At 43.0% G+C, this 128,052-nt stretch overlaps 6 protein-coding genes across 9 annotated transcripts in view; 3 read left to right on the top strand and 3 right to left on the bottom strand.

Moving 5' to 3' along the window:
* Positions 1-16,287: 16,287 nt before the first annotated feature.
* Positions 16,288-29,209, top strand: HSP90B1 (heat shock protein 90 beta family member 1). 2 transcript variants are annotated; one of them, XM_060245598.1, is made up of 18 exons: positions 16,288-16,546; positions 17,904-18,003; positions 19,964-20,105; positions 20,193-20,309; positions 20,469-20,800; positions 21,831-21,942; positions 22,248-22,361; positions 22,803-22,919; positions 23,529-23,666; positions 23,744-23,821; positions 23,918-23,983; positions 25,260-25,529; positions 25,699-25,944; positions 26,049-26,185; positions 26,942-27,020; positions 27,229-27,384; positions 28,055-28,156; positions 28,952-29,209. In XM_060245598.1, exons 1-18 carry the CDS (start codon positions 16,498-16,500, stop codon positions 28,976-28,978), a joined length of 2,382 nt encoding a protein of 793 aa, XP_060101581.1. In that variant the 5' UTR covers positions 16,288-16,497; the 3' UTR covers positions 28,979-29,209. The 2 variants fall into 2 exon arrangements, with proteins under 2 accessions (XP_060101581.1, XP_060101580.1); XM_060245597.1 differs by having other exon boundaries at positions 28,055-28,162; positions 28,949-29,209.
* A 1,985-nt stretch (positions 29,210-31,194) lies between these two features.
* LOC132576455 (ubiquinol-cytochrome-c reductase complex assembly factor 6) lies at positions 31,195-34,206 on the bottom strand. The gene is made up of 3 exons (XM_060245596.1): positions 34,052-34,206; positions 33,347-33,467; positions 31,195-31,702 (listed from the first exon to the last, which is right to left on the bottom strand). The coding sequence occupies exons 2-3, from the start codon at positions 33,452-33,454 to the stop codon at positions 31,607-31,609; spliced, it is 204 nt and encodes a 67-aa protein (XP_060101579.1). The 5' UTR covers positions 33,455-33,467; positions 34,052-34,206; the 3' UTR covers positions 31,195-31,606.
* Positions 34,207-34,472: 266 nt separating this feature from the next.
* On the top strand, positions 34,473-48,849 carry TDG (thymine DNA glycosylase). 2 transcript variants are annotated; one of them, XM_060245594.1, is made up of 10 exons: positions 34,473-34,578; positions 36,959-37,101; positions 40,050-40,258; positions 41,695-41,764; positions 42,779-42,914; positions 42,996-43,078; positions 43,182-43,276; positions 43,624-43,795; positions 43,974-44,102; positions 45,334-48,849. In XM_060245594.1, exons 2-10 carry the CDS (start codon positions 37,008-37,010, stop codon positions 45,468-45,470), a joined length of 1,125 nt encoding a protein of 374 aa, XP_060101577.1. In that variant the 5' UTR covers positions 34,473-34,578; positions 36,959-37,007; the 3' UTR covers positions 45,471-48,849. The 2 variants fall into 2 exon arrangements, with proteins under 2 accessions (XP_060101577.1, XP_060101575.1); XM_060245592.1 differs by lacking the exon at positions 34,473-34,578 and adding an exon at positions 34,616-34,737.
* GLT8D2 (glycosyltransferase 8 domain containing 2) lies at positions 47,537-77,505 on the bottom strand. Its single transcript, XM_060245595.1, has 10 exons — positions 76,839-77,505; positions 71,965-72,007; positions 70,697-70,795; positions 59,885-60,053; positions 58,807-58,924; positions 58,162-58,246; positions 53,365-53,477; positions 52,406-52,572; positions 51,263-51,375; positions 47,537-49,418 (listed from the first exon to the last, which is right to left on the bottom strand). The coding sequence occupies exons 2-10, from the start codon at positions 71,981-71,983 to the stop codon at positions 49,246-49,248; spliced, it is 1,056 nt and encodes a 351-aa protein (XP_060101578.1). The 5' UTR covers positions 71,984-72,007; positions 76,839-77,505; the 3' UTR covers positions 47,537-49,245.
* A 2,465-nt stretch (positions 77,506-79,970) lies between these two features.
* On the top strand, positions 79,971-119,598 carry HCFC2 (host cell factor C2). The gene is made up of 16 exons (XM_060245589.1): positions 79,971-80,173; positions 89,154-89,302; positions 90,328-90,488; positions 91,974-92,182; positions 93,243-93,327; positions 96,617-96,720; positions 97,451-97,639; positions 100,534-100,713; positions 102,947-102,996; positions 103,889-104,006; positions 104,528-104,728; positions 106,191-106,261; positions 115,902-116,042; positions 117,230-117,415; positions 118,513-118,798; positions 119,520-119,598. The coding sequence occupies exons 1-16, from the start codon at positions 80,008-80,010 to the stop codon at positions 119,543-119,545; spliced, it is 2,322 nt and encodes a 773-aa protein (XP_060101572.1). The 5' UTR covers positions 79,971-80,007; the 3' UTR covers positions 119,546-119,598.
* Positions 119,599-127,343: 7,745 nt separating this feature from the next.
* Positions 127,344-128,052, bottom strand: part of NFYB (nuclear transcription factor Y subunit beta) — a 15,518-nt gene continuing 14,809 nt past the window's right edge. For both annotated transcript variants that reach the window (XM_060245588.1, XM_060245587.1), the window contains exons 6-7: positions 127,981-128,052; positions 127,344-127,781 (exon numbers count right to left, since the gene is read on the bottom strand). The exon at positions 127,981-128,052 is cut by the window's right edge and continues 8 nt beyond it. In XM_060245588.1, coding sequence (XP_060101571.1) covers positions 127,749-127,781; positions 127,981-128,052 — 105 coding nt within the window. In that variant the 3' untranslated portion in view covers positions 127,344-127,748. The remainder of the gene's footprint in view (positions 127,782-127,980) is intronic.

Here is a 128,052-nt window from a genome sequence, read left to right as displayed (position 1 = left end):
TCTGCTTAGTAAGCAGAAGGTCCCAGGTTCAATCCCTAGCATCTCCAACTAAAAAGGGTCCAGGCAAATAGGCGTGAAAAACCTCAGCTTGAGACCCTCGGAGAGCCACTACCAGTCTGAGTAGACAATATTGACTTTGATGGACCAAAGAGGGTCTGATTCAGTATTAGGCAGCTTCATATGTTCATGTGTGAGCACTCCCTGGAGAAGATCCTGATGCTAGGAAAGACAGAAGGCAAAAGAAGAAGGGAACGGCAAAAGATGAGATGGCTGGACAGTGTTACTGATGTAACAAACACGAATTTGAGCAGACTTCGGAGGATGGTGGAAGACAGGAGGGCCTGGCATGACTTTGTTCATGGGGTCGCAAAGAATCGGATTTGACTGTGTGACTGAACAACAGCAACAACTACGTTTTATTATTGCCACCTACTGGGCATGGAGTTAATTACATCTCCAAGGTATATATTCTCCCACTCCTTCCCAACCAATCCACTCTCCTCCAATTCTCAAATCTGCTCCCACTGACCACTCCTTTTCTTGCACTTCAGTCCCACTTTGAGACCTGGCCTTCCACAAAGACACACATAGGGTGCATTCACACTATACTAAATAATCCATTTCGCAACTAGATTTTTGCTGTTCTTACACAGTAAAAATTCAGTTGCAAAACACGTTATTTAGTATAGTGTGAATGCACTAGATTTGAGATTTGAGCATGGATACTAACAACTGGGAGATCCAGGTTCATAAACCCCACCCTGCCATGGAAGTTGCTGGATGACTTTGGGCCAGTCACTCTCTCAGTCTAATATGCCCTGCACAGTTGTTGTAAGAACAAAAAAAGTGATGGGGAGAATGATGTTATAAATTGCTTCTGGTCCCCATTTCGGGAAAAAAGTAAGGGATAGATACCTAGAAAATAAAAACGACTGTAATGTACTCGGAGACGAGACGTGTTGAAGGCAACATGCTTTATTTGCTAGTACATCACAACAAGACGGGGCAACGCGGGCCGGGACCCGCTTTATATACACTCTACCCGGAATGGCCCCTTAGCTGGCCCAGACCTATCCTGGCCTGTCAAACTTCCCGCCACTGGTCCTGATTGGCGGGTCGCTTTCGCGCGCTGTGTTGAGTGACCAGGGGATTCCCCCTGGTCGCCTCTATTGCGTGTCGCGCGGTGCTTAACTGAAGCCGATACACTACACTCCTCCCCCCCTAGTTCAAGTCACATAATCCTGCAAGTAGGCAGGGGGCCAGCATTCCCGGGTTGATCGCCTTGGGGTTGCCTGGGGCACTGGGGCGGCCCTCTCGGAGGTGCTTCCCTCTTGGCAATCTTCTTCCTGCGGTTGGCGGACCGCCTCCCGCGGCGGGTCTGGGTCGACCGGTTCCAGGGAATCGTACGACAGCAGGGTCGGCGCTGGTAGGGCCGCGTCCGGTGGTTCCGTTGTTTGCTCGCTCCCGCTCGCTGCTTCCTCGGCTCCTGTTGGCACGTCCTGTACGGTGCGGCGCCGCAGCTGGTCGATGTATCTCCGGAGGATCTGGCCCCCCTCCGTCGACACCTCGTACGATCGGGACCCCGTTACTCGCAGTACCCGGCCGGCTACCCACTCCGGACCACTCGCGAAGTTCTTCGCCCAAACCGGATCGCCCGGAAAGAACCCCCGCGTTGCTTCCCTGACTTCAGGGGAATTGCGGACATCGGTCGCCCGGTCTGGGTGTAATCTGTCCAGCCTGGTTATCAGCTTCCTCCCCATGAGTAGTTCAGCAGGGCTCGACCCTGTTGTGGGGTTGGGGGTAATCTGTTATGGAACAGGAAGGCTGCCAGGCGGTGGTTCCAGTCCCCCTGCACTATGCGACCCAGGGCCTCTTTGGTGGTCCTCACCAGGCGTTCAGCCTGGCCGTTGGTGGCCGGATGGAAGGGGGCGGATCTAATGTGCTGGATAAGGAACCGACTGGTAAACTCCCGGAATTCCCGGGACGTGAACGCCGTCCCGTTGTCAGTGACCAGGGTGTCTGGAATCCCGTGTGTACAAAAAACCCTCCGCAAAGCCCTGACTGCCGCTGCGGTGGAGGTGGATGCCACTGGGATCACCTCTAACCATTTAGTGTAGGCATCAACCAGGATGAAGAATATTTGGCCCTGGTATGGCCCAGCAAAATCTAAATGTAGGCAGGACCATGGCCACCGGCTGGACTCCCAGCAGTGGGCAGGGGCGCTAGGCGGATCGGGCCAGGACTCTTGGCACGGTTGGCACGTTCTCACCCACACCTCGATCTCCTCGTCCATGCCTGGCCACCATACGTAGCTGCGGGCCAGGGCTTTCATTCGCACAATTCCTGGGTGGGTTTTGTGGAGTGCGTTTAAAACTTGTTTGCACGTGGGGGAGGGGACCACCACCCTGCTGCCCCAGAGTAAGCACCCCTTGTGCGTGGATAGTTCGTCCCTTCATGCCGCGAATGGCCTGAACTCCGTGTCTACCCTGCCTGTAGGCCACCCCCTCCCCACGCAGTCCCGAACCCTTGTGAGGATGCAGTCCCTGCCTGTGGCCCGAGCCACCTCAGCAGCATGGAGCGGCTGCTCGGGGAGGGACTCAATGAGCATCACCTGTTTTGCCGGGGTGGGATCCGGATCCATTGAGGGGAGCAGCAGGCAGCTGAGGGCATCAGCGTGCCCCATGGCTTTGCCTGGGTGGTGCACCAGGGTGTAGGAGTAAGAGTTGAGGAATTGGTTCCATCTCAACACACGCTGGGACAGGATTTGTGGGGTCTGGCGGTCGGGGGCGAGGAGGCCCAGGAGTGGCTTATGGTCGGTTGCTATGGTGAAGCGCCTGCCATACAAGTAATCATTGAATTTGTGCACTCCCGCCACGATCGCCAAGGCCTCCTTATCAATTTGAGCGTAGTTCCGCTCCGCCGGGGTTAGAGTCCGTGAGTAGTATGCGACCGGCACCTCCCTCCCATCCAGGAGTTGGTGCCCCAGGACTGCCCCCACCCCATAGGGGGAGGCGTCGCAAGCCAGAACCAGCGGCAGGGCTTCATCGAAGTGATGGAGCACCGCATTTGAGACTAGGAGGTCCTTTACCGCTTGGAAGGCCGCGGCTTGGCGCTTGCCCCAAACCCACGGGGCTTGTTTATCCAGTAACCTGTGCAACGGTTCCACTACAGCAGCTTTGTGGGGCACGAACAAATGATAAAAGTTCAGCAAGCCCAAAAAACTCTGTAGCTCCGCCTTACATGTGGGGGCAGGGGCCTGGACAATGGCCCTGGTCTTGTCCGCCGTCGGGTGAATTCCCGCCGCGTCCACCACGAACCCCAGAAACTCCACCCGCGGAACTCCTATCAAGCACTTCTCCTTTTTAACTTTCAGCCCCGCCGCTTGGAAACGATGGAGGACCTCTCGCAGGCGGCAGCTGAACTCTCCTGCGTCAGGGGCGGCGATTAAAACGTCGTCGAAGAAGGGCTGTACTCCGGGGATCCCTTTAAGGAGAGAGTCCATTATGCTCTGGAAGATCCCCGGAGCTACGCTAACCCCGAACTGCAACCGTTTAACCCTGAACGCCCCCCTATGGGTCACAATTGTCTGGACCTCCGCTGTCTTAGCGTCTACCGGTAGTTGCTGGTATGCTTGCGCTAAGTCCAGCTTCCCAAAAACCCGGAACCCTGCAAGGGCTGCTAGGACGTGGCTGACCACTGGGACTGGGTAGGGGTTGTCCTGGAGTGCTTTGTTTATCGTGCACTTGTAGTCAGCGCAGATTCTCACGTCCCCGTTGGGTTTAACCAGCGTTACTATGGGGGTCTCCCATGCAGCATACGCCACGGGTTCTAAGACGCCCTGAGCTGTGAGGCAGTCCAGTTCCGCCTCTATCTTGGGCTTTAAGGCGAACGGGACGCGCCTCGCCTTGAGCCGGATTGGCCTGACCATGGGATCGATTGGTAGGGTGATGGGCGGACCCTTGTAACTCCCCAGGGACCCATCAAAGACCGTTGGGAACTCCCGGCAAATGTCTTCGAAATTACTGGCCTGCACGTGTTCCACCCCCACCAACTGGATCCCCAGAGGTTGGAACCAGGCCAGCCCCAATAGGGTGGTAAGTTGACGCTTGACCACCAGAATATCTAGGGGCCCCTTAAAGTTCCCTCTTTCTACTCGCACCCGGGCCCATCCCACAATGTGTACCGGGTTCTTTTGAAAATCCCTCACTACGAAGTCCGCCGGCCTCATTTGGAGGCGGCAGCGGGGTCATAGCCTCTTAAGGGTTTCCTCCGTAATAATGGAGATGGAGGAACCCGAGTCCACTTCCATAACGCAGGGGGCGTTCTCAATGAGGACCGACATTTTGACCTTGTCCGGGGCTGAGAGTGGCAAGTTTAATACCTGCAGGCTGGTGGACGCCGTCGTGTGAGCATCCATAGAGTCGTGATGCGCTGACCGTTGCCGGCGGCTGTTCTTGGCCCAGCAAGCACAAGCGATGTGGCCTGTCCTTTCGCAGCTGCGGCAGTCCATGTTGCAGTACGGACAGTCCTTTCTCTCGTGGGAGTCGCCGCAGCTGGCGCACCTGGTGGTGGGAGCCCTCTCCATCGCTCGTTGCCTCGTGGGGGCTCTTGGGTCTGTTCTTTGTGGCCGCCGGAGCTGGAAGGCTTCTTCCTCCTCTCGGTCCCCCGGCACCATTTTTTCTTGGTGGACTGCTTCTCCACGTGGGTGGCTGTATGCTCTGGTGGCCCTCTCGAAGGCCGTCGCCTCGTTGAAGGCTTGTTGGAGGGTGAGCTCTTCCTTGGCGAAAAGCTTCTGCTGCAGCCTTTCGTCTCGGAGGCCCCAGACGAACCGGTCCCTCAGGGCCTCCTCCCGTTTGTCAAACTCGCAGTTCCCCGCGATTTGGCGGAGAGTGGCCAGGTAGACTGCCGCCGTCTCTCCGGGCTTCTGATCCCTCTTGTGGAAGAGGAATCTGCGGGCCACTATGGAGGGTTGGGGCGCGAAGTGCCCTGTGAGGAGTCTGACGACCTCCCCATATGTCCTCTCGGTGAGCTTCACTGGTGCCGAGAGACCTTGGGCGATCTCGAAGGTCGCCTCTCCACAGATGCTCAACAGGACATCCCTCATTCTGTTGTCGTCTGTAATTAAGTTGGCTCGCAAGTAGCAGTCGACTCGCTTGGTATATATTTCCCACCTCTCTGGGTGGTCTGGGTTGAACTCGGCAAGATGGCCCGTCATTACACTAGTGTTCACCATGGTGGCGGCAGGCGTCTCAGTTCTTGCTGTTCAGCGCCTTCCTCGTCTTCGGCCAGGTCAGGTTCCCCTCGGGGATGTCTTCCTAGCTAGATCCCACCTTCGTCGCCAGTGTAATGTACTCAGAGACGAGACATGTTGAAGGCAACATGCTTTATTTGCTGGTACATCACAACAAGACGGGGCAACGCGGACCGGGACCCGCTTTATATACACTCTACCCGGAACGGCCCCTTAGCTGGCCCAGACCTATCCTGGCCCGTCAAACTTCCCGCCACTGGTCCTGATTGGCGGGTCACTTTCGCGCGCTGTGTCGAGTGACCAGGGGATTCCCCCTGGTCGCCTCTATTGCATGTCGCGCGCTGCTTAACTGAAGCCGATGCACTACACTGACACAACAAAATCTCATTAAGGTGGCTCAAGACTCCTGCAATCTTAACCTAGGGATGCCAGTCCCCAGATGGGGGTGAGGGATCCCCTGATTTTATGAGCTCCTGCCTGTCACCGGCCAGCTGCCTGGTGAGAGAAGCCCTGCCCCCAAAGCAACCACCCCCTTCCTCCCATCCTGAGAGATTTAAAGAGCCCTCCAGGTGATGGGTGGAAGCACGTGGCCTGCTGATCAGCTGGAAGGGCCTTTAAATCTCACAGGAGGGGAGGGAGAGGGGCAGCTGCTGGCTGCATACCTGAACTTCAAGTGATGGATCCACTGCTTGGAATTCAGGCACCCACCCCACTTCTTCCAAAAAGCATTCAAAGGGACCCTTTAAATTGTCTTTGTAAGAAGCAGGGGGCTGAATGAATGGCAAATGTGATGCTTGGAGTCCAGGCATGCGGGGCGCCAGTCCCCAACTTGATTATGTCACTTCTGCATGATGTCATCACAATGGGGACATCCCTCCCAGAAATACCCCCCCAAAAGTCTCCTGCTGATGATGAAGAATGGCCCATTGGACTTACCGTGAGGGGTCCTTCTCCTCAGAGGTTCGGAGGACATCTCTGTGGGTTATTCCTACTGTTCCTTCAGGGAGGCAGGAACACTTTTTTCAACTTCCTGTTGGCGCCTTCGGAATAACCCCGCCCTCAGTTGTGGGACTCCGAAAGCAGTATCGTCTTCCCTCTAACTAGAAGGACTATAAACAGAACTAACAACTCGTATTTAAAATGTAAACTGTAAACTTGAACTCCGATAATACTGACAGTAACACAGTACAAGGGAGATAGGCTGCAGAAAGAAACCTAAGCGATGAAAATGAATCTGGGAGTGGCGAGATGTCCTCCGAACCTCTGAGGAGAAGGACCCCTCACGGTAAGTCCAATGGGCCGTTCTCCCTCAGAGGTTGTCGGACATCTCTGTGGGACCTACCAGAGCAGTCCCCTTTAATCGGGTGGGTCTTCATCGCTGACCTCCCCCAGAACATGCTGCAATACCTTTCTCCCAAATGCTGCATCTGCTGATGCCATGGAATGGATCTTATAATGCCTTATGAATGTAGACGGAGAGGACCAAGTAGCAGCTCTACACACCTCTTCGACTGAAGCCCTATTCAGCAGTGCCGCGTTTGTGGAGGCACTCCTAAGTGAATGTGCAGTGATACCCCCGGGTACCTGTAACCCTGATGCCCTATATGCTTCCCTGATACAGGCCTTCAGAACTGTACTAATTGATGAAGTAGACATCTTGTCTCCAGCTCTTGGAGGAGAGATGTTGATGAACATGTAGTCAGTTTTTCTAATTGACTCTGATCTTAGAATGAAAATCTTCAAAGCTCTGCGCACATCTAACGTATGCCAGACTACCTCCTTTGGGTGTTTGGGTTCTGGACAAAAAGTGGGTAAGTAGATTTCTTGTGAGCGGTGGAACCTAGAAGCAGCCTTAGGAAGGAAGGAGGGATCCGTGCGCAGAACCACCTTTTCTTTGTGGAACACGCAAAGACCCGCCTTCACTGATAAGGCCCCCAGTTCCGAAACTCGACGTGCAGACGTGATGGCTACTAAAAAGAGAGTTTTCATCCGCACCCATTTTAGGTCCACCTCTCGAAGAGGCTCAAATGGTTTCTTAGTAAGCGCTGATAAAACGGTATGGAGCCGCCAAGACGGAAAACGATGGACTGTCGGAGGGGACTTCAAGTTTGCCCCCTGCAAGAACAACTGGATGTGTGGATGTTGAGACAGCCTGAACCCTCCCACGACCGGTAAGACAGTGGACAGGGCAGCTATCTGCCTTCTTAACGTAGCTGGTTGTAACTTGGACTCTAGACCCTCCTGCAGGAACGCTAGTATCTCCGCCACAGAGGGATTAAGCGAAAAAACCTTTTTCCTACGACACCATCGGACAAAAGCCTTCCAGGTAGTGTTGTATATGCGAACTGTGGAGGGTCTTCTTGACGCTAGCATAGTGTCCGTCACCTCCGGTGAGTAACCTAGACTTCTGAATGTCTCCCGCTCAATCTCCACGCGGTCAGATGAAACCACTCCGGGTCGGGGTGCCACACCGGACCCTGATGGAGCATGTTGGGAGAAACTGGTAGCGACATCGGAAGGTGTATTGATAGCTCTGTCAACATTGAGAACCACGGACGTCGTGGCCAATAGGGAGCTACCATGATGATTTCTGCCTGTAGAACTCTCACCCTCCGCAGAACTCGAGAAACCAGAGGGACCAGAGGAAACGCACACAAGAGACCTGGAGGCCATATGGCTGTCAAGGCATCTGTCTGTTCGGCATCTGGATGGAAGAACCTTGTGAAGTACCTTGGTAGCTGGGAGTTTGTGTCTGAAGCGAAGAGATCCACCTCTGGTTGACCCCAACGCTGGCATATGAGATCGAATATGTCTGAGCTGAGGGCCCACTCGCCCTCGCAGATTTCCTGTCTGCTTAACCAGTCTGCCTGTATGTTGTCCTGGCCTCTGATGTGTTCCGCTCTTAGAGAGGCCAGATTCTTTTCTGCCCATGTCAGAATCCTTGATGCTTCCCTGTGCAACTGCGAAGATCTGGAGCCCCCCTGGTTGTTGAGATACGCCTTGGCTGTGATGTTGTCCGTTCTGACGAGCACATGCTTCTGAAGCAATTAGGTCCTGAAAGCAACCAGAGCTAGACGTATGGCTCTGATTTCCAGAAGATTGATGGGAAGCAGACTCTCGGATTGTGACCACCTGCCTTGGACTGGTTTGTCCTGAAGAGAGGCCCCCCAGCCCCCCAGGCTGGCATCTGTGAATAGCTCTAGGGATGAGGGAGGATGGAACAATTTGCCCTGGCGAAGATGAGACAAGTCCGTCCACCATTGCAAGCTGCTCTTGACTGTTAACGGAATTATCAGATTTATAACCTTTCTCTCCATTATCTGAAGTTGAAATGGACGTAGGAACAATTGAAGAGGTCTGGAATGGAATCTGGCCCATTGAACCATGTCCATGGTCGATATCAAAAGTCCCATTAGTTTGGCAAGCAACATCAGTGGTGATGATTTGCTCTGGATGACCCTGGTAGCCAAATCCTTGATGGCCCTGGCCTTGGACAGAGGTAGAAATAGCGAATTGCAGGTGGAGTCGATCATTGCACCTAGATGTTCCAACCTCTGGCTCGGCTGAAGTGAACTCTTTTCTGTGTTCACCAGGAATCCATGTGACTGAAGACACTGAATGGCCAGAGTTGTACCCCGAAGAGATTTTTCTTTGCTGTTGGATCTGACCAAGAGGTCGTCCAGATAGGGATGAATGTGAATTCCCTGCTTCCTCAGCTGGGCTATCGGATGGATTAACATTTTGGAAAAAACTCTGGGCGCTGTTGACAGGCCAAAAGGTAAGGCCCTGTACTGGTAGTGTTGATTCAGTACCACGAACCTTAGAAATCGACGATGAGAAGGGTGGATAGGTATGTGCAGGTAAGCTTCGGTCAGGTCTATGGAAGTGAGGTACTCCCCTGTCAAGAGAGAGTCCATAATGAATCTCAAGGTTTCCATTCTGAAGTGACGTACTTTGACGTAGCGATTTAGAAATTTGAGATCCAAGATGGCCCTCCAGTCGCCATTCTTCTCTAACCTGCTTTTCAAAGTATTCTGGAAAAGGGAAGACTTGTTCAGAAGTTCCCCCCCTGGGCAAGAACTCAGAGTTTCCGCTGGTTTTTGACTTAAACTTCTTTGATTTAGCTACCTTGGCTTCCTCATCAATAGGCCCCTCCTCAATTTCTAATGCTAAGAGCGTCTTGGCTAGGAGAAACTGGTAATTTTCCTGACGGAAGAAACGACTAGCCTGCTCAGGAATTTTAACCTCCTCCTGTTCCTCCTCGGAGAAACATTCCCCCTCTTCCCTGTCTTCCTGGTCAGAGCCAGATGCTATAGACTCAGGCTCAAAAGATAAGGACTGGGAAGACTGTACTGGGGCCTTTCGCGCTGCCTTGGTGGGCCAGGAGAAAGGACGGGGAGGATCTGAAGGAAAGGTTGGTCCTTGAGGGAGAAGCCCCATGTGGGCGCAAAAGGAGCCCATTTCCTCCTGCATAGCCCTTCTAATAAAAAGCATAGCCTCTGGGTTCAGAGGGTTGCCCATTGGCCGCCGCTGTTTGCTGCCGCCCCGAGGAAAGTCGCCGGGGCCTCCATTACGCGCCGTTTCTTGGCGCTGGCAGCTGACCCATCTGCGGCCGCATCGGGAAGGGCGCGAACAAGCCGCGAAGGCAGGTCGGCTCCTTCGACGTGAGTCGGCGCTGCTAGAAGCGCGGCGCGCGACTCTCCCTCCTCGTCTGATAGGAAACCGTCTCTACTACAGGCCATTCTAAACGACCCAGACAAGTTCCCTCAGTTGTCTTTGGCCAGCAAAAGGCAGAAGGAAGGGAGGGATAAATTAGATATGGAAAGGAGAAGATATGGAAGGGAAAATGAGAAGAAGAAACAGAGAAAAAAGGCTGAGCCTAGCCTTGTGCTGCTGCTCCCTGTAGAGGCAGGAACAAAAACTGAGGGCGTGGTTATTCCGAAGGCGCCAACAGGAAGTTGAAAAAAGTGTTCCTGCCTCCCTGAAGGAACAGTAGGAATAACCCACAGAGATGTCCGACAACCTCTGAGGGAGAAGGACCTGGCAACTCTAGCTTAGCCTCCAACTACATCCCTGTTTTTGCATGTCACCCCCTTCCCGAGCAAAACGCTCACCACCTTCCCTCACCTCAATACCTACATTTCTCCTCCCCTCCCATGGCTTTCCAAGTGCACTTCCCACCATGCACCCCATTGCAAGCACTTCAAACCTTCCCTTCCATGCCCTTCTCTCCAGTCCCTTATATCCCACCCCCAATACACTCTGGCATCCCCATTCCTACACTTCCTCAATGACCACTTCCATAAGCAGCTCCCGAGCACCACCACCTTCACATATAGTGACTTTTCCCCTCACTTCTTCTTTTCCTTCTCTTTTCTCCAAAGGGCCATTTCTCCAGCATCACAGTCTTCTAGGCATGGAACAGGGGTCACTGGGGGCCAGGGGGCAAGTGTTTGTAAATTTTCTGCATTATGCAGGGGTTGGACTAGATCACCTGGAGGTGCATTCTGACTCTATGATTCTATAATGGAGAAAGAGTGAGAGAAGTATATAAGGGCTTGAAAAATATCAGTAAATATCAAATTTCCCCAGTCCAATGCCGGTATAGTATTCAGATTGGGGAAATATTCAGTATTTTTGAATATATTTGGGTCCATAATACCCACAGGTAGGGTCAGGAGACCAAGAAGGCATGTTTAAATACCTTTTCTCCCCAGCCTCCCTGCCACTTTCACTGGTCAATTTCACTCCCTGATTATGAACTGTTAGGTTTAGGCTATTAAACCTAACAGCTTATGGGAGAATGGGAATGAAACTGACCAGTAAAATTTAATCATGCCTTCTCTCTCTTCCTTCCCTCCCCCCGAGTCTTCAGGGAGAGTAGTAAAGGCATGTAAGCATCCCTCCTTTTCTCCTTTCCTTCCTTCCCTGAGTCCCCCACTACAGCAGGGTGGCTCAGGAAGGGAAGTGAAAACATGTAAACATGCCTTTCTCTTTCAATCCTCCCTTTCATTCCCTCCTGCTCTGGAGCCAAGGGGGAGCTAAACTTGTGGCACTCACTGCCTTCTACATAAAAGAACTACTTGACAATTAGCATTATAAACTGATTATCCAATGAGGAACAATAAGTAGAAAGGAAGAATTTAAAATAAATGACAATTACGGTAGCTACTGCCTGACAAAATAAGAAGGAATAAGTAATTTATATATGTAGACTGTGATCCAAAGTCCACAGCAGGAAAGGATTTACATTTAAATGAATAAGGCTTACATCAAAGTAACTGAGCAGGATTAGGACTGTAATGATAGTCACAGCCATATGTCTAAATTCAGGGCTTTTTTTGAGCAGGAACGAACAGGAACACAGTTCCGGCTGGCTTGGTGTCAGGGGGTGTGGCCTGATATGCAAATGATTCCTGCTGGGCTTTTTCCACAAAGAAAGCCCTGTCTAAATTTAATTTTTAAATGAGAGGCTACCTGCTTAAATTCACCTGGAAGTTCATGGATTCTGTACTTTGAGTCCAGAATAAACCTAAAATGTATCTTGCTGGATCTGACTGAAGGTACATGGAGTTCAGAATTTTATCTTCTAAGGTAGCTGTTCAGATGCTTCTGGAAGCTTCCAAACAAGGCATGAAGTAAGAGTGCTGTTTCCCTGTTGTTTGCCTCCACCTGTGTCTACTAATCAGAGCTGCAAGGTCTCTGAGATTCTCTTTTAGCTACTCTTTCAGAAAGCCACTGATTGACCAGTCCACTGTGAAATGATGTATTTGAGGTAGGGGAATTATTTTGTTCAATAAAGGAAAGAAACTGTGCACATTCACTGGCATTTGGTTATTATTCATTTACATATTCCAGGACTGGAGCTGGATATTAAAAACAGGTTCTGAGGGTCCCTCAGGAAGCTCTAGGTAATGGATTCGAAGTACTGATTTAAAAAGTTAAATGATTATTTACATTAGTTGTCCCTAATGACTCTCAATACTACTAGCTTTATTCATGTACAGATGAACTACCATGCCTGTATGAACCCAGCTTTATACTGGGATCAGAGCCTAACTAGACAATACACTGGGTATTCTGTGTCAGCGGCTTCCCACATTCAAGCTTTTGCCAGATATGTCAAGGCACAATTCAGATTAGGTCTGAAGGCATAGGTTTTCCTATCACTGTCACTTTCACAGTCTAAAACAAACTCATTTGTTATAAGGGACGGATCTGACATAAATCTCACTTTGTCAGGCCAGGCCATACATGCCATATAATGTAATATCAGGTAGTGGAGATATAAACTTTATAAAGGACACTGGCAAACCCAATTAATGATATTATTTTTTTCTCAAAATACAAACATGGATAAAACATTAACACTGGTTAGCTCCAAGTTGGTGTGTCCTCAGTGTTTGCCTGCATTCCCATAATGAGGAGGTTGCAGTGAAGGATGGGAGAACCACGCAATGCCACTCCTTAGATCCTTGGAGGAATGGCAGTGTGAAAATCCAGACATATTGTGAGTGTATGTTGTACTTTGAAAGCAATGATTTTCTGGAAAACCCACGAAAGCCCCAGTGCATGGATTTAATCATATGCAAGACTCGATTTCCCCCCAAGGGATACTACAAAAGGACCTGATTGATTTAGCTCTTTTGCAGATCTCTGAAGCCCTGTCTCTCCTCCTAGCAAGAGGCCTTTCCCTAGGAGAATTCTCCCAGTGTGCACAGTTGGAATGGCCAGTTGCCACAAAGGCAACAAGCACATCAGAGCTGTGTAGCCAAAATCCTTATCTGTGGTACCAACTTGTCAAAGACAGACACTGAAAATAATTTCCAAAGCTGTTGAATTCTTAATTGTATGATCACAGGAGAAAACAAAACCAGAATCTCTTTAAAAGTGCCCTTTGGTCATGAACATTTATAACTCTTCAGGACTTAAAGATCCTATCACAGACAAACTTTTCAGTTTTCAGAATAAGATATAAATTAACAGAAAAAATCACTAAAATAAGGAGAGAGGGCAACAGCAAAACTGAACAGTAAGTGCCGAAGTACCCCTGATGAAAGAAGCAATATAGTAGGATGGACCCAGCCAGATTTCCTGAAGGAAGGGTCCTTTTTGACCACACAAATGTTTATGCTGAGCCCTGACCTAGATGGCCCAGGCAAGCCTGATCTTGTCAGATCTCAGAAGCTAAGCAGGGCTGACTCTGGCAAGTACGGTACTTGGATGGGAGACCTCCTTGAAATACCAGAAGTTAGAATGCAGAGCAGGCTTTATTTAGCCACTTCTCTGAATATCCTTCATCCCCCCAGTAGCGGTCAGTCACCAGAGGTCACCATGACTTCCAGGTGCACACACACACATGCACACAAATTAAAAAATACAAAAATACCTCCCTCCCCCCCCAAAATTGTTTATGCTAGGAATAATGGGTCTTGCACGATCAAAAGCCATGTCGAAGAGAAAGAATGGGGAAATGATGCTATCCTGGCTCCTTCCCATGACCTTGCATGTTTCCCCCTTATGATGTCCTAAATTTTACCAAGTGCTTCTCAGGTATACACAATGGGAAAATGTACAGGGTCTCTTCAGCAGATTTACATTTTGAGAAAAGCAGGGCAGTGATAGTTCATAACCTGTGAAACAATTTCACATGAAACTTGATGGGGCAAAGACTTACTATGAAGGAGAGAGCTGTTATATCCTGCTTTGCCCCTTCCCTGCAGCTCCTGGAAACTGAAAGAAAAGCTTGTCCGAGAAAGAAGAAAATGCATGGGGAAAGACTATAATCACTTGTTCTACCCTTCTCTGGTCCCTCCACATCAGCCTGTTAATGTCAGCTATATTACGGCCAGACTAGACATGATGGCATCCTTGCTTCAGCCATAGTCAGTAGTTAAATAACGTGGGGTTTTAAAAATATTTCGAGTATTTTATTATTTCATTGCTGTTTTTGACACATACCCAAATCAGTATTTCAAAAACTATCTGAAAACTGCTCTAGTTCTTTTTTACCAAGACATCAAAGGTTTTAGAAATTCGTATCAGTACTTAGCACGCACCATTGTTTGAGCATTAAAGGCAAATAATCTTATCTAGAAATTTAGTATACAGTGTGTCAGCATGTTCCAGGACATCTAACTGCTGGATCAAATGTAGTAGTGGATTTGAGACAACAGCTTGTGAGGAGTGTGAATAGTGGTCACTGGAATTCCTATGAATGCTTAACCTGCACCCTGAAAATGCATGCATTTGAGTGCTTTGCAATTAATATTAAAAACACCGACAAATGTTGGGAAGCAGGTAGCTCTGTAAAGTGCATGGCTGCAGGTTAAAACTCTGGCATCTCCACTGAAAATGCTCTCACATGGTGGGGCAAGGGACACTTCCTGAGGGTTAGAAATACATTAGTCTGACAGTAAACACTCAGCCAAATTACCCAAATGGATAAGCCTAACACTGGAATTGGTGAGCAAATGGTCTAACTGAATCATACACATGATTACATCTTCTGTGTTTAGGAACTGGACCCAATAGCTTTGGTAGCTGATATCTAATTGAAATTTGGAACATTTCCTAGTATTCTGAAACAAGAATGGCTGTGATAAAATGTTCTTGTTTGACACTGAAATGATGAAATATGTTTTTGAAGTTGTTGGACAATGTGTACTGTATTTAGCTGATGAGATACGGCTAATTTATTTGCCATTAACCATCCCTAGGGCTGCGAAGTTGAAAGAGCACCTCCTGGAACAAGCAAATGCATTTCTTCCATGTCACTTATAGTTCAACAAGAATTAAAAGCAGTGATTACATAGTGCAACAAAAGGAAATGACAAGCCCAGGAAAGCGACAGAGAATGTAAGCCTGCAGTCATATGCACATCTATGGGATCTACTTCAGAAGATACAAATTCAGAATTGCACTATAAAACTGCGGATTGTTTAGTATAAGATTGTATTAGACTTGATAATAAGATCATATTGGTTTGGACCTCATATATAAGCGCTTCATCCTCTTTAAATCATCCAAATTAACACAAAAATAACTCAACTGCAGCGAAAGTTGTCTTCAATGATCCATTCACGATGCCCAAACTAAGCGTTCTCACAAATGACCTCACAAGAAAACTTTAAATGTTACTTAATTCCTGTGGATGATTTACTCAACAAGCAATTTAGATGCAAGGGTAATTAAGGTTATTACTTCATATATTAAGTTAAGAAACAGCAGTTGTGCAGCAAACTGAACGGAAGATAATTTATCAGCGACTCCCCTACTGGAGTTTTACCGAATACCCGTTAAACGCTAACCTTTTAACGGACTACAACTCCCGTCGTCAATGGGAGTACATGCTGAGAGGCCACTCCCAGCATGCAAAGCAGAGCTGACGTCAGAAAAGGGAGGGCCAATGAGGAGCCAGCACAGAAGTGCAAGTGTGCAGAATCCCGTAACGGGAGTATAGTTTCGAGCATTTTAACTGTTTTTTGAAATTGCTGAGTTTATGGTAATCCCAACGCTTTTTTGGCCAAAGAGAAAGACCGTGTGACAGAATTATTCTTGTTCACTATCTTCTACTCGCCTTCCTTCGCACGTGTTAGATCGAGCGCTCTACTGAAGCGGAAATGGGTGCTGTCATAGTAACGCTCAACTTAAACCTCCCCTAAATGTCCCGGAAGTACTTCGAACTGAAGCGTCTAGATTTTCTTTTATTTTCTTTAAATTCAGTTCCTGGAGTCATTCTGATATTCGCCAGACGACGTGTAAATTTAAAACAAAACCCCAAAAATTACAAAATAAGTAGAAACACCCTCTCCGACACTTACTATTCCCGCCCTTAAAACCAATTGGTCCGTTAACCTAGCAACATCCAATCGAGCGCGGCCACGCTCTGGCACCGGGAAACCTCACCTGGAACGGCGCGATTGGCGGGGAGAGAACAACGCTCCACCCTTCCAAGCTTCCTAGTGGCTCTGCGTTTCGCGTGGTGCGCCCCGATTGGCTGGATCGAGAAGCGGTTTACCCCCGCCCCGCGGCGCCTGCTAGTGATAAGTCTGGGGGGCGGGCTGGCTTCGGTTAGCAGCGTTGACCATTGAGAGCTTGTGGAGATTTTCTCTCTCTCAGAAGAGAGGTGTGCGTCTTTTTTTTTGTTTGTTTTGGGCGAGAAAAGTTCCTGTTCAATCCGTGCGCGTGGGAAGCAGTTGCTAGCCAGGGTAGTTCTTTTCGCTCTCCGCTCTGGCACCGCTGCGATGAAGCCTCTGTGGGGACTCGGCCTCCTCTGCATCCTCCTCCTGGCCGGTGAGTGGGGGAGGGGGTTCTCGAACCTTCCACGAGGGCGGTTGAGGCGGAGGTGGGGCAAGGGGGACCCCCCCCCCCCGCTCGTGGACTTCGAACCTTGCTTCTTTTTGGAGAGAGACAGTTTGTCTCAGGCAGCCCTTTAAATTTCTCCTGGTCCCTCTCCCTGGAAGGGAGGCAGTGCTAGGCATTCTCCCTGTGACCGCAAAACCGCATAAGTTAAGGGGCTTTTGGGGTAGTGGTGATGGGGTTGTCGCCACCTTTAAAAGATTGGCTACTTTATATTGGTAAAAGTTATCCAGATTCAGGCATTCCCATTAGCTCGTGTTCGCACTAAACTTTATACCTTTATGCACATAGAACACGGTTCTCAATGGAAGCTTCTCAGTAAGTTTCTGGAATGCCCCACCAAGATACTCCCCTCAAGGTTACTTTATGTATGACTTTTCTTCAGATTGCCCTAACTGGATTCCTGCGCTTGTTTATCTTAGAGACGGATTTCGTTGAATTAAATAAGGCCTTTTTTACCAAACAAAGCTTGAACCTCAGTTGCTCCTCTTTAGAATAAATGAGTGCCTTGGAAGATGGGTGGGATTGTTTAAAATAATGACTTGCCTTATAAGTGGGAATGCTGTCTGGTGTGATAGGTTTATGGCAGCCCCATTTTTTAATGTACATTATAACTCCTAGTTGCCTGTTTTTGTACTTATTTGTGTTAGAAAGTGAAAAGGCCGTCAGAATAAGTGGTTTTCAGTAGGACCCTGTAAGATCTGATTCACGCGTAGTACATTAAACACAGAAGGGTGCATGGTGTAGTCTTGATATCATCTTGAAGCATGTTCTTTAGTAAGACCTGCCTTACTATTTGCTGTCCCATTAAGCAAGAAGTTTTGAGCAAAGGGACTGTTTATTTCTTGAGACCATTCTGTCTGCACTGGAACTCCTTTTAACATCACTTTGAAATATAAGGTAATTTAACAGCACTTAATTGGCTTTGTCCCATTCAGTCAACCCCATTGCTTCTCTGGTCTCATGGTGGGGTGTGGCATGGAATCTTGCTTCATCAGCTTTGCTAGCAACTTGTTTTTCTTCCCAATTTATTGTTCTATGTTTATTTATGTTCACCTTTTAATTTGAAGAAATGTTACTTTTTTCTGGTTCTAGTGCTGAGCTGAGTTCCTCCTTACTGTACTGACTGTGGTTGTGTTAACATGTAGAAGAACAAAGTGCTCTGGAACGGCTTCATACTTTTGAAAGTACTTGAACATAAAGTGTCTCTGTACTGTTCTGTGTTGTAAAGATCAGCTACACTGTTTCAAGTGACTGACCATACTAACCAGTCAAAATCATCCTTTTTCAGCCTCTGCCCAGGCAGATGAACTTGATGTGGATGGCACCGTAGAAGATGATCTTGGCAAAAGCAGGGAAGGATCTCGAACTGATGATGAAGTTGTTCAGAGGTTTGTTTTGCAGATATTTCTGTAATCTACATATAACGTGTGTGTCCTTTTCATAACACTTTCTGCTTTAGGGGCCAACTTTAATGTTGGTGTCCATTTTTAATTGATCTTGGACTTTCATTCTACATTCTTATTTAGTGCTAAATAGCTTATTTAGGGTAGCAGCTGGAAGTATATGAAGTATGAGAAACCAGTTTCTCTTGTATGACCTATCAGGGTTTTCACCCTGGAGACATCATAGAGATGGAAAGTCAGTGTTAATTAGAAATAACTTGTGGGATTTTTGCTGTATAGCATTAACTGAGTTGAAGAGATTAGGCTTGGAGCTAATAATATGGCGTGAGGAGGGGGGAAACCTGTCAAATATCTTGTTCCAGAACAAGTCAGAACCACAATTATCGTAATAAGATACTTAAGGCATTTATTTTATTTTTAAAAGGCAGTGAATTCATTGTTGCCTGGCAGCTTCAGTCTCTGTTGGGAGAACAATTGATAATAGTTCTGAATATATATCACCACTACAATTAAATATATCCAAAGTAATAGGCCTCATTTGTTGATTCTTGAGTTGTTGTTGCTGGTGGGGAAACAGACTAATTCCTTCACCAATAACCAATAGAATTTTCTGGTGTAGTTTATTATAATATGTCAATTATGAAATGTAATGCATACCTGTAACATTGTAGTTGAAAACTCTTGCATTCTGGTCTGAGTTTTTCACTTACCGAAGTATGTTGAGAGCAGGGTTCAAAATAGTAACTGCCTGTGCCCTGAAATAAATAAGACACCCTGATCACCAGTAAGTCATGGAGTTGGACACCTGAATTTCTTGTCTCAGCTTGCGGAATCATTGTGCCTTTCCACGTTACCCACAAAGCTAAGGTTTGTTACATATGATGTTCAGTCCAGTTTAATCATTAGGAAAGCTTATAAGTGTGAAATCTGTTACAGCTAACAGAACTGGGGTATGATATTGAGCTTTTAATATTTCTGGACTGGACAATGCTAACAGCAAACAGGATAGAATGAATTATAGAGTTGGGAGGGACCTCCAGGGTCACCTAATCCAACCACCTCACATATATCTCACACTAAGTTCATAGAATCAGCATTGCTGTGAGGTGACCATCTAGCCTCTGTTTATAAACCTCCAAAGGAGAGCCCACCACCTCCTGAGGAAGCCTGTTCCACTGAGGAACTGCTCTGTCAGGAAGTTCTTCCTAATGTTTAGCCAGAAACTCTTGATTTAATTGCAGCCTATTGGTTGTGGTCTGACCTTCTGGAGCAACAGAAGACAGTTCTGTACTATCCTTTATATGACAGCCCTTCATGTACTTACAGATGGTGATCATATCACCTCTCAGCTGTCTCCTCTCCTGGCTAAACATTTATTTATTGATTGATTTGATTTGTATCCCGCTCTCCCCGCCGAAGCAGGCCTCTTCCTCATAGGTCTTGGTCTCCAGAATGTTGAGAGTTGTAGGAATGAAGACTCTTGACACATGTATTGAGAAAGTGAGGAAAGCTTGCTCTCTGCAAGTCCTCATTTTATTTATACAACTCTAATGAAACAAGAAGTCTTTGTTCAACAGCATGAGGTTATGTCTTCATAGCCTCCAAGATTCGATACAGCCATCAATTTATCAAGAATACATGTGTCAGCAAAAGGAAGCGAGAATATGAGTGTAAGATGTCTGCGCCCTTTTAGCCTTTCAGACACAATGTGGGCGGCTCAGGCTGATATGCCAAATGCGTGATCCACCCACATTTCTGTCTTCAGGCTTTGTGGGGTCTGGGGGCTCAAGCGCGTGAGCCCCACAGAGAGTGGGAGTTCTGTTGTTTTAGCGTAAGTACAGTTCAAAAGTACAGTACAAGTACAGTTCAAAAAGCTGAATGTTTTCACTTATTTATAATTTTATATCCCACCTCTGTCTGAATAATCTGGTGGTATTTTTCACAGGGAGGAAGAATCTATCCAGTTGGATGGCTTAAATGCATCCCAGATAAAACAAATCAGAGAACAGTCAGAAAAGTTTGCATTCCAGGCTGAAGTGAACAGAATGATGAAACTTATTATCAATTCTCTGTACAAAAATAAAGAGGTAGGTAGTCTATTCATTGCAGAACATCAGTGGTGTGACTTTTTGATACATATATACTTAATCCCTGTCTTCAACATTATGCTGCAGATCTTCCTGAGAGAATTGATTTCAAACGCATCTGATGCCTTAGATAAAATACGGCTGATATCACTAACTGATGAAAATGCCCTTTCTGATAATGAAGAACTCACTGTTAAAATCAAGGTAAGTTGCCAGTTTGTTTTTTTTCTGCTGCATTCTATTTGCTCTTTTGCAGATAGAAGGTGCTGATTTCTAAGTGCTAGTATATAGAGGCTAATTGAAAGGAATAGAAAGCTGAATGTTGTCTGATGTAATGCAAAACAAATTGTTTCTGTTTTGCAGTGTGATAAAGAGAAGAACATGCTTCATGTTACAGACACTGGTATTGGCATGACCAAAGAAGAGCTCATCAAAAATCTGGGCACCATTGCCAAGTCTGGTACAAGTGAATTCCTAAATAAGATCACTGAGATGCAGGAAGAAAACCAGTCAACTTCTGAGCTGATTGGTCAGTTTGGTGTTGGGTTTTACTCTGCCTTCCTTGTAGCAGATAAAGTTATTGTCACATCAAAGCACAACAATGATACTCAACACATCTGGGAGTCTGACTCAAATGAGTTCTCTGTAATCAATGATCCTCGAGGAAATACTTTGGGAAGAGGGACTACTATAACGTAAGTATCATTGCAAAGTTTCTTAAGGCATCTACTTTATTTTTAAAAGGCAGTTATGTTTGGCTTTTGTTGAGTCTTAGAGCAGTCCACAACCTGTCAACATTCAAGCCTGAAAAGTTAGACATACGTGGCTCTATACTATGTACAGTTCTGCTTAGTAGGACTGCATTGATGTGGTATCACTGACAAGGCACAACAGTATTCTACCGTTAATACCTTAAGTACTGCAGCTGCTGTTTCCTTACATTCCTGTGCATCATCAAAGAGTTCCTTTGGGTGATGGTTACTTTCCTGTTCCCTGGGGGATGTAGCAGAACTTTGCACCATTTCAAGCTCTTCATGCAAATAGATTTTATTACAAGTACTGTATTGTAGCTGTTATGGATAGGATGCCATTGGCATTGGAGATGTTAGTAGATGGTAAAATCTAACCTTTGGGAAAGTGTAGCTACCTAGTTTCTGTAATCAGTCCTGGATGAATGTAGTCTCTATATTTAAACTAATTCTATATACATAGCTCTAAACTTCCATGGCAACAGAAGTGTTAAATGCATGTACTCTATTTGAAGTAGATTATCACTTGTAGTTATGTCCTGTTAAGTGTAGCAATAACTTGTTGGAGATAGCAGTGAGAGACTGCCACTTCTCCTGGCAGACCAAATGACTTTTGATGAGAGAAATGTACTGTTTGTATTGTCGGTGCTGTTTCTGTTGAGGTCTCTGTAGGCAGGTCAAAATAAATGTTTTCTATACTGAGAGACAAAATGGTGACTTGTTAGTGTTTAAAATAAAACTTAGTTAACTTACAGAGTAGAAAGGTTTATATTCTAAAGTACACATTTTAAGGGACTTAAACTTGAAATGCAAATGAATTCTGTTTAAAACATTGTCCTAAACCAACATGATTCCTTATTCTCTCTAGTTTTAATTTGTAATGTTTTAATTGTTACTTGCAAACTGTCTTGAACCAAAAAACAAAGCAGGGTATAAATATTTAAAGAAATATTGAATGGCATATTATGTTCCTTAGCCTGGTTTTGAAGGAAGAAGCATCAGATTATCTTGAACTGGATACAATTAAAAACCTCGTCAGGAAATACTCACAATTCATAAACTTCCCTATATACGTATGGAGTAGCAAGGTAAGTAGATTGCCAAATAAGTCACTTTGTAGCATAGTATGTAGACTTTAATTCATGATAAGGTAGCTGTAATTTCTCTATTCTTAAAACTGAAACATCGCTAACTTGTTATGAATGGGTGCTGTACAACTTAAGTGGACTACTGTAGTTAGCACACTGCACTTGTATGCAGCAATGAACAGAATAAATTGGTTCCTTCTAGTTCAATGTATACCATGTAGTAATATTCATGTGCTAATGATAAGACTTATGGGGATAGTTCACAAGAGCCTTCTGATGAAGTGCTGCTTTATATGCATCTGCAGACTGAAACTGTAGAAGAACCTATTGATGAGGAAGAAGCAAAAGAGAAAGAGGAGACAGATGATGAAGCTGCAGTGGAGGAGGAGGAGGAAGATAAAAAACCAAAAACGAAAAAAGTAAGAGTGGCTTTAGCAATTTATCTTTAATTTTAAAGCAGTTATGAATTTAAACACCCAAATTTGTAAGTCCAGATATGAGGTGTTGCGTATCTCCAGATGAAATTAGTATTTATTAAATGATATTCTTCAACCTCTAAAGCATGTAAATAGCAAGAATAATACAACATATAAGTATTATGACTGTTAATGTAACCTGGTACTTGAGTCCTCTACTACAAAATCAAGAATCTAACAATAATGTCATTGCATTCACTTCCACATGGATGGATTACTGCCTCTGCAGGAAAAAGCTTTCTGCTAACAAAAATTATTCAAGTGTATGAATAACATACTAAGATCATGCTAACAAAAAAAGTCAGAATTTCTTCAGTGGGAAGCTTGAAAACGTAACTAGCATGTCTACGGGAGGTTAGCTCAATGATACTAAAATGTTTACAGGTTGACAAAACTGTTTGGGATTGGGAGCTTATGAATGACATCAAACCAATTTGGCAGAGACCATCTAAAGAAGTTGAAGAAGATGAATACAAAGCTTTCTACAAATCATTTTCTAAGGTATGCTGTGGTACTAATGTCTGAGTGGAAGCCATGGGAGCCCGCAGTTGTAAACACTAGCATTCATTTCCCTTCATAAACCCTAATAGACAAATAAGAATTTGTAGTGAAGTGACTTTTTCCTCAGAAGATAAAGACTTCTTCAATCCTGAACTGTTGTTTAGTGAGGCAAATCGTGTTAGGGCCTTTTCTGTGAGGAAGAGGCAGACTTAAGAGAAATTGATCCATACATATGAAATCAGATTCTCCTTTATTTTCTGAAGCAAATTTCTGTAACTGATTCTCAGAAGTCTTACATTCCAGTGCAAAAGTACCCACCTAAGTGAAGAAGTATCTGAAGAAGTGAGCAGTGACTCATGAAAGCTCATGCCCTACCACAAATTTTGTTAGTCTTTAAGGTGCTACTGGTCTCTTACTCTTTTTTTACCAAGCATGAGTAAAGCATGCTAGACTGCTGGCAGGCAACCTTGATGCTAAAGGGCCTGCTTGTATACAAACTTTCTTCTCCAGGCTCTCTGGGTTTGGAGAAATAAGTGATTCCAAGAACTGTATCAGACTTGTTCTCCTGGTTTTAGTAAAGAGAACTGACTGCTGCCAATTTTTCCATAGGAGCCAGATGATCCTATGACTTATATTCACTTCACTGCTGAAGGAGAGGTGACATTCAAATCCATCTTGTTCGTTCCCTCCACTGCTCCACGTGGCTTGTTTGATGAATATGGATCCAAAAAGAGTGATTTTATCAAGGTAAAAGAGGCTAAATTCATTAAAAGCCAGAACAAAGTATTGTATTAAATGGTCTTAAGTATTGTCTTGTCTTGCAGCTTTATGTCCGGAGAGTGTTCATCACTGATGACTTCCATGATATGATGCCCAAATACCTGAATTTTGTCAAGGGTGTTGTAAGTCTCCTCAGGAGTAGTGTACAATTTTTTTTAGTTTTACGTTTTTTAGTTTTGGTTTAAGCCTTTTTAAATGTTGCTGTCTTTCACTTATAGGTTGATTCTGATGATCTTCCTCTAAATGTATCTCGCGAGACCCTTCAACAGCACAAACTGCTAAAGGTGAGTCATAATAATTACTTGGACTCAGTTTAACTTGGGTTTTTGGAGGGTCAGGGACTATTTTGTGTATATCTGCTGTATGGGCTATCTCACAAAGAAGTACCCAATCAGAAATTGATAGGCATATGCTGGCCAAATCCTATGCCAAAGGATTAATGGACACAGATCTGACACAGAGAATCACAAGACTGAAAAACCTAGAGGGAAAATACTTTCCAGAACAATCAGTCGGTGGCCTTAGAGTACCTGTTTTATTGCAAAGGAACCTCAGGAACAGACAACAAAGGGAAATTGCTGAGTTAAACACTCAGTTATCACAATATTCAGAACAATGGAACCCAAAAGACTTAATGGATGTTGGTTTCTTATCTCGCTACATATGTTAATATCGTTCAGTCCTTACAACTGTATTCTCACCAATCTCCCAGAAAGGTTATACATTCTCTTTATTTTATTTTGTATTTGGAATAGTAGACTGTAATGCAGTGAATAGTAGAATGTAATGTAATTTGGAGAGGCAGATTGAAATGTATTTGGTCAGGGAACAGAGGAGATACATTGCATAGCTGATCACACCACCTCAAGAGGATGCTGTACTGTTGCCTCCAGTCTTTAGAGGAGTCGGTTGGAGTGTGATAGCAGAGTCTCTATTAATTACTCTCAGCATTCCACAGTTGGTATATCTGCCCATCAATCTCCATTAGATATATTTCTTTCTTTCACTATATTTTCTCCTGGAATTAAACCCAAACAAATGGTAGCCATATATAAACTAAGATTGTTATTCCAGTTTGGTCCTTACATCTGTCAAACAAACTTTTATCATGCTGTATGCTAATTTGCTTCTCACACTCTACCTATATGTATGGACTGGTAACTTCCATTTCAATGTATCTGAAGAAGCGTTCATGCATATACAAATTTATACCTTGAATTAAACATTGGTCTTAAAGGTGCCACTGGACTTGACCTTATTCTGCTTCAAACCAGCGCAGCTACCCACCTGGTCTGTCTTACAGCAGGGAGACTAGGATTCAGGGTAGTCTGCACTATGTAGGCTGGAGATCAGTTTTGTCTTATTCACAAGTTCAAGTATTCTGTTTTTAGCAGGGTAAAATTCGGGAGTAGGTCAAGACTCAAATACAGGGGGAGGGCATATTAACAAGTGCCTCAATACATGACTGTGTGCTAAACATGCCATCATGACCCATCATAAACTTGCAGTCTTGGATTAATCTAGTTCTCTAATTCTCCTTGCTTCCTCTTGTATTTTTAGGTGATTAGAAAGAAACTTGTCCGCAAAACACTTGACATGATTAAAAAGATTGCTGAAGAAAAATATAACGATACATTCTGGAAAGAATTTGGCACAAATATAAAACTTGGAGTAATTGAGGACCATTCCAACCGCACTCGTCTAGCTAAACTGCTTCGTTTCCAATCCTCTCATCATGAGACCAACCTTACTAGTCTGGACCAATATGTGGAAAGAATGAAGGAGAAACAGGACAAAATCTATTTCATGGCTGGATCAAGCAGAAAGGAGGTAAAAATAAAACATGAACAATTACAGCACAGTTGCTCCATTAGAAAATCTTTCTGTTGTAATAATTTTATTTCAGTTAAGTTTGTACCAAGTTTAGAGTTATGAAATGTAAGTGTTGGAAATACTCTGCAGTATTGTTTCAAATGATTTTAACTGGTATTTGCTGTAGGCCGAATCTTCTCCATTTGTGGAACGTTTGTTGAAGAAGGGCTATGAAGTTATCTATTTGACTGAGCCTGTAGATGAATATTGTATTCAGGCTCTCCCAGAGTTTGATAACAAAAGATTTCAGAATGTCGCTAAGGAAGGAGTAAAGTTTGATGAAACAGAAAAGGCAAAGGAAGCACGGGAAGTTTTGGAAAAAGAATATGAACCTCTTCTGAACTGGATGAAAGATAAAGCTCTGAAAGACAAGGTATGTACATATTGAGTTATAAGAATAGCTTTTCTTTCTATCTTTTTGATGGTACTTTTGTCTTTGAGTTCCAACAATAGCAGCACTTTTTTTTTCCTTTTTAGATTGAAAAAGCTGTGTTGTCTCAACGATTAACCCAGTCCCCCTGTGCACTTGTGGCTAGTCAGTATGGATGGTCAGGCAATATGGAAAGAATCATGAAAGCTCAAGCTTATCAAACTGGCAAAGACATCTCAACAAAGTATGGATTCGGTTAGCTTTTCTGAGTCTTTTAGGCAAAAAAGTATGTTGGTAGGGTATATATTAATAGATGGGCAGATATGAAATCTAACTTCTTTGAGAGAAGGCACTCAAACTTTGAAGTAGTTCATATTGGATTAATTTAGTAATCTTCACATTTCCTACCACAGTCTCCTTGAACGCTATTTCATTGTATGGCAAGTACTGTGCCCAAGTCTGATTACTTGTTAGCCTTAAGTGCTGAAGACCAAAGGGCTAGCTGGTTTGTCTAAAATTCATATCAGATATTGGTCTAATAGAGTAAGATGTTGCCAATGGGCATTCATGCCTACAGCATTCCTTTTAAAATGGCGTATTGTAGTTTTGTGCACATATTGTTACTTATCAGTGGAGTGCATCCCCTAAAGTAAGTTATTCCTTTCAGAGGGGAGGAACAGTAAATCATTGTCAGAGCTTATTTCTTTTTATAGGAAGAGGATGTTGCAAAGTCTGGAAGTTCTAAGGTAGATGGTGGGGAGTTTAGCTTTCAATCTGGCACAGGTGGTCTTCATGAACCTATTATGCATATGTGGTTAAGTTACTGTTAAATGGCCTACCATCTACCCAGCTGAAAATTCTTTTATCTAAAAACCAGTGAATTGCCTACCCATCCTTGGCTTAGGATAGTAACATGACATAGATATTACTGCTGGGAAGCCTAATCTCATGGAGTGTAGCATGACAACTTACAATTTACATGTTTTTTTCCCCTTTGTAGTTACTATGCAAGCCAAAAGAAAACGTTTGAAATCAACCCTAGGCATCCTGTTATAAAAGACATGCTCAGACGTGTTCAGGTAAGAAAACTTCAGTGCATTAACAGAGCGGTATGGGCCTGTGAAGTGCTCTAGTTCTGTTCAGTATAGCTCATACACTTTAAATCATACCAGAAGGAATTTGGTATGACATTCAAAACTCAATATTTGATATCTGTGTCCATTGGAAGTTCTAACTAAAATAGCACAAATCCATTTTTCTAAATTAACTTTCTTATTTTAATATCAGGAAAATGAAGATGATCAAACTGTTGCAGATCTTGCCGTGGTTTTATTTGAGACTGCTACTTTAAGATCAGGGTATTTGCTACCAGATACAAAGGAGTACAGCGAAAGGATAGAAAGAGTGCTTCGTCTGAGCTTGAACATTGACCCAGAAGAAAAGGTTCGTAAAAATATTGAGCAACTGTATGATGCAGCCTCCCAGACTCTGGTTGCATTCATAGCTTGACAGGTTGAGGTCACTGTTCAAGTAGCTAGAAAAAGACACAAGCGCAAACCAGCTAGGTCTTAATTGTCTAAGGTGTTATGTAACAAAAAGGTATTTTTTATGAACAGGAAATAGTTTTCAAGTTTTTGTCGTATACTTTTCATACATGCTTGTTCTGCTTTTTCTAAGAACTATATGCTTGTGGTATTCCTGTTTTCCTCTAGTGACACACAACCCTGTCAGAGTAATTCATTGTAAATTCAGCTTCAGGGATGTTGACCTTGGCTGGGAAAAATTAATCCATCCTGGTGCGTAGGAATTCAGAAATCCTACCCAGTTCTACCTAAAGCAAATATTTTCTACACAGAGAGAGAGAGGCTACTATTATAGGCTACTGTTAAATAATTCAATATGATTCCAGTATTGCTAGCTCAAATTTTCCAACTGCTGATCCTGTACTGACAGCAGCACTTCCATTTTAGATTAATCATGATGAGATGCAATATTTTAAAGTCATTTTGTAGTCTTGAATTGTTAAACTGAAATGGCAGTTGAATTGCAGTATTCCACTTTAAAGCCTCAGATGGCATGAAAGCTAATTTATCTAAATATCTATTTCTGAAAGGTGGAAGAGGAATCGGAAGAACCAGAAGAGGCTGCTGAAGAGGTAGAAGAACAAGATGAGGAGGAAGTAGAACCTGAAGACGACAGTGAAGATAGTGAAACAGTTAAAGTTAGTATACTTATGTGGTTTCTCACTGCCATTATACAAAAAGCAGTTGCTTGATCCTTTTCTTGCTTTACAGTCAAACAGTTAATGTTAACTGTAGAAAGTACTGTGCCATGAAAACTAGGATTATGAAGACATTCTTGGTCTGAAATGTCTGTTAACTTTAGTGAAGCCCACTTCTAAACAAACTATGGTTTTCAAGATCCACATGTAGAGTAACTCCATGCTACTTTCCAAATTTTAACACCAAGACAGTTTGTAATCTATTTTTCATGTGTATATGTATTTATAAATTAATGTTATCATTGAGCAGCATTTGTATTTCATACACTGTTGAGACAAATCAGATTTGCTTTCAACATCCCAGAGCTGCGTCCCTGAACTTGTTGACTTCTTTTTGGTTCTTAGCCTAATCTTAAAACCAGTTTTAAACTGGAGAAATGTTACAGCAGCAGCAGGGGCTGGATTCTACACTAGTCAAAATACAGTGATTGATCCAGTTAAACCCAAAATATTAACGTTTAGCACTGAGATGACATTAAATATGTGTTTCATATGGATATTTGGTTTGTTTAGCAAAAAATTTAGTCTTCTTACAAGCCCGAAGTTCAAGAACTGTGATAGTTTTGTGGTGCAGAGGAAAAAATTTAGCACACTTGTGTAATTGGGGTTCTTTGAACTAATCCAAGCACAAGAAATGGTGGTGGAGGTATGAAAATGTGGTAGGCAGTTCACCTGTATACTGTACTAGTACTCTAGAATGGCTAACTTTTTTTTTCCCCTTTGCAGGAGCCTACAGATGTAAAAGATGAACTGTAACATGCACTTGCAACTAGCATCCTGTGACTGGGATGAAGCAGGAATGTGAACTAAAGTTGTTTTGGTTTTTTTTCACTGTAAAATGTTGGGGGGGGGATGCTGTTATGGGCAGAAGGGATTTTTTAAGTTGCATTTTTTAAACATTCCTCACGATGTAAATTTGTACTATTTAACTGACTACTTGGTGTAAAAGCTTGTCATGTGTACAAAATTAAAATGTTCACACCATTAGTGGATATTGGAAGTACTTAATCTCTAAAAGCAAAATTTACATATGCTTATGATAAGGCCTCTTAAAATTGGTTAGTATGGCTTCAGCAGAAGAAACAATGTGGAACAGTAGAACAGAAACCAGGAGCTGTTTCCAAGGACTGTTAGAAAGTATGACAACTGGGCCTCTGGTGGTACAATTCTTAATGGGCTAGAGCCTTGCGTTTGAAAACATAATTTGGCTTTCTGGTACAGCTAGTTAATATGCTGCGGGGATTGTATTCAGAGAATCCATAAGTATAAAGAGAGCAACTGCAACCAGAATAGTGTTCATACAAAAGGGTATACTTCTTAGCCAAGACCTCTCTTCAGTAACATTTCCCAAAAACACTTGTTAAGAACAGCAAAAAATATCACTTGCTAGCTGTGTGGAAGGAAATTGCAGTATTGCAGTCCAAGCTCTGCTCATGACCTGAGTTTGATCCTGGTGGAAGCTGGGTTCAGGTAGGCAGCTCAGGGTTGACTTAGCCTTCCCATCCTTCTGAGGTTGGTAAAATGAGTACCCAGCTTGCTGGGTATGACTGGGGAAGGCAATGGCAAACCACCCAGTAAAAAAGTCTGCCATGAAAATGTGATGTGATGTCACCGAAGTTGGAAACAACTGGTGCTTGCAGGCACTTACCTTAACCTTTTTATGCAGCCAGCTGGATCCATCATTGTTGCTGAGATGCATAAGCTTACTGTACAAGAGTAAAATTATAGGTGGGGTAGATTAGAGTCCTTGAAAGTCTAGGATTAACAGAGGTCAACTGCTACTATAGTATTATAGGCAGGGGAACCCATGTGAAGCTTTCAGGGAAGAGGCAACCAATACTTGTGAGCAAAAATTGTGCTTTATGAGCTACTGCATAAATTAGTTTGCTCTGGGGCCATTTTTCCTGAGCTAGCTCACACTAACTCAGCTTAGAGGGAACACTGGAGGCAACCTATTTCCCTGCTCTTAGTAAGTTTTAAGAGTTTCTGCAAGAAAAACAGGTTGCTAAAGGCAAGGCTGCCACAAAGAGGAATGCAGTTATTGCATCAGATGGTAATAATTGATACAAGATAGGATTGTTACAGGTCCAAACTTTAATGGCTGGATTTTAAAGCTTAGTGGAAAAAACTAAATCTTCATATTTAAGGCCACTGTGAACATTTGTATATGTTAATGTGGAATCTCCTTTGACTTCCAGAAGCCGCTAAACCCTGTCTCCCCAGTGCTGAAATGTCTTCTTCCAAACCACTTCATAGGGAGTGCTGTGCTTTATAATGACTCAGCACGTCACACGTGCTTGTCTGAAGTTATATTAATATGCATACCATTATGAAACTAGCCAGGAGTTGAGGTCCATGGCAAAAATATGCTGCAGGGATTGATGTGAGCTGATATGCTCACTAAAGCTTGGCACAGGGTTTCTGCTTCTAGCAAAGACTAGTGGCTAGATCTGCCACAAGGAATAAAATTTTATGCTTTAAAAAAATAAAATTCTGTACCTAGAACCTTTTAAAATACTCTGCCTACCTGAATCTTACGTTGTTTCATTCTAATATGAAATTGGGCTTCTTTGGCTCTTTAGATATAACTGCTTCCCATTGGCCTAGTGAACTTCTTGTGTGGTTAGAAAATACTGGAATTATAGTCCACCCTTCATTCAGTCCTATAGCAGCTTACAATCTTCTCTTCCTCTCCCCACAACAGACACCCTGTGAGGTAGGTGGGGCTGAGGAAGAGCTCTGAGCGAACTGTAACTGACCCAATGTCACCTAGCAGCTGCATGTGGAGGAGTGAGGAATCAAATCTGGTTTTCCAGATTAAGAATCCACTGCTCTTAACCATTACACCAAACTGGTAGTTTGGTGTAAAGCAGGCGTGCTATCTACATTTTAGACCCTTAGAGTGATGGATTGAGGGTTATATAGCAGGAGCTTAGCCAAGAACACTATATATCACACACTAAGAATGCTGCTTCCCTTTTGCAAACTAATTTTATCAATTTTTTAAAGGTGAAAAAAATGAAAGTAACCACAGTTACCCACCCAAGCAATGGAAGCTTGGACTGGGTTAGCAACATTTGTGGCACAATGTTAAATTAATATTCCACAGGAAGCCCCCACAATGGAAGAGTGAAGAAAGCCAGCCAGGTGATTCCCAGAAGTGATCATGACTGAACACTGTTGAACATATATACAGAGAGGGTTAGAGGAACAGATGATTATTTTGTGCTAAATGGGTGACAAACATAGCAGAATTTGGACTTCATAGAAAACAGGCACCCAGTATAAAATAAGTGTACTTGAATGGTACCAGAATCAACATTTTTTTCCAAAAATTCAATCATAAATAACACCAAAAGAGCAGTTCATGGAGGGATGACATGATCAGTGGTGTGAGGACTGAGCTTCGTCATTTCTTCTTTTAAGACCTAAGAGTTCTGTTCTGAGTTCTCCAGGTTTGGGAGGAATTTCAGGTATTGTCTATAAAAAAACAAATGTTATACTGTGATCTAGATCCACCAACATCAGCATCTGAAGGGAAACTAGCTTCACCCTTTGGTCTTCCCAGCTGTATTTTAAAGTGATCTTTAATCAACAGTGGCACACAAGGTGAGGCATTAATGCTCTATATAAATTATAAAGATGCAATAATATGCATAATTAAGTGAAAGAGAAGCCATGTCAAGAGACACATTCTCTATGTCCACTTCTAAAGCATGTGATTAAGGCCCAAAACATGTTTCTGTCCAAACTTATAGTTAATCTGCCAGTACAGTACATATGCAACAATAGTCTGGAGCAGGGGTGGCCAAACTTGCTGAACATAAGAGCCACAATGAATAAACATCAGATGTTTTGAGAGCCATAAGATATGATTACATACACATCTTTATTAAAACTCTTAATACTTTCTTTGCACAGAAAGACAAAATTCAGACGTATGCACTTTAGACTGGGAGCATGCAGTCTAAAGGAGACCAAAAAAAGCTGGGAATAACAGTTCTCATAAGACCAGCATAGGGAAAGGTTAGGGAATTATTTTTGGACACTAGTGGGAGAAGGAAACGTGTACCAGAGAAATCACTGGCCACATTTGCATCTCTGCCTTGACACCACGGTTAGTAAATATAGCTCCTTGCAAGAGCTACGAAACTAAGAAGGAAGCCTGCGCTGCTCTTCAATTCCATCCATCCTTCCAGTGGCTCTCCTGGCTCTTGTGCTCTCTTTCCCCACTCTAGGTCTCCGGATGACCTCTGTGGTGGTGAAGAGCTTGCAAGCCTGCCTATTTTTCCCTCCTTCCCCACTTCACAGCAAAAGTAGTTGTGCTCTGCAGCGGACTGAGGTCCCAATGCAAAGTGCACTTACTTGAGAGTAAGCTTGCATTAAGCTCCTCCTTGACCACTGGGAGCCATACGATATGTGTGAAAGAACTGCAGGTGGCTCCTGAGCCACAGTTTGGCCGCCTCTGGTCTGAAGCCTGATTTTCTCTGTCGAAGCAGTCCCAAATATCTTCCCCAATCCTGCATTTAGGTGTGGAATTTTGGGGCTACCACGGTAGGGGGTAATGAGGGTAGACATCCTTCCACCAGCAGAAATGCTGTTCTGGATCCTAGTCTATGGTGCCACTATAATCCTATGTTTTCTCTTACTTGGAACACAAGAGGCTGCATCATACTAACCCCTTAACACAACCTTTCCATGCGCTGACTTAATGCATAAGGAAAGACAGTAGGTATGACTACATTTGACCCCATCCCCCACAAGATTGCTGGGTCATGTGCACCGAGGTGTCCACAAGTATGTTCCCTCGCCATAACTGGGGACATTGCTTTTCTGAGCACTGCCAATCATGGGGAGGGAGTATACATGCAGACACATCCTACAAAATTAGGTGCTGTGCTCACAAGCTGGCTATAACATGGAAGCAGAGTACCCCACGTGCACTCCCTCTTTCTCCATACATTTAGTCAATACCCACAGGTGGTTAGCAGCTGATCTCTGGGATTCTCAGATCAAAGTCTTTCATATCATCTACTACCTACCTAATCCTGTTTAAAAAAAGTGGAGATGAGCAGCTTCTAAACTGTAAGTAAACATACATATTTTAATAGAAATTTTACTTACAAGATCAGGCCTGTAATACCTATGGACAACTTCTGCTCCAGCAAACATAGCCAACAAACTTGCAGTGAACATTTTCAGGTAGCTAGGCCAAGACACTCCTGCGGGCATGGTAAAGAGGAGCCTGCAATTGGGATTCACGTAAAAAAGGAAGAGAGAAAAAAATAAATTATTTTCTATACAAAAGAATCCGGCCACCTAAAGGGGGAACCAGGGCCCCAGAACAGCCCGATCTCCTTATATTTCGAAAATTCAGCAGCGGCGACCCTGCTTAGGATTTCGCTGGTACTCCAGGATCGCTACACGGAGGCGAGGCAATGAGAAACCGCCTCTCTTGCTTTGAAAATATGGAGTCTTGCCTTGAAAACAAGGCCGCGACTTGAGGGCACTTTCCACCCCCACTTTTCGGGTAAACACGATGAAGAGCGAGTCACAAAGGTGGGGCATTTGCTCGTCCAGCGCATCCAGCTGAGACGTCCTACTTGCTATTAAGCTATTAATTGCACCCACTGTAGACAACGGGAGGGCGTCTGCAGACTGTTTAGAAAGTCGCGTAAGTGAAAACGCAGTGTGAGTGAAAAATACAGCACGCAACCGTTGGGCAAAGACGTCCTCCCGCAACTTCAAAAGGGAAACTAAATCCTTTCTCCCAGAAAGGCAGAGAAGTTAGTTACATTCTCCTGATATCGACCTATGATGTCCACTTGCCTGTATCAGCTCCCAATGATGTAACCCTAATGTCGCTTATAAACTAAGGGGACGAGAACGAGATCCTACAACGCCTCCCAAAAGAGTTTCTCCGCGCAGATAACAGCCAGGGCAGAAGACCTTGCTCAACCCATGTGCAATGTCTGCAGTCACGTGGCGGCCCTGTGACGTATTTCGCCGACGCCAGGCCCGTAGAAAGCCTCCTCCGCGGCGTTAAAGGTCCCCTAGCTGCCCAATCATGCAAACCTGTTTGTACATGTTGCAAACACCGAGTGTTAACACACGGTGAGAATGTGAGTCTTGGCTTGGGCTTTCCAAGGTTACGTATTCTAAAAATCTCACAACACATTAGCGAGTGAAGGAACCGCCACGCTGCAGCCGTAGGAAACAGCGCTCATCGGCTGTTCGCTGTGGCCTCAGTCTTGACGAGCACTCGACTCTCATTGGCCGTCTTGGCCCACGTGTCCCTGGCGCGGCTGCCAGCCTGACCGGGCGGTGGAAGGCTGTGAATGAGAGCGAGGCAAAAGGTAGGGGCGGGGGGGGGGAAGAGGGGCGCGAGGGAGGGGAGTCGGGGGCTGGGCTGGGCGGGGCTGTCGCGCGGAGTCCGTTAGGCCCTCTCGGACTCGCTGCGAGGGGGAGGGAGAGAGAGCCGGGCGTTGAGGAATGGAAGCCGACGGCCTCGGAAGGTATGTCGCTGGGTACGGAGGGGGGAGCAGGGCATAAGAGGGGCCGCTCAGGCGCCCGTCTGTCCGGGGAATAGCCGGTGCCTCACACAAAAGAGCTTCCCAGGCTCCCGCGCAGGGCCCAGGCCTGAGTCGTCTGGGTGGTTGTAGACGCCTCCGCAGCACGACGAAAACCTTGGAGGGGTTGGAGTCTGGATGCGGATCTTAGCAAGCGCTGTTAGGTAGTGGGCACGCTTGTTTTACAGCTGTTGTTGTCGTGTGCGTGTCCGGTTTTATTATGTGTGAAGAGCATATGCAAAACGTCCATTTTGCTGTATGAGCAACAGAGTCCTACGAACACTTTCCTGGGAGTAGGTTCCATTGAGTAGGATGTCTCAGGAGGTTTGATACTTTGAAGAGTTATGAAAATGTAATTACAGCCGTCAGTAAGTTGGCATGGTGATCATGTTATATATACAAAATAGTGATGAACAAACATTTATCATTGAGTCTTTAAGGAAAAGGTGGGTTATAAATGCCATAAAATAAAGTGTATTTTTGCCCCAGCCTTTCTTCAAGGAACTTGGGGTTGTTGTACACTACCCTCCCCTACTCCATTTTATCCTTATAACCATCCTGTGAGGTAGGTTAGGCTGAGAGATGGGGTGTGATTGGCTGAATTTTACCCAGGCTGTATCCACACAGTAATTATTTTCTGTTCCTTCTGTTGCAAATGCAGAGGCATCAGCAGTGGCACAGAGCATCTTCACACTTCCTTGGTTCCCCCACAGCCATAATTCCTCTATGTCACTGGAGAACTTTTTAAAAAAAATCAGTAACTGACACTGCAACATAGCAATTTTTAATTTCAAGCTATAATTAGGTATCAATAACATTTTTTTTAAAAAAAAGGAATTGAGAAATCTCTCTCAAGAGGGGGTGAAATAGTGGCCATGGGGGACTGAGGCAGGAACATAGTGTTAATGTGAGCAAGATCTGTAAAAATGTGTGCCTTCCTGCCCATGCATCTGCAGCGTAAAAATGCGCTTTGGAATTTTTCTGAAAATATCTGACTAAACTACATTTTGGAAGATGGCAGCAAAGTGGGGTAAATGCAGAAAGCGGGTACTTAAAGGATTCTATTCTTTGGATGTTCCAAAGCAGCTCCACAGCCCTCTGCAATTTAGACACAAAACTGGAGCAGAACTTCAGTGTGGAAGCAGCTCTAGTGAGCTTCATAGTAGAGTTGTGGATTTAAACATGGATCTCTCAGATCCTCATCTGACCAGCATAATACAATGGCTTTAAGACTGGTCTAAGTGTTAGATTACATCTTGTTTATAATATCTCAAAACCTGAGTTTTGTGGTTTCTGGACTGCTTCAGATAGCAGGTATGTACCCATGCAGTAAAACATGCTTAGCACTTAGAAAATTGACACACCACAGCTAAAGACTAACTAGAATCCTTGATTATTCACTTTTGGTGAAATGGGAATTCTAATCTGTGTGTGAGACTAGAATGGGGGAGGAAGAGGGTGAGGTAGGGTTTCTTTGTAGCAGTGTCCCTGTTTAGACATTCTAAATGTTTTGTTTTGAACAAACCTATGTATACAATCATAATATCCATGTTTCTGTGCTGCAGTTTTATGAGTTCATGTTAGCTCATCTTTTCCCAATTCCCTGCATCAAAGGTTCTGGGAATTGGTTCTTTATTTACTCTACCCCGCTTCATCTAAAAGGATGAAAGATTTGAAATGCCTAAATCAGATTAGTGTGATTTTATATACATAAGGATTAATTGACAATCGGTCTCTTTACTCCAGAATAGTTGATACAGAATAATAACCAGTCCTCTGATTTAAAAAGTAGAGTTTAGGAAATAACCCTATGACTGCTTTAGTCATGTGCTTTAAAAAAACCCCTAATCATGTTGTGTGATAGGCATCTTGTTTCTTTATGGAAGTACTGGTGTATGAATAAAGATAGGGGAGGGGTGTGTGTGTGTGTGAAGAAGTATAAATTAGTGTTGCCAAATATGCCACACAGATATTCAGCAAAATCTGTCTTGCAAATGAAGCTAACCAGTCCTCTGATTTAAAAAGTAGAGTTTAGGAATTAACCCTATGACTGCTTTAGTCATGTGCTTTAAAAAAAACCCTGATCATTTTGTGTGATAGGCATACTATAGAAACATTTTGTAAACTAAAGAGAATTTCAAGTAACAAGCTTTCTCTTTTTTATTAGATATTACACTCCTCTCCAGCCAGCATTTTATCCTTTTCCTTTCCATGAAATGATGACTGCATCTCCAAACATGGAGATGATGAATGAACAGCAAACTCTTCAAGGAGTTTTGGATCCAAACTGCATTCAGGAACCTGTTCAAGGTATCTTAAAACTATCATTTTACTTAAGTTAATTTGAATTAACTAGATTAGAAATGTGGAAGCAGTTGTTTGTCTTGCTCATATCCTTGAAAAGTTTTAGCTCTGTGTAGGAATGTGTCCATTAGGATTTCTGAAAACAGTAGAATGGCTACATTTCTAAGAGTGGTGGTGTAACTAATGTAAAATTGTCCCATTGCAAGTAATGAGTCTCTTTCTTTTGTGGATAGCGTTTGTGCAGTTTTCTTCATAATTTATGCAGTTTGATCATGCACCACTGTATATGGAAATTATGTTCAAATGCTATATGTTTCTGTGGTGTACAAGAGTTACTGTATGGATTTTCCCCCCTAAGTTACCCCATAATTCTGCTATCAGTGTATGATGCTTTGATCTTAAGATCATCTAAGTGGTCTTTCTTTCTAAAGTACTTTTCTTGCATGTTTTTCTGATTAAACATTGTACAAATGGGGACCTGCAACAAAATGTTCAGCTTTCCCAAGGATGGCTGAACATGCACATCTGTTTCCATCTTTCAGCAAGGGATACCTTGATAGTTACTGAGATAACACTTATGGCAGTGAGCAACATTGACTGGACTGAAGTAAATTGCAGGTTAGTGCAGGGATGTCAAACTCATTTGTTATGAGGGCTGGATCTGAATAAATAAGACCTGGTTGAGCTGGGTCATGCTGGGTTGGGTCAAGCCATGTTGGGCCGGGACATGTGTATACCTATTTAAGATTAGGTAGCAGAGATATACATTTTGTAAAGAACACAGACAAACACAAATATTTTTTTTAAAAAAAACATTTTAAAAGCTTAAAACATTAGCACTCTTTGATCTTAAAGATGTTTTCTTTGTATTTCTTCCATGAGATTCAGGGAACTGGGCAAAGGAAGTTCTGGCTCTTTCTTTCCTTCTCCAGGGGACTGGGGGGGAGCCTCAGCCAATAGAAGGAAGAGAGGCTTGGCTCAGCACCTCTGCTGTGTGATTGAGAGAGCCTGGCAAAGCAAGCTCACCCTCCCCTTCTCCCCATGGAAGGAGTCTCAGCCAATGGAAAAAACAGGGGGTTTATCTGTAGCTCCTGTGCAATTGAGCAAGCCTTGCAAAGCAAGCTGTTATGCAGAAAAAAGCAAAAAATAGGGAGAAGGAAGCAGATGACAGACAGTTGCTTGGGGGCCTGATAGGAGCCGCCGGAGGCCTGATTCAGCCCCCAAACTGCATGTTTGACACCCCTGGATTAGTGGCTAGAGCAGGGGTGGGGATCCTTTTTTCTGCCAAAGGCCATATGGATATTTATAACATCATTCGCGGGCCATAAAAATGATCAATTTAAAAAACAGTGCTCCACCAAGGGAGAACGATTCTGGCTGGCAAAATTAATGCAAATAATTGTTTTTCTATTTGAAGTCATGTGAGGAGAGCCTAATCTGGCCGCCCTGCCGCCCTAGGCAAATGCTTAGGTCCAAGGCTTTTTTGTAGAAAAAGTGCAGCAGGAATTCAGTAGCATATTAGACCACATCCCCTAATATTAGCATATTAGACCACACTATCTGAGATAATCAGGTGCAGACTGAACTGTGACAGAAACTTTTCCAGACCCTGCAGCAATTCTGGCCGGCTGGCCAGGCCCCAGGGAGGCTGCCACATAGTACATCTGGGCCCTGTGATCCCTGCCTGGCCCTGGGGAGGCTGCTGCACAGCACGGCTGAGCCCCAAGATTCTCACTGGCCAGCCAGGCCCCAGGGAGGCTGCCACATGGCTCGGTTCAGCCCAGCAATCCCCGAGGGCTACACCAAGTGACCTCAAGGGCCACATACGGCCCTCGGGATGGAAGTTCCCCACCCCTGGGCTAGAGGTTGAATGTACTTTGCAAAAAAAATTGCTAGGATCAAATGGAAGAGCAAACTATGATTGGCCCCTTCCCACTCACTTCTTCTCTTTGAACTCCCTCACGCATTTATGCTGCTATTTTCACAAAGAACTCAGTGTGGCATTCCATGCCCCATTTTATTACATAGGCAAGATTCAGTACTTCTGGGTTTGTGGTGAAGCATAGTTTGCCAGTTCATCTGGACTAGGATGGTTTCCACTTTGGAATCCTAAATCACAGGCCAAATTGAAACCATAGTTCAAATTCTAACCGAACTATGGGGAAATAGTTCATGATAATGGATTATCTTGCTATGAATGAATGGGAAAAGTGTACAAGGGTAATTCACAAAGTGAAAAAGTATGGTTTGCTATTACGACTGAACCAAACCAGTACTTGGAGCTGAAGTTGTATAAAGTGGATTTTTCTAGTTACTTTCTTTTATGTACTTTTTGCAGTATCAGAACTGGGTTGACTGCTAGAAACTAATTTCCAAACCTTTAAGAAACTTAACAGGTTTATGATTCAGATACAGTAAAAAGCAGGGCTTTTTTTGTAGAAAAAACTCAGCAGAAACTCATTTGCATATTAGGCCACACACCCTGATGTCACTGGAAGTGATGTCACCTGTTCAGTAGGTTACTTTCCACATATTGACATACAGCCGTATTGTGCCATCAGCTGCATTTCAGGGATGTGTGTTCTCACACAGCCCAATGAGAGACCTTGTTTCCCCCCACAGGGTGCTTGTGGGTGGCTCTACCCTCTTACAAGTTCATTAACAGGATGGAATATTTGGGGCCTAGAATACTGTGAATATTCTTTGGAAGGCAACATTTAGCTGATAGGAGTCTGTCACGTTTGAATATATTGTTGCATATCATTGTAAGCTGAAATTTCACATTTTCAGTATCACTCTTATAAAACCAAATTCAAATCCAGTTAGATTAAGTCAGCTCTGACAAAATCTCTGAGGTGCATCTGGTCTTAAATCTAGTGTTCAATTGCAGACCAACACGGCCACTCTCTGAAATTGTTAAAAAGTATATCATGAGCTTTGACTGTCTTTTTCAGCTGCTACAAAAGGAAGGAAGAGAAAAAATAAATCTACTGAACCAAAAAAGCCTGCTGCTAAAGCTGCCAAGTCAAAAGGCAAGCAAGAGAAAATCACAGACACTTTCAAAGTCAAAAGAAAAGTGGATCGTTTTAATGGTGTATCTGAAGCTGAATTGTTGACCAAAACACTGCCTGACATACTGACTTTCAATTTGGACATTGTAATTGTAAGTCACGTGTTAAAAGCATTTGTTTCTCTCACCCAGCTAGTTTAGGTAGCATCTTGGTGATAAATTCTAGAGGGCAGTCTGGGCTGAAGTATGCAACAGTTATTGTTGCTTTTGATAATGGATTGTCAGGTTTATTGTGGCACAAGCTTTGATGGCTGCTTTGTCAGATGCATAAAGGGTCTCCAACAGGACAATTCCTCTGCTGGTGGGACTCTGAAGGAAGTGCACTTGGGGGCAGGGTATGTGTATAGGAGTGTGAAATAGTGAGGCATATGGAGGAGTTTGACTTACAGGTGAGAGATGCTAGCTGAAGTTTGCTAAAACTGACTGGAGTGGGTGTGCTTGTCATGCAGGTGTATGCATATGCTTCTCAGACAGGCATAGCAGTAAACAGGAGAGGACAGAAGAAGCTACAGCTAGGGAGAAAAGTCCAGTACTGCTTCTGCCCCCTTCCCAAGAGGGGCCAGGTAGTGATAACCATTATTGTGCTGCAACAAATGGAACTCAGCAGTTTCTTGATGCTGCTGCATGCTGTCATTGTTTACATTCTATAAAACTGCAAGTCTATCAGTTTCTGTGCAGTCAGCTGGGAGAGACAAAATGGCGTATTGAAAGATTTTTCTCCAAGAAGATGAGGAAAGAAAATAGCATGATGTAGTAAGCTTCTTGTGAGCAGCAATCTTTTAGTGTTTGCTGATACCGCTACAGAGCTGTGAGTGTCTGCTCTGGTGTGGGCCTCTCTCCTCTGGCATCTCTGCTGGAGCCAGGGAAGTGATGCCATCAGAGTGTCACTGAGGGTAGCCTACCAACTAGTCTCATCTTCTACCATCCACCAGGAGCAGTGTGTTTTTACCTTCTGCCCTTGACTAGGAGCAACACTTACAGTCCCCTGGACATCAGTCCAGTGGTATCCCTTCAGGAACTCTTACTGATGTGCACTAACTAGATCATAATGTATGTGCTAATTCTGAGACTAATTTTAGCCATTCTTCAAAAAAATTGCACCTGAGCAGAACAGAGATTAATTACAGCAACTGCATAGTAGTCAATGTGTGGTTTTAGTGCTGCTGTTGTGCTTTGCATCAGCATTTCAGTCTTACTAGTTTAATAGGACTAACATATCAATCATTAACCACCTGTAATAATCACATGGATTTAATTGGATTTGACATCTAAGTAAGACTTGCTTTAAAGAACGTACTAAAATGAATTGTCTTATGGGTGGACTTCCCATCTGTACATAAAGTTATTGCTAAAATGTAGTGCCCTCTCCCAGATTTTATTTCAAGTTTTAGACCGGTATCTTGCCCTTACCCCAGCAACTTAGAGTGGATTCATGGATAGTTATATGCTATTGTGTATATTTTATTTAGCATGTAAAATTCTTCATCAGTTCAAAATCACAATTATTTCATTGATGTTTTGCTTTCTAGATTGGTATAAATCCAGGCTTAATGGCAGCCTACAAAGGGCATCATTACCCAGGACCTGGAAACCACTTTTGTAAGTCGTCTTGTCTCGTCTGCTAATTTTTTTTTCTTTCTGATTTAGAACTGCTAAATTTTTAAGGTTTTGTTTTAATTCAGAATTGAATGTTTCTGATTATGGCTGTGGGGGTGAGGGTGATATCTTAGAGATTCTTTAATTATATACCCAGGCTTCTGCTGCAAGAAACTTTTAAAATGGAAGATATTTAAAATGCTGAGTTGGTGCCAGTTCAGCGTTAAAAAAAACTGAAGGTGAGGAGCAATGATAGAACAAAGATTGCAGACAAGTTTGTAGTAGAATTTTGTACAAAGGCCATAAAATGGAATCCTCAACACTGACAGGATTCTGGAATGAGGTGTGGGCTGTGCCACCACCTTACACAAGTATCAGTCGCTCATTATGTGTCCTTTTGCCAGTCTGGACACATGATATGAGAGAACAGGGAAAAAACTGGTTTTAAAATGCTAGTGATGTAGTCCAGTGCAGTTCAGCCTTTCCATATCTGTGGCAGCAGGGCCCAAGGAGCTGCAAGCACATGAAAAGAAGTCACATAGTATCAGAATCACAGATCAGGAGGAAGAGACCCAGAGTCAAGACCAGTCTGCAGAGCTGGAAGCAGGAAACACAAGGCAAGGATCAGAGCCTTGTGGGAATCCTCCCCGTGACTGAATGACCTCTCCTCACTACCCTGCTGCTATGCTAGCCTGCAAGGAGTCAGAATGTATGGCACCCTTGCTCTCCACACATTTGCACTAGAATTAGGTCTTTCCAAAAAGCAGCAGAAGACAAAATGGCTGCTCTGTAAGGGCTCACAAGCTAGCTGGTGTGGCTTCTTCATCCATGGATTGAAGACTACTGATCTAATCAGTGATTTAAAAAAAAAAATCCTGACTATGCAAGATGCAAAAGTGCCTATAGTATTAATATGCATGCATGCTTAACATTATGCTTATCATATGTTCAGAAATAAATACTTTGTTGAAAGTAGATCTTGATATCATAAGAAACATGCATTTTCTGACTTCACAGGGAAGTGTCTGTTTATGTCTGGGCTTAGTGACCAACAGTTGAACCATATGGATGATCATACCTTACCGCATAAATATGGTATTGGATTTACAAATATGGTGGAAAGGACAACACCAGGTAGCAAGGATCTTTCCAGGTAGGATAAAATTCAAAATATCATGTAGCAAACACTGGTAACTGTGGTCCAATTTTTATTTTTAGTTCTTTTTCCTTTTAGCAAAGAGTTTCGGGAAGGAGGACGAATTCTGGTGCAGAAATTACAGAAGTATCAACCTAAAATAGCAGTTTTTAATGGAAAATGTAAGATTTTTACTTAAGCAGCTTCTGTAGTATGGTCTTGAATTTTGTATTCTACTGGTCTTGTATTTTGTCTAACAATGGGTTATCTTTAATTTTGCTGTAGGTATTTATGACATTTTTAGTAAAGAGGTTTTTGGAATAAAGGTTAAAAAGCTGGAATTCGGACTACAGCCACATAAAGTTCCAGACACAGAAACGGTAAGTGCTTGCCTTGGTTAAAAATATAAAAGTGGCATAGGATCTTAATCAGTTGATACTTCAATCTTCTCCAAGTGCAAAAAATCAGAGATTAGTGAATTTAGATGTATAGATCTGATTTTTGGAAGGATATCTAATTAAGATTAGGATACCTAATTTGAGAATGCCTTGTATATTCATTGAAAGCCAGCATTACTTGTCCAGTTTTTAAAATTTCACTGCCTTAGATTGAAGAGAGAAGAGTTTGAAATACATTCAAGTCAATAATAGTGTTTTAATAACTGTTGTAGCAACTTGGTGATTTTTGATCTGATGCTGCTTGCTCCTTTGTTGTTTGTTTTGCACAGCTTTGCTATGTTATGCCATCATCCAGTGCAAGATGTGCTCAGTTTCCTCGTGCACAAGATAAAGTTCATTATTATATAAAGCTGAAAGATCTAAGGGATCAGCTGAAAGGCATTTTGTCAAACACAGAGGTCCAAGAAGTGCAATACACCTTTGACTTGCAGCTTGCACAAGGTATAACTTAGCAAGTTCAACTAAATTCAGTTTGCTGAATGCATGTGTAAAATAAACCATGTGCCATGAACTTATGAACTGTGTGGGTGTTGTTGCATATTTGAGGCATAGTTGTCATAAAATTGTACGGACCCGAATTACTGCCTGTGAATTAACTTTGTTGGCTTTCATTGTCCAGAGGATGCTAAGAAAATGGCTGTAAAAGAAGAAAAATATGATCCAGGTTATGAAGCCGCTTTTGGAGGAGCTTACAGTGAGAAACCAGCCAATGAGAGTGAAACATGCAACTTTCCATCAAATGGAACAGGTAGATTATGGATTTCTTTAAAAATTAATTCAGTTTCTTAAAAAAAAATAATTAGGTTTGACTCCAGTCGCACCTTAGAAACGAACAAGATTTTCCTGGTTTTAAAATGAAACCATTTGTTTCATTTGAAAGTCAAAGCTACCTTCATCAGATACCTTAAGCAGGTATTTGACAATGGGAGTTTGATTTTCAAAAGCCTATGCCCTGAAAATGTGGTTGGTCTCTAAGGTGCTCCTGGACTCAAATCTAGCTGTTCTAGAAAAAAAATAGAAATGCAATACAAATAAATTTTATTACTTATTTTGTTTAGACGACTGAAGCAATATGTTTAGAACAGTGCAAAATTATAAAGCAGTTTAGGTGCTTTTCAACTTGGTCCTTTTTTTTTCTTTTTCTTTTTTTTTGCATCAGCTTACAAATTAAGTTTCTCAGAATTCTGAGAGAAAAATGTGCAGATTTATGTAACTCAGTACAATTCAGCCTTCTCAGTAGTGTTAGTAGTTTGGATGCAGCCTAAAATTTCCACAGGTAGAAGAATTTCTGTCTGAGAACTGAACTGAGAGTTCCCCATCTCCCACTGCAGCTCAGAATGTCTCAAGAAATGCTGCTTCTGGAGATGGTGGTCCCCCCCCAGGATTAGCTGGGGGTGGGGAGTGGCTGCCATATTCACACACATACACAACCTTCTGTTCTTGAAATTCTTAGGCAGGATCCAGGTTTTTGTTTCCCTTCATTACAACTTGTGCTTTTAAATGAAATAATTGTAACTAGCAAGGCTGTTCAGGGGACATTACAGTGTGTGGACAGAGCGCTTTGGAAGCTAGTGTGAGATGGGAAAACTCAGTTTGAGAATGTTATTTAGTAGCAAAGCTAAGTTTAATAAAATGTAACTGTTTCAGATGCTTCTTGATCATCCTAGTGCCTTTGTATTAATTGGCAACAAAACTGGGAACAGATTTTGCTACTGTGTAGTGCAGTTGGACAGAATACTGCTTTCATATTTTCCCCCTTCCCCATCTTAACAAGTAAAAAGCTTAAAACTTTACTCTTTAAAGATAAAGACTGAAAAATTCAGAATGGAATATAAGTCTCCACAGCATCTCCAGAAGCTGTGTTGTAGTTCAGCAGGTATATGAATTTAAAATGATCCAAAATTGTGCCCTGGTAATGTCTTTTCTTTTTGACACAATGTCTGCTATATTAGTAACACATTTTGATTTGTTTTATGCAGCATCCAGTGCAGAATGTAGCAGTGGATCTTCCTTTGGAGATGTCCCCAATGGACAGTGGATGACACAATCCTTCACAGACCAGATTCCTGAATTTAACAACTGCAGGCCACAAGAGGAACAAGAAAACAATGCTTAAAGTCTGCCTTTTCAGTCATACCTAAGCGCTGCAGTTTTTTTATGTACACAGTTGTCAAGAATGGTACCTCAGTTCCACAACTGAAGCTTTTAATAGCATTTTACCTCTTAGTTTTCTTACACTCATTCAAACCAATTGTGTTAGATTTAGACCAATGAACTAGGTCATTTTAAGAAAATGTCCACAATTTTTAAGAGAAAGAGACTTTCTTTGTAAGAGGCTTTTTGTATTTAAATAGGTCTTCATGAATGAGAGGTCAATTTATTTCTTGTTTTAAATCTGTATTTTGTAATGTAGAGGTCTGTGAACATATATTTGTAACTTGTCCTCTCATGTGCTGGGATATTCCATATGTGTTTAGTACATCCAAGGAGGTGGGAAGTCCCTTATAAATATAACATGGTTAGGCCTGTAGCGAGGTTAATGTCCAGTAAAGCTGTTACACAGTCATAGCTGAATAGGCCTGCCCTCTCTAAAAAATTGAAATAATCCTGCTTTATAGTATTTGTAGCTTTTTTGCAAGTCCCCAACCTTAATTCAGTCCTGGTTCATGCCTGCCTTCGTATTATTATTATTAATGGTAGCTGAACATGTAAACTGACTCCACTGAAAAACTAAAGCTGAGCCAGCCATTCTCCAGCTTCACTCTTGGATGAAAATAACATTTTGTCAACACTTTTTCACCCTGCTGCTTTTTTCCTGTTCTGTTCCTTCTCAAAGTGGTTCCAGACAATTGGAAATTGAGTGTCGAATGTGATAACAGCAATGCTGTGTAGCCAGTCAGATACGGCTACTTGCTGATGTCAACTAAGGGCTTGATTTAAAATGAAGGTGTTTTCAGTTCAGATAAGATGGATGAGGGTTTTTTTTTTTTAAATGAGGACTTGAAATACTTTCGATGCCATAAGGCTGATTTTGGCAAATTACTCTCCCCCCCCCTTTTTTTTTTCTGGACATCTTTAAAAAGCTGTAAGAAAAGTATTATCTGCAGTGGGCCTTTCATACATGCAAGTCATTTGACACTACATTCACTGGACAATAAGCCTGTATGCATGAACTCTTAAACCTTTAGTGTCCATGGGACTGGGGAGAGTACCTGTGCTTCTGAATGCCAGCTTTCATTTCTGCTTCATCACAGGGAGGGGACTCTACAGCAGCCATATCCTGTTCCTTCCCTTCCCCTTATTCTCTGAATGTTCAACTATAGTTCAGCTATTAGAAGGGCAGCCTACAGTGTTTCTCCTGGAATGGAAGGATTCGGTATTTCAGGGAATGTCTGGGCTGAATATAGAGCCACCTTGAGAAGAAGCAAACTTCTTTCTGCAGGTTTCCAAAATGCAGACATTGTTTCCTTTTTAGTGTTTACTGAGCAAAATATTGATGATAGGACATTCAAGTCTTAGGCAGTTACAAAGCAGAACACGAAGAATGGACATTACTTACCTACTAATGAAGCTTTCCTTGAATACTTTGGGCACAATCCTCTTGATCTGCAGGCCCAGAACCTGAGTGGAGAGGGTTATATTAGGACTCAAAAGCTGGGGGGGGGGGTTCCTCCCCTTTTTCACCTGTATATATTTGTAGGTATCTGGGACAGGACAATAGGGGAATGGAAGTTTAGTGCATCTCTCATATTCCCATCTAGTCCTCTTTCTCTTTGACTTACTCAAAAGGCATGATGAGGGAAGGCTTGATAGGGACAAGGGCCTGCACACATTCCCTCAGTTATCCCATTAAATTGTTTGGGCTTGGCAGGTGGAGAGAAAAAGAGCTCCATTAACCCTGCTACATTCTGTTGCAAGCAGGCATTCTGTCTGCACAACATATGGACCGTGCCCTGTCTTTCCTAAAATTTTAAAGCTGTTCAGCCTGTGCCTGAATTAGTAATTTGCTTCTTTTTCCACTTCTTTCTTTCTTTGTCATAGCAGGGAAGAGATGACTTGAAGTAAAAGCAATAAGAGGATCAAATAGTAGTTTTGATAATCTTATAATTAAGTGCTTTGGATACTTGAATTATGCACAAGAAATTGTCTCTCCATCATGTGTACATAGAGATCTGAATTATTTAACTGCACCGTAGACTGCTGGATGTTTCCTTTAAGTACTTGTGTGTATTAGCAATTATGGCTTGAATGAATCAATTTAAAGTAAATCCATAGCCTCGTAGCAGCTTAAACCTTTTCAAAATGTGTTCTCATGTGCTTTTTAGGAGATAAGCATGTTTATGGTCTCCCCCACCCTTGCAATCATGTGGCTTAAAATCCTAGAAAACAGGTTGGATCCAAAGTACTATTAGCAGTAGACAGAATCATTTAACAACAGATACAAGCTGAAGTTGGACTCCCTGTCTTTAGCAGAGTGCCTTGTTGCAGCCAGTATAATGGAGGTAGGTTCAGGGGGAGCTGGCAGGTCATGCTGGCAACTCTTGCCTGCTTCCCCCTCAAGTGGGCATCTGCTCACTACCCAGGCAGAATGGGGGAGCAGCCATCGTGCTAGACATGGGAGAAGGCTGCAGTAGTAATAAGAACTGAAAATGTGCTTGTGCTTTCTGTGTCTTTTCTATGGCTGCTTATTAACTTCTTGCTCTTGTTTGCTGAGGCTTGGAAGTAGAGGCAGCTCAGCCTTGCCAGACCACCCAGCTAGACAGATAAGGCTTCCATGGGATCTTGGTTGGAGGTTTCATCTCAGTTGAGTGTCACTGGGTTTGAGGTGGCTACTTCTGCCTTTTGCTCTAATACTGGGCAAATTATGTGTTTCACTGGTGGAAGAACTACACTGCTTTTGATGGTAACACCCGTCTACTAATGGAAATATGCTCTTTAAACCTAGGGGGAAGGGCCTCTTTGGATCCAACCCATTGTTTTAAATTAAGACTGAGGTGTATATTCTGGTTCTGATCATGTTGGTTATTCTGTGTGAAAATTGTTCATTGTACAGTCAACAATCTACAAAAATTATTCACTTATTTTATATGTATCATTGTTTACAAGGACTCTTTCTTGCAAGTGCTCAAAGTTCCTTGCATCAGGGATCTGGAACAATTTTATATTTAACAATACTGTTAAACATTGCTGATGGATAGCTCAATAACTATCATGAAAATGAAAGAAAATATTTTGTTTTGAAAGAAGCATCTATTCTATCACTCTGGAATAATTACGAAATAACAGGTCAAATGTGAATGCATAAATTCTCAAACATGGTGCTTTAAATAGAATTAAAACACTTCTGATCTGCCAATTCCTTGCAAACAAAAATGCAATGTATTATGGTATCTTCTGGTGCTTAATTATGGCATTTTTAAAAAGTCTTAATTGCTTTGTGTTGAAAAGAAGCAGTGATAAATTAATTGAAATAAAAAACTGATGTTTAATTTTAATTCTAGTTTAATATTGACTACAGAAAGGCTATATAACAAGCGTTTTTATTCAGAAGTGTTACAGGTGGTTAGCAAGAAATCTAATATTTACAGGATATAATTTAATGCTGGAAAGGAGTTCCTGATTTCATAAAAGCCATTTCCGTAGGAGTTGAAATCTCAATAGCATGATGATACTGGAGCTTCTGTGCACACTTCAAAATAGTTCCACTGCACACTTAGTTTCATTTTGAGACACTGCTTCAACATCACTCATGGTGACTGCATAAGTCAACTGCAGTCTCATACAACTGTACAATGAAGGAGGTAAATCACATCATCTTGTACTATGTAGACTTATGTCCCTTGTGTGGGCTGGAAATAACAACTCAGATGTCATAAATGTAAATAATGGCATCAGCTGTTAGGACGAATCAGTTTAAATGTCCCTGAAGGATCAGGGACAAACCACTTTTCCCAAAGGTCAGTGTGAATACTGGGGTAGTCCCAAGGCTTGTATCTTCCATTCCAGTGAAGTAACTTGGCTTCATGAAGAAACTGTTCTGAGTACCTGGCATCAGGACTCCAGCCTGGGTGTGTCAAAAATAAAAGTTTTATTACACCTCTTACTGATAAACCTCAAAAAAAAGTCAGCATAGGCACGATCTAGCCATCTTAAATACTTGCTTATTTCTCAAACCAAGGAATGCAACTCTGATTTTTTTTCAGAAATATTCCTTAGCCTTTGTGAAACTTAGGTCTGATGTACACATGCATTTAATAGAATGGGGTCCACTTCACTTGGATGATGACATTTTTCATTGTCATCAAATGCTTAAATTAAATTGTAAATGTGTAAGTATATATATATAGAGAGAGAGAGCATAGCAGATGAGCCCCATGGCACAGAGTGATAAGCTGCAGTACTGTAGTGCAAGCTCTGCTCATGACCTGACTGATACCGGTGGAGGCTGGGTTCAGGTAGCTGGCTCAAGATTGACTCAGCCTTCCATCCTTCTGAGGTCGGTACTTGCTGAAGGTAAAGTGTAGATGACTGGGGAAGGCAATGGCAAACCACCTCATTAAAAAAACTGCCATGAAAATGTGATGCGATGTAACCCCAGAGTTGGAAAACGACTAGTGCTTGCACAGGGGACTACCTTTACCTTTTATAGCATAGTGGACAAGAAGCTGGGCTTAAGTCCTTCCCTCTGTTATGTTAATTTTATATTTGCTGGGTATTCTTAATGTGGTGAAGCATTCAAAACAAGTCTTCTAAATGCAGACTGACTGTGCATTATCCATTCTACCATCTCATTCCCATCTGATGCTCCTGCACATGTCAACCAGCCCTTCCTTCAGTGACAGATGTAAAGCCTTAAATCCCTATGGCTGTATTATACCCCATATTTTTTTCAACTAATGTTAAAAAACTTGCAATTTTCATTTCTATCACCTATCATGAAAAACGAATTAGCTTATTAAATGCATTTCTGAAAAGTAAATGCTGCTTTCACACAAAATAGATGGAGGTTTTTTGGAAAATCTGTTGAGAATCCAAAATCGTATAGAAACTAATGTGACTGTGAGGTCAGTGGGATTTAATCATGACTTTCGCTGGGGCTCACATGTTTGAGAGATTTACTGTGGCCTGAAGAGGGAGAACTTTTGTGACACTGAACATCTATCTTTGTGTTATCAAAGGAGCTCAACTTTTAACTGCTAAATTCAGATACAAATTTTGTAGCAGTCCATGTTTATTTTATTTTTAGCCTGCCCTTCCTGAAAAACAGGCTCGGGGCAGGTTACATCATAAAAAGTCAACAGTAAAAACAGTAAAAGACCAGTTTAAAATATAAAATCTAAAATTAGACAGACTAAGATGGCAGATTTTGCCTCACATATGTGACCTATTGTCCAGGTCCAGCAGATCTTGTAGAGCTGGGATGGAATGAGGGAGGGAGGTCGATAAGTGAAACAATGTTCTGATATAAAATGACTAAATTGTAGAATACAAAGTAAAAAAAAGTATCAAAGATTTCAGGTTTTCACGGCTGGTAACATCATTATGGTTTGTAGAATCTTTCGGGCTCAAGCGCCGTGTTCTACTGGAGAAAGTTTTTCTTCCAGACATTTCGTTCTCGGCTGTGGAGAACGAAACGTCTGGAAGAAAAACTTTCTCCAGTAGAACACGGCACTTGAGCCCGAAAGATTTTACAAACCCTAACAAAAAAAAGTATATATGCTTTCTCACCTCTCAAATGTTGCATGTGTACATAGCTATTAAACATTAGTTTAATTCACCAAGGTTGGAAACTTCTGATTCAGCATGTAACTTGGAAGTATGTGCTATTTCTTGTATGCAGGAAACCTTCAGTATAATAAGGTCATCCTGAGGCTGAGGATCTCTTTTTTTTTGTAGTCAAACACTTACCTAGATGGCGAATATGCCACAGAGGAGTAATGGGTGAATATTTTCCATGGAATACAATGAGCATTGGGGGAGTGGCCACACCTCCTGCAAGAGTGCTGCTGTAAAGGTTTTCTCTGAAAAGATTTTAAAAAGAAAATTCTGTTTTGTTGTTTTTAGGAGGGAAAAATTGTCTATTACTTAACTGTATGGTAACCCAGAAAGCATAGCACATTTCCACTCATGTAAACGAGGGGGGCAGGCAGAAAGGATCAGAGTAGCACTCAAAAAAATTGAACAGCAACATGAGTGGCATTGGAAAGTGCAGTCAAGTCACAGCCAACTTATGCCAACCCCATAGGGTTTTCAAGGCAAAACAGGATCAGAAGTGGTTTGCCATCACCTGCCTCTACATAGCAACCATGGACTACCCTGGCAATCTCCCATCCAAGTACTAACCAGGGCTAACCCTGCTTAGCAGTCAAGATCTGATGAGGTTAGGGTGCTATAACACTACTAGGGCTGAAATCTACAAGATGACTGACATCCGCTGTATGCACTCAATTTCTTTGTTCAAATGCCCAGTAGGGTATGATGATGAGCTAACACACAAGAAAGTCTCCCCAAACAGCATTTATGTTGTATATGCTTGTCTGGTATTTAAGTAGTGGAGACTCTGCAAGTACAGCAAAGGAATCTAAAGTGCCAAAGGAAGTATGCCAAAAATAATCTGAGTGTAGAATTTCATGTCAAGGTAGGTCTACAATTATTTTCCCAAACCTTTTTTTGTTTTAACAGCACAACTGCAGGAACTAATTCAAAGGAAGGACAGTAGCAGAGATTTCATTATTTTTCCTTCATGTTTTTTTGGGCTGGAAATTGCTGTCCCAAGTTCCTTTTATGAAACTGCTTGTATCCCACAGATTTTTCCCAGTTAGGCATAACCAGTTAGGGGAAATGACATGTGGGAAAAGTTAAATAGCTCCTTGGCTCTTTTAATCCACATTCTGTTAAAACAAAATGTCAAGAGAAATTATTAAGGACCTATGCCTACCTATCCTGGTGTTCTTCCATGATAAATTCCTTAGAAGTCTGCATCTCAATCAAATAATACCAACTGTATGAACTTTAGAATCCTGCAGGGGAGAGAGAGCACTTTGTACATACTCAGCATTTTTTTGCATCCATTTCTCTAACTGCTTTGTAATTCGTTGGTGCTTCCATTCCGTCATGTTAGCGACAAAGACACCAGGGTTAAAGGAGCAGGTGCTGGGGCTAATGCCAAGATCACGAATTATTTGTTTCCGGTAGTCTAGGAATCCCATATAGGTGTTCTTTAAAAAAGAAACAAATGAAGTGCAAAATGACTCTACAAACACCCAGCCATTTCATAGTTTGTTTATAACTTGGCCTAGTAACAGTCATTCTTGTGTTAGACTGAAAGAAAAAACATGTGCTTGCTCAGGAATGCATTCAAAATCCACCAGTGGGGGGAGCTGAGAAGGAGGAGCAAGCAGATTAGGGACTGTTGGCTTCTAGAATCCAGTCACTATTTGTTACATTTTCATCCTATCGATCCTCCAAGGAGCTCTTGGGGCATACATGACCCTCTCCTCCCTCCCATTTTATCTTACAGCAACCCTGTGAAGTAGGTTGTACTGAGTGACTGGCCCAAGGTCATCCAGTGAGCTTTATCTCAAAGAAGAAATTGGAATCCAGATCTCATAGTTGCCATCTGACTCTTTTGCCACTGTATAACACTGTCTTCAACATTATAAGAAATGAAGAGGGAGACAGGCTATACAACTTGAAATTCTCTTGGACCTCTGCTATCATATAAAGCCATGTGGGTAAATTAATAACAGCAATTAATTCTACAAGCCAAGGGACAATTCCTGGCCTACTTGCTTCCCTCCCTTTTCAATCTTGAATGCATCACTATGCATATGCTCAGATCCTTTTAATTTGTTTCAATTTGCATCGTATGATGAGCATCAGAAGACCTATGTAAGTTCCAATACTGCCTTATTCCCTAAAGATACTGTGTATAAACACACCCAAACTCCAGAAGAATTAAGCAGGACTGTACTCTAGGAATACATTTTTATGTTGCAAAGATTTCTTACCTGCATTCCTACACTTCTGACCATTTCATGAGTCGATGGCAAATCACAGTCATCTGAAAAAGCTGCAGCGTGCCCAGGAGCTAGCTTGGTGTCATACAGTTCTTGAATGTCACCTTTTAAAAAATAGAAGCTTGTTCAAGGGTCTCATTGGTCTGCACTTTTCACTATGTCAGCTGTACTCACAAGATTTTGCCGTGCTTACAAAACAAGCTGGAAGCTAGCACCAATGTAGAAGAGGTATTTCTCCTTCTCTCTCTTACAGGAAGGGATGTCTCTTTGAAGAGAACAACTGGTCTGCTATGTGCTTATTTAGGAACTAGAAATGTGCTTTTTATAAATTGTATTTGATCCTTTTCCTGCAGTATGCCCTGGGATGTATTGAGAGGCAGCAGGGCAAGAGAGGCTGACAGGGTGATAGAAAGGGACCTTGATGTCTCTGTGGCTATGAAGAAGGGACGAAAGAGCTCTTCCTGGGTAGACAGCATGCTTTCCCAACTAAGAGGGAAACATGCTCGTCCTTTGATGTGTTAACACCTCTTGTTTGGAAAGTTCAAGTCTTGTGGGTTTGAGCCCCAGGACCTGGCACCCAGATAGTCTGAAGGCCATGAAGCACACGCAGGCGGGTCTGAAAAGGGTAGCTGTTCCTTTGAGCGGGGTGCCCTGGAGGTTTGGAGTGCACAAAGAGAGATGTCTCTCCTGAGTTTTGTCATGAAGGTTGACATGACAGAAGGGAATGACACTAAAGAGGATTGCAGATGCACCAGGGATGGGGGCATCCTGCAACAAACAAAGACCAGATAGACCTGGAATTGTAAGTACCTAGTTAGTAGCTGTCCTTTTGTTTATTTTGTTCAGTGCACCTAAATCTATCCATGTAGTGCCATGACTTCATGCCTTGTAGAACTAAAGTTGTTTTAATTTGAGAGAGTATGCACAATTCCTTACCCACCTGTCTTCGATTCCTTGACATGCTACAGTAATACGCTCCTGTGAAGCTGGCCTGATAGAGAGAAAGGGGCTGGGTTTTACCCGAGCTAATGGCAGTGACAGTAAAAAGGAAGGGCAGGATAGTGGCTAGTCTTGCCCCACAAGGTGACAGAGATCATGACAGTGCCATATGCAGATATCAAGAGCAAGGCCTTGTACAAGAAGTTCCTGGCATTTGAAAGAAACTTACTGAAACAACCCACTTGGTTCAGATATGCAAGTCAAGTTATAAGTCTCCTGGAAGGGGCTCAGAATCCAGACAAAAGGAAAAATGCCTTCCCAACTCTAGCTGTAGTCATGATATAAGCCCTGATTGAGGAAAAACTAATGTATCGTGTTTCTCAGAGAATATCTGCCAGTCCTTCAACCACAATTCCATACTTTCCAATAGCCTGTGTCCAAGAATTGCAATCTCTGATGCCATGAGTTTCTAATGGTAACAAAGAGGGAAAGCCCGTCTCCGTCATTGGTGTTATGTAATGCCAGGTCCATAAATAATAAGACCTCAATCCTTAGGGAATACCTGCTTAAGCAGGATATGGACCTGGCTTGCGTGACCGAGACCTGGGTGCGGGATGGAGAGACGGTGGCTCTCTCCCAGATGGCGCCCCCAGGTTACTCGGTCTTTCACCAATCACGGACAACCGGGCGGGGGGAGGGGTGGCGCTATTCATATGGGAGGGTTACTCCTTCAGGGCTCTCCCGGCCCCAACGATCGATGGCCTGGAATGTGCCGGTCTGACGTGGGAAGTGGGGGAGGGGTTGGCGATTTGGCTGGTGTACCGTCCGCCTAACGCACCAGCCAGCGCCTTACCAGCCCTGATGGAGGCCGTGGCAAGCTGGGCGTTGGAGTTCCCAAGGCTTATGGTCTTGGGCGATTTCAACGTCCATGTGGATGACATGGCCTCCAATCAGGCGCTGGACCTAGTGTCTTCCATGGCGACACTAGGACTCTCCCAATTTGTTACCACCCCCACGCATCAGGCCGGGCACATGTTAGACTTGATCTTTGCGTCCGGGATTCTGGTGGACAGTATCGCAGCAGAAGCGGTGCCATGGTCAGACCACCTAGCCCTTAAGGCTCGTGTGGGTGCGCTGCCTCAACCCTGTATGGGCAGCAAGCCTATTTGGGCTCGCCCACGGAGTCTGATGGACCCTGAGCGGTTCCAAAGGGCTCTGCGGGACCCCTGGCCCCCTAGCGATTTTGTTGATGACCTGGTAGAGACCTGGCATGACAGGCTATCCAGGACCATCAACGAGATCGCACCCCGGCGTCCTCTGCGCCCCCGAAATAGGCTGGCTCCATGGTACACCTTGGAGCTACACCAATTGAAACAGGGACTCAGACGACTCGAAAGGCGGTGGCGGCATACTCGTGATGAAGCGACGAGAACATCCTATAGAACGTTTATGAAGTCTTATGAGATGGCAGTCAAAGCCGCAAAGAAGGATTACTTTGCGGCTAGGATTGCATCTGCAAATTTGCGCCCGGCACAATTATTTAAGATAATTGAGAATTTGACTACTCTGCCTCAAGGCAGACCAAACATGAGAGAATTGGAAATAGGCTGTGAGGCTTTTGCAAAAATTTTTGCAGATAAAATCTCCTCGCTCCGCCAGGACCTTCCTGTCACATTGGATGCAGTACAAGAACCCGGGGCTCCGTGCCTGTCTTCTGATGTTACCTTGGATCACTTCGACGCGCTTAGCCTAGGGGAAGTCGACGGAATTCTCGCAACTGTACGCCCTACAACTTGCGATCTTGACCCATGCCCCTCCTGGCTAATTAAATCTTGCCAGAGGGAGCTTAGATATCCTGTACGGGATATCATAAATAGATCCCTCTTGGAAGGGCAATTTCCAACATCCTTGAAAGAGGCTATGGTCTGCCCTCTCTTAAAAAAGAGTTCAGCAGATCCGGCTGAATTGGCGAACTACCGACCGGTCTCGAACTTACCATTTTTAGGTAAGGTTATTGAGAGAGCAGTGGCGCTACAGTTGCAGAGTTTTTTGGATGACACTTCTGCCTAAGACTCCCACCAGTCCGGCTTTCGTCCAGGCCATGGGACGGAGACAGTGCTGGTCGCCTTGGTGGATGACCTCCAGCGGCATCTGGATCGAGGCGGCGTAGCGGTGCTGATGTTGTTGGACCTGTCGGCTGCGTTCGACACGGTCGATCATCGGCTACTGGCCCGCCGGATCGCCAACGCAGGGATTAGGGGGTTGGCCTTACAGTGGCTTTCCTCTTTCCTTGATGGACGGGGACAAAGGGTGGCAATTGGGGGAGAGCTGTCCCGGAGGCACCCATTAGTGTGTGGGGTGCCACAAGGGGCAGTTCTCTCTCTGATGTTGTTCAACATCTACATGCGCCCCCTTGCCCAGATTGCTCGGAGGTTTGGGCTTGGGTGCCATCAATATGCAGATGACACCCAGCTCTATCTACTAATGGACGGCCGACCTGACTGCGTCCCAGAAAACCTGGACCTAGCACTGCAGGCCGTGGCAGGTTGGCTCAGGCTGAGCTGGCTGAAGTTGAATTCAACGAAGACAGAGGTCCTTTGCTTGGGCCGCGGTGCCCTGGGAAGGGAAATCCCCTTGCCGGTCTTTGACGGTGTGCTGCTGAAAGCAGCCCATAGGGTCAAGAGCTTGGGGGTTCTTCTGGAGCCTTCATTATCAATGGAGGCACAGATAGCGGCCACTGCCAAGTCTGCGTTTTTTCATCTTCAACGGGCGAAGCAGCTGGCCCCCTTCCTGGAGCGCCGGAACCTAGCAACGGTGATCCATGCTATGGTCACCTCGAGACTGGATTACTGCAACGCCCTCTACATGGGGCTGCCCTTGTGCCGAACTCGGCGACTGCAGCTGGTGCAGAACGCGGCAGCTAGGCTGCTGCTGGGGCTCCCAAGATGGGAGCACATACAGCCGGGGCTGCGTGGACTGCACTGGCTGCCAGTGGTATACCGAGTTCGTTACAAAGTGCTGGTCATTACCTTTAAAGCCCTATATGGCCGAGGACCTGTCTACCTGAGGGACCGTCTCTCCCCATATGAGCCCCAGAGAGCGCTGAGGTCAGCTGGAAAAAACCAGCTGAATATCCCTGGGCCAAGGGAGGCCAGATTGAAGACAACCCGGGATCGGGCCTTCTCCATTGCAGCTCCACTGCTGTGGAATCAACTCCCAAAAGAGGTGCAGGCCCTACGATGTTTAGATCAATTCTGCAGGGCCTGTAAGACCTACCTCTTCAAAATAGCCTTCAACTAATGACAAGCTAAGAAAGTGCCGCTGGATATGTTTTTAGCTACTGAACCTTACTGAAGATTTAATGTTTATAGCACCATAATGCTAATTTTAATATAACTTGTAAATTGTTTTAATGATGATTTTATAAGTATAACTGTTGATGTATATTGTATTTTTATGTTGTGAGCCGCCCTGAGCCTGCCCTGGCGGGGAGGGCGGGATATAAATAAAAAGTATTATTATTATTCCTACTTTTATTCATAAGACATTAACAAAGACTTGTGTTTTATCAATTGTACAGCTGCTGGCACAGAACTGGACACCTTATACATACATTTGTAACTTTTATAACAATTCTACCCTGATCATATGCAATGAACACCTAGAATGTACCAAACAACTAACATTGTCAGAAATTTTTCTTTTGTTGAGAATAAGTAACAAGTGATCTATATTAATTAATATTGATTAATTTCAAATACATCTTAGCTAATTTTTTTAAAACTATGTAGTCTATACATTTTAGGGTCTTCACTGTTTCAGATGATGGAGGGAAGAGAAGCCCCTTACCTTGGACAATTACATCATCATCAAGATATATCACTTTCTCATGTTCGTGGATAAGTAGAGGAAGGTAAAATCGAACAAAGTTCAGCTGTTGAATAAAAAGGGAAGGATTTCAACAAAGTCTATAAAGCAGAAGTCATCCAGAAACATTAAATGATGATTTGTAGGAATGTCTGATTCAATATCAAGCAGTGACTGGGATAAATATTTCTAACGAAACAGATACCTTGCATGCCTTTCATATTAGAGTTTCAATTATGGAAACAAGGTGCTTGGATTCAAACTTTCCTGGAAGCCAGGTTCCCCCTATTCCTATATCCGAGGACATTCAATAGTAGTAGGAAAGTATTTTGCACATACTCATGATCACTGAAATCTCTAGGCAGTTGTTAGGTTTAGGAGGGGGAGGGGACAGAAAAAGCTGTAGCCTATCTTTATGGCCTCTTTTCTTCAGCTCCTTGAACAAAATAAGTGTCCACTCATCTCCTCTAGCTTTTGATAGGTTTATTGTAGAGATAAGGGTGGGTTATCATGTTTCTTCCAGGATAAACACAAGGGTTGTGAGATGCCTGCTATGCAAAAGGACATGCATCTTTTTCAAAGAAAACTGGTTTTCACTTTTTTTTTTCATATTGGCTAGGTACTCACAGGTTGAAGTAACTCAGGGCGGGCTGCATCTGGTCGGAGTTTCCCTTTTAGTACCATGGGGTTAAATTCCACAATTTTAAACTTTATATCTTTCAGTTTGGAATTTTCAATCCATTTTCTGATATGCAAAAGAAACAGAAGCATGACAAAGAACATGTCAAACAATTAGTGTGTTGTTCTATCTCTGTGTGTGTGTGTGTATGTATACACACTCTCATATATACTTGCCTTTCAAAAACAAGATCTTCAAGGCAACTCAGCAAAAGAACACAATATAAAACAAAAGCATCATGCAAACAGCCCAGGTAAACAGGGATGATGAAATAGCTGGTATCGCTTGATCCTCCTCTGACAGGAGCTTTAGCTCAGTGGAAGAGCCTCTGCTTGGTATGCAGAAGGTCCCAAGTTCAATCCCCAATGAAAATTACCAGGCAGTATGTGATATGGAAAGACCTCAGTCTGAGACCCTGGAGAAGAGCTGACAGTTTGAGTAGACAGTACTAACCTTGATGGACCAGGGGTCTGATTCAGTATAAGTTAGCTTCATGTATGTTCATGTGTAATAAAGAATAATATGATAAATATTTTAAAGATAGATGTTTTCCCTGCAAATGCCTCTGTGGTTTTGGGGGTTTTTTACATGCTTTTCCTCTGAACCAGAAGAAGCTCAGATGCAAGGGGAAAGCATCTGGTAAGGGATGGGACATTGCAAAAATAACAAACAGGCAGCGAAAAGGTTAAAACCTCCCTTAACTGTTAATTTTTGCAGCCTCGCCCCCCTACTAAGAACAGTAGCTAGCAGCCATACATTCAGGAAAGTTGTGTTAGTTCAGGGTTGCCAGCTCTAGGTGGGAAATACTTGAAGATTTGCCGGGGGGGGGGGGGGGAGCCGGGGGAAGTTGGATTGGGAGAGAGAAGAGAGCTCAGCATGGAGTCCATCCTCCAAAATAGAACTGATCTCTGTAGTCTGGAGATCTCCAGGTCCCACCTGGAGACTGGCAACCCTTTGTCTTCTCTAAGCCTTCCTCTAAATAGTCAGACAAGCATGGACTGAAATAGCTCCTTTAAATCATTCCACCTGATATGTAGGATGCTGTTCTTGAGGCCAACGATATAGAACAAGATGTTTGAATCAGAGTTGCTGTAAATGCTGCTGATTGCTGCAAATGCTGCTCCCATTCTTCCTGCTGCAGCACATATCACCACAGGAATGTCTTCTTCCATTTCTTCCGGGCTCTCCAAGTCAACTATTTAAAAAAAAAAAAAATGGGGTCACATGTTACTACAATTCTAGATGGGCAGCCATATCAGTAGCAGCAAAATAACACAGGAGGAATCCAGTGGCACTTCAGAGGATAAGCTTCCCTGAGTCAGTACTCACTTGATCAGAGGCATCAGATCTATAAGTCCTATGAATTTACATTAAAAGTTGCAAACAATGGTAAGGCAGTGTGGGAGGGAGATGTTAGAAAGTGCGTGACGACTGCCTACCAGATAATTTTACTTCACTGTCATTGGTTCTTAAATCTGTACCATTTTGCATTCTGGGCCACTGCCTACCAGCTATGTATGGCTCTGCTCGTCTGATGAAGTGTGCTTAAGAGCACACGAAAGCTTACGTTCTGAATAAAACTTGGTTGGTTTTAAAGGTGCAACTTGACTCCTGCTTTGTTCAGCCCCAACAGTTGACAGCTTGGCAAAGTAGAACTAACATAAAGTCTGATCTGTGAAAGCACAGAGTGCAATAGGACAAGCAGGACAAATCAGAATTTTATACAGATATAGATAACTAATTAACAGATGTAATGGACGATACCTTTTATTGGTTGCCTTTTCTAAACTGCTAAACTACTGGGGAACATTAACTGAGGTTGTTTTGTGAGAGAACAGAATTTGAGGTGAGTGGGTACTTATACCCTGCTGGAGACCGGTGTTTTTGTCCGGGCCTGTTTGGGTCTTTTGTCTGGTCTACTACTCATTGAACAAGATCTGTTTGCCTCTTTGCAGGTCCCATCCTCTGATGTTGCTGTTGGGAGGCAGAGGCTGTGGGCCTCTGTACTAAAGCTTCTCCTAAGGAGAGGCATAAGCCAAAGGGCGAGAGTCAAAGGGCTCTTGGTCTACGGCTGTTAGCCTGGAGATCACGCCTGGGGACCCTGCATTACTCTAGATCAAGGGTGGCCAACGGTAGCTCTCCAGATATTTTTTTGCCTACAACTCCCATCAGCCCCAGCTAGCATGGCCAATGGCTGGGGCTGATGGGAGTTGTAGGCAAAAAACATCTGGAGCGCTACCGTTGGCCACCCCTGCTCTAGATACTTTTAAACCACTAACCAGTTATGAAGAAAGCCAGCAGAGGAGTTATCCAATGATTTGGTAATCATAGGTGTGTGCCTGCTGCAATGAGCTCATTGCCTTGAGCCTATGGTTGCCAACCTGAAGAAACCAAGGCATAGACAGAAGTTTGGGGAAGAGACCCTCAGAGACTTAACAGAACAGTCCTACACCTGTGCTGACAGCTCTTCTGCTGTAGTGAAGAGCGAGAGTCTTGAGTGGAAGGCATCAGTCTGAGGAGGAGGGATGTGATCCCTTAGAAGGGACCCCTTGCTTGAGCAATGGACTGATATCCTCTCATACTAAGGATATCCATGGAGGGCTGGGTGAAAGGCTTCTGGTAGTGGGTGATTCAGTTATTAGGAATAGAGAGAGGGGGGTCTGTGACAGGCATTTTGACCACATGGTTACTTGCCTGCCTGGTGCAAAGGCTGTGTACATCATGCACTGTCTAGATAGCATAACAGATAGCACTGGGGAGCAGCCAGTAGTCTTGTTGGCACCAATGCCATTAGGAAATGTAGTTGTGTGGTTCTGGAGCAAAAGCATAGGTTACTAGGCAGAAAGTTAAAGAACAGAACCTCAAAGATATCATTCTCAGAAGTGCTGCCAATTCCATACACAGGGCCAGCTAGGCAGGTACAGAGCAGGGATGTCAGTTCATGGATGAGAAAGTGGTGCTTGGATGGTTTAGATTTATTAGGCCCTGGGGAACCTTCTGGGACAAGCCAAACGTGTACAAAAGAGAGGGTTTTCACTTGAACCAAAAAGGAACCAGGCTGCTAGCAAATCTCAGAGTGGTCGCAATCTCCTTTACCTTCCTCCCCCCACAACAGACATCCTGTGAGGTAGATGGGACTAAGAGAGCTATTACAGCAGCTGCCCTTTCAAGGACAACTTCTATGAGAGCTATGGCTGACCCAAGTCCATTCCAGCAGCTGCAAGTGGAGGAGTGGGGAATCAAACACAATTCTCCCAGATAAGAGTCTGTGCACTTAACCACTACACCAAACTGGCTGTTGCATAAACACTCAGGATAATATTCACAGGAGTGTAATAGAACTTGGGAGTGAGGGTAGGATGGTGACTGACAGCCAAGGGGATGAAAGAGGCAAGGTTACTAGAGAGGGAAACACATTATAGACATCTATATACCAGTGCTAGAAGTCTCTGAGCCAAGATGGGGGAGCTGGACTATTTGATGTTCAGTGACAATTTGGATATAGTAAGCATCTCAGAAACATAGTGGAATGTGGAAAATTTCTGGGATATAGTCATTCCTGGATATAAGCTCTATTTTTATTTTTATTTTTTTATTTAGAATTTATATCCCGCCCTTCCCACAAGTGGCTCAGGGCGGCTTCCAGCATTAGATCCAACATAAATTAAACAATATTTAAACATGTAAGGGAATAACTTTAAAACAGATAAAACAGATAAAACCATAAAAATTAATAAATATTCCAATATATACAGAGATCTGGCAGGTTGCATTAAAATTCTCAAGCTAGGTGTAGGCTAACCGGAAGAGGGTTGTTTTACAGGCCCTGCGGAACTGAACAAGGTCCCGCAGGGCCCTCACCTCTTCCGGTAGCTGATTCCACCATGTAGGGGCCATAACAGAGAAGGCCCTTTCTCTTGTGGCTTTCAAGCGGGCTTCTTTCGGCCCAGGGACAGTAAGGAAGTTTTGTGATCCCGACCTCAGTACTCTCTGGGGAACATGCGGGGAGAGACGGTCCTTCAGGTAGACAGGTCCCAAGCCATATAGGGCTTTAAAGGTGATAACCATAGGTCTATAATTTTTGATCTCCGAAGAATCAGTTCCTTCTTTATGGATTAGGGTAATTAAAGCTTCTTTCCAAGAGTCTGGGGGCTCCCCCGTAGTTTGTATGTTCTCAATCACCTTTTTAAATGGTAGCAGTAAAATATCTTCGAATGTTCTAAAAAATTCAATTGGTAGACCGTCAGGTCCTGGGGTCTTGTTTCGTTTTTGACTTTTGGTCGCCTCTACTATTTCATGAATTGTAATAGGGTTGTCCAACCCTTGTTGTTGTTCATGTGTAATCTTGTTCAGGTTAACATTTGTTATATAGTCCTCTTGTTTTTGACTTATATCTTATAAAGATTTTGGTAAAAATTGTGGATAATATCACTCATTTGGGAACTCTGAAAAACCTCTTCGTTTTCTTTATTCTTCAAGGATTTAATGATCCTTTTCTGCTTTTCCTTCTTTAATTTATAAGCCAGCCATCTACTCACTTTATTTGCATTCTCGAAATAATTTTGTTTTGCCCACTTCAGTTTCCGCTCAATCTCCTCTGTCAAAAGAAGATTAATTTGATGTTGGGTGGATATAATCTTGGCCTTCGTCTCTTTTGAATTTTTGGTCTTTTGCTGATTTTCCCAGATCTTCAGTTTGGATACCAATTCGTTATATGACTTCATTTGTTCTCTCTTCCTCTGTGCGGAATATCTAATCGCTATTCCTCTGAAAAAGGCCTTAAAAGCGTCCCATATAATAGGCATCTTGGTGTCTTCCTCCCGGTTGTTAGAAAAGAACTCTTTAACTTCTTTCCTGGCCATTTCCAAAAATTTGCTCTCTTTTAAAATTTGTAAATTAAGAGACCAGCGGGGGTTTCTTGATTTTCCCTGCAAGACCAATTGGATTGGGCTATGGTCTGCGTATGTCTGAGGTAAAATGTCCGTTTGATTTATAGATAATGTCAAATTCAAGGATGCCCAAGACATATCTATTCTAGACCAGGATTTATGGACATGTGAATAATATGTATAGTCCTTAGTAAGGGGGTTCTTAGTTCTCCAGACATCCACTAAATTTAGTTCTTCAGCTATTTTCAAGAAAGACTTGGGTAATAGATTTCGCGTTTTTCTTTTTGGGGGGTCTTCAAATTTTTTGTCCATTTTGGCATCAAATATTGCATTGAAATCTCCAATTATACAACAATTTTCGGAGTCAAATTCTCTAAGTTTGAGATGTAATGCTTTGTAAAAACTCTCCTGGTTTTCGTTGGGAGCGTAAATATTTGCCAATATTATTTTTAAGCCAAATTATAGACCTATCTCACTCTTAAATAGTGATTACAAGATTTTTGCCACAATTCTTGCGAATAGGCTCAAGAAGGTAATTTCCAGCATAATCCACGGGGATCAAACAGGTTTTGTTCCGGGACGTCTTATGAGTCAGAATGTGAGATTATTGTTGAATATCATTGAATATTACAAGGAACACCCTGACAAACAGTTTGCGGGAATCATGGTTGATGCAGAGAAAGCATTCGATAAGGTTAACTGGAATATGATTTGCAAGACACTTGCGGCTGTTGGATGTGGGGACAATTTTCGTAATTTGGTAGCAGCAATTTATTCGAATCAAACTGCAAGAATCAACTTCAATGGAACTATGACTAAACCTATTAATATAGAACAAGGTACTAGACAGGGTTGTCCCCTGTCACCTTTACTTTTTATTCTAACACTAGAACCTCTGATCCAAAAGATTAGAGACGACTCCAAAATTCAAGGAGTTAGAATGAAGAACGAAGAATTTAAAACATTAGCCTTCGCGGATGATTTAATATTTATCCTGGAACAACCGATTTCGTCCATAACCTTCTTGAAACAAAGATTAAAAGAATATGGTGAAATTTCAGGATTTAAATTGAACGTATCCAAAATTAAGATCTTAACGAAGAATATGAATAAATCTCAGATTGAACAACTAGAAACTCTCTCGGGTTTTATGCAGGAAAAGAAATTGAAATATTTAGGTATTTATTTGACAAATGACTTAAAAACTTTGTACAGAGATAATTATGATAAAATACTTAAGGAAATTCGAAACGATCTAACCAGATGGGAAGGCCTCCAAATCTCACTTTTAGGTAGAATTGCCACAATTAAAATGAATGTTCTTCCAATAATTTTATTTCTCTTTCAAACGATTCCAATTATTCTTCCCAAATTATTCTTTCAACAGCTTAATGAAATGGTCAAGATCTTCATCTGGCAGGGCAAGAAACCTAGAATAAAATCCAAGGTGTTGTATGATAGTAAATTAAGAGGGGGGCTTGCCCTCCCAGAATGGAGTCTATACTACAAAGCTTGCTGTATAGCTTGGCTGAGAGACTGGTGCTCCCTGGAAAATAAAAGACTCCTAGTGTTGGAAGGTGCGGGTCTGGGGGAAGGCTGGCACAACTACATGTGGTACCGCAACCCTACTAACTCAAGTTTATTTTTAAGACATGAAATAAGAAGATCTCTTTTTAGAATTTGGCAAGAAATCAAGGTTCATTACCATAATACCCCAATGTGGCTATCCCCAATAGAAGCTGACGCACCCTAATTTGTATGCCTGGAAAGACCAGCATAACTACGGAACTTTATTGGATGACAATAATGCCTTGATTGAGGAAGAACTCACCAAATTAGACTGGTGGGTACAATGCCAACTAAAATCTAGATTTCAAAAGGACAAGGAAAAGGGATTTCTGAATAAACCCAACGACTTAGATTTGCTACTTTCAACCAAACAGAAAATTATCTCTAAGGCCTATGATTGGCTACTTCAATTAAAGATGCAAGGAGAGACAGTTAAAGAATGTTGGATTCGTTGGTTAAAAGATTTCGGATTTAACATTGATTTGATCGAATGGGAAAAATTATGGAAACAGAATTTAAAACTAATAAAACCTGCAGAACTTAAAGAGAATCTTTATAAAATGGTGTACAGATGGTACCTCACTCCAGACAGATTGGCTAGAATTTACCCCAAATACTCGAACAAATGCTAGAAGTGCCGAGAAACAAAGGGATCCCTTATTCATATCTGGTGGCAGTGTGATCACGCTAAAAAGTTTTGGGCACAAGTCAATACGTGGTCCCAAAAGATTCTGAAAATTAACATCAACCACACACCTGAACCATATCTACTTAATATATGCCGACAAAACATTCCTAAAATAAAACTGAAATTATTGTTGTATATAGTTACAGTAGCTAGAGTATTATATGCAAAACATTGGAAATCTGAAAAAGTACCTAATAGAGAGGAATTTGTTACCAAACTGCTGGATGCTGCCGAATCAGATTTATTGTCCACGAGATTGAAAGATGGTAATGTAGAAAAGTGTCAGGAGGAATGGGGCCCTATGTACAGTTGGGTTAAAAGTAAAGGTTTCGATGTGGAGTAATTGTAATTCACCTGATCCCTTCCACTCCTTGGGTGTATGGGGTTTTCTGTTTAATGTATTTTCTGTGTTGTTGTATTTTGCAATTTTTGTGTTTGATTTGTTTGCTTTGTTTACTTGGTTTTTTTTGTGATGTTTATTTTTACTTTTTCATGTCAAATAAACGAAAAATTTCTTTTTAAAAAAAATAATAAAATAAAGGTGATAACCAGCACCTTGTACCGGACTCGGTATATCACTGGAAGCCAGTGCAGAGTCCGAAGACCCGGCTGAATGTGCTCCCACTTTGGGAGGCCCAATAACAGCCGGGCCGCGGCATTCTGCACCAGCTGCAATTTCCGAGTTCGGGACAGGGGCAGCCCCATGTAGAGGGCATTACAGTAGTCCAACCTCGAGGTGACCGTAGCATGGATCACTGTTGCTAGGCCGTTGCGCTCCAGGAAGGGGGCCAACTGCCTTGCCTGCCTAAGGTGAAAAAACGCGGACTTGGCAGCGGCTGCTATCTGAGCCTCCATCTTTAAGGATGGCTCCAATAACACCCCCAAGCTCCTGACCTTGTCCGCCGCTATCAGCGGCGCACCGTCAAAGGCTGGTAGGGGGATTCCCCCTCCCGGGCCGTGGCGACCCAAGCAAAGGACCTCTGTCTTCGCAGGGTTAAGCTTCAGCCCGCTCAGTCTGAGCCACTCAGCCACGGCATGCAATGCCCGATCTAGATTTTCCGGGGCGTAGGTCGGCTGGCCGTCCATCAGTAGATAGAGCTGGGTGTCATCAGCATACTGATGACACCCTAGCCCGTACCTTTGGGCAATCTGGGCAAGAGGCCGCATGTAGATGTTAAATAACATCGGGGAGAGAACCGCCCCTTGTGGTACACCACAATCAAGTGTGCACCTCCGGGACAGCTCCCCCCCAACTGCGACCCTTTGTCCCCGACCGTCAAGGAAAGAGGAAAGCCACTGTAAGGCCAACCCCTGAATCCCCGCGTCAGCGAAACGACCCTTCAGTAGCCGATGATCGACCGTGTCGAACGCAGCCGACAGGTCTAACAACATCAGCACCGCCGAGCCGCCCCGATCCAGATGCCGTTGAAGGTCATCCACTAGGGCGACCAGCACCGTCTCCGTCCCATGTCCCGGGCGAAAGCCGGACTGAAATGGGTCAAGGATGGAAGCATCCTCCAGGAAGGTCTGTAGCTGCATCGCCACTGCCCTCTCAATAAGTTTGCCCAGAAAAGGCAAATTTGAGACCGGCCGATAGTGTGCCAATTGGGCCGGATCTAAAGATGGTTTCTTTAAGAGGGGGCGGACCACGGCCTCTTTGAGCGGCGTTGGAAAATGCCCTTCCATCAGGGGTCTATTTATGATATCCCGTATAGGATATCTAAGGTCACCCTGGCAAGATTTAATAAGCCAGGAAGGGCATGGGTCCAGTTTACAAGTAGTTGGGCGAGCAGATAAGAGAATCCTGTCAACTTCCTCCAGGCTGAGGGGGCTAAAGCCGTCCAGCATATAGTCCGAAGACAGACTCGGGGCCTCGATTTCGCTAACTGTCTCAAAATTGGCAGGGGGGTCGGGACGGAGTGACGCGATTTTATCCACAAAAAATTTCGCAAAAGCCTCACAGCCTATTTCCAATTCAGTAGAATTTAGTCTGCCTTGCGGCAGCGTTGTAAGTCCTCTAATTATGTCGAACAATTGTGCCGGGCGCGAAGTTGCGGACGCAATCTTAGCCGCAAAGAACACTTTCTTTGCAGCTTTGATTGCCATCTCATAGGCCTTCAAACTCTCTCTATAAGATGTTCGGGTCACTTCGTCTCGAGTACGCCGCCATTGCCTCTCCAGTCGTCTGAGTCCCCGCTTTTGTTGCCGCAGCTCCTGGTTGAACCAGGGCGACGGCTTCGAGCAGGGACGCAGAGGGCGCTTGGGTGCGACCTCCTCGATGGCCCTGGAGAGCCCATCATTCCAGGACTCTACCAGATCATCCAGGGAGTCGCCAGCGGGCCAGGTGTCCCGAAGGGCCGTTAGGAACCGTTCCGGGTCCATCAGGCTCCGCGGGTGAGCAAAAATACGCTCTCCGCCTAAACAGGTTTTGGGTGACACCCCCATACGAGCCTTAAGGGCAAAGTGATCTGACCATGGCACTGCTTCCATTGCAATGTCAGTCACTATATACTATATACTATAAACAGCACGAGAGAAAGGGTTGGGTTGGTTGCGTTGTACATCAAAGAGGGCATGGAATCAGTAAGTTAGAAAACATCAGAGGAATTAACTCCCCAACAGAAGTGATCTAGGTGGAAAAAATTGGGACCGCCAGGAGGTTATTGTCCATAAAGCAGTGTTCTAGTAGAGATGGTCCCAGACCATGTAGAGCTCTGAAGGTTAGAACCAAGACTTGAACCTGATCCAGTATTCAACTTGGAGCCAGTGCAGCTGGTGGAGCACTGGTTGTATGTGGGCTCTCAATAGTGTACCTTGAAGAACATGCACCACGGCATTCTGGACCAGCTGGGAGTTTCTGGATCAGTCTCAAAGGTAGCCTTGCACAGAGTGAGTTACAGTAGTCTATCCTGGAGATGACCATTGCATGGATCACTATGGCTAAGTCTGGGTGAGACAGGAAGGGAACCAGTTGCCTTATCTTGTATAGATGGAATAATGCCAGTCTGGCAACATTTGTGATCTGAGTCCCTTCCAACTCTATGATTCTATGAGCCTCCAAGGAAAGGGAGGCATCTAGAAGCACACCCAAGCTCTTCACAAGTGGCCTTGAAGTTAATGACACACCATCAAGAGCTGGAAATTGGCATCTCAGCCTGGGATCTCCTCAGCTCAGTCACAGGACCTCCATCTTCTGTGGATTTAATTTCAGCTGGCTTTGCTTCAACCAACCAACCAACTGCAACCTCTAAGCCCTTGGCCAAATTATCTGGGGCAGTATTCAGGCTGATAGAAATATCTGTCTTGTCCATTCAGTGCTCCAGTCGCTGGATCTAAGTATCCTCAGATCTGACTGACTTACTTTTAATTAAAATATTTTAAAAAAATTTAAAAAAAGATTTGACTGACTTCATTATTAAAACATACAACTGTGTGTATGTGTGGGAGGATTCCATCTCCCCCTCTCCATTGCTGGGTTTGGCCTGGCTCCAGACCCCACCACCCACCACTGAGCTCAGCCAAGAAACAGCAGCATCTGGGAGCCTCTCTGAATCTGCAGCAGCTCCCAGCATCTGTTGCTGCTGTGCCCAGGCCTGGAGTGATTCCTGGCATCCTATGATGACATGGCCAGGGCCTGAGAAGCATCCCAGTGTGGCTCTTAATGCTTACCACTGCAGAAACAAAATAAGAGTATTTCAGTGCGCGGGCAGAAATAGTCTATTGGGGAGGTTTGTTTAAATCTCCAGTGTATTTTTTTCAGAATTCAGGTTTTTCTGCAAACTCAGGAGCTCCCCCAAGCTTGTAGGAAAATCTGTTTAGTGTCAGCGTGGCCCAGATGTGCAGGTTTAGATATCTGCAGATGGAGTCACATGTCACTATTAGATATATAGATGATACAATTTTCTAATTGGATCTGCTTTTCATGTTTCAATTTTGCACTTTTCTAGATCTGACTTTATGTTAATCCTACTTGGCTGATATATCAACAGTTAAGGAACGGTCCTCCCACACTCTACTGTTTCTATTGTTTGTAGCCTTCATCTGTCAGATGGATGTACAGTTTATCTGTCTGGTGAAATGAGCTCTGACTCAAGAAAACTTATGCTGGAATAAATGTTGTTTATCTCTAAGCACTCCTGGACTGCTGTTTTATTTTGCTACACACAATGCTGTAGTTCTACACTAGAAGGGCCCTTTACAGAAGTCTGTAAAAGAGGCTGGGAGGAAAGTCTTGGTGAAAGTCAATGGCATTGCGAATTAATGTCAGGCTTCTCTCCTAGTCTACCATCTAGGTCTGTTGCTTGGTCAACACAAAACAAAAAGCCCAAAGGCACTTTAAAGACTAACAGCATTTATTTCAATATGAGCTTTCTTTCCATATACCTACTGGCTGCTGCCATGTTGGTTTTGGCTGCCATATTTCCTTACGGAACTGGGCCCACGCTCATGTGCTTGTTTGCATGCAGAGGCACTGTAGCTGTCATGAGGGAATAGGGCAGCTAGAACAGGCATACTGTTGGCTGGCTAGTAGCAGAGAAGGGTATGCAGCCAACAGCATTGGGCAGAAGCTAGAGAAACCAAGCAAGCCAGCTTGCTCTGGACTCTACATTCCAATTTATCTTGTATTATGAATGGGAATGGTCAATCTTGGTAATGTCAAAGTAAAAACAGATTCTAACAATAGGCATGTACCTGGTTCATTCTTTAGCAAGGTAGATGGCATCTTGTGAACTTTGTTATAAAGAATGACACAGATGGTAAAAACAAGTAGGAACAGTAGAATCTGATTAACTGAAAGAGAAAGGACAGCCTGTTAATAATTAGCATTGAGGTAGATCCTAATTAAGGATTCAGCTAGCTGAAGACACATCTTGCCTGCAGAAAAAAAAACACCTGGGATTTTCCTCCTCCCAATGCAGACTCACACACCTTTCTGATGGTCCACCAACCCTTTATTTGTTCTTTTAAATAATTTTGTTGTATATGCTGACCAAAGTGAAGACTATATATGGTGTTCCTGCCTGGCTCATTGGAGCCAGAAGAACGGAGCTTGGGGACTTGGGAACAATGGGCAGCAGGATCCAAATCCCTGCTGCCCTGCACCAATCACAAGCCCCCTGCTGGTTTGAATGACCCAATAACATGCTGGCGCGGGAACCCTGAGTTGTATACAGTTGGCCCCATTGGCCCAGTTCCTCAGTCTTGAAGTGTAGCCCACCTAATGCTGTATCTAATAAAGAGCTGATGTTCATTACTACTCCACCTCTTCAATGCATCAAATCCACTATATTATAAATTTGCTAGCCACCTTCCTCCCTTGTAGAGCCCAAAGCACTTTAGAAGGCAGCTACTCCACAGGAGCAGAAAGGCAATGCTCACTTCTGGTCATGCTGCTCCTCTAGTCCTAGACAGAATCTACCCCACTGCATACAATATGGTGACAGAATACAATACCACGCCCTTGTTCATACAGAAAAAATGGTTAACCAGTGTCATGGTCAAGGAAGCAGAGAGGCATTTCTGTATCAGAAGAATCCAAAGACACCAAGGCCCTTGAGAAGATGAAACACTCTTGACTTGGGTCATTCGGGGGTGTAGCCACAGAGCCAACCACACACACAGATTTCCTTTGATAAAGGACTATAATTTTAAACAGGACACAGAACAACATTACTAGAGAATGCATCTCAGAAACAGTGTTGTCCCTTTAACTGAGGGCTGATCTCCAAGGAGGTGGGGCCCTGAGTAGGCTTCAAATCAATGCTGGAGCAATGGTTACCAGTTATTCTGTTTTTGAGTTATTTCCTATGGTGGCCTGTCTTGTCAAAATCTAAAACTCATCTATGGCTGGGACTGCGGGTACTCCACAGCCTTACCTGCCTGTTCCCTTCTGTGGGTATCACTTGCAAACAGAGAAACTAATTATTTAAATTAGCATTTTAGCCTTGAAGATTTCTTACTTTTTCGGAGTAAAGCCATGTGTCCCTTTTGGAGGGCTGCAACCTGTTACTGAAAGAATGAAAGACAGGGAGAGGAAAGTTAAAACATGATCAAAAGTAGGCATACCTTATCTGGACTTAGTGTTTCAGAGACCTAGATGTTGACATCAGATGTTGCTTTTTACTTGGAGGGGAAACATCCCCAATCTATCTAATAGAGATTAGAAATGTATAATGCATTTCCAACAGTAAGCATCCTCAGGGAAATTTTTTAAGTATTCTAATGTAACACTTGCTCCTGTTCCTCCTCACAGTGCTACAGCTCTCAGCGTCCAAAGTGATCTACCTTCATGAGGCATAAGAAAGAGGGGGAATATGTGGTACTGTCATTAAATATAGTAGTGATACCTACTATCTTAGATGACTTTAAAAAGAGATTAAACAAAATCATGCAGGATAGGTCCACCAATAGCTATTGATCAGGATGGTGAAATGTGACAGTGCTTTGTCTTGATGTACTTGTAACCTGAAACAGATTCAATTCAATCTTGACTTGAGCTATATCAGAAGTTCTTATTTTAATCTCATTTGAGTGAGCCAGGAACAATATATGTACACCCAGATACAACTTGCTCTGGAGTTTTGAGCACCACCAGACCTACTTCCCCTTGACAGTTATGCACAGCCAAGGTTATCCCCCATCTGCCACAGAGGCCACTTCAATCCGTATCAACCTGCCTGAGCGGTCAAATCCATGCATGGTGCTCTCTCCTGACAGGAACATCATGGACAGCACACTTTCTACCTGTGCTGCAGCAGCTACCTATGCTGGCTTCTGGTTGAGTACTGAGTTAGATTCAAGGTTTTGGTTATGACCTTTAAGGCCTTGAGCAGTCTGGGACTGATGTATCTACGGGACCGCCTCCTCCCTGGAAGAGTACTATGTCCCTGAAAGAGCACTATGCTACACTAGTTGAAACCTACTGGTGATCGCCAGCCCTAAAGAGGTCCAGCTGTCCTCAACGAGGGCCAGGACTTTCTCAGACCTGGCCCTGACCTAGTGGAACTCTCTGCTGGAAGACACCAGGGTCCTCCGGGATCTTTTACAATTCCACAGGGCCTGTAAAGCAGAGGTGTTCCACCAGGCTTCTGCTTGAGGACAGTGATGATTGCCAGGCTGGCAGCCCCCTCTGCTCCCAATGCCTAGAAAGCAGAACTATAGCACATTATAAAGAATGTCCACTGGGTTGCAACTCTTTTTAATTAACTGGTTTTATTGGTTTTATGTGTATTTCTTGTTGTACATTGCCTAGAGCCCGACATTGGCTGGGATGAGGCAATTCAATAATAATGAGGAGGAGGAGAAGCCGCCTTAGCTGAAGTTAGGTGGGCAGAGATCTATGAGAGGGCTTATTCAGCTGCCATTCCCAGACTGCAGGGGAGGGATGGTGGCTCAGTGGTAGAGCATCTGCTTGGGAAGCAGAAGGTCCCGGGTTCAATCCCTGGCATCTCCAAAAAAGGGTCCAGGCAAATAGGTGTGGAAAACCTCAGCTTGAGACCCTGGAGAGCCGCTGCCAGTCTGAGAAGACAATACTGACTTTCATGGACCAAGGGTCTGATTCAGTATAAGGCAGCTTCATATGTTCATATGAATATTCTCCTCCTAAAGCAGAAAAGAGTACTGCTGCCCATCCAGGCCTTCTGAGTTAGATTAACCACTGGATTCTGTGCAGCTCCATAGTAGCAGAAAGAAAGGAAAACCTACTCTAAGTAAGCTGCAAGAGAATTTCAAAAGACATTTCCCTATCAAAGCATGTCTATAGGGACTACAGAGGACTTCCAAGTCTCTTCTCTGCAGGATTTCAACTGGGATCTCACAAGAGTTTGTTATTCTGAATTGAAAAGTTTTACAATCATATTTTTAATTTATTCACATAGAAGATAGTGAGATGTTAAATATTTTATGAACTAAGGTTGTTATCTGAGATAAAGATAATTCTATTCTAGTCATTACAGAAGGTGTTGAAGGTGGGACAGCAAGAAGCCTGTGTGTAAATTTATTTTGGGAAATTTCTAAAGTATGAAGATTTCCAGAAGCCCATACTGGTGCTCCATACAGAAGCTGGGGTAATAACTGCATTTTGTAGATTTCTACAGCTGGACGTATCAAGCATCCACCTCTTCTCCTATAAAATCGCAATTGCCCCACAGCAGCTTTTTTGAGATTACGCCTAGCATAGTCAGTATGAGAGGTCCAAGAGGCTGACTGATGGAACAGCACACCTAAATATTTAAAAAAGGGAACCTGTTCTAGTGGTTTCTCATCTCATATATGTTGCATATAGTTGGCATTAGAAGGCAGTCAGAAAAAAGTCACAGATACGTTAATAGTTACTAGCCATGAGCCTCCACACAGTAATGTGGAGGTTCTATTAGTAACTCACTGCATACTAGTGCTGAATGGAAACAACAGTGAAAGGTTTTGGCCTTTGTGTTGCTGCCATAGTTCTGCTTGGGGCATCTGGTTGTTTAAACTGTTTTAAATTGTTTATTTTAATGTTTAATTTAACTGTTTTTATTATTATTCTGTTGTGTTTGTGAGCCGTCCTGAGCCTGCTTCAGTGTGGAGGGCAAGATATAAATCAAATAAACTAACTAACTGGTTGGCTACTGTGTGAAACAGGGTGCAGGACTAAGTGGTCTGATCCACCACAGTTGCTCCTCTGTTCTTAACAAATAGATTCATCAGTATTGCAATGGCCCCATTAATACATATATGGTGTGATCCTATGTATGTTTACTCATGATTTATTTATTTACTTATTTCATTTATATATTGCCTCTCTCCCCAATGGGGACTTCAAGTGACTTACATCTAGGGATGCCAGCTCCAGATGAGCCCTTGGGATCCCCCGGAATTACAGTTCATCTTCAGTCTACAAGGATCAGTTTCCCTGGAGAAGATGGATGTTTTGGAGGGTGGATTCTTTGTCACTGTACTACACTGAGGTCCTTGTCCTCTCCAGGCTCCATCCCCAAATATCTAGGAGTTTCCCAACCTGGATTTTACAACACCACTCCACCTATCCCCTGCTAGCTGGGATGACCTGGCAATCCTACTTACATCTTTCTCTTCCCCTCCTTGTCTTTACAACAACCCTCTGGTTAGGCTGAGAGATTGTAACTGGTCCAAGGTCACCTAGCAAACTTCTCACAGCTCCTAGCTGGGATATTAACCAGTAAACCACAGTAGTAGTCCTACCATTCAATGGGACTTACTTCCAGGTAAGTGTCCACAGGATTGTAGCATAATTTACTGAATCAGTCTGGAAAAGTATCATTTAAAGCAGGGGTGTCAAACATGTGGCCCCAGGGCCAGATCAGGCCCCCAGAGGGCTCCCATCAGACCTGCGAGCAACTCACTGCCATTTGCTTCCTTCTCTTTCTCTTGCTTCCTTCTCCATCACAGATTGCTTTGCCAAGCTTGCTCCATTGCACAGGAGCTACAGAGCAATGCCTCTATTTTCTCCATTGGCTGACCAGCACATGAAGCACAAAAGCTTGTACTGTCCAGCCATTTCATGTTTTCTACTGGATCTTAGGCTCAAAGCATTGACCATGAGATTTCTGTAATGAATATCAGTAATGAAAAGTAGGTTTGCAACTTACAGACATACACCTGAACAACACCTGAGCAGCTACTCAAGATTGCTACAGCACAACTATAATCTACTTTCAGATAATTTAAAAATAGATCAGATCAGAGTAATATGAATTGAGTGGAAGCATATTGTGCTCAATAAGATAAGTAACTATTGGGAGCCAATAAATATTTACTTATTTACTTATTGCACAAATGTATCACAATATTTCCCAGGGTCAGTTGAGAAATATTGATTTACTATCTTACCTAATATAAAGCTGAAAGCATAATTGCAGTCATGAACTTTTTAAAATATTATACTGTTTTATATGAAATATTATGTTAGTGACAATTACCTGTAATAAGATTGTTGCTTGGTTGTTTTATATTTGAATGTAGAATGCAGAATTCTGTTTATTAACAAACTACTAGTTTAATTTAAAAAGAAAAAAAATGCTGCAGCACATTGTCTTCAGATTTTGATGCAATTCAGAGCAAGAGGTGTCAGTTATCGGAGACTGTTAAACAAACAAAATATTGCAAGAGTGCTAATCTTTTAAGCATGTTTTATTTTGAGTGGTTTTTTTTAACTCCTTAATTGTGTTTGTCTGCATAAAGTTTGTATCTCTGCTACTTGGCATCACATGGCCTGGCCCAACAACATCTAATTTATGTCAGATCTGGCCCTCATAACAAATGAGTTCGACACCCCTGCTTTAAGGATATTATTCTCAGACTTTCCACACACAAAGAATCTTTACATTGTTGAAAGGGCTCTATTTTAGAAGCCTCTTTTTCCAGCGTGGTCCATATGTACTTCCCATTTTAAAGCACAGAAATTCAAAGCAATCTTTTTACAAGTAAATAAAACCGTTCTATCCCCATTCACCAGGGCCCCAAACCACACTTGGTCTCACATTTACCATGTAAAATGTACCATATGCTTTCCTTCATAACAGTCACACCCATGTAATTTGCACCAGATCATAAACTCTAGAATCCAAACCAGCACAAAGGTCTTGTTTTTGGTTCAATACATGAAAATTCTGTAAGATCAAGGTTGGAGTCTCATTTTTCAAAAATGAGATCGTATCTGCTCATAACTCTGTAAAGGCATTTACTAAAACTCTTGGAAGTTTGTCACTGAATACTTACTCTATCCAGCCACGGTGAAGGGTCCTATAACAAAATGAAAGGGCGCAGCAACAGGAGTGAAAAAGGAAACGGACTGGGTTCCTGTAGAATGTCTTACCTGTTAAATGCAGTACAGCAATCAAGATGTCTTTCTCCAGAACAATAACTGGAAGGCAGTTGCTCTTGGTTGCTGGATGGTCCAGGACAAAAAAGAAAATCATGCCCAAACTGGATCTCTTGTGAGATCCCTGTTGAAATCCTGCACAGAAGAGACTTGGAAGTCCTCTGTAGTCCCTATAGACATGTTTTGATAGGGAAATGTCTTTGAAATTCTCTTGCAGTTTACTTAGAGTAGGTTTTCCTTCCTTTCTGCTACTATGGAGCTGCACAGAATCCAGACATTGCTTGGTGGAGTGAGAGAGCCACACAAAACTGCTTCCAGATGTGCTGAACGACACAGCTCCAGATTTGGCTAACTTTCCTCCCCCTCCAGCTGATCCTCATCCGAGAGAAAATTCCAGAGGGGGGAAAAAGCTCTTCCAGAAGAAACCTCAAAAACAGTTCTGAGCTCAGATTACAGTTTTGCTTAAATATTTGTTTTTAGCTGCCTTGAACATGGCAGGGCCTATCAGTTTACAAGTATTTTTAAAACATGAACAATGGACAGGGCAATGAATACTGCATGATATTTACTTATTGTTAATGAAATAAAAACCCCAGGGATTCTTTGTTTGGGAAACTAACAAAAATGTAAATGCCCTTTTGGAAAACATATCTCAAACGACAGTAGAAATGTTTATAAATGTACATAAGAAACAATGAATACACTAGATACATTAAGTGGTCCCCAACCTTTTCCAGCCTGTGGGTACCTTTGGAATTTTACATGGAGGGAGGAGTGGGCACAATCACAAAATGGCTGCGACAGAAGATGGAGCCAAGCACAAAATGTTAGGGAATGAGGTTATATATAATACTAATAGTACAGGGGTGGCCAACAGTAGTTCTCTAGATGGTTTTTTTTGCCTACAACTCCCATCAGCCCCAGCCAGTATGGCCAATGGCTCGGGCTGATGGGAGTTGTAGGCAAAAAACATCTGGAGAGCTACCGGCCACCCCTGTAATAGTAGAATTATTCAACATTTTCAGGCAGAATTCAACATTTCAGGCAGAAGCTCTGGTTAACAGGATGCCTTTTAGTCTGTGCACCCAATTAGAAGCCCTGCCGGGCAAAAGCTCCACTTAACCCTACCCACTTTCTAAAGCATTTGTCAGGCACCAGGAAAAGTGTCCACAGGCGCCATGGCACCCATGGGGATCCCTGCATTAAGCTTTTTTCAACAGGGATGTAACATCAAGTGGAGGAAGGGCCAGCCTTGGTGCATCTATCTCAATCTTCTTGCATTTTCCTGTATTACTATCTAACACATACACAGGATGAAATTATCCCTTCCAAACAGATTAACTCTCAAATCAAAATTTAACTGAGATGAGCAGCGGTATGTTTCACACATACTGACAGAACCAAGTAAACTACACTACACTAGATCACAAACAAGAGACAGCCAGGATGCTCAGAAGAAATTCATGGTGTTGCCAAGGCAAACATTCTGCAACAAATAATACCCTGATGAACATGCATTTCATGCTCACCATTCTGAAGTGAAGATATACCTTTGGAATAGCTCTGCTCCAGAGTCTGTGTTGGCTACTCTGCTGGTGCGCTGTGCATTACTTCTACTGTGCTTCTGGCCTACCTTGCCTGTGTGTATCTCAGATGGGCAACAGAAACAGGGACAAAGGAAGAACAGAGAAAGAAAACATGGTTATGAAGCTCCTTGCTTTCCTCCAACACTACCTGGATAAGAAAATGAAGTGTTATCCACCCCATCCCAGACTCGGTACTCTAAAGACTCCTTTCCTTGCAGTTGGCAGATAGCACCAAATTATTCAGGATGGTTTGTGAAGAGCTTTAAGAGGATCTCTTTAAACAGCAAATATAAAGAAGTCCAAAATTAAGACACACAGATTCAAGAAATCTAGTTTTGGGATGGGTATATACAGAAAGAATTTGAACTGGCAGTGACTGCCTGAGAATGAAATTTTAGTGTTGTGGCTGATGAAAATAGCGACAACATAACAACAGCATTACAATGACCTTCTATGCTAAAGGAATGACAGTAAATAACTGTTCCCATGAGCATCTGGATGCAACCAAATGCCTCCCAGCAGCCTTTCTGTCACTCCTTTTCAAAAAGGATATTCATCCAAAGGGGGAAGAAAAAGGCAACCAAAATAATGAAGGGATTAGAGCACCTTCTTCAAGGGGGAAAAGCCAGAGTTCAGGCTTTCTTTGGGGGGGGGGGATAAGCAAGGGAGTGAACAGTTCTCCCCTCCCATAACACTAGAATTCAGAAGCCCCCAAAGAAAGTTCTTCTTCACATTATATATATACTAGCCTTACAGAACTCAATGCTAAATCGTGTAGGAATGAAGCACGAGTCAAGTAGTACCTTTAAGATTTAAAGGCCTTAAAGGTGCTGTGCTTTCCGTGGGCACCAACAGGGGGGGGCGCCAAATTGGGTATGGAGCCCATTGCATTCTATGGGAGCATAAGATAGGATGGCCCATAAGGGGGTGCAATTTTTTTAATTTTGCCCCCCCCCCCCTCAAGAAACATGTAGATCCGGTCCTGCCCTCCTTTGGGGCATTCCAAGGCCCCCTTGGGAAACTGCACAGGTTCAGAAGCACTCGACTCAAAGGGACTAGCAGTGAGGGGGGAACAAAATTAAAGACGACACAACCCTGCAAGGTGCGAGCTCGTGACATCTGCAAGGTTCTCCTAGACCAGGGGTGGCCAAACTTGCTTCAAGTAAGAGCCACACAGAATAAATATCAGATATTTGAGAGCCACAAGACATGAACGTCAGATGTTTGAGAGAAGGAAGGAAGGAAATAGATGAAGGAGGGAGATAGAGAGGTGGAAAGAAAGCAACTTTAACTTTAAATGCATTCTCCAAGCCGCCGGCCAACGTGGCTGGTGAGGGCTTCGAGAGCCACACAATATGTCTGAAAGAGCCATATGTGGCTCCCGGGCCACAGTTTGGGCACCCTTGTCCTAGACTGCGAACGAGGCGGCGGCGGCAGCACTATTCATTGCTTATTATATATCTTTCAAGCCCCTCAGCGGCGGCTTCCATCCTGGGGCGCTTTCCCGGGCGAAGCTGGCTCCAGCGGCCGCCTGGGCTCCCTCCCGCCGCGGTGCATTGTGGTAGCGGGGGGGAAAGATGGCGGCGGGCGCCGCTGCCCTCAGTTGGCGGCGCGTTTCTTCCTTCACGGGGCCGGTTCCCCGCTCGCGGCACGGACATCGCGCCGTGGCCATCCGCGAGCTGGTTATCATCTTCGGCGGCGGCAACGAAGGCATCGCTGACGAGCTGCATGTCTACAACACCGGTACGGAGGAGGGCGAGACCGGAGGGATGGGATGGAAGGGGTCGGGTGGTTGAGCAGGGGCGCTGCCCGCTTCGGGCGTCCTCTGGAAGGTGCCAGCCTCGCCGCCTCGGGATGCCGCGGGCCTTAGGGGTCCTGCTTGCAGGTGGCCCCGGGGAGAGGGGGGGGCAGGGCTGGAGGAGTGAGCGGGGCTATTCTGTTCTCCTGCGTGTCTCAGGCGGGGGCTTCGGAGGTGCAGGTTGGCTTTGGGGCGAGAGTGGGAGACAATTTTTTCAACACCGCCCCCCCCCCCCCCGGCTCCGTCCTTGAAGACAGCCCGGTTAGTCTGGTTGTGCCGAAGGTGGGTGGATGGCATGGCAGCACTGTGTGTTTGTTTTGCCCCTTCGCGGGGGACGCCGCGAACAGCGTCCTGGTAGCCTTCTCGTCCTCCTCAGTGCCCTTCCTACTGCCCGAGGTGAACCCGGGCAAGACAGGCGGAGGAGATAAGGCGTCGGGCGGTGAAGAGGGTGGCTGGTCAAAAGGAGGACGGGGTAGTTCCCCCCCCCCCACCCCCGTCGAGATGCTTGGCAGGTGTTAACCCTATGGGGTTGGAATGGTGACATGATAAGAGGTTTACAAGATTATTCATGATAGAGAAGTACTTTTCTTCCTTTCTCACAATAGGAGAACTGGTGGACAGGTAATGGGGTTAGAACTGATAAAAGGAAGTACTTCTTCACCCAAAGGGTGATTAACACATGGAATTCACTGCCACAGGAGGTGGTGGCAGCTACAAGCATAGACAGCTTAAAGAGGGGATTGGATAAGCATATGGAGTAGAGGTCCATCAGTGGCTATTAGCCACAGCTTATCGTTGGAACTCTGTCTGGGCAGTGATGTTTTGTATTCTTGGTGCTTGAAGGGGGGACAACGGGGGGGGGGGGGAGGGCTTCTAGTGTCCTGGCCCCAATGATGGACCTCCTGATGGCGCCTGGTTTTTTGGGGCCACTGTGTGACACAGAGTGTTGGACTGGATGGGCCATAGGTCTGATCCAACATGACTTCTTTTATGTCAATGACAAGAGGCTTCGGTCCTATATCTGGCTGTGCAGTCCTACTGGCACCTTAAGAGATTTTCGTTGGAAGGCTGGGATCTGAAGTGGACACATAACAGGGTTTTTGTTCCCTCCACTCCTTAGGTGAAGTGGAGCACGCTTCCCGCTTTCCTTCTGACTTACATCCCTGCTGATGTGGGAGGTGCAGTTCTGTTTCAGTCTCCTCTATATGCGTGTGAATTTGAAATCCAGTGGTTTTTTGTATTGGTGCCTCAGTGATCAGAAATAAGTTCAGCTACTTTACTATTAGAGCAGGGATCCCCTGACGCTTCTGGAATTCTGACACTGTGGTGAGAGCAACAGCAGAATGCTTGGTGCCAACCACAAAATGTTAGGGAGCAAGGTTATGCGTAACTCTAGTAGTAATACTTCAGGCTCTGTTAACAGGATACCTTTTAATCTGCATAGTCAATCAGAAGCTCTGCTGGGCAAAAGCCTCACTTAGCCCCACCCACAGGTGGCAACAGTGACCAGGGATGCCTGGCCAGGTGAACCAGCCGTGGCTTTTCTTGGATGGATAAGATCTTGCCACTGTGGTGCATGTCCTGGTTACATCTAGATTGGATTGCTGTAATGTGTTCTACATGGGGCTGCCCTTGAAGACTGTGTGGAAGCTACAGTTGGTACAGAATGGTGTAACCAAAGTGTTAACTGGAGTGAGTTGTAGGGACCATATCACTCCATTCTTGTTCCACTTCACATTGACTTCCAGTTTGCTTCCGGTCTCAGTATCGGTTGCTGGTATTGACCTTTAAAGCCCCGTATTTATTTATTTATAATTTAAATTTATAGACTGCCCTACCCCTGAATACACATAGATCCGGGTGGTGAACAACATGAAAATACAAACATTCATAGATGATAAAACAATTTAAATAATACAGAGATAAAAACAGTCTCAGATGGTGTTAACACTTCTAATTCCAGTTATGTCACTGTCCTATGTGAAGGTTGAAAACAGGAAGAAAAGAGAGGGGAGAGGAGGGAGTGCCAGTAAGATAGCCTGGAACCAACAAACCTTAAGGACTGCCTTCTCCCATGCAAAACTACCTGTTTGCTTCAGTCATTCTCAGAGGCTAGATGAGTGGCATCTAATACAGGGTCTTCGTTGTGGCATCAAAGCTTTGGAACTCCCTTGCTGAAAAGATTTGTCTGTCTCTGTCTATCAATGTCTTTTGCCAGTAGGTGAAGACTTTTTTGTTTCATATGGCATATCCCCAATTACGGCTATTGGCCCTCCTTCTAGTGTTGTTGAATTTAAAACAATTTTATTGGTAACATATGGTAATAAATCTATTTCTTACATCTTAACTTATTTTATCTATTACTTTCTACCCACCCCTCCCCCCGTTACTTGACCCCTGCCGGTGTTATTTACTTAAAATGCTAATATTTAAAGGAACCCTTAACTATTAAAACAAAAATTTATATTCTTCTTCTTTCTAAAACTTAATCATTATAAAAAATTGTCCAATGTCCTTTTATTTTCTACTTTTTTCCCTACATATCTTCTAAACTTTTTCCACTCCGTCTTAAAAATTTCTAAATCATAGTCTCTTAATATTCTTGTTAATTTGTCCATTTCACTCCATGTCATAACTTTTATAAGCCAATCCCATTTCTCTGGTATTTTTTCTTGCTTCCACAATTGCGCATATAATGTCCTAGCTGCTGAAAGCAAGTATCAAATTACAGTTCTATCTTCTTTTGGAATTTTCCCATTTGTAATCCCAACAGAAAAGTCTCTGCAACTTTCTTAAATTCATATCCCAAAATCTTAGAAATTTCTTGCTGAATCATCTGCCAATACTTTTTTGCCCTTTCACAAGTCCACCACATATGGTAGAAAGAACCTTCATGTTTTTTACATTTCCAACATCTATCTGGCATCTTATTGGTCATCTTTGCCAATTTTTTAGGAGTCATACACCATCTATACATCATTTTAAAACAGTTCTCTTTAATACTATGACACATCCAAAGCTTTATAGAGTTCTTCCACAAGTATTCCCAAGTTTACATCTGTATTTCTTTATTTACATTAATTGCCCATTTAATCATATGAGATTTCACTACTTCATCCTCCGTAGACCAATTTAAAAGTAATTTATATATTTTTGAAATTAATTTTTCATTGTCTCCAAGCAGAACTTTTCCCATTTCTGTTTGCTCTTTTCTTATTCCTTCAGTTTTAATATCATTTTCCACAAAGCTTTTTATTTGTTGCATTTGGAACCAATCATATTTATTATTCAGCTCTTCAGCAGTTTTCAATTCTATTTTACCACTTTGTATTTTTAATAATTGCTTATATGACAACCACTTTTCGTCACCTATCTCAGCCGTTATTTTTATTACTTCAGCTGCCACTATCCATAACGGTCTTCTCTCATCTCCACATTTCTTATATTTCATCCATGTATTTAGCAAATTATTTCTTATATAATGGTGAGAGGAAAAAATCGTCCATCTTCTTTTTTCCATAATACAAATACGCGTGCCAGCCAAATTTATTTCCGTGACCTTCCAGCACTAAGAGTTTTTTCTTTAACAGCGTTATCCATTCTTTTATCCACACTAAACAAACTGCTTCCTGATATAATTTTAAATTTGGTAGTTGAAATCCACCTTTCTCTTTTGCATCTGTCAAAATTTTCATTTTGATCCTTGGTTTCTTCCCAGCCCACACAAATTCTGAAATTTTTCTTCGCCATTTATCATATTGTTTACTATCTTTCATAATGGGAATAGTTTGAAACAAATACATTATTCTTGGTAGAATATTCATTTTAATTGCAGCTATTCTACCCAGCAATGACAAATTAAGTTTATTCCATTTTAACATATCTTCATCCATTTTACGCCATAGCTTCTCATAATTATTTTTAAACAGATCAATATTCTTCATTGTTATTTCCACACTGGAATACTTTACCTTGGAGGTAACTTCACAGCCCATTAGTCTCTGTAATTCTTGTTGCTTATTTATTTGCATATTTTTACATAAAAGTTTTGATTTTTCTTTATTAATACAAAATCCCACCAACTCCCCATATTCTTGTATTTTAGTTAACAACAAAGGTGTGGCTTGTATGGGGTTTTCATTTATAAACATATCATCTGCAAATGCTCTGTATTTGTAAGTAAATCCTTTTATTTTTAATCCTTCTATTTCTTTATCTTCTTGAATCTGCATCAGCCCTCCTTCTAGTGTTGTTGATGTGTTTTAAATTGAATTTTATATTTTAACTGTATTCGATGTTTTATATACATTTTATATTTTTATATGTATATATGAATTTTATATTTTAACTGTATTTTAATTTTTTTATGTTCATCTCCTTGTGGACTCTAGATGGAAAGATGGCATATAAATGTTTTAAATAAATAAAAACACTTGGTGGACTTCAAAAAATGTGTCAGTGGGTTCCATTGCAGCCACAGACAACCATATTGGGGATTCCTTTATTAGTGGAAGTGATGATGTCAAGCAGAAGTACCAAAAAAGGTTTTGTGGGGTGATAACAGATGGGCATTTAGGGGGAGATTGGAGGCGTCCCAGATTGGGCTGGCTCAAAAAGAGCTGGCCCCAAGCCTCCACATGCTCCCTGGCAAGGAGGCCCTGTCCCATCTACGAGATGGCTTGGCGTGATCAGACAGGGAGGGGCGCCCCAGAAGCTGGACTCTTCCCTCCCCCCCCCCCCCCCCAGCAAGTTAAGTGCTCATGTGCTCAAGCACTCCGGACAGTTTTTAAGAAAAAAAAATGGAAGTGGCTTGGAGCAGCTTGGCAGTTTCACACCACCAAGGTGCCTCGCTTGCACACTTCTGTGTCCAGATGCTGAGGAGGTGACTGGTGTGCGGCTCAAAAATTTGCTACCACTGACAGTGGTGGCTTTTTGAGCTGCTCTGTGGACACTGGAGGACAGGGTGAGTGCGGGTTGGGGCTGGGCAGCAGACGTTAGCGTTTGTAAGGATTTTTTGGGTCGGTTTTTTGAATTTTACCACCCTCTGTGGCACAGAGTGGTAAAGCTGCAGTACTATAGTTGGAGCCCTCTGCTCATGACCTGAGTTCGATCCCAGCGAAAGCTGGTTCAGGTAGCCAGCTCCAGGTTGACTCAGCCTTCCATCCTTCCAAGGTCGGTAAAATGAGGACCTAGCTTGCTGGGGGGAAAGTGTAGATGACTGGGGAAGGCAATGGCAAAACACCCCATAAAAAGTCTGCTGTGAAAACGTTGTGAAAGCAACATCACCCCAGAGTCGGAAACAACTGGTGCTTGCACAGGGGACCTTTCCTTTCCTTTTCCTTCAGATGTATCTGAGTCAGACTCTACACCAGCAGAGTCACTTTTGGTATGAGAGACCTACCGTCTTGGAGCAGTTAGAGTATGACTTTGGTATGTCAGGAATTGCTCTGTGCTGATCTGGTAGATGGCAAATTGTCATTGGGAGAGTTTTTTGAAGAGTTCTGTAGGCTTTGTGGAGGGGGGATGGTCCTCTTTGTATTATGTAATTATCATGTCACCATTTTGAATGGGATCATCCATTGTTTTGGAGGTAAGCTTCATCGTTGTGCTTATGAGACCCAGCTGCATGGCAGCTAAGCATCCCAACAGTGTTGTCTCAGGACAGCATTCAAGTGCATGCGGCTAAACAAGGTAAAAAGGAATGCAGGCAAGACTGACGCATTGTTGACTAGGGGAGCTGATGTTCTGGACAGAACAGAGTTGACTGTGATTAATGGGGTTTAATTATTTCTATAAGGTTAAAAATGTCAGTAGTGTTCTGTTTTTTGACATGAAGGTTTGCAGAACTGCTTAGGAGTTTTTATCACTTATAGTAAATTAACAAAGTCCTTTCTTCTAGATTGTACTGATCTAGCCACATTAACCCATGATTCTCTGTAACACAATGTGGGGCTGCCCTCGAAGGTAATTCAGCAACTTCAGTTTGTGCAAAACATTGTGGTTCATTTGCTAACTGGTGTGGAATGTCTCGACCATATAACAAAGGTCTTGGAAAACTCACATTGGTTTCATTTTTGCTCCTCGCTCTGTTTGAAGTGCTGATTCATTCCTATACAGTTTTTTGTGGCCAAGGACCGACATGCTTCAGCCCACGTTCCAACTTAAGTCTGCTAATCACTTTCTCCAGATTTTGCCTTGTGTCCATTAGGTATGCACCTTCTCAGTAACTGCTGCTGTTCTTTTGAGCAGGCTGCTAGAAGAAGTCCATACTTGCTTTCCAAATACAATTTAAAGTAGTTTTGTTTCAGAGGGCATCTTTCTCTGGGGTAGTAATCTCTGGGAGTTGATATTTGGTGACTGGGGTTTTTTTTTGGTTGTGTGTTTTATTTGTTCTTAAAGTGTTAAATGATAAGAACCTGGTAGTGTTAACCCATCCAGATGTAGGAGGTGGTGTAAATATTGTTTTAGTGACATAAACTAAGAAGACCAATTATTTATTTTGGCATAAGTTTTTGCAGACAAGTGCCTACTGAATCACAAGCTCTTAGCCACAAAAGGTTGTGTTATAATGAATTGGCTTGAGATAATTTTTGCTTATTTCACAACAGGAAAAAAGGCTATCTCTGATAAATTTTGTGTGTTTTTTCTGTAACAAATCAAAAGTGCAATCCTATGCAGAGACAATCCAGTCTGAGAATCAGTGATCTCAGTGGTCTTAAACTGAAAGGATTGCACTGTGACACAGCTAACCTGGAATTTGTTGTGAACTGTAAAGGCTGAATTCAGGGCTGTACATAATGTTCTATGAAAGGATAGCTGTCAAAGCCATCCTTCTTCCTACTCTCTAATGAAATAGTGATGTTCTAGAGAAATGGTTGACCTTTAAAATGAGATACTATCACCTTAGAAAATGTCAGAGGTGAGTAGGGTGCTGGATATAGAGAGAGGATTCATTCAGGGATTGTTTGCATGTTTATGTACACAGTTGTAGTAGCCCTGTCCACAAGATATATCTGTGTTCAGGGCCACTGCATATGAAGGCTTAGTCAGCATAGGGTTCCCCCAGTATGGTTATGATCATGCAGGTGGGATTGAAGAAAGGTTCTAAGTACCTCTGCCTAGTGTCTGTCCAGGACAGTAGGAGTAGGGGGCAAAGTACTAGGTAGGTGGGCAAGCAGCGGTGTTTAGGTTAGGGAGGGGGACAACATAGGAGAAAGTTTATATTTCGTGCAATCTGAATAACACTTCAGTGTGCTACTTTCTAGTATTTGGAAAGGGTGTGTGCTTGGGAGAGTGGAACATGTTGGTATGGGAAAATGTGTATGTATTGAGTGGGGGTTTCTAGCGAGGACCAGAGCATAAAGGGAATGTGGTGAGGATATTGTGTTTATATTGGCCTTATATGAAGTGGATGCTTGTAGTGCTGAGGAAGCTGTATAGGGGTTTTGCTAAAGAAGGGTAAGTTCTGGGGCTGCTTTCCTGAAGGAGAGCTTGCACTGAAGGCTCTGCATCTAAAAATGTATAAGTGTTTTCCATACTAAGGGGTTTTTGTTTTGTTTTTGGGGGGGGGGCGGTTGCTGTTAATCATGAAAGTCAAGTAAGATGAGGTTGGGGCATGGAGCATTCCTCCCCCCATTCCTGCCTTTCAGAGATGTTTGAGGGCTGAAAAGAGGCATGTAGGGACTTGATGAAAATAAGGCGATCTTAGGGTTTCTCTTAGCTATCCCCAGTCTTTGCCATATATTTTATGCTTGTTTTTTGGCTTGGTTGAGAAAATGCTATTGGCATGACTGATACTTTAATTTTAGCCTGTGATCTTCTACTTTCTAAACCAGGGGTGTCAAACTCATTTGTTATGAGGGCTGGATCTGACATAAATGAGACCTTGTCGGGCCAGGCCATGTGTGTCATAAAATGTAATGCCAAGTAGTGGAGACAGAAACTTTATAAAGGACACAGAGGCTGATACCAGACAGCCAGTTTGGGTCTGCTGCAAGCTGTCTCAAAGAGAGCCGGCCAGAAATCGAGTGACCCAGAGCTTCCAGATGGTGCACAGAAAAGGGGCGGGCCATGGGTGCCCAGGGAATGTCTGGAACGTTCATCCGTCCCATCCGCAGCTCTCCGGGTTCCTCCCGGCTTTCCAGATGGCCGGGGAGATGCCTCAGAGGCCCCCCCAGAAAAAAGGTACCACTTTGAAAGTGGTGCCTTTTTAAGCCGGCTCCCAGCAAGCCTGGGACGGGACCAGGGCGGGACAGGGATGGCAGGCAGATGCGAACGTGTGGATACACTTTTTTGGTCCACCTGCCTCCCGTCCCCCAAGCAGCTTTAAATGCCCATGTGGTATCACCCAGACAAACACAATTAAATATTTTAGCACTCTTGGAAGCTTTTGTACATAAGTTGCTTCATGTGCTGATCAGCCAGTGGAGAAAATAGAGGCTTTGCTCTGTAGCTCTTGTGTGATTGAGCAAGTTTGGCAAAGCAAGTAGTGATACAAAAGGAAGAAAATGAGAGAGAAGGAAGCAGCTGACAGTGAGTTGCTCATGGGCCTGATAGGAGCCCTCCGGGGGCTTCAGGCTGCATGTTTGACACCCCTGTTCTAGCTGATCCTTTAGTAGTAAATCAAGGGATTGAATATTCAGCTGTGATGTTACTTAGAAACTTTGCAGAAATGAACCAGGAAGAATTGTTTATTTGAGAACAAATATTCTAAAACACATAACTGAAAATTGTTGCATTTGTTAAAGTGAGGAGTCTTAGTATTCCATCTTTTCATTTCTTGCTCAGTAATAACAGCACCAGGCTACATTCCTTAATGTATTTATTTTCCCCTCTGGCTTTTTGTTTAAAATCTTTCAGTGGAGAACTTCACCCAGTGTAGAACCATACACATTAAAAGAATACCTTTTGTGTGTTCTGACCTAGCTACCAACCAGTGGTTTCTTCCTGCTGTTAGAGGAGATATTCCACCAGGCTGTGCAGCCCATGGATTTGTCTGTGATGGTACCAGGATACTAGTCTTTGGTGGCATGGTTGAATATGGAAGATACAGCAATGACTTGTATGAATTGCAGGTATGGGATCACTTACTCAGCTGTGGAGGGGGGAATGCAGATTTTGTTTAACCTATGAGAGGATAGCTCTTGTTTGTTTTTAGCATGGACCTGTATTGTATCTGCTAAAAAAGCACATAGTGCTTTAAAACCTCTTTTCAGTACAAGTACATGCAACAAGCAAGTCCTAGCACTGTATAGCAGAAGGCTCATGTGGGGATCTGAGAAGTAGCTATTGCTAGATAAAACTATTTTGCTGGTGATAAAATAAACACCTTTGGGTCATAAAAGGGCCCCATTTGGTAAAAAGTATTGCCTTTGCTTTCTTTTGTACTATAAAGAAGGTGAAATTGACAAACTGCATAATGATGGGGTAATCTGTCCCAAGTATGTATATATCTGATGAATATCAATATAAAGTTTTCTTCTTATAGGTAATCTCAGCTAAGGTTGGAACCACATATTTAAATGAAATCAATTTGGCTTAGTTTCCCATTAGAATCGGTTCCCAGAGCCGAGTGCCAGGAGTGTAAGGGATATGTGTGTGTGTACCCATGGCTTTTTCCTTTTCTTTTTATTTCAGCCGTGTAGAACTGCCAGATTGCTTTTGTAGTACACAGAGGGAAGGAATCTTAAAAAGCAGTTTGATTGTTGGAAGACTGCTGAAGTAATTGGGGAAGGGAATCCCAATGTACAGGGAGAATCCAGCATACAGTGACCCAGTATAAATGTAGAGCTGACTGTTGATTTATCTGCTTTCTCGTTGCCCCTGCCCCTTCACACACACACAGAGAACTGGTAATCCAGAACTGGTTTGCTTTTGCCCTCCAAACCAGCACTGGAAACCACAAACAAACCACAATTTCCAGTTTTCTGTATGGAGGAAGAAAAACATAAATCAGAGCTCGAAGTGCTAATGTGGCAGCAATCTGGTTTGCCCCAGAATGGGAGGGGGGAAGGAGGGAGTATCTGTGTTCTTTGCTGTTCCTAAGTGTAACTTGTGATCTGGCTTAGGTTTCTGAACATGCTCCTCTTCTGTCTTCAAGGCAAGTCGATGGCTGTGGAAGAAAGTGAAACCCCAGAATCCATCAGCTGGCTTGCCGCCTTGCCCTCGCCTTGGCCATAGCTTTTCTCTTTATGGCAACAAGTGTTACCTGTTTGGTGGACTGGCGAATGAGAGTGAAGATTCGAATAATAACATTCCCAGGTAGAACTGGAACAGAATGGCTGGAGTTTCTTGTTTGTGTCTTTTAAACTGGTTAAAAGAAGGAAAGCAGTGCTGATAGGATTTCTGTTCAGAATATCTTAATGCTGAAGGAATATTCTGTGTTCCTCACATTAAAATTGATGAGCTCCTTATATCTGAACACCATGATCTTCTTTAATTTCGGAGCATTAATATTATTATTTACAGCAGCAATAAACTGGGGGGATTGCAATAAACTGGTGGGAAAGCACGATCACCAACTATCAGTGAGTGGTTTAAGAAAATGTGGCTTATTGCACTATTTCTTTTAAAGTAATGGAGAATTGTTTTCTGTATATATGTGTATATGTACTGGGTGAGTGCATGTTTGTATTGAAATAATAAAAATAAACCATACTTTTTAGAACCAAGGGTCCTATTTTTGTCCATTACTATTAAGAATGTTATGTTTCTGAAACATTGGTTGGTCATTTTGAAATACACTACCCAGATCAGTGTGGCTTTAGAAAAGTCACAATCTGCTGAAAGTTATGATATTGTAAAATCTTTCTCTCTCTCCCCCTCTCTCTATAAATTCTTACAATTAATTACTATTGTCTGATGAAGTGCACTTAGAGCACACAAAAGCTTACATTCTGAATAAAACTTTGTTGGTCTTAAAGGTGCAACTTGACTCTTGCTTTGTTCTACTGCTTCAAACCAACACACCTGCCCACCTGGATCTATCTTATAGCCTTAGAGATCAGGATGGGTTTTAATATGCTAATACTTCTACCTGCTTTAGCCCTCTTTAAGACACACAAGGCCAACTTGAATGGAATGTCTTGCCATGCTTCTGGAAGACACTTTGGCTACATTCTGACATCATGAGACACAGGTTGTATGAAATTTGCAGAAATTCATTGGGTTGACAGTGCTCCCTTCATGCTTGGAGTATGCCTGAAGGCCCTAATTTGCTATCACATGCAGATGCAGGAGAAACTGTTTGGTTCCTTCATCCCCTCCACAATTCAAAATTAAGATTACACTGAGGTTTAGAATTGCAGTTTGAGGAAGGAAAATGAACTTTCTATAGCAAGATACCTGCTTTCATATGCTATAGCAAATTTGGAGCTTGAGTCAAGACTTCCCAAACCTGCCTTGAGCCCAGAGAGAAAGGTGGAGATTTATAAGGCTTAAATTGTGCTGCATACATGAGGGGAAGACAGGGGAGTGTGTAGAATGCTGCAAAAAGCTGTGCTTTGTGCCTGTCATGATAGACATTTGAGTGCAGTCACAGATTTGGATTTTCTGTGACAAAATAATTAGAAAGTAATATGGAATCACCTCCTTGATTCTCTCATTAGTCCTATTAGCCATGTAGCTACACATATATTTATGTCACCAGCACTGTAAAAAATTACCACTTTTAGTAAAAGATGTATCTACAGTAGTTCCAGAAAGTTTGGTGATTTTCTCTCCCATATTGTTTCAATCTTGCATCAGGTACCTGAATGACTTCTATGAACTGGAGCTTCAGCATGGTTCAGGAGTCATGGGTTGGAGCATTCCTGTGACTAAAGGGGTGGTACCGTCTCCTCGAGAATCTCACACAGCCATTATATACAGTAGAAAAGACTCTGGAAATCCAAAGATGCTTATTTTTGGAGGCATGTCTGGGTGTCGACTTAATGACCTCTGGGAGCTTGATATAGGTGAGTACAATTAAATCACTAGTGAAGTGTTGTTGCTATTGGTACACTGAGGAGTAGCTATTTATTATGAATTTGCAGTTTTCATAAGAACATGGTATGCAGCCAGTGTGAACTTCATCTTTGGACTGTTTCACACATTACATAAGAGGAATACCTAGGTTTACAACTGCTTGTATTTTCAAGTGAGAGCTATAGCTAGTCCTGGCACTCTGACGTGTGTCCCAGTGTTGGTGCCACATTTTCATATATCTATCTATTTGATGTATTCACATTTAATGTTTGAAGAGGCCCTTATTCAGTGGAATTAATATATATATATGTGTATGTTAATGCCCATTACAACAGCCACCTGTGGGAAGCTGGAGTGATTTTTCAGGAATGTGTTGAAACATTCAGTAATACTGATAAAGAAACCTTCCACTACATTAAAATGTGTTCAGGTTTTGAAGGAAGTTGCACTGGCATGGTTTTAAAATTTGCTATATTCACCACTGCTGCAGCTTAAAATCTACTTTTTCAGCATTTCACAAACCGCATTAATGTAGAATTTAGGCAGATGTGTTATCACTGGCTAAAGTCCACGTGCCTTCCTTGAGTCTTGCACACATCTACACAAAGTCAGTGAATCTGGTGCCTGGAGATTGATTTTGCACTTTGTCAGTTACAATTACATAAACCTTGTCTGAATGCATCCTGTCACACTCTTTGGGTGTCAGTTTCAAAATGGTGTGTGGATGTTCCACTGCAAGTACTGAAAAGACAGTGCAGTTTTCAACTGTTTTAATAGCTACAAATATTTGACTATGATATTTGAGTGTGTGCATATATTTGTGTTTTTATTCTTCTGTGTTATTCACACATTTTATAAATGTTTAGTGCCTGTAAATATGTACTTCAGAAGGTTCCTCTGCTCTTCCTTATTCCCTTTTGAATCTATATTCGCAGTTTCCTGAAACCTGAATAATGCCTCGTGCTTGTAGCTTGTTAAGATGTAGTTCAGAAATGTTCTTAGCAGTCATCCTTCAACATGCTTTCTCTTTTCTGTTTTTCCCCTCAATAGAAACAATGGCCTGGTCGAAACCAGAAACTAAAGGGACAGTGCCACTTCCCCGTAGTCTCCATACAGCCAATGTAATAGGAAACAAGTATGTCTGTTGTTAAAAGCTCACCTATAGAAAGGTACACCTAGTAGGAGACTGTTACTCTAGTGTCTGTATCTAGAGATCCTGCCAGTATCCATCTCTATGAAATGTAGTGTTAGGCTTATGAAAACCTCTCCTACGGATTGACGTTCTTAGCTGTGGGATTTTCAAAGCCCAGCTATACTCTTTGTATTTGGGTGAAGAGTTCAAAACTTCTAGTATTGTGTTTTTTGATGGAAACATTTCATTTTCTTTCGTTATCGTTACTGGATGGAAGGCCTGAATAATCTTTTTTTTTTTTTAAGTAAATCTATCTAGTAATTTCCAGAGCTTTGGTTTTGTACTTGAATAAACAATGTATAAGGTGATGTTAGAAAAGAGTTCATAGTTGCCATACTATGCAATATCTAGAAAAAACCAGCATCTTAAGTATTAAATATTATAGAAGCTACAGTTTATTAGCTGAAATAAGGGTCTCTTATGGTAGGTAATAACTTTGATAAGTACTTTTGATTGCTGTTGGTACTCCATTAAACACTTACAGAGCATCAAACATAGTCATATATAGATTTCAGCAGTGTTCTACTGAGGATCAGGACTTGGACTGACCTTCTCTACCATGTCCTTTTGACTACCCAACACTGCAGGCCTGTAGCTATGGGCAACGCAGGCCCCACCAATCAAATCCCTTTATGGCCCCACCAACCAGTCCCCTGTTGCTTGTCGCCGCTCTGTTCAAGAGGCCTTAACCCCTTTCTTTCTCTTCCCCCGCCCCCTTACCATCCAGCCTGATAAAAAATGCAGGGAAAGATGAAAGCTTGTGCATAATTTTGTGATAATAGAAGGGATAACGTGACATTTGGTTTTTTTAGGGGCATTAACAGAATATTTTGAGAGTTGACAATGAGAGTCCAGCCCCATGGCCACCCTAAACAAAAATCCTGCCTGTGGCCCCACCAAATTTGTAATCCTGGCTGCGGGTCTGCAACACTGTCTCTTCTAGTACCCATCTGTGTATTAATATGAGCTACAGTTGAGGTGCTAATGAACTGTATCTAGTTCTTCTGCTGCAGACCATCACAGCTACCCTTCTGAAACCATGCTTTATAGGTCACATTTGCATAGAGACCTATGCTAGTATGGTGTGGTACTGGGGAAACAGGGAGAGCTGACTTTAAATATGCACTACTGTGTAATTACTTTGGTGACTTTGGACCAGTCCCTTTCTCTCAGCCTAACCTAGGTTGTTGTGAGGGAATAAATGGAGATTGGGAGAACATATATACCACCATGAGCATTCTGTAGGAGGAGATGATAGATTATAGAGTGCAGTAACAATCAGTACATGAGCTATGCAAACACTGTAATACATGGGTTATACATACACAGTATCCAGTGTATGGGTGTCACAGAAGTCCAGGAAGTGTCAGGGCAGGATCTTGATCTCCCCACTGAGTGCTGGCTCAACCATCTGTCTAGAGCTCTTATTTAAAATGCCGAGGATTAATGGATGCCTTATAAACTTCATTAACATAATGGAAATCTAGCATCTGAGCTCCCTAACGCAACATAAATGTTTTCATTGTTAAGATCAGTGGCAGAATTGTACATTGCATGTCACTTTTTCATACATGTCTTATCTAGCTTTTATGCTGAACGCCCTGTATTCAAGGAACTGATCAGGTCATAACTTCAGTAATGCTGCAGCATCTCATACCTTCAGATCATGTATATGGCCCTTGCTAATGCTGTTTGGTTATAACCATCTTCTATTGGTAGTTATACCCAACAGCTTTGGTAAAGGTGAATATTTTAACAGTGAATAATATATTATGTAATACACTATCGTACCTAAATATGTTAGTTATGCATGGTTTTTAAAACATTTTGGGTTGCTTACAGAGGTTTGCAGGTAACCACATTGTAATCTGCAGGTAATCTAGAGCATCCATCAACCTAGGAAGGGAAACTCAACCACGTCACTTCAGCTTCCTACTAACAGTTGTTGGCAGAGGTCTTATTCAGCTGTCTTATCATGTGATTGATTGTAGACAAAGACAACCTTAACACATGAATGCTGACCACAGTGAGCAGCCATGTGCTGGGTCAGTGGTTGAGAGAATTTTGCTTGTTTTCAAATGCTAAATAGTTTTGCTAATTGACAGATATGGTTTTTTGGGGATGTCCTGTCATTATGACTTGCAGTCAGTTCAGGTATACTAAATTCCCCTCCAGACACTGAAATCTGGTGTTCTCGGCTGCTCCCAGTAGGCACAGCATAACTTTTTTAGTGAGCATGAAACAGGTGAACAAAAGGCAGCTGCAGCTTCAGCTGCCTTCCTCTTTGCTTAAAAGGGTTGCTTCTGAGCAGGGCTTTTTTTGTAGAAGGAACTCCTTTGCATATTAGGCCACACACCCCTGATGTAGCCAATCCTCCTGGAGCTCACAGTAGGCCTTTTAAGAAGAGCCCTGTAAGCTCTTGGAGGATTGGCTACATCAGGGGGGGTGTAGCGTAATATGCAAAGGAGTTCCTGCCACAAAAAAGCCCTGCTTTTGAGCTCAAGATCCCTGGAGGAGTTCAGAGCACCTTCTTGCTCCTGTTGCACATGGAAGGAAGTCTTTGCATGGCCAGAAGCTCTGGCTTTGCGCCTCTGTGCTTTTCAAAAACCAAAGGAAGTGTGGAAACAAAATTCAGTGTGAGCTGATAGGAAAAATGCTGGGACAAACAGCTCAATGCCCCCCGCCCAATGCCAGGGCTAGCTATCCCAGCCATATTTAAATCTTGTTTCATTTATTTGTACCATTTCTGCTAACATTGCAGGAGTTTCAATTTGTTTTTGAAGGACATTTATAGCATGAGGCATTTCTGATTTTATGACACACTCCATAAAATGCTTATGAGGAAAACTCCAGATTACGCCATGGAGATATTGTATTAATAGTATTTTAACATATTTTGTTTTTTACAGTGTAACTTCTAAGGCAACTGTTACAGTGCAGTGTATTTTTAATGACTTCCAAGAGATTATGGCAGTGATCTGGCAAGCAAATAGCTCTCTCCCCAGTTTTATGGGCTGTCTTTTAAATTTTCCAGAGCTCCTTCATAAGACAGCTTTCAGTGTGGCATGGGGGAGGGAATAAGGCTCCAGTTTTAGTTAGTAAAGGTAAGGGCAAAATAATATGGAATAGTCTGAGAGATGAATGTAATAAACTTCAGAAAATAAATGTGGTTGTCTCTTCTCCTGCCCTCTCCTCTCCCTCTCCCTACTTCCCGGCACCCTCACATTTGCAGAATGTACATTTTTGGTGGGTGGGTCCCACAGAGCACAGAAGATGATATCTCGTCTCAAGACGGTGAATGGAAATGTACTGGCTCATTTTCTTACCTAAATCTAGGTTGGTGAACCTACATTTTTGTTAATATGAATCAGGTTTCATTTTGGAGTAGAAAACGCAGAGTTTGATTTAAGGATTCCCTTTTGATATAAGAGAGAAATCTTCCACTGGAGGAAGAAAGATCCCTTCCTTCGAAGAAGATTCCATGCTTTGCATTAGTTAAACCATTGGGTCCACTCCACAAGCCTTAAAAATGTCAGGAAGTCACAACTTACTTTGTTCTGAGGATTGTACTTGAGCTTCAAATAAATAAGTGGCTCTGTGTGGTTACAAAAATGGGGGGGGGGGGAAGGAAGATGAAATCAATAGCAGACTAAAAGCAACAATACTTACACACAGGGCTTTTTGTGTAGAAAAAGCCCAGCGGGAACTTATTTGCATATTAGGCCATACCCTCTGACACCAAGCCAGCCAGAACTGCGTTCCTGTGCATTCCTGCTCAAAAAAAGCCCTGCTCACACAATATGTAAAATATAAAATAACCTGATGGACCTTTGAGATCATATGAAATAGACTTTAAGGTCAGCTAGTTAGCATTCAAAACTTAAGGAACTGACTTTGAGTCCACAGATCAACCACTGTATTGCCATGTGGAGACTTGTATGTTCACTTGTATTTAATTGCTGCTATTTTATAGGCAGCAATGTTAAGTGAAATGTTAATAGAGTTCTTACTTTTGAAAATAGTTAATATATTAGTACTCTGATTTTGATCCTGTTTTATTTGCTAGATACCACAGAATGGGTAAGCCTAATTTCTGATTGTCAGGAAGACAAAAATACCTTGCTGCCAGGGCCAAGAGCTGGTCACTGTGCTGTCGTCATTGGTGCCCGCCTGTATATATGGAGTGGCAGAGATGGTTACCGTAAGGCCTGGAACAATCAAGTTTGCTGCAAAGATCTTTGGTATCTAGACACTGGTGAGTGACAGGTGTAACTCTGACAACATTGGCTGCATTGGCTACCAGTTGAGTACTGAGTCAGATTCAAGGTCTTGGTTTTGACCTTTAAGGCCTTGAGCTGTCTGGGACAAACATATCTGCAGGACTGTCTCCTCCATTACATCCCTGGTCGAGCGTTACACTCTTCTGGTAGTAATCTGCTTGTGATCCTTGGCCCTAAAGAGGGCCAGCTGTCCTTGACATGGGCCAGGACCTTTTTAGTCTTGCTCCCAACCTGATGGAACTCTCTGCCAGAAGGCATCCGGACCCTGCAGGACCTTATGCAATTCCACCAGGCCTGCAAGGCAGAGATGTTCTGCCAGGCTTTTGATTAAGGATAGCAACGGCTGGCACCTTTCCTTCCTTTTTTGTCCACCCCTCCCCCACCACCCCCATATACTCTGATACTTTAGAAGGATAACTTAATTAATGGGACACCACCATGGGTTTTTAAAGGGTTTTATTGGTTCAACTTCTTGAAATGTTTTAATTGGAATTTTGATTTTGTATTGTTTTATCTGCTGTACAGTGCCAGAGCCTGGCCTCGCCCAGGATGGGTGATCAAACAAGTCAAAATCATCATCATCATCTGCAGGCCCTTTTAAGGATCTGCCATTGAACATCTGAATTTTTTAAGATTTATTCTAAGTCTCCACTTTTAGAGACATACATGAGTATAGATATTATTATCGTCATTTTTGTATAAAAACTTCCTGTTGGTGGTGTTCAGCCTTTCCAGATGCAGACCCACGTTCAACCCCATGTAGCAGCCTGAGTTGCAGTCTCATGGTGAGGAAATCATGTGGTAGGAAGAGCTTGGTCGCTTAAGCCTAGGAGAGGTCAGCAGACCAAGGGGGGTTGGACTAGATGACCCTGGAGGTCCCTTACAACTCTATTATTCTATGATTTTATGAACTGTAGACAAGAAATACAAGCTGTGCATCAGGAGGTGCACTGTAGTGAGAGACAGACTAGCTCAAAACCTTTAAGAGACATGCACTTTTCCCTTCACCTACAACACCTTTATCTTGCTTCTTCCAGTTCTTCCCCTACTCATCCTGCTTGCCCTTCACCCCCACCATTGAGTGTTCCTTGCCTATAGTTGTAGCTCCTAGGCTTTCCCAGCCCACAAAAGGTCTGCTGTTTCAGGGAGAGAGAGGGGTTGTTGTTCACTGCAAGCCATTAGAGAACCAAGTAGTAGAGCTGGGCAATCCAGGTTAGGTCAAAAGAGAGAGAATGAAGGAGAGCTTTCTCGGGGGGAGCAGGTTCCTTGCTCTGTGGGAGGGGAGGGAAGAGGAGCAGCTGGTGGGCAGCAGGAGTGGACTTTGCTGGGAGGGGACATCTCCAAACTTGCCTGTACTAAAAAGGAGTTCTTCTCTTCCCCCTGTGTGTCCTGTTCTCATTGTCCTGCTGCTCCTCTCAGCAGGAGGCGTGACACTTTTGCTCTCCGAGAGTATATCTAGCAATGAGTCCTTCATAAAGCAGCAGCAAAAAAGAGTCTTTATAGTGACTCTTGACTCAGCAGGTGGAGCATCAGGACACACCTGAGAACGATCCTGGCCCCCGAGTTGAAGTTTTTTACAATATTAATGGTGAAAAGAGTTGTATAGATTAAATGCTTTGCTCAAGAGAGAGGAATTTACTGTTGGTTGTAAATGTCAACAGACTGGGGGAGATTTTAGTATGTCAGGTATTCTGAGTTGTTGGCAAAACAAACTTCAGCCACTTCTTCCCATCAACAGTTTTGTGATGGTATGGAGATAAAACCCTGTACAATTTTCTGTGCTGTGGTTTACTTTCTGTCTGGTTAGGTCAATGTCCTTTAGGCATGCGCCTGCAGGACAATCTGTAGAAGTGATTAAAAAAAAGAATTTGTTTTTGCAATTTATTTTAGATCTACCTTATGTTAAATGCTGTTTTAATGTTTCAGATATTTTGTTCACCACCCTGGCAACCCAATCTGGGCACAAAGACAGTATAGAAATATTTAAAATAAAATAACTAGCAGCAAACAAACTTTACCAAATCATAGAACAGTTTACCAGTAGCTTAATGAATCTTTTTTTAAAACCACCGTTAATTGTCTTGAAATTTTTCCTTTTCCTGGTACCTTATTTATCTGTATGATTTCCACTAATTATATCCTATTGCGAATCCCTCTGAAGCTGTTAATGCTGTGTTGGCCAATAACGGGACTGCTTGGGTATCCAGCCATCTCAGGTAGAACTAAAGAACATCCACTCTACTCTCTCCTCACCTCTCATACTTGCTGAAGCAGAGGGTCCAAGACTCAAGAAACATTTATTTATTTAGCTTAAATTTCTATTCCGCCCTCTCCGCAAGCAGACTCAGGGTGGATAACAATCAATTTAAATATTTACATTTACAATTTAAAAACCAATAAAATACAATTACAATTAAAACATTCTAAAAAACATTCTATGGTGCTGCCTTTAATATAGGTGGATTCTTTCCCTGATGGTGATCAGATAGTAATCCTAGCTCTTTAGAGCTGTAGGGTGGCAGTCTTCTCCCGGGTCAGATGTTAAATGCCTGTTGGAACAGTTCTGTCTTGCAGGCCCTACGGAAGGTGGAAAGATCCCGCAGGGCCCTTATAGCCTCCGGGAGGGCATTCCACATTCCTGGTGCTGCCACTGAGAAGGCCCTGGTCCTTGTAGATTTTGTGTCCCTGAACGCAGTGCTCGCTGGGGAACATGCAGAGAAAGGTGATCCTGTAGATAGGCAGGCCCCTGACCATAAGGAGATTTAAAGGTCAATACCAACACCTTGAAATGGACTCAGACTTCCCATTGTGCTGGGAAGTCTGTAAGCTGCAACATCTCAATGTAATTGTTCACTGTTCTCCTTTTAAGAGAAGCCACCTGCACCATCACAGGTACAGCTGATCAGAGCTACCACCAATTCCTTTCAAGTTAAATGGGATGAAGTTCCTACCGTTGAAGGGTATCTTCTTCAGTTAAGCTCTGATACACCGACACTTACAGCAGCTGAAATACCAATTACTATGGTACCCGAGACACCAAGTGCACAAGGTAATGTCATATGCTCAATCTCTCTCTCTCCTTCTACTTGAAAGTAAAGTTCTTAAAGCTCCCAAGGAACCCTGGGGAGTGGGTGAGGGAATAAAAAAGGAGAAAGGAAAATACTATATGAACTTGCTAGAATAGATGAAGTAGCACCATTGTGATTTTATCTGTCTGTTTTATTGTTTTACTGCTTTAACATTGTTATGTTGTTAGCTGCCTTGAGTCTTCATAGAATGGGTGAGATATAAGTCTAACATAATAAAGAAACAAATAATAAAAATGACCAGGCTGTATACTGCTGCCTCTCCCCACACCCCATTAGGTCCTGAGGATGGTGCCAAAGATCTCAGGCAAATTGGTCCTTCAGCATGCTGGGCAAGTTCCTGATGAACTGCTGCCCTGGAAGGCTGGTGCTGCTGGCTGGTGTCACATTCACCTTGCTTAGCACCATTTCACCTCAGCAGGGCAGGAAACTGGCTGCTTCCACTGAACATCTGCAGTTTAAGCGAGATGTAAGAGAAAGGGGAGGTGGTGACTTTGCAACAGATGGTGGAAGTCTGTGCCTTCCATCAGCCACAGTAAAAAAGGAGCCATTCCAAGTATGCATGGGAAAAAATTAATGAAATGCCCGCTTTATGAAATGTCTGACTTATGTATGTTTCAAAGTGTTATTCTTCAGGGAAACGGGAAGACACTAGAATGGAGGTCTTTGGCTGCAAAAATTCACCTTTCTTGGGAAATTGCTTTACATTTTTACATTTTACAGATATTTCCTTCCTTCACACACACAAAAAGGATCAGTACCTGGGACCCCAAGTTCTTTACAACTTTTACTGTTATCTGTTCTGTTCCTTTATTTCCCCTTCTTCTCTTTGTCTTTTAATCAAGGGTGGGGGAGGGGCAGAGAAACACTGGGAAGTAGCTTAGTATTGGTATTCAGACTTGCAGAGAAAGATCTCTTCTAGCACCTGCTTACCTGGCAACTTTTTAGTTGGAGGTGCCATGGAATGTGGGGTCTTTTGTAGGCAAAGAGCATGTTCTGCCACTGAGCCATCACCACTTCTTGTGGAAAAAACACTGCCAGAAAATGGAGTCTGTGTTGAGTACCCATTAATTGTCCTGTTCTGTACTGGGCTGAATCACAAACGTCATAGGCAGGCAGTCAAGAACTGAACATCAGGAACTGAACATCAGGGCTGGGGCAGAAGCCTTCTCCTTCTGAGGATTCTTCCTGCCATATACAGTCTGGGCCAGGGCAGATCTTGGCATTAGGAAAACCTTTTAAGGTGATTTGGTGAGTCCTTTAGTCTTAAGTCAGTACCGTTGTCACGTTTCCTTCTGTTCACCATTGGCCTAAGAATGCATCCTTGCTCATTTCAAATACACATGAGGTTCTTTCTGAAATTATGGATTTGGGTTGTGGGTTTTCCCTCCACTCCTTTTTGCTCAATAAGTGCTTGGTTTGAAGTCATCAAAGGGGAAGAATAATTGCACTGCTTCTTACCTGTTTTCATTTTTGAGTATGTCGTTACGAGAAATACAGTTTGTATGTGTGGTTTAACGATAGAATAGGGTTGGATCCCACTCATCTGTTCTGCTAAAAGTGGTGCCTTCCTATGATGCAAGAGGCTCTTTTGCTAGAGGAAGGAAGAAGGTATAGCAGAACATATTTGTGGGATGCAACACATAATCTCTAGCAACAGGAAAAGAAAGTAACCCTTAACTGTGCTCCAGTAGACTTCCAAACATCTTAGTTCTTTATGTAAACTAGTGATCCCTAGCCAAAAGATGTTCAGCTGTCCTCTACCAGAGCCAGAGCCTTTTCAGCCCAGGCTCCCACCTGGTGGAACTCTCTGCCCACTGTGGGACCTCATGCAGTTCCACAGGATGTGCAAGGCAGAGATGTTCCACCAAGTTTTTGATTGCGGACAGCACTGGGTTCCACCTATCTGGCACTCCCTTTCCCTTCCCCACCCTGCCTTCTTTCACTCACTGCGAGACAGTAATACACATTGTATTTATTTTGGTGCCATTTGATGTTACCTTTAACTTGTAATTATTTTACATTGTATATCTTCTATTGTTAATCACCTTGAGCTCTGTGAATTCAGGGAAGGGCAGTATATAAATTGAAATAAATAAATAAACTTTTCCTGTTGGCTTGTGTTTTACACTTACATGAGAGATGGTTCTTCCCTGTGGCAGAACCTCTAATTAATGAATATCATCCTTCCTCCAGGAATCAAGCTGGATCTTCGTAGCCAAACTATCAATAAAGTCCCTAACAATGTAAGTATAGATTTGGGAAGAATATAGGCTAGGATCTGGGAGACTCAAGTTTGGATTACTGAATGACCTTGGACCAGTCATACATGCTTAGCCTAACCTACTTCACAGAGTTGTTGTTAGGATAAAATGGAGGAGAAGAGAATGCTGTAAACTGCTTTGGGTCCCCCTACTTTGGGAAGAAAGGCAGGGTGTACATGAGGTAAGGAAATAAATAAACATTCTATGCATTTCTAATAAATTACACATTAATTGGTCTGTGTGATGTCTAGCAAGCAAATCATACTTGCGGATTCGGATAGTAACTAATTTTTAACAGCCACAATTTGAACTGAGCCTGGGCTGACAGGACAGTGTGGATGTTACCATCTACTGTAGAGCATTCTCCTTTTGCCCCTCTGTGCTGATTTCCTCACATTGTATAAGAATACTATAGATAGTACCATGATTGTTGCCCCATGAATCTGTCCTTATTATGAAAATTACCTGCAGGGGATCTGTAGGAGAGAGAGTGCAGTTTAATCCTTCCTATACCAGCTATTTGTTCACTTGCCCCCTGGGGGAGTTAAAAATATGAGCCCCAAAAGCTACTTGCAGTTGTTTTTCATGATAACAATAAATAAATGGCAATAATGGAAAAATAACCGTGGAATCATTTGTAATTCCTTTTGGATACACAAAGAGATGGAAATCAGCAGCTGAAGGGGACATAAGTGAAGAACTCTACCAGAGCCTCTCATACAGCCTCCTCTGAGGAGGATCCTTTAGCTAGGTTTGAGTGAGTAGCTGAAGGTATATAATAAAGAATGCTCTTAGGTTTTGGCTTGTGCTAAAGGCCAGGGGAAACCATTATTATTAATTGATCACTTATTTTTTTGTCCCTCCTCCTGACTAGGTGCAGATTTCCATTTCAGAAACTAAAGCCAAGGTCATGGAACCTGAAAGTGCAAAGAAAAATAATTTAATTTCCAAAGATTCCATTGCCCCTTTATGTCTGCCCGCTAGCACTTTAGGTAAGAAGACTGCACGGCAACATGGAAGCGTGGCTGTAAGATCTGCTGCAGAATGTATGCTGGTGCTTGCCATTTAATAAGCAAAATACCAGCCAGAGTTGTGGTTTCAAAGACATCTGCTGAAAATGATACTGACAGATGGGTTTGTGAGAATGTAGTTGTGTTCTTGATACCTGTGAGAAGGGAAAACGGTCTGTCAAAATAGGGAATAAGTGAGATTTGGTAAGAGATTCTGCACAGGAGAAGTTGGTGGGTACTTTGTACATTATCCAGCCAGCACTTGTCCTCGTCTCTTCTTGGTCAGCATCCATTATCTTTCCTTCTGTTCAAGGTATACTGAATTATTGTTGAACTTCCAAAAGCTGTGTTTGAGGATGTTCAGGTGGCAGAGACTTAATACTGATCAAACAATTAAAAGACAAAAACCATGCAGTGCATGAGTCTAAAGGGGAGGACTAGTTCACACCTCTGAAAGCTTGCTGTTGTTTTCACCTTTGTTCCTCTCTGCTTCTCTTTTTCAGGTCCTCAGATCCCAGCCAATGTAAATGAACTACTTGACTTCGATACGAGAACCACAAATCCTGACCCTTCTGTATCCAGCATTGTCTCCACTGCACAAAATATGGTAACCCAGCAGGCTGTTAAAACTGAATCCTCCAGTACAAATGGGGCAATTGTAAAAGATGACACTTCACTAACAACAGTCAGTTCAAAACCTGAAGGTTCGAAATCTTTCACATACTATATTTTGAGCTGTATATAGCTAAGATAATGAGATTTGCTTCTTTTATTGTGATTGGTGATTTTCTCTTTCTTCCATAGAGCCCAGGTTAGGCATTCGCCCTAGTAGATGTAGATGTTGATGAGATATTTGGCAGTTGAAATCTACATGCCTTTGTCTGCCCATCTTTTAAGAAGACAATTGTTCTTTCTAATTGTTTTGAGATCTGTTAGAACAGGGGTCCCCAAACTTCTTGAGCCTGTGGGCACATTTGGAATTCTAACAAAGCATGGTGAACACAGCAACAAAATGGTTGCCATAAAGTAGCTGTTGCAGGACGCTGAGCCAGTCTCAAAATGTGCCCCAGCTTAACTTCAATAATACAGTGTAGATCCCTGTACTTTGGTGGCAGGTGCTGCCAAAGCAATATTTTTGAAGTCTGCACAGCCAATCAGAAGCATTGTTGGGAAAAAACCCCACCTGGCCCCATCCACTTCCTAAAAACACTTGGAGGACTCCAGAAAAGGAGTTGTTGGGCACCAGGCACCCATAAGCACCATGTTGGAGACCCCAGTGTTAGAAAGTGTTTACTCCTGATACTTCTTGAGGACAGCTTTTTGAGCTTTGTTTTTAAAAAATATTTTGGAAATTGCCCTTGTTCATATTATTTTTCTTTCTTAATTGGCTGCTTTAGCCCTTTGGTTAAGTGCCATTTTGTGGACTGCTGGTGACTTTTTTGTTGATTTGTGATAGATATATCTGAAACAAGCAGTTTGTTATGAGCTCAGTGTGGGCAATGTCTAAGGAAGACACTTCATATTGGTGAAAGCTGTTATCTACAAGGATGATGTCCTTTTTTTGGAAACCTTTTTCATGTTGTCTTAAATTGTCATTCCATATTTGCTTTACAAATGCCATGCAGACTTAATTTCTCTGTTCACTTTGGGTTTAAATTTCAATTAAAGCTGTGTAAATGTTTAGACACGTTCCAGTGGCTTTCTTAAAATGTTGCATCCTCAAGAGTCCTACTTTAGAGCTCTTGCACAAAATATTTACCGGAATCATTTTGTTAAGCACTTTTTAGTTGAACCACAAAATAGACAACATCTGCTTGTTCAATCTATATTATACTTGTGTTCGTCATGGAGGTCTGTCCAGGCACTCCCTACAAACCTCATTTCAGCTTTATTTATTTACTTTGGCGAATGGGTTGGATCCTGCCCGTCACATTCCTTTACCTGTGGCACTGTGCAGGGAGCTCTTCCCCTGAAGCAGCACGATGAGTTTATATAGTTGTACCTGATACTGACTAGTTAGTTTTTGTGTAATGTGAAACAAGATGATTTTTTGGAAAAGACCTTTGATATCTGTAGTACATTTGAACACTAGCTATAAAAAACTTTGCAGATTTCTTTTTCCTCCCTGAACCAAGAGTTGTTTTTAAATGTCATTTATGTCTCTAGTTAACAAGACTGCAACGCCTTCAGTTAGAGCTGTCTCTGTTGGCCCAGATGATTCATCTGTACAGTTGCCTGTAAGTATATGATGCTTTCTGGTTAATATAGTCAATATTGGCTTTTTGTAAATATACAATATTAACTTATTTATTTTTATCAAATTTATATCCCGCCCTCCCCTAATACGCTCAGGGCGGCTAACAACAGTTAAAAACACAAAGAATATTAAAAAAAACAATTCCATACATTTTCCAGCCATAAAAATCCAAGATGCACATCTGATTTTCTGTATTTGTCCAATGAAATTGTCAGTGCTGTGAGGCATTAGCTACCTCCCCTTAACCATTGAAGGCAAGTTTAAATAGTTCAGTCTTACAAGCCCAGAAGAACTGCGTAGGTCCCGCAGGGCCCTGATGTTTTCAGGGAGGGCATTCCACAGAGCGGGGGCTATTGTCAAAAACACTCTGGCTCCAGTGGTGGACAATCAAACATCTTTCAGTCCGGGGATCTTAAGAAGATTTTGGGACCCCGAACATAGTGCTCTCTGGGACACATATGGGGAGAGGCGGTCCCAAAGGTAGACAGGTGCCAGGCCATATAGGGCTTTAAAGGTTATGACCAGCACCTTGAAACGAATCTGGAACACCACAGGCAACCAGTGTAACGTTTCCAGCGCAGGTTGAATGTGCTCCCATACAGGTTTTCCACCAATTGTAGCCTCTGAAGTTGAGTCAAGGGCAGCCTCATGTAGAGGGCATTACAGTAGTCTATTCTCAAGAAGTCCATCGCATGGAACACTGTTACCAAGTCGCTACAATCCAGGTATGGAACCAACTGCCTTATCCACTTAAGATGATAAAATGCGGATTTGACAGTGGCTGCTACCAGGGCCTCCATTGTCAGTGAAGGCTCCAGGAGCACCCCTAGACTCTCAACGCTGGCACCAGTGGCATCCCATCAAAGGCTGGCAAAGGGATCTCTCTACCTAGGCCACCGTGACTTAGGAACAGGACATCTGTCTTCACTAGATTCAATTTCAGTCAACTCTGCCTGAGCCATTTGACTATGGCTGGCAATCCAGATCCAAATAGTCCAGGATGCAGCTGGACTAGCCTCCCATCAATAAATAGAGCTGGGTGTCATCCACATACTGGTGACATCCCAGCCCATATCTCCAGACAATCTGGGCAAGGGGGTGCATATAGATGTTAAATAACATCGGGGAGAGAACCGCCCCCTGAGGCATACCACATACAAGTGAGTGCCTCTGGGACGATTGCTCCCCTATTGCCACCCTTTGTCCCCAGCCATGGAGAAAAGAGGTAAACCATTGAAGAGCAGACCCCTGAATCCCCGAGGCGGCGGGACAGTAGCTGATGGTCGACTGTATCAAATGCAGCTGATAGATCTAACAACAAGCCACATTGATCCAGATGTCTCAAAAGATCATCCATGAGGGCAACCAGTACCATCTCCTATGGCCCGGATGGAAGCTGGACTGAAATGGAAGTGTCATCCAAAACACCCTGTAACTATGCTGGCACTGCCCTCTTGATGATTTTACCCCAAAAGGGCAATTTCGACACCAGCCGGTAGTTTGCCAATATGGCCGGGTCGAAAGACGGTTTATTGAGGAGAAGCCGAACTACCGCCTCTTTAAAGGGTGTGGGAAAGGTTCCTTCAGTCAAAGACTTGTTGATAATCTTCTGCAATGGGATCCGCAGTTCATCCGGCAAGCATGTATCATCCAGGACGGACACTGATCCAAATCACAGGTAGTGGGATGCACAGTACAGAGGACCTTGTCAATTTCCCCCAAGCTGAGTGGAGTGAAATGATCCAGGATCAAACCAGAAGACATGCTTGGAGCCTCAAGTTCGCTTGCTGAATTAAAATTGGCGGAGTCGCAGCGGAGTGACAGGACCTTATCTGCGAAAAAATTTGCAAAGGCCTCACAGCCAGTCTCCAATTTCCTGTCATTTGGTTTGCTCTGTGGCAAGTTTGTAAGAGTCCAAATTGTACTAAATAATTGGGCTGGGCGAGAATTCACAAACACAATCTGGGTCACACAGTAAGCCTTCTTTGCAGCCTTCATAACATAAACAGCCTATAAGATGTTCTTGTCGCTTCATTGCGAGCACGTCGCCATCACCTCTCTAGCCATCTAAGCTGCTGTTTCATCAGCCACAGTTTCAGGGTATACCATGATGCAAGCCATGAGCAGTGGCGAAGAGGGCGCCGGGGAGCAATCTTGTTGATGGCTGCGGAGGGTTGTTGATGCCACGTTTCCGCTAGTTCATCTAGTGAGTTGCCAGGGGGCCAAGGATCCCGCAGAGCTATTTGAAGCCGCATAGGGTCCATCTGGCTTTGCAGGCGAGCTAAAATACACTCACTGCCTAAACAGGGTTGTGGAGGCACAACCATACGGGCCTTCAGGGCATAGTAGTCTGACCATGACACTGCCTCGGCAGTAATCTGGTCCACCATCACTCCCACCGCAGAGATCAAATCCAGTTTGTGCCCGGCCTGATGGGTGGTAATTGCATACTGGGAGATGACACAAGATCCATCGCCTGTACATTCCATCTTGGAAGATCCAAGTGGGCAGCCATGTTGATCTGAAGCAGTAGAACAAAGTAGAAGTCAAGTGCATTTTTAAAACCAACAAAGTTTTATTCAGAATGTAAACTTTCATGTGCTCCAAGCGCACTTCATCAGATGAGGAATCAGGTACAGTGAGCAGGGCTATATATAGCTGGTAGGCAGTGGTTTAGAATGCAAAAAGGTACAAATTTAAGATCCAATGACAGAATAGTAAAATTAACTAATTGAGCAAATTGAGCAAAACAATAATGTGTCAAAATGTGAAAACGTATTTATTTTAATTTTATTCCACTTATATCCCGCCCTCCCCCTCGAGGCGGGCTCAGGGCAGCTCACACAGACATGCAGGTGCACAATTCAACATAGTAGTACAGCATTAAAACCATAAAACATACGAGTAAAAATAAACATAAAATACATTAAAAATGTTTTGGTGCCATGATCTTACATTTTCCAATTTTATAGTTCTCTGTATAGCAGATCTTAAGTTATCCTCTCTGCAGCTGCTATACAGCAGATTGTTGGTGGTGGTTTACATGTTGCTTTAAACTGTAGTGGCCAACTGCCTAGTTCACAAATGCCTGGTGGAAGAATGCTGTCTTGCAGGCCCTGCAGGACTGTATGAGCTCTCGCAGGGCCCTGACCTCTTCTGGCAACTCATTCCACCAGCTTGGGGCCACTACAGAGCAGGCTCTGACTCTAGTTGACATGAGCTTGGCCTCCTTTGGGCTGGGGATTGTAAGTAGATTTTGTGATCCAGACCAAAGTGCTCTCCGGGGAACATATGGGGAAAGGCGGTCCCTCAGGTATGCAGGCCCCTGGCCTTAAAGTTAAGAACCAACACCTTGAAACGAACTCGGTATGCGATAGGCAACCAGTGCAGTGCTTTCAGCACAGGTTGAATGTGTTCCCATATAGGAAGGCCCATTAACAACCCTGCTGCTTCCGGGTTCGAGACAAGGGCAGCCCCATGTAAACGGCATTCCAGTAATCCAAGCTTGAGGTGACTATGGCGTGGATCACTGTCGCCAAGTCACTGCGTTCGAGGTAGGGGACCAACTGCCTTATCAGCCGTAGATGATAGAAGGCTGATCTGGCGGTGGCTGCCACCTGGGCCTCCATATTTAAAGAGGAATCCAGGAGCACCCCTAAGCTTTTGACCTTGGGCACCAGTGTAAGTGGTGCCCCATCCAAGGTCAGTAGTAAGACCTCAGTTCCCAGACCGCCACGACTTAGGTACAGGACCTCTGTCTTCATCAGATATAACTTCAGTCGACTCAGCCTGAGCCGCCCTGCCAGAGCTTGAAGTGCCATGGTCAGATTTTCCATGAAGGAGTTGGACTGGCTGCCCATCAGTAGATAAAGCTGGGTTTCATCAGCATATTGATGACATCCCAGCCCAAACCTCTGGGCAATCTGGGCAAGGGGGGCGCCTGTAGATGTTGAACAACATTGGGGATAGAACTGCCCCTTGTGGCACACCACACACAAGTGGGTGCCGACGGGACAGTTCCTCCCCTGTCGCCACCCTTTGTCTCCGACTCTGAAGGAAAGAGGAGAGCCACTGTAAGGCCAGCCCCCACATCCCAGCATCGGCAAGGCAGCAGGTCAGCAACTGATGATCAACCATGTCAAACGCGGCTGATAGATCTAGAAGCATCAGTACTGCCGAGCCACCTCTGTCCAGATCAGGGGCGTAGCTAGGGCCTTGGGGGCCCGGGGCCCAAGATTTATATGGGCCCCCCTACGCGTGTGCACGCCAACGGAAACAGGAAGTGACGTCACTTCCGGCGACGTCACTTCCGTTGACATCATGCCACCGCCGGAAAACAGGAAGTGACATCACTTCCTGTGACATCATTCCCCCCCCCCGCGCCACCTGCCGGAAGCAGGAAGTGACACCACTTCCTGTGGCATCACTTCCCCCAAATGCCACTGCCGGAAACAGGAAGTGACTTCACAGCACTTCCTGTGACGTCCCCAAAAATCCCCCAAATATCACCGCCGGAAACAATTTTGTTCTCAGATCCTGTATATACTTCATCAATATATGGGGTAAGGCACTTTCTCAACTGTGCTGCATAATGCAGCCTATTTATTTTGTCCTGTTTGCTCTGTTGGCTCTATCTGTGCCACCTTCATCACTTTCGGGGTGTGGATCCCCCAGTGGGGTGGTCTCCCGACTCCCTCCGCCGGCTGTTTCTGATAGCCCTGCGCCCCCTCTTTCATTTGATATGTGTCCCGTGCGGGTGCCACCCTCCCGCCGGGAGATGCCACAAAATGAGCCCCCTTGAGGCTTATGGCGGCAGGGCTCGGGGGAAGCGAGCTAGACTGCTGTTCTTTTGAGGGGTTATAGAGTGTTTCGAGCCCGTCCCTGTGGCATCGGTCCCATAATTGGGGGACCCAGGGGGGCGGCGCAGCGGCCCACCGAAGCAGCCTGTCACTAATAACACAGGTCGAGATGCAGGACAGGAACCCGGAAGTGACCGACAGGCTGCTTCAGCGTGCCACTGCGCCAGCCCCCTGGGCCCCACAACGATGGGACCGATGCCACAGGGACGGGCTCGAAACACTCTATAACCCCTCAAAAGAACAGCAGTCTAGCTCGCTTCCCCCGAGCCCTGACTTTATTTCCCAAGTGTTTGTAATACCCAAATAATTTACAAGATGCCCCACTCATTACAGCAGAACAAATGATCTTTGGGAAGTTGCAGACACTTGATCTCTATCTGCTCCATAACAGATACAAGCAAAGCTATATTATCTCAATTTTTGAAATACTTTCACCCCATTTTATGGCTATCATAACTACTGCTACCCTTGACCTGGACAGTGCAGTCTCCTCAGATCTGGGCAGCTAAGCAGGGTTGGTCTTGATTCGTACTTGGATAGCAGATTAACAAGGAAGTCCAGGTTTCTATGCAGAGTTTCTGTCTCCTTGAAAACCTGATGGGGTTGCCATAAATTGACTGCAACTTGACAGCAAAAAAACAAAAGGGGGAAAAAACTGTTTAAAAAAAAGTATACAAGAGATATTTGCCATATTGACCCACAATCCAGTTCCACAATCCTAGGAAATCAGTGTTTTCAGGAAAAAATGCAAAGAACATCTCTATTATCTCAGAGACTGTATACATGGACTTCTCAGTGAGTGAATTATGCATCAAGTATTTGATAGAGCTGCTTGCTATCCTAAAAGGCTGTTACCAATTACACTGCCTCCTCCATCTTTAGAGGAGAATTTTCCTGCCCCACCCCATTTGAAGACAAAGTGCTAAACCAGCAGTCACAACACTGCAAGCACCTACCCAAGTTGTTACCTCTGGAGCAAAACTCTTCTCATGTGTCTATTTTGAACAGTTTCGACTGTGTTGCTGTTGGATCTCCTGAAGTCATACTAGAAGAAAGTAAATCCACCACACAATGGGACTTACACCCAGCCTAGCAAGTGTGTCTGGGCCTCTGGCTTTAGAAGTTGCTTCTCGTTTAGTATTCAGCTCCTTGTACTATTTGCTCTCTTCTGTTTCTGAATCTGACTTCAGTCTCTCCAGAAATGCAGGCTGTAAAATGAGGAGGGGAAAGCACTCATTTAAATTTTAATTTCTGGGAAGAAGCTGTGACTTAATGTTTGCTTTTAAAAAAAAATTAATAGTGAACTGCAACTTAATGCGTCACCGGGGTGGAGTGGGGGAGTGCAGATGGGAAGAGAGCAATAAAACAAGTGTCAAGAAGAAGCCTCAAAGGGTTTTTCTGCATCAGGTTACAATCACTTCAAATAAAGTTTTTTTTGGGGGGGGGTCCCCCCCAAACGAAAATTATTCACCGCAAACTCTAAACGTGAATTCATAAACTCTTAAGACTTGTCCCGCCTTCTTTTTGAAAAGTATTATTATTAGCAGCAACTGCAAAAAAAAAAAAGTGAAATTGACAAGCAATCGTTGGCTCCCTTCTATTCATTAACCGCTCACACCATATGGGGCTATTCTCCTCCTCAGGTTTCCCTTTCTTCTGCGAAGGCAAAGCCCGTCGACGGCGGCCTCCTTCACAACCATCCTCTCCCTCCCCTTCCCCCTCTTCTGTCCTGGAAAAGTTGCTGAGAGGAAGGAGGGGGGGAGAGTTTCGGGCGACCGCCGCCACCTCCTGCGCTTGGAAGCGAGAAGTGATGTTGGGTGACGGTCCCTTACGCAGGCAACTTAGGCGTCAGTTTCAAGGCTCCTCCCTTCTGGTGAAAGGCAGACTGCGGGGCGCCTGGAAACCGGTTCGAGGGAGAAAGAAGAGCTTGAGGGATTGCCACAAATGGTCAGGCGGCAGCGGTGGCGGAGGAAGAAGCAAAGGCGCCCGCAAGAGCGGCAGAAGGCTCGAGAGCTGCTGGAGCTGCGGCACGCTCTGCCCGGCCGGCTGCAGGGAGCCGAGCGCTGGCAGCGGAGCGGAGGCTTGGACTGGAGGGGCTCCTTGGCGTCGACCGCTGCCGCCTTCTCCTCTTTCCCGCCTCCCCTTCATGAGTCTCAAGGCGGCGAGTGCAGCCGGCTTCTGAGGGGCCCCCAAGGGCCCCCCCAGACCCCCAGACCTGGGGCGATCCGCCCTCCCCGCCCCCCCCTCCATACGCCACTGGTCCAGATGCCTCTGGAGGTCATCCATGAGAGCGACCAGAACCGTCTCCGTTCCATGGCCCAGGTGGAACCCAGACTGGAAAGGGTTCAGTATGAAAGCGTCATTCAGAAAGCTCTGTAACTGCACTGCGACCACCCTCTCAAGAATCTTGCCCAAAAAATGGCAAGTTAGACAGCGGCCGGTAATTTGCCAATACAGCCGGGTCCAGAGATGGTTTCTTTAAGAGAGGGAGGACAATTGCCTCTTTAAGAGGCTGAGGGAAGGTCCCTTCAGATAGGGACCGGTTTACAATTTCCCTCAGGGGGACCCAAAGTTAATCCCGGCTAGCCTTTATAAGCCAGGATGGACATGGGTCCAGACTACAAGTAGTCGGACATACAGTAGAGAGCGTACTGTCATCTTCCTCGAGGCTGAGTGGAGGGAAGTCATCCAAAACCTGACTAGAAGACGTACACAGAGCCTCAAGTTCCTTTACTGTCTCAAGAGTGGCTGGGAGGTTGCGGCGGAGTGACAAGACCTTAGGCTGCGAGGCTTTTGTGAGTTTTTTCGCAGATATGTCCAATTCCCTAACATTTTCATTATCCTGTGGAAGGGTAGTTAGTGACCGAATTGTTCTAAACAATTGTGCTGGGCGTGAGTTCACAAATGCAATTGTGGCCATAAGATGGACTCTTTTAGCAGCCTTGACTGCCATCTCAGGTTCTCATAAATGACCTATAGGATGTTCTTGTCACTTCATCACAGGCACGCCGCCATTGCCTCTTTAGCTGTCTGTCAATGTCTGTCAAACACCCTATTATATAAGCCTGAGAATGTCCGTCAATCACCCTATTATATAAGCCTGGGTCAAAAAGAGGGCATTACTTTCTCAGAAGTTTTCCCCATCTAACTAATTTACCTTTTAACATGTAACATACATATAGTTTGCCATTAGAAGCAAAATACATTAAAATATAGTGGAAGATGGGTTTAGTATACGTAATGAGAGAAACAGCCAATATCCTTATTTGAGTATGTCAATACAGTTAAAAGACAAATGCACTGGGTAGTGATGTTCTTGTCCACCTAATTTACTATTTAACATGTAAACATAATTCTAGTTTGCCATTAGAAAAAAAGAATGCAATAAAATATAGTGTGCTTGGAGCACATGAAAACATACGTTCTGAATAAAACTTTGTTGGTCTTAAAGGTGCATTTGACTCTTACTTTATTCTATCTTGGAAGTCAGTTTAAAATATAAAAACCATTATGATGCAGAGTGCTAGGAGAAGTGGTGTGGCTTGTTAAGTAGAGTACATGCTTTGTCCCTGACATTGCCAGTTAAAGGAAGACTTTTCTGTTGTGGCCCCTGGAGCACTGCTGTCATAGTACATAGTGCTGAGCTGACCTGGGCAGCCCAGGCTAGCCCAATCTCATCAGTTCTGGGAAGACTAAGCAGGGCTGACCCTGATTAGTATTTGGATGGAAGACCACCAAGGAATACCAGGGTCATGATGCAGAGCTGGGCAATGGCAAACCACCTCTGAACGTCTCTTGCCTTGAAAACCTACTACAGGGAGTTGCCATAAGTCAGCTGAGATTTGATGGCACTTTCCACCACCAAGGTTATATTGGCAGGGTAGGAGGGATGCTAGAATATCCAGTACATAAGGGTGCTGACAAGAAAAGATTTTTATGGGATGAAAGGACTTCTTAGTGTGGGAGTAATGGTTACAGGGTCAGGCTAAGTCCAGGCTGTGGCACAGAGTCAGGCAATGGCAAGCCACCTCCGGATGTCTCTTGCCTTGAAACCTTATGGGGTTGCCATAAGTCAGCTGAGACTTGATGGCACTTTCCACCATCAAATGGGCCCACTGGACTTGCATGGCATAAGCTATGGACTCACTGGGAGGCCTTCTTCTTCTTCTTCTTTGATTGCAAGCCATCTCCTCTCAGCCAGGCCCATCACAGTAGTACTGTGGTGCAGTGTTCCCTCTGAACCATGGAGTCTTGTGAGCAAAAATTCCACTTTGTGAGCTACTGGCATTAAAGTTGTGAGCAAGCAATTTGGCTACTACATAAATCAGTTTGCTCTGGGGCCATCCTTCCTGAGCTAAGACAAAAATGTGTGAGTTCAGGCTAAAAAACTGTGAGCTAGCTCACAGTAACTCAGTTTAGAGGGAACACTGCTGTGGTGTATTACTGGATGGTTCTAGAAATTGCTAAAAAAATTAAAGTATTTTAAACTCTTGAAATACACTTTAAAATGTCATGGTGATATTTTGCCACCAAACATGTCTGACATGATGATATAATTGAGTCTGCATAGAATGGGTGGGATATAAATATTAAATAAATAATCACTGCACTATTGGAAGGGTAATCATTGCCAGACTGGCTTTTTTCCCCCAAGTCATTTCCCCCTTCCCTTTTGGTACAACATGAGTAAGTCAAGTTTTGTGGGGTAATGGTAGTTGTATAGAAGACAGCCTATAATTAAACTGTTCCTTTAAACAACAGAAAACTTCTTCACCAAGGCAAAATGCAAGAGTGAGAGGACGAGAACGAAGATGGTATGATGTTGGCATTTTCCAAAGCAACAGTGCTGTGGTGAACCAGTTCTATTTGCTGCCAGAGGAAAAGGAGATCCTTTCTAGCAAGGTACTTGTGAATTCTTATTCAGAAATACTCTCGCCTGTCTGTCCTCAGCTAGCCTGGTTTGGTGTTCATTTCTTTCTTTCATCTGCTTTCCCCCTGTGCTCTCCCCATTATCACCAATTTGCCTCACAGCTCTTGCCTGCTTTCATGCTCTACTTTGCTCACCATCCTACCAAATTATTTTAAGAGCAGACAAGGGCTGTGACTCAATGGGAGAGCATCTGCTTGGCATGCAGAAGATCCCAGGTTCAATCCCCAGCATCAGTGAAAAAGGGAGTAGACAAAGCAAAAGATCTCTGAATGGAAACCCTGGTGAGCCATAGCCAGTCTGAGTAGACAGTACTGGCCTTGATGGTTGGATTCGGTGTAACTTCATGTATGGGTTCAAGTTAAGCATATTTAAAGCCCATCGTGATCAGCAGAAGAGATCTCAACACTTCAGTTGAAATCAGCAGGTCTTAAATGCACTTGTCTGGATTGTGCTCCGTGGGTTGGATCTTGTAGATCTGTTCTGATAATGGTGGTACTTTCCCCTGACACAAGGAGGCTTTGCAGGTGCAAGAGGTTCTTCTGTTCCTTGCAGAAGGCTTGTTGTGCTGGAGGAAAGTGCCCCAACTAGTAAACCAGATCTGTGGGCTCCAGCCCCATATATCTTAATGCTGCTGATCAGCTTCATTCACCCGAGCAGGTGCCACCCTGCAAATGGGTAAGGTCAGCAATTGCATTCTCTGTGGTGGCCGCACTTGTGGAATGGGCTGCCTGAGGAGGTCTGCAAGGCTCCCACACGTGTGCCATCCTGCAGGATAATGAAAATGTTCAAGTGTTCTAAGGGGACTAAAACTGTAGTGGAACGGAAGTGTCCGGGAAGGCTTCTTTATAATGGGAGTGGTGTAATCTGGCTTTTACTGTGTTGTCTTCTGCCTTGTAACTGTATCTTGTCTGGGCACTTTGTTGTTCATATTGCCTCCCAAGTCTGTCACCCTAATTCAGTTGCATTGTCCATCAGAAAGGCAGGCTATACATAGTGTAAATAAATAAATAGTCACTGGAGAATGAAAGAGAGCCTTGTGGGCTAAGTGGTCATCATCTGCCAAGAAATAATATGCTAGAGTTAGGTTCTTTTTCTTATATTAAAATATGCAACAAGTTAATTGTCAATGTACTCTTTTTTGTATGTTTAAATTTTGTAGGTAGAGAATGCAGATGTTTCAAACTACAGTTTACTTAAAAAACAGGATCTTGCTCCTGGCACTTTATACAGGTTCAGGGTTGCAGCAATTAATGGTTGTGGCATAGGCCCCTTCAGCAGAATCAGTGAATTTAAGACCTGTATCCCTGGGTTTCCTGGAGCACCTTCTATTGTCAAAATCAGTAAGGTAAGTCTCTGTTGGGAATGTGGATTTTTTTTTTCCTGTGCAACCACTGGAAGCTCTCTGTCCTTAGTTTTAGCTGGCTTATTGGGCTCTCCTAGCAAAATAAGCTGTTTTGAATTTGAATAAACAAAAGCGAGAAAATCATAATAAGAAAGTGATTCTTTGATGTCTTTGAGGATGCTCTATAATAGCTGGGGAAGGGCTTTAGTTCAGTGGCAAAGCACAAAAGGCCCTCATACAGCAGATCTCAGGAAAGAAGAAGAAACTGGATTTATATCCTTCCCTCTACTCCGAATCTCAGAGCGGCTCACAGTTTCCTTTACCTTCCTCTGTGATTACATGATAAATTTGGGATGCATTGTTCTAAACCAGGAATGGCCAAACTGCAGCTCGGAAGCCACATGTGGCTCTTTCACACATATTGTGTGGCTCTTGAAACCCCCACTGCCCAGTTGGCTGACTGGGAGAAGGCATTTCTCTCTTTAAATCACTTCTCCAAGCCAAGCCAGGTGGTGGCTTGGAAAATGCATTCAAAGTTAAAGTTGCTTTCTTTCCACCTCTCCCTCCCCCATCAATTTGTCTTCCTTCCTTCCTGCTCTGAAACATGACGTTCATGTCTTGTGGCTCTCAAACATCAGACATTTATCCTATGTGGCTCTTATTTTTGGCTACCCTTGTTCTAAACAGTGGTGAGAGTGGCAGCGTTTATTTTTCATAGTTCATGCATAGAATTCCCCAAATATTAAGAGAATTAACTGTGGCATATTTCTTACCTAGACTTCGTCCGTCTTTCTTCAGTCTAAGGAGCTCTGCTCCAATATACATGGCCATTCCCACTTACGTTGGAGGGGGGCTTCAAACTTTGTTCACTGAAGTGGTAGGATACATACCAGTGTGCCTGTCTCATAGTCTCTCACTTACCAAGGAATCATTACCAGTCTTCAGATATCTGAAACTGGGAAGTAAAAACCTCTAGCCAAAAGCCAGAGTTCCTAGGAGCATTTTTAACACACTAATTCCAAATTGCATCTCTGTTTCAGGACTGAAGCACGGTCTAGGAGGTACACAATTTATCTTTGCTTTCCTCTCCTCTTCCTTAGAGTTCAGATTGTATTCATCTTTCGTGGGAGCCTCCTGTTTCACCTTCAGGAAATATCTTGGAATATTCTGCCTACCTGGCTATCAGAACCAACCAACTTCATGAAAACCCTAATCAGCTGATGTTTATGAAAATCTATTGTGGTCTTAAGACCTCTTGTACAGTGACTGCTGCCCAGCTTGCAAATGCTCACGTTGATCACACGTCCAAACCCGCCATAGTGTTCAGGATCTCAGCCAAGAACGAGAGGGGATACGGACCAGCTACACAAGTTCGATGGCTCCAAGGTAAAGGGGGTGACATGTTTCACTTAGATTGTCTGGGAAAGCCATAGTTGTGTCTTCAGATCTGTAAAAAGTAGAAGGCAGATAGTTTGTGGAAATTTCTTCTTTTTTCTTCATGAAGACACTTTTCTTCCTTTTGAGGAGAAACTGGCCTCTGACATATGGTTGATTTAGGACTCCCTGAGTGGCATTGTCTAGATAATTCACACAATGTGGTCAAGCTGTTTTAAGATGCATAAGAGGATTATGCACTAAAATTGCATAGGGGTGAAGGCTAGGGTGGCTGTGAATGTGATCATGTGTCCCTCATTTGGGGTCTCATTTGGTTGGATCAAGCACAGTTTTTCCATGTGTGCAAGGACTTCTGGAGCATAACTTCTTTAGCCCCCCCCCCTTCCATAGCAGCTCAACATGCTTCCTAAAATCCTGCTCTTGGGGATTCCCACCTAGGAGTTGGATTCTAGAACAGATTTTAGGCTGCTGCTTGAGGGGGTAAAGGAACTTGTGCTCTGCAGGTGGAAGTCCAGGTTCCTGCAGAGGCACTGTTATGAATATAGCCCTTTGTATATTTCAATTGCAAGTACAAATTTGGTTTTACTTGCTTGTTTCTGACATCACAACTCAGATGCTGAAACCCAAAACTCTAGTTAATTTATCTACATCTTCCTGAGTAGGTTTTGTCCTGGATGCTGGAAGCTTAACAACGTGTTCTGTTTCATTGCAGAAATGAAAACATCAGGTTCAAAATAGGAGCAGCATGCAAGTGGTGAAGTAGCATTTAGCATGCATGTATTTTGTAAATCTTCCGTATTTTTACATTGTCTTGAACTTCCCAACATCAGCGTTGTACAGTCTTGCAAAACTGGAGTTGTACTGACTCAAATTTTTCATACCACTTTATCCAGCATGTTCCTGGTGAGCGTCCTTGGCTGATTATCCAGTGGACTACATTGGCCTCTAAAGGTTTTGGGAGAGTCTTCCTTTCAGTAGCTCCCAATACATGGATGTAGGGTACCAACTGTATTTTAAACTTTTCCTGTGTTTTTAAAAAGCAGGTTTATAACGTCATTATGGCCGTTACATAAAGGGAAATTCCTGGGGGTGTGCAACCTCTCAAATGTTGCCACTTTCCCATCATGAGACTCTCAAGGCTAACTCAGGGCAGTTAAAGCATAGTTTGGAGCTTCTGTTTGGAGACCTGCTCAGAGACTTCCCAGAAATGTTGGTTGCATGTACAGATCAAGGCTCATGAAGCTATTGCTGAACAAGTTGTTTGAAAACTGTAGTAACGATATGGCATTTAGAGATACTGAAAGCAACTTTTTGGTTTTCAAACATCTTTTCAGAGTAATTGCCTTTTGTACTTAATGTTGATAATTGGATGATGATTTTACAATTGTAACCATTGTTGATAAATTAGTTTTGTCTCCTACTTTGCTGATTTGTTTTAGTGACAAACAGGTTTCCTTCAAGACCTTGTAGCCCCATCTTCTTGTACTAAAAAACCATGGGAAGGATGAAGTTTGACAGGTCATGCTGAGAGATTCTTCCACATTCTTAGAGGATCCCAGGTTGATAGTCTTGGATTCTTCCTGTGCAATTTAACATTTACTGGCAGGAGTGATTTGTTGGGAACCCACATGGAAGTGCAAACTATCATATGGGGAAAATCTCTGAAGAGCTTGAAGGGGTGGTCCCTGCCTTGACACAGCAGTACACTGGTATCCAGACAAGGTCCGGAAGATGTTTAGTTAAGGAGTGAGCAGCTTCTTCTGTAGAGAGTTGCTGTCAGTCTTTTTATATTCCCTTTCAAGCCTTTCTAGACTCTGTCTGTTATGCATGGCTTGGTAACATCACACTTGACTAGAGGAGAGGACTTCTGGTAGGCTGTGCCTGTTATCCATTGCAGTGATGTGATGCCAAAGGAGCAGGACTTCAGCAGACTCTGACCAGCTAGTTAGGCACAGCGGTGTCATGTGACAGGGAAGAACCCTAAAGATTTGGACCCTACACCAAATGCTATTGGTGAGGTATGGGGGATCATAAATGGGCATAGCTTGCTCACTTCTGTCAATCTATATGCAGTTTTGGTTTTTTCTTATATCCCCTATTCATGATATTTTGGTGCAAGACAAATATTTTAGTTTACAGTAACTTAAAAGTGTATAGAATATTTTAATATATTCATTTTTGTAAAGATTTTTTCTAGCATTTGTAAACACATGTTCTAATCCTTGAAAGTATCCCCTGACGATATGCAAATTGCTGAACTAGTCACTTCGATCATGAAAAACAAACTCAGTGTAAATGCACTACTGTTGGTTTCTCATGGGCATAAAAATATTAATTCTGTAGATATTTTGAATTTTTACAGGAGTCTTTACATGTTGAAAGTCCTCCATAAAGAGTGCTTCATTTTTTAAAAAAGAAAACTGTATGCTTTTGTTGGCATATTCATGCTATTTTGCACTAATAAGAATTTAACTTTGTAACATTTTGTTGCTTCCAGAAAATTTTGTAGTAGAGCTAAAGCAATTTTGCACATACAACATGCTTTTACAGCATACATTTTCCTTTTCTCATTAAGCTGCACAGACATACATATCTTGATGAGTGAGCCATGTATCTGCTCTCATCCTGTGATCTCCAAACTGAGATTTCTCATCAGGTTTCCAAACTGAATTGAGCTCTGAAGCCACTAGTTCTTTGTGCTTCCAGCATAAGTTAGCTGGACCTTTTGACAGTCATGAATTTGTCTCCCCCACATACTGCATCCCCTACACTTCAAGTTTTCTTTAAAAAAAAAAAAAAGATTGGCTTTTAAAATTATTATGAAAAGGAGCTCAATAAGCATTTTAACTAACACTGCAATTCTAAAGGGAATTACTCCAGTCTAAGCCCCCTGGAATTAATGGAGACGGGCACAAGCAGTCAAGAAGCAAAGCTGGAGGCGGGGGGAGCATAGGTTTTCTTACAACAGAAGAACCTGTGGCCATTCATACATGGAAGTATGTCTGTATGCATCTTTTGCTTTCTCAGTTGTTTGGGTTTTAGCTTAGTTTTGTATCCTAATTGTGGTAATGAATGTTTTTTTAAATCATTTTATCACTAATGTGCCAGCACCTTCACTTTTTCTTCCTGCACAGAGGTAGGAGAAAACCGCATGTGTATGGCAAATAGACACTCAACGTATGTTGACACATAATGCTATATACAGATATGATGCATGGTTTCTTCATACCTATGCAGTGAAAACATATGTGAAGTGGCCCTTAGAAGGAATGTTAATCTATTCCTAATCCCACAAGTGTACTAAATGAAGGCATTTGGGATGCCTTTTATATGTAAGTAGTTTACCAAATCATAAAATAAAATGGCTAAATGATGCCGGTACACTAGGCAAAGATAGCCTAAAGGCCCAATCCAGCAGGAACCCTGTTTGTAAACAGTTATAATCCTATGATCATTTGAATGGGACTTGTAGAGGTTCCTGTGGAATGTACCTTTTTGCTTCTAAATAAAATGAAACATGGTTAGGTGCATGTGCAATAAAGTGAATATTTTGCACTTGGTTTTTCCATCAATGCCTAATAAGTTAAGATGGGAATTACTTGATCTGCATGATCAGTTTTAAAGTGGATTATGGTAATGTTAGTGCTTTACAATCATTCCTTATTCACCCTCGCAGGCTCACTTTGAGGGGAGCTACTTGCACTCCATTTTTACAGATGGGGAACTGAGGCTGAGGGAAGACTTGAACTCAGTTCACTTAGGCTCATCTCCAGCACTGACTAATATGGTAGGGAAGAGATTCAGACAACTGTCTAAGAGATTCAGTGCATCACAGTACAGTGAATTTGTGGCCTATATATCAAAATCCCAAATTCAGTGGAAGATGATGCAGCCTTCCACATTGCAGCACAATCTGTAATGCCATGAGGGAAAAATTGAAACCCTCTTTAAAAAAAAAAAAAGGCTTGTTGAATGGACAGTAAATGTAAGTAGTCCTTTCTGTTGCTTATCCCCTAAGAATTAAAGAAAAAGAAATTACATTGGTAAGTTTTTAAGGTATTGAGAGGGACACATTATTTAGGTGAAGCTTGGTGAATTTTGTATATATCAAGCTGAAAATTCCAAGCTTTCCTTTTAACTGCAGCTCCAGATCTATTTTGCAATAGATTGTTGCTTCCCATGTTAACTTTTTCTGAAATGGATTTTCAGACTTGTTAGAAAAAAGGGAGTTGGGCATACCACATAAATGGCAGAGAGGGATTTACACTTACACACACACAATGAAACTGACTTCAATTCACACATCTTTTTTACCCTTTCCAGCTGCCTATGTTTAATAGCGATGTCTGGAAAAGTATATGAAAGAGCTCTAAGATTTTGGTTGCTCTTCACAATTAAAAAACATCCAAGCTACAATGAATATAGAGTAGTCATTCTTGCTAGCACTGTGAAATAGATGCTGAGAAAATTTATATGGCTCTGGTCTTCAAAGCAGGAGAAGGACCTTCTTGATTAGGTATATGTGGTTGACAGGAATGTACCAATTCTTCCCTGAATTGTCATAGACAGGCAAATGTGCTTCCATCTACCTTGGTATACCACATTACTTCCAGTTCCAGGTCTGCCAGCAGCTATAGAGTTATCAAGAAACACCTTTTTACATGGAAGCGCAAACAAGTGTCATTTAACTTCTGGCATTCAGACGGCACGCTCTGACGGAATGTGAGATTTGGCTACTAATAACTTTGATTGTAGATATATTACTTAACAATATAATCTGTTGGGTATATCTGTATTTTTGCACTTTGCGTTCATATATTTCTGCACTTGTTTTTAAGGGTATGTCATGACTACCAAAGGTAAAATTTGTGGTGTTATTAATGCAGACATGACTTTTGATGTTCGTGTGCTTCTGCCAATAGCCTATATATTATTTGTCCATGTCCACAGTTCCCTCCCTCCCATACATCAAATTAACAATATGCATACCCCTTTTCTGTAGTTTCTTCCTTAGTGTGACAAGATGTTGTATAGTATTTTTGTTGCCTGGTTTTTTGACAAGCATTTAAACTTATAACTCCCACTTCAAATATAAAATTTAAAGTCTGTTCTGTTTAATTAAGCTTCTATTCAATTGTATGTCTGACCAACTGGGTGTTGACTAAAAATCTAAATTTAATCAGGCTCTTTGAAGAATTGGTGAAAGCTGTCTTGTTTGCCTTTGTAAAAATACATACATGTAACATCTTGTGTAAATCTGACTCCATCCTGTAGAAACTTCAAGGAATAATAGCTTTGGTATGAAAGTTATAAGTAGAGAAGTCCATGCTATTTATGACATACTGTATCAATTTAACTTTATATGTTTTGTGACAATGGGAATCTAGCTATGTGAACAAGAAACTGTTATGTCTGACTTATAGCAATATCTGACCATAGTTTTGAAGTAGAGCACATAAACAAGCCATAGACTTTAACAAAACAATACCATAGTTAACTGGAATGTTGAGATGGATCGATCCAGCTAGTTATTGTCTTAAGGCCTTGAACAAAATGGTCTCTACAAAGAAATCCAATATTTTGTACAATGAAATAAAAGTAGCATTGTTCTTTCTTTGTAATAAAGTGATTTGTCTTAAGAATGTCAGCCTCTGTTTAAACTAAGACTCTACTGAACAACTTTTCAGCTGCTGTAAGTCCTCATGGGACTGGCCACGTTCCAAGACAGAGGTGGCAGTCACATTACACAGTTCAGAGGGCACCCTCAGTGGCCATCTCTCTGACAGCAGGTCCTCTTTTGGGCACTAGAACTTCTAATAGTTATTGGACACTGCTTTTTTTGTTTTCATGTGTGAATTGGTGATTGTAAATCCGCTGAAGCAGAGAATAGGGGTAAGGAGCACATTTTAAAATGAGACATTAATGTTATCCTATTTGCTTTACTTATTTTTATATAAAAATGTGTAGCCTACTTCATTCATTTGGGATCCTTAAAATACAATGATGAAGTACCATGAGACACCATAACATTTTTTTTTAAAGGGCAACAGTATCCTGTTGCCTTAATTCCTAAAAATCATATGTAAGTACATGGTCTTATGCTGGGGAAACTCAAAAGCTGGCTAAAGCATTTTTTTTTTCTTTTAATCAAAGCTGAAGATATCTGGAAGAGTAAGCAGAGAGCCAAGCACTAACAAAACTGGAGTTTTTAAATGCACACTGGCCTATTATGTATTCACTGTCGGTTCAAATTTTCCGAAGTTTTAAAACCTTGTGGAATCTAGACAAAATCTCACATTCAGTATCTGATCAGTGAACATCATTTAAGCAGTTAAACCATTTGGCTATACAGTTTCCTGGAATGCAGAGATATTTTTTTATACCCTTTCCATCAGCGTCCTCTCATGAAAAAGCCCAGGACCATCTTTTGAATTCTTCAAATGTTTCCTACATCTGTAGGTTCTTCACTAAACTATATCCAAATTCAATTCTGAATCCAGATTGAGTCATACACAGCAATACCTCAGTATTGTTTGAGTGTGTCAGACACATAAGATTAAATTAACAAATTGCAGGAACCACTGTACAGGAGGTCCACTGTAATAAGATATATTCAAGGAAATTAAGCTGGCATTCTGCCTTATAAGGCTTTCAGGTTAACAGTTTTCAAACCATTAATAAAAAAAATTAAGTCTATATACTATATCCATAGGCTGTTTTTATTCACTTTCAGCAATCAACTTAATTTCTTCTGACAGCACTCAGGATGATTTATTCAAAAAGGCAATATGTTTACCAACATTAGCTATCCTGCCAGGGAAGCGTACTGGAAATATGAACTAAATTCAGCATATCAGGAAATAATCACATATAGTTACTTCCTGCTCCTCCTCTTTCTAGGCAGAGAGGCGTATTGTTCACTCCCACCAGTATTCGTTCATTGCAGTTCCTTTGGCACAGGGCCTACACAGGAATAAACCTCCGATCTGCTTTTATCTCATACCATGCACATGTTCTACATCTGTATTATCATTAAAGAGCAGGATCAGCTTGTATACACCCTACATCACATTATACATAGGAGATGGTGAACAAGTTCCTGCGCTTAATATATACATGATGCATAGAAGCTTGTGCATCAGCTATGACTAAACAGATTTTTAGTTTGGCCCTAAAAACAGGTGAGGGCCATGGCCGGTCCTAGCCCTTCTGGTGCCCTAGGCAGTACAGCTCTGTCCCCAGCCACTGGGCCTGCTGCCTACTTGCAAGTAGGCAGCAAGTGCAGGGCTACTTGTGGGAAAGGGCAGCTTGGGGGGGGGGGGAGAGGCAGGCAAACTAGGCGCCACCCCCTCCAGATAAGATGCTGGCCGCGTGGAAGCCGGTAGGGCTGAGCCTCAGTGCACTCTGATGAGGGGGCAGCGGAAAGGGACGGCGGGGATAGACAGGCAGGTAGGCAAACTAGGCTTCTGTCATGGGCATGGGGGGGACCCAATTCACTGCACCCTAGGCAAGCGCCTACTTTGCCTAGTGGGTGAGCCAGCCCTAGTGAGGGCCACTCTGACAAAGATATCAACAATGGACTAACTCTCCCACAAATATGAAGGGATAGCAAATGTCCCTATTAATAGATTGATACTATAAACAATTATAATCCTGGAGCACTCTAAAGAGTCATCGGCTCTCTGCTCATCTACAATTTAATCTCCAGTGGGAAGCTTCTTTTAGGAAACAACTGCAGGTGGCAATGGTGGCTTTTAAACTGCAAGTAACTGCCACTGTATTCCGTTCTAAACACTAACATGCTGGCACATAAGATCTTAGGGTCTGTGGAGCCATCTAAACAATTACACATGATTACTTATATACTATAACTTACTGCAAAGACAGGAAAAAACTAACAAGATAGATGAAGTCTCTCATTTCAGAGCCCAGACTCATGCTTACAATACATTTCATTATCTTATAAACTGTAGAACTGCCACACGCTGTGGGAATATACACAATTCAAAAGGTATTTACCAAAACAGTCACAACAGAGTAAAGGAAGTCTGCTTCTTTTAAAAAAGATAAATGAAAAAGGTTTATTTCAAAAACAGTGAGAGTAATGCCCCTAAACTGATGGGATGAACCAAAACAACCATATATATTCCCAATCCCAATTATTGCAGAAGAACAACTGTACCACAAGGTACAGCTAATGCTGTTACTGAACACCAGACTCCCCAGGAACTAGTTCTGCACAACAGGGCAGTTATTCTGCAGCTCCAGTATAAAGCAAATCTAAAGGAATTCCTGGTAGTCCCAAATGTCTAATGTTAAAGAGATCTATGGACTCATTGCATCTGGATTCACATTTAATTCAATAATTACATTAAAAAGACTGGGAGCACTTAATTCAAACTGCAGGCGCTTGAGGAATTCCCTTTCAAAATCAAAATATCAATAAATACGTTAATGCAACTTTAGTCATGCAAAACAGTTATAAAACAAAGATCAGCTCAAATTTTATAATAAAAGGCAACTTGCAATCAAAATGTACAGTACCCTTATATTTTATTCAAAGGGTAAACATTAATTAAACCCAGCTGTTTACTTGAATTACAAAAGTAACATGATTCAATATGAAAATAAGAAACTGTCTACAAATCTCTTGACAGTAGTAAATTGCAATTTACAATGCATACAGGAGTTATACAGAGCAACAAACTCTTGTACAAAACAAAAATACTTTTAATACCTTTAAAATCCAATTTTTTAAAATCATTCATGAGAAAAAGTTCGAGTCAGAGTTTACACCTCAATTAGTCAAGCCTCAGGAAGCTACATTACAGCTACTGAATATACAAAGTGACACTTTCTTCTTCGCCAGCCATTTCAAACCTTTCTGCTTTCCCTAGTTCCTCCCATGTCTCACAGCCCCAGATCCAAAGCCTTCTTCAAATCATGAGAATTGAATTTGCTGAACACCAGAGATCTAGGGAGTGAAAGGGGGAGGGGGAGATTACTTTAAATAAATTACTCAAAATGCACATTTACTTTCAGTGCCTAACCGTTAAAATTCCAAGTTCTTTCATTTATTAGCCTTCTGGTTGCTTCCCATTGTGTCTGTAGAGTGAAAAAATCAACCCCCTCCCCCCCACACACAAAAAAAGGATGAGGGCTGGACAATGCACCTGTTGGTAAGATGTTGTATAGACCATAACGTTTTGCTGTTGGCCATCTGTAGTTATCAAACCTGCTGGCAA

Source organism: Heteronotia binoei, chromosome 8 (assembly GCF_032191835.1).
Source record: "Heteronotia binoei isolate CCM8104 ecotype False Entrance Well chromosome 8, APGP_CSIRO_Hbin_v1, whole genome shotgun sequence".
Lineage (NCBI taxonomy): Eukaryota > Metazoa > Chordata > Lepidosauria > Squamata > Gekkonidae > Heteronotia > Heteronotia binoei.
This window is presented reverse-complemented; position numbering and strand designations above follow the sequence as displayed.

What these genes read in the sequence shown, in the direction of transcription:
- HSP90B1 (XM_060245597.1), top strand. Translation starts at nt 16,498, where the DNA reads ATGAAGCCTCTGTGGGGACTCGGCCTCCTCTGCATCCTCCTCCTGGCC. An exon ending in CTGGATCAAGCAGAAAGGAG is followed by an intron (nt 25,530 to 25,698) that starts GTAAAAATAAAA and finishes TATTTGCTGTAG; the next exon opens with GCCGAATCTTCTCCATTTGT. An exon ending in AAGATAGTGAAACAGTTAAA is followed by an intron (nt 28,163 to 28,948) that starts GTTAGTATACTT and finishes TCCCCTTTGCAG; the next exon opens with GAGCCTACAGATGTAAAAGA.
- LOC132576455 (XM_060245596.1), bottom strand. Translation starts at nt 33,454, where the DNA reads ATGCCCGCAGGAGTGTCTTGGCCTAGCTACCTGAAAATGTTCACTGCA. An exon ending in GGTATTACAGGCCTGATCTT is followed by an intron (nt 31,703 to 33,346) that starts GTAAGTAAAATT and finishes GTTTTTTTATAG; the next exon opens with ACAATACCTGAAATTCCTCC.
- TDG (XM_060245592.1), top strand. Translation starts at nt 34,715, where the DNA reads ATGGAAGCCGACGGCCTCGGAAG. An exon ending in TCAATTTGGACATTGTAATT is followed by an intron (nt 40,259 to 41,694) that starts GTAAGTCACGTG and finishes TTTGCTTTCTAG; the next exon opens with ATTGGTATAAATCCAGGCTT. An exon ending in AGGACCTGGAAACCACTTTT is followed by an intron (nt 41,765 to 42,778) that starts GTAAGTCGTCTT and finishes CTGACTTCACAG; the next exon opens with GGAAGTGTCTGTTTATGTCT.
- GLT8D2 (XM_060245595.1), bottom strand. An exon ending in GCCCTGAGTTACTTCAACCT is followed by an intron (nt 58,247 to 58,806) that starts GTGAGTACCTAG and finishes TTTATTCAACAG; the next exon opens with CTGAACTTTGTTCGATTTTA. An exon ending in TCAGAAGTGTAGGAATGCAG is followed by an intron (nt 52,573 to 53,364) that starts GTAAGAAATCTT and finishes TCTTTTTTAAAG; the next exon opens with AACACCTATATGGGATTCCT.
- HCFC2 (XM_060245589.1), top strand. Translation starts at nt 80,008, where the DNA reads ATGGCGGCGGGCGCCGCTGCCCTCAGTTGGCGGCGCGTTTCTTCCTTC. An exon ending in ATGACTTGTATGAATTGCAG is followed by an intron (nt 89,303 to 90,327) that starts GTATGGGATCAC and finishes TCTGTCTTCAAG; the next exon opens with GCAAGTCGATGGCTGTGGAA. An exon ending in CGAGACACCAAGTGCACAAG is followed by an intron (nt 100,714 to 102,946) that starts GTAATGTCATAT and finishes TCCTTCCTCCAG; the next exon opens with GAATCAAGCTGGATCTTCGT.